This window comes from Aristolochia californica, unplaced genomic scaffold (assembly GCF_029961685.1).
Source record: "Aristolochia californica isolate CCGP_79_NKW_82.1479 unplaced genomic scaffold, dmAriCali1.0.hap1 SCAF_7, whole genome shotgun sequence".
In the NCBI taxonomy this organism is placed as follows: Eukaryota; Viridiplantae; Streptophyta; class Magnoliopsida; order Piperales; family Aristolochiaceae; genus Aristolochia; species Aristolochia californica.
This window is the reverse complement of record NW_027182268.1, coordinates 5,210,550-5,331,280: the sequence shown is the minus strand read 5'-3', so window position 1 is coordinate 5,331,280 and position 120,731 is coordinate 5,210,550. Positions and strand designations below refer to the sequence as shown.

The 120,731-nt window shown below is 37.8% G+C and overlaps 9 protein-coding genes, 1 long non-coding RNA gene and 1 pseudogene across 10 annotated transcripts; 9 read left to right on the top strand and 2 right to left on the bottom strand.

Moving 5' to 3' along the window:
- Positions 1-255: 255 nt before the first annotated feature.
- Positions 256-1,172, top strand: LOC137936241 (glutathione transferase GST 23-like). Its single transcript, XM_068780812.1, has 2 exons — positions 256-576; positions 710-1,172. The coding sequence occupies exons 1-2, from the start codon at positions 262-264 to the stop codon at positions 1,052-1,054; spliced, it is 660 nt and encodes a 219-aa protein (XP_068636913.1). The 5' UTR covers positions 256-261; the 3' UTR covers positions 1,055-1,172.
- A 5,114-nt stretch (positions 1,173-6,286) lies between these two features.
- LOC137936240 (glutathione transferase GST 23-like) lies at positions 6,287-7,113 on the top strand. The gene is made up of 2 exons (XM_068780811.1): positions 6,287-6,604; positions 6,738-7,113. Exons 1-2 carry the CDS (start codon positions 6,290-6,292, stop codon positions 7,092-7,094), a joined length of 672 nt encoding a protein of 223 aa, XP_068636912.1. The 5' UTR covers positions 6,287-6,289; the 3' UTR covers positions 7,095-7,113.
- Positions 7,114-24,462: 17,349 nt separating this feature from the next.
- Positions 24,463-28,220, top strand: LOC137936288 (glutathione transferase GST 23-like). The gene is made up of 3 exons (XM_068780871.1): positions 24,463-24,777; positions 24,911-25,261; positions 27,834-28,220. The coding sequence occupies exons 1-3, from the start codon at positions 24,463-24,465 to the stop codon at positions 28,218-28,220; spliced, it is 1,053 nt and encodes a 350-aa protein (XP_068636972.1).
- Positions 28,221-30,225: 2,005 nt separating this feature from the next.
- LOC137936407 (glutathione transferase GST 23-like) lies at positions 30,226-31,138 on the top strand. Its single transcript, XM_068781054.1, has 2 exons — positions 30,226-30,540; positions 30,674-31,138. The coding sequence occupies exons 1-2, from the start codon at positions 30,226-30,228 to the stop codon at positions 31,028-31,030; spliced, it is 672 nt and encodes a 223-aa protein (XP_068637155.1). The 3' UTR covers positions 31,031-31,138.
- An 8,160-nt stretch (positions 31,139-39,298) lies between these two features.
- LOC137936939 (glutathione transferase GST 23-like) lies at positions 39,299-40,161 on the top strand. Its single transcript, XM_068781916.1, has 2 exons — positions 39,299-39,613; positions 39,747-40,161. The coding sequence occupies exons 1-2, from the start codon at positions 39,299-39,301 to the stop codon at positions 40,101-40,103; spliced, it is 672 nt and encodes a 223-aa protein (XP_068638017.1). The 3' UTR covers positions 40,104-40,161.
- Positions 40,162-45,756: 5,595 nt separating this feature from the next.
- Positions 45,757-74,140, bottom strand: LOC137936978 (uncharacterized). The gene is made up of 6 exons (XR_011109593.1): positions 74,008-74,140; positions 56,422-56,492; positions 55,719-55,820; positions 46,146-46,210; positions 45,994-46,058; positions 45,757-45,897 (listed from the first exon to the last, which is right to left on the bottom strand). It is a non-coding gene; the product is annotated as an uncharacterized lncRNA (long non-coding RNA).
- On the top strand, positions 57,699-58,549 carry LOC137937012 (glutathione transferase GST 23-like). The gene is made up of 2 exons (XM_068782028.1): positions 57,699-58,013; positions 58,147-58,549. The coding sequence occupies exons 1-2, from the start codon at positions 57,699-57,701 to the stop codon at positions 58,489-58,491; spliced, it is 660 nt and encodes a 219-aa protein (XP_068638129.1). The 3' UTR covers positions 58,492-58,549.
- Positions 63,856-65,842, top strand: LOC137936977 (uncharacterized). The gene is made up of 6 exons (XM_068781970.1): positions 63,856-64,491; positions 64,607-64,705; positions 64,822-64,863; positions 64,963-65,092; positions 65,169-65,276; positions 65,376-65,842. The coding sequence occupies exons 1-6, from the start codon at positions 64,096-64,098 to the stop codon at positions 65,519-65,521; spliced, it is 921 nt and encodes a 306-aa protein (XP_068638071.1). The 5' UTR covers positions 63,856-64,095; the 3' UTR covers positions 65,522-65,842.
- Positions 74,141-81,595: 7,455 nt separating the features above from the next.
- Positions 81,596-86,073, bottom strand: LOC137936909 (transport inhibitor response 1-like protein). Its single transcript, XM_068781874.1, has 3 exons — positions 84,832-86,073; positions 83,527-84,028; positions 81,596-82,959 (listed from the first exon to the last, which is right to left on the bottom strand). Exons 1-3 carry the CDS (start codon positions 85,395-85,397, stop codon positions 82,174-82,176), a joined length of 1,854 nt encoding a protein of 617 aa, XP_068637975.1. The 5' UTR covers positions 85,398-86,073; the 3' UTR covers positions 81,596-82,173.
- Positions 86,074-88,847: 2,774 nt separating this feature from the next.
- LOC137937099 (GLABRA2 expression modulator-like) lies at positions 88,848-95,037 on the top strand (annotated as a pseudogene).
- A 9,872-nt stretch (positions 95,038-104,909) lies between these two features.
- LOC137936167 (zinc-finger homeodomain protein 1-like) lies at positions 104,910-106,726 on the top strand. The gene has a single exon (XM_068780725.1). It carries the CDS (start codon positions 105,272-105,274, stop codon positions 105,989-105,991), a length of 720 nt encoding a protein of 239 aa, XP_068636826.1. The 5' UTR covers positions 104,910-105,271; the 3' UTR covers positions 105,992-106,726.
- The last annotated feature ends 14,005 nt before the right edge of the window (positions 106,727-120,731 follow it).

Below are 120,731 nucleotides of genomic sequence, written 5' to 3'. Positions count from 1 at the left end.
CTGACAAAGCTACTCCATTGACTATTGATTTTAAATTATATTCGAGCTTACTTAACGAGTGTAGCCGTCTTTGACACGCAAACAATTCTGAGCTCACCCAAGGCCGTCTTTGACACGCAAACAGTTTTCAGCACACCCAAGGAGGCAGATGTCGGACATCTTGGACTTTCAGTGTCACATCGACAATGGCATATAAAAGGCATCCAAGTTTTAACCACAGTTGCATCCGAGACGAAGACACAGAACATAGAAGAAGTAGAAATGGCTGGAAAAACAGTCAAACTATTTGGAATGTGGTTAAGCCCCTATGCTCTGCGGGTTCGATGGGCTCTGCACCTCAAAGGGATTGAGTACGAGTACGTGGAAGAAGACCTCGCTAACAAGAGTCCTCTTCTTTTGCAATACAACCCTGTTCACAAAAAAGTTCCAGTTCTTGTTCACGGTGAGAAATCAATTGCTGAGTCTCCTGTGATCATAGAATACATTGATGAAACATGGAAGAATAATCCCTTGTTGCCGGAGGATCCTTACGACCGCGCAATGACTCGGTTCTGGGCTAAATATGCAGATGAAAAGGTAAGCGACCGCTATTTTTAATTTTTTATGTGATGATCGGCGATATATAGGTCGAAAGAATCAAACGGACCATAAAAACATGGTTATATGAAGTTCTCCAACACTCACGGGTTGCAGGAATTTCCTTGTGCAGTGTCTACCGGCGCTTTTCAGTGTTGCGGAAGATCAAGAGAAAGCCTTCAAAGAAGTACAAGAATCCATGAAGGTATTTGAAAGAGGTCTTCACGGGAAGAGGTTCTTTGGAGGGGAGAGCATAGGCTTTGTGGACATAATAGCTGGTTGGTTTGCCTACTGGGTTCCCCTCGAAGAAGAAGTTCTTGGCAAGACACTGGTTGACGAGAGAGATTTTCCCGAGCTGAAGAGGTGGTTCCAAGATTGCCTTGATACCGACTCGTTGAAAGCAATTCTGCCACCCAGAGACAAACTGCTTGCTCATCTTCAAGGTTACCGTGAGAAATTCACTCGCTCATCAGTTTAGACTCCCTCGTTGCCCCTATACTATGTTAAGAGTTAACAATGTTTTTTTGAAAGTGAATGGCGTAATCCTACAATTAGTAGTTAGTTAAAATGTTATTTTTACTCTTATGTATTAGGATATCCATGTCCCACCTATATAAATAAGAAAGAGAGGGGGCGGAGTTCATTCATGAGCTCTCTCTTAACCCTTAAAAGTTTCTCTCTCCAACTCCTGCTGTTGCCTTCTCATCTTTTTTTTTTCTTCTTCTCATACCAAGTTATTCATGGGTTAATTTTAGAATTTAACATGGCATCATAACTGGAATTATAATGTATTAAAGTAAAGTTTATCAAGTTATGAAAGTTTAGTAGAAATGAAACTCAATTCAGCCTTCAAGCAACAAATGGAATGGTTAGTTTAGCAAGTTCTCTATTCAATCAAATATGTTTCAACTTATGTTTCACATTATGAGGGATTCAATTCAAGTTTTTGATAGTCACAAAATTATTTTTACTCAAGCCTAATTATCCCCCTCAAAATTCTTTTTTTTTTTTCATGTTGAATGGCTAAAATCACTTTTTTTGTCATGTGCATGAGTTTTCTTTATTCCTTGTTTTTTATTTAATTTTTATACAAAAAATTCCTCCTTAGGAATTCAAAAAGTCCTTTTGAAGCTTTCCTTAAGTTTTGGTTTGTTGAAGGAGTGACTACTCAATTAAGTTGTTAAAACACTAAGTTAAGGTTTGAAGAATAGTTTTGGAAAGTAATCACTAGTTCTAGTTTGTTTTTTTATTGCTTTTTATCTTCCAACGAAAAGGGGAGGAGGAGGGGACACATCTTAAATTTCCATTCAAGGAAACGCATTTGCAAAAAACGGCTCTCTCTAGAACGGCTCGTTAATAATCGCACACTCGGGGTTGTTTCGGTCTTGAGAGTCACGTGTGGACGTGGACAAGTTCCGACCTAGTTTCATCTATACTGGGGTCGTCTGACACGTGGAATAATGCTATTGATCAATTTCTTTTTAAGAAAATTAAAAAAAAAACATGAGAAGAATATTAGAAATAGAGAGACAAAAAGAAAAGACTATTCACATAAAACTATAAGGAATGTGGTCCCTTCTCTTTGTAGAAAGTAAATAGAATATTTTAATTTTTGTATTTATTTAATTTCATCATTTATAATCATTTTAGTTATCGGATAAGATCTTATTGGATTTATTTCATATTATATTTATTTAAAAGAAAAAAAACAAAGGCCATTTTATTTATTGGATTCATATTCTCCAGAAGGCTCATTAATAATCGCACACTCGGGGTTGTTTCGGTCTTGAGAGTCACGTGTGGACAAGTTTCGACCTAGAAATGGTTTGTACATAAATATGAATTAGATGTAATGGAGAATATGAGTTTCATCTATACTGGGGGTCGTCTCACATGTGGGACAGTGCTATTGATCAATTTTTTTTAAGAAAATTTAAAAAAAAACATGAGAAGAATATTTTAATTTTTGTATTTATTTAATTTGATCACTAATAATTATTTCGGATAAGATCTTATTAGATTTATCTTATATTATATTTATTTAAAGGAAAAAAAAACAAATGTCATTGTATTTAAGGGGGGAAAAAACAAAAGGCCAAAAAGCCTTTAATGATGATGGTCCAAATAAGGCATCACAAAAAAGATAGGAGGGTAGATGTTTCCCTAAATAGGGTATGAGATTGTAAGGGGCGTCGGGTCAGTGGGCTTTGGAGCAGGGAAACAGGGGAGATGGGTACAGCGTGCGGTCACTGTCAAGTTATTATCCCTAACTTGATAGGATTTTGTTTCATAAGTTTTTGAACCGTTCCAAAAGAGAAGGGGGAGAGGATTCCTTGTCAGCCTGGCAAGTGGCAAGTGGCAAGTGGCAAGTAGGGGGAATATTTTGTACAAGGTGGTGGGGACTTATCGTTGGATTTTTACTTTTTTACCTTTTTTTTTATTATTGTTTATTTTGGAAGGTTTGATTTATAGTTATGTGAGAAGAGAATCTGAAGCGGCGTTTCCTTGGGAAGGGGGCTATCAGAAGTCACGGTTTGATCATTCCTCTGCTAACATCACTCATTATTTTAATATTTGAACCCAGTTTTTACTGGCTCTTCCAAACCTACCTCTCTAATCTTTCTCGTTTGGTTCTTTGTTCTTTTTGGGAAATAAATAAAAATTAATAATTAATCTTATATATTATTATATTTATCCGATAAATTTTGAGTAAAAAAAATATCAAATACAAATTGCCATAAAAATTATCTTTTGCTAATAATATTATATCGTATATCTTTTCCATTTTTAATCACCATTAGCTGTCGAGTTATTAGAATTTTGGTTTAGAATCACAAACAGAAAAAAAAATGGTCATGCTTGTGTGATCTATTGGTTGATTTTTTTTTTCGTTACTTGCTGAATTTGATCACTTGACATTACAGAGTTTTGCATTCCATAACTTCAAATATTTTTTAGTTTTGATAAAGTCTTTTCCTCTTTCCTCCGAAGTCAAACTAAAGGTGTTGGTTTCTAGAAAAAAAAATATTTTGTAAGTCATAATGTCTAAATTGTCAAATACTTTTTCTTCCTCTGCATATGCTAATTTCAGCTAAGGTGATCCCTTGAGGATTACTATAATTCCACTTAAAGGTTTGAGTAATTATTTGTTTTGGTCCCAATGTGTGAAACATTTTCTGATTACTAGAGACCTTGTTGAGTATATAACTCAGCCACATATACATGTCCCTCTTACCATAAATGATTGAGGTACACACTAGTTATTAACTAGTTGATTAATAGTATCGAGGAACATGTGGCAAACAATATGATACACCTAGAGAAAGCCAAAGCAATATGGGACACATGTTTTGAATTATATTCTACCCATGATTGTTTACAAAATATTTATGACATTTTGAAGGAGATGATGTGCAACACAAAGAGTAAAAACAATCTTCACGAGTATTTTACTAGATTCAGAGAGTTGCTACAAGTGTGGAAGCTTAAACAACCATATTCATGTGATGTTGCCACATAGGAAAAGCAAAGGGCATGTCTTAGCTCTATGTCTTGCTAATCTACCACCTTACTTGCATGTTGCCAAGTCATAGGTACTTAGCTCTACCGCAAAACCTTCTTTAAATGATGTATGTGCAACCATGCTACATATTCCAATTAAGGAATTCAATAATCAACTAGAACAAGTGGAAAACTCAGCTATGTTCTCCCAAGGGAGAAAGAACAATGAATTTGGTAAAAGTACAGGAAGAGATAGAAAGACACTACTCTTACCTCTGACACTAGTTGTCAACAAAAGAGGTATACCTTTTTGTAGTCTCAACAACCATCTAGTTGAAATTTTTTGGAACCTACATAGCAAACCACCTTACCTCAAGGATAATCAAGCATTGACCTTTACTATATCTACCAATAGTGAAGCACCCTCAGAGTTCTCTAGAGGAAGAATGACTCCATCAAAAGAGGATCGTGAATTTTTTCATAAGTTTAAAAGTATGATGAATACTCCCCAACACACGTACCATAGTTACTACTACTGGTGCATATTCTTTTCCCTCATGCTCTAACAATTCACCTTGGATCATTTATTTCGGAGCCTCTGAGCAACTCACAGGTAAAATTGAAAATTTGTCCTCGGTGATACCATGCACTTTAGATTACTTTGTCTCTATTGCAGCTGGATCACAAATTAGGATTCAGAGTACTGGTACATCCACCATTTCATTTTCTAATGTTTTGTTTGTTCCTCAATTTCCATTGAGTTTTATGTTAGTGAGTCAATTGACCAAAAGACAATTGTTTTGTTATCTTTTTTCCATCTCATTGTATGTTTCAGGACATAAAGATGAAACAAGTGATTAGTGGTGGCTATGAAACAAGTGATTAGTGGCGGCAAAGAGGTAGGGGGGGGGGGGGGGGGGGTTGAGGAGAGCATTTACTATGTGGACCATACTACATTGATAATAGTAGCAACAACCACAACAGAAGAGGCTTCCGAATGGCATAAAAGGTCTGGTAGTCCCTCATTAGCAAATTTAAAAAGTTTAAAACTAAACAATGCAATTTGATTTCAAAATAATAATCTAAACAATGCAAATTGATTTCAAAGTAAGAGCGCTCTAGTTTGAATATACTTGACCAAGCATAATCAATTGATTTCAAAATACATACTCATAGATAGTTGGATTTCAAAAATTCAGTCTCAAAATTTTCATACTATGAAAAAACCCCTTTTGAATTTGATGCTAGAATGAAGAATATAATTTCAAAGTATGAGAACAATAATTCTAGCAAGAAAAATGTTATCCACACAAAATCTGAAAGCAAAAAAACCTAAAAATTCATAGCTGTTGGGATATGCTTGTTCAAAACAGCAAATTCAATTTCCACATTTGATTTCAAAATGTATGTGAGCTTGAGGGTGATTGTGGAAGCTTTAAGAGTCGAGAGAGAAAATGCTTAAAATTTTATTCAAGAGCTAGTAATCATATAGATAGGTATATTAGTATTGCTTTCAAGATCTCTATTAAGATAATTTTAATAATAGTAAATACTTACGTTACTAATGAGGTGCATTAAGTATGTCTTGTGACAGAGAATCCCAAAAAGAAAATTTTGACTACATAAGTTTGACTGTTCATGAATATTATTGGTAATTTTTAGCTTCTTTTGATTCTTTTGTTCAACACTTTTTAAATGTGTATGTAACCTAGTATAAAAATTCAACTGCACAATGTAATTATTAAACTCAAGATTCAAGCACAAGGAGTAATTTAAAGACTAACACATAATAGACATGCAATGATTTATAGTAGTTCACAATTTGACAGTCTCTCATATTGTTTATCCACTCCCATCCCATGGTATTTACACCTAGGTATTAATTCACTATATTAGGGTTGTCAAGTGACACTTACTATAAATTGCTTCTTAGGCCAATTATAATACTACCCTTAGAGGGACTTATTTCACACAATTGACCACAAGAGTCAATTGACAAAGCTCATCCTCACATATTAATACAACAACAATTCTGAGCTCACCCAAGCCCGTCTTTGACACGCAAACAATTTTCAGCACACCCAAGAAGGAAAATGTCGGACATCTTGGACTTTCAGTGCTCGTGTCACATCGACAATGGCATATAAAAGGCATCCAAGTTTTAACCACAATTGCATCCGAGACGAAGATACAGAACATAGAAGAAGAAGAAATGGCTGGAAAAACAGTCAAGCTATTTGGAATGTGCTTAAGCGCCTATGCTCTGCGGGTTCGATGGGCTCTGCACCTCAAAGGGATTGAGTATGAGTACGTTGAAGAAGACCTCGCTAACAAGAGTCCTCTTCTGTTGCAATACAACCCTGTTCACAAAAAGGTTCCAGTTCTTGTTCACGGTGAGAAATCAATTGCTGAGTCTTCTGTGATCATAGAATACATTGATGAAACATGGAAGAATAATCCCTTGTTGCCGGAGGATCCTTACGACCGCGCAATGACTCGGTTCTGGGCTAAATACGCAGATGAAAAGGTCAGCGACTGCTATTTTTAATTTTTTATGTGATGATCGGCGATATATAGGTCGAAAGAATCAAACGGACCATAAAAACATGGTTATATGAAGTTCTCCAACACTCACGGGTTGCAGGAATTTCCTTGTGCAGTGCCTACCAGCGCTTTTCAGTGTTTTTTCCACTGTTGGGGAAGATCAAGAGAAAGCCATCAAAGAAGTACAAGAATACATGAAGGTATTTGAAAGAGGTCTTCATGGGAAGAGGTTCTTTGGAGGGGAGAGCATAGGCTTTGTGGACATAATCGCTGGTTGGTTTGCCTACTGGGTTCCCCTCAACGAAGAAGTTCTTGGCAAGACACTGGTTGACGAGAGAGATTTTCCCAAGCTGAAGAGGTGGTTCCAAGATTTCCTTGATACTGACTCGGTGAAAGCAATCCTGCCACCCAGAGACAAACTGCTTGCTCATCTTCAAGGTTACCGTGAGAAATTCACTAGCTCATCAGTTTAGACTCCCTTGTTGCCCCTATACTACGTAAAAAGTTAACAATGTTTTTTTGAGAGTGAGTGGCGTAATCCTATAATTAGTAGTTAGTTAAAATGTTATTTTTATTCTTATGTATTAGGGTATCCATGTCCCACCTATATAAATAAGAAAGAGAGAAGGCGGAGTTCATTCATGGGCTCTCTCTTAACCCTTAAAGTTTTTCTCTCCAACTCCTGCTCTTGCTTTCTCATCTTTTGTTTTTTTCTTCTTCTCATACCAAGTTATTCATGGATTAAATTTTAGAATTTAACAAGGTATCATAACTGGAATAATAATGTTTTAAAGTAAAGTTTATCAAGTTATGAAAGTTTAGTAGAAATGAAACTCAATTCAGCCTTCAAGCAACCAAATGGATTGGTTAGTTTAGCAAGTTCTCTATTCAATCAAATATGTTTCATCTTATGTTTCACATATTAGGGGGGGCGCCCTTCAACACTTGAAGTCGTCAGTGAAACACATATGACATTTCATCTGGATACCTCCACGGTTTAAAATCCTTCATCTCAAAGAAGGCCATATTTGATCTTCTTTGAGATGAAGGACGTGCGACGCTTCCTCCTCGCACCCCCTTCTCTCACGCATCCTCATTTTCCTTTTTTTCTTCCCCTCTCCTGCACTCCCTCTCTCGTCTCCCTGCGCCCCCGACGTCACTGCTGCCTCTCTTCTTTGGGATTCTCGTCTCCGGCCTCCGTCTCTGCTCCCTCTCGTCTCCGACATCTGTCTCTCGGTCTTCTCTCAGACACGCCCTCTCTCGCACCCCCTCTCTAGTCTCCGTACCTCCCTCTCTTCTCTCGGACTCGCTCTCCATTTTTCTCTCTCGCTTCTCTCTCTCTCTTATCCCTCTCAACCTCCCTTTCTTTTCTCTTTTCTCTCTCTTCTCCCTCTCTTATCCCTCTCGACCTCCCTTTCTTCTCTCTCTTCTCCCTCTCTTCTCACTTTCATCTTCCACTCCCTTCTCTCTCTGGCTATTCTCCTTTCCCCCAAAATACCTTTCGATTTCGTTCGATTTCCACATTTCGATTTCAATTTTCTTTGATTTTGATATTTGGGCATCAATTGCTTAATTTCTACTTCGATTAGGCATCGATTTCCCCATTCGACATCGATTTCACCCTTTGGCTTCGGTTTTCCCCAAATTAGTGTTTTATTTGATTTAATTTTATCTTCAGTGCCTAATTAGGGGTTATTTGTGCATAATTGTGGGATTTAGGGTTACGGTTTAGGGTCTAAATTCATGATTCGTGTTAGGGATTATTTTTAGGGTTTGGTGCTCGGTATTTAAGGGTTCTGTAATTAGGGTTTAGGGTTTATGGTTAAGGATTTAGGGTATTTTAGGGATTAGGGTTTTTAAGGTTTAGGGGGTTTAGGGTTTTTAAGGTTTTGGGGGTTTTGTGTTTTTAAGCTCTAGGGTTTGGAATTAGGGTGTATGGTTTAGGGCTTTTAAGGTATTAAGTTCTGGAATTAGGGTGTAGGGTTTAGAGTTTAGTAGGTGATAGGGTTTAGGGTTTGATGGTTTAGGGTTTTTAAGGTTTTGGGGGTTTTGTGTTTTTAAGCTCTAGGGTTTTTTGGGTTTAGGGTTTAGGGCTTCTCTGGTTTAGGGTATTATGTTATGGAATTAGTGTTTAGGGTTTAGAGTTTAGTAGGTGATAGGGTATGAGTTTAGGGTTTGATGGTTTATAGTTTAGGTTTCATTTGGGGTTTTTTAGTCCAATTGAAACAAGGCTGAGTCACCTACACGGGCGTCCATTAGCCAACGAAACCCGACCCCCATCACTGACGAGGTACAGTTCGTAGTGACTGCGAAGTTATATGGGGCTCTTCCAGGGGTGTTCGGTGAATTTGGCTTGATGTGTGTGTTTTCTCATTGTTTAGTGCATATGCAGTAGTGAAAATAGTTTAATTAATTTTGAAATGTTTGAGAATATTGTTGAGAATTTTTGAACTGCTATGGAATGTTTTTGCCATGTGGTGAGGAGATTCGGGTGTTATACATATCCACCACATGGTATTCTATTTTTTATGGTTTGTGTTTCTGTGACGGGTAAAGGTTGCGTGATAAAATTTTTTTCATGAGGACCGTCTCGGATTTAGATTATACATGGCTGCAACAAGACAACCAACTGGTCGACCATATGACATTTGGACCTTCGAAGATGATAGCAAAATGCTCGATCTCTTGGTCGAGCAGGTTAATTTAGGGAACAAGTTGCCTAATAGGGTATGGAAGCATGAGGTATATATGGACTGTGTTAATAAGTTCAATGAAGACGTAGTTAATAAAAAAACTATTGAGTAGGTGAAGAATCGAATAAAATCATGGCAGAAAACATACCAAACAGTAACGAGCTATATCAACACTAGTGGGTTTGGTTCGGATGCAACCTCACAACGAGTTACTGCATGTAATTCTGTATAGCTTGACTATATAAAGGTCAGTAAATCATGATGTACTATAAAATATTTTTTATGTTTTCCGGGTTAATATAACTCTATTCCAAGACGTATAAAGGATGTTTTATTCTTGTAGGAGCATAGAGTTGCTGAGAAGTACAGACGTGAAGGCTGCGGCCTGTACGACAAATTAGCTATGGTGGTGGGAAACACAATAGCCATAGGGTCAGGAGGTGCAACCTTTGTAGATCAGGGCGATGAACTCTTCTGTGAATCGGAACATGTCCCGATGGATGAGCCCGAGGATTTTGATATGGTTAGGGATACTCCATCGCCATTATTAAGCATGGATGAGTCTCCAGGTAATCAATTTGAAAGAAGTAAGCAGTCATCTTCAAGTCGTCGTAAAAAGAGAATTGAAATGCCCGATGATGACACTAGTAGATTCATTGATGCAATAGATCGAATAGCTCAGATATTTGAGAATTTCATGATGAAGCCTAAAGAGAAAGAGCCCAAAATTGAAAGAGATTGGGTCAAAGCCCTCAGCGAAATCCCGGACATGTCTGTAGAATTGAAGTTTCGCGCTCCTTTATGGTTGGATACGCCAAGTAAGAAAGTCATGTTTGCGGAAATGACAGTGGAAGAGTGGGTCAAGTGGCTTAAATTTTGTTTTGAAAATTAATTATAATGCATTATAAATACACTATTCTTTTGGAATATTTTTATGTATTAGGTATGATGTTTGAATTATGATGTTGCAAGAATTATTAATATGGTTAGTATTTAAATTTGATATGTTGTTGTGTTTATATATTACATGGATGAATATGGTAGATGACTATGGATGTGGACAGTTAAATGAATATGGTTGCCTAGGGATGTGATTAAATGTAGAATTTGGGAATGTGGATGAATATGGTTGTGTATAGGTGTGATTGCAAACAAGTTATGATTGAAGATTGATGTTTACTTGTGTTATGACATTTAGGCGATTGAATTTGTAGATTTCCATGGATACTATGACAGACGAAGAACAGGTTGCAACTATGGTTGCATTCACAACTTTGTTTATCGCCATGGGAAGATATTATATGTACCATTGCAACAGACGTGTACCACGTTCTTGTGGGATGAATGGTCCATTGTATTTGCAAACGGCACAAGACAAATCACTAGTTAAATTTCAGAAAGTTTACAAAATGAATCAACTGGTATTTCACAAATTGGCAGATATACTTACTAGTAAAGGGTTTTTATCAGCCACATAGACCATCTCAGTTGAAGAACAACTTGCATATTTCCTTCAAACTGTTGGTCAACAACAATCTTATAGTGTCACAACAGAAATGTTAAATAGATCAAACTGGACCATAAGTAAGTATTTCAACAAGGTGTTGGATTCAATCCTCAAACTTCATTCTGATTAGGTCAAACGACCTTCGGAATGTACACACTCGAAAATTTTAATCAGTTCAATGTTTTATTCATACTTCAAGGCAACATCACTTCCTATAACTAAATAATTTTAGATTAATATAAAAATTAGTCAATATTAATTGAAAATGTATAATATAATTATTAAACTCAAGATTCAAGCACAAGGAGTAGTTTAAAGACTAACACATAATAGACATGCAATGATTTATAGTAGTTCACAATTTGACAGTCTCTCGTATTGTTTATCCACTCCCAAGGTATTTACACCTAGGATTTAATTCACTAGTAAAAAATAATACTTCAATTACAATCTTAGTTTCTCATTCACATCATCGGCTTAAATAGCCGTTTTACAAAATATACATGGAAAAATTTGAGTGATTAACGGGATTACCCCAATCACCGAATTTACAGAATATTTACATGATTTCTCCTTAAGGGAAGAAATCTCAAAGTGAATCTTAACACTCCCCCTCAAGTTGGTGCATAGATATTACTCATGCCCAACTTGTCAAGACATTTGTGAGAAGCTTGGTAAGACACTGCTTTGGTTAGCACATCGGCAAGCTGATCCTCAGATCGAACATGAGGGACTTCAATGATTCTTGCTTCTAACTTTTCTTTAATAAAGTGTCTATCAACTTCAACATGTTTAGTTCTATCATACTGGACTGGGCAATATCGCATGCTGCATTATTGTCACAATATAATTTCATAGGACTTGTCTGCTCAATATGTAGTTCTTGTATCAGATTTTTTTGATCCATAATAATTCACATATTGCCTTGGCTATTCCCCTGTATTCGGCTTCAGCTGACAATCTAGCCACCAACTCTTGTTTCTTACTTCTCCAAGTGACCAAATTTCCACCTACAAATGTAAAGTATCCAGATGTAGACCGTCGATCTTCTATTGACCCAGCCCAATCGGCATCGGTATAACCTTCAATTTTTAAGTCACCTCCCTTTTTAAATAAAATTCCTTTCCCTGGAGATGATTTCAAGTAGTGCAGGATACGATTGATGGCATTCATATGTTCTTCACTTGGAGAGTGCATAAATTGACTAACCACACTTAGTACATAAGCTAAGTCTGGTCTGGTATGTGTAAAATACATTAACCTCCCAACTAGTCTCTGATAACGCTCCTTGTTAGCAGGGACTTGATTTGAATGTGTTCCCAATTTCAGATTTTCTTCCATAGGAGTACTGACTGGACTACATGTTGTCATACTAGTTTCCTTTAATAAATCCAAAGCATATTTTCGTTGAGATAGAAAAATTTCTTCCTTGGATCTGGATACTTCAATACCAAGAAAATATTTTAAGTAGCCAAGATCTTTCATTTCAAATTCTCTAGCAAGACGACTTTGTAATGATTTCTTTTCTTCTGGATCATTCCCAGTTACTATCATATCATCAACATATACAATAAGAGCTGTGATGGCCTCCTTGTTATATTTCAGGAAGAAAGTATGATCTGAGTTGCTTTGCTTGTATCCGATAGATTTCATAAAATTTGTGAACCTTCCAAACCACGCCCTCGGGGACTGCTTCAAACCATATAGGGATTTCCTCAGTTTACATACTTGTTTGCATCCTTTGTTTTGCATAATACATCCAGGAGGTAATTCCATATATACTTCTTCTTGGAGATCTCCGTGCAAAAATGCATTTTTTACATCAAACTGATATAAGGGCCAGTCAAGATTCGCAGCCAGAGATAGTAGAATCCGAACAGTGTTGATTTTGGCTACTGGTGCGAATGTCTCCATATAATCGATCCCATAGGTTTGAACATATCCTTTGGCAACAAGTCTTGCTTTGAACCTTTCAATGGTGCCATCGGCGTTATATTTAATGGTAAATACCCACCTACATCCAACTGGTGTCTTTCCTACAGGTAGGTCAACCACTTCCCATGTTGAATTCTTTTGGAGGGAACTCATTTATTCATTCATGGCTTCTTTCCATTTAGGATCTTTCAAGGCTTCCTGCACACTATTAGGAATAAATATAGCAGATAATTGATTCACAAATACTTCATTTGCCTTTGACAATCTATGATAAGACACAAAATTATGCATGGGATATTGAGATTTAGAGGTGAGAAGAGGTTTATAATTGACTCTAGGTTTTCCTCTTTTGGTTCAATGAGGTAGCACTCTTAGTTGAGTTTCGGAAATTACCTGAGGCTCAGACATGGACTCAGACTCAGAAGGCAATTGATCCATTGGTACATTATGAAGGGGGAAAGATGGCGACTGAGACTCTGGTTGCATTACTTCCATCTGGTCTTGTCTTTCTCCATCCTGTGAATCATGCTCATTTGTATCATTTTGATGTCCACAGTTGTAATCTGAATATTGACCACTTGTAGTATCCAAGATATCCAAATGATGATTAATGGTCTTCAATTCAATCATTTTCTCCCCCTGTATTGAAGACTCGGGAGTAGAATAATACATGTTTTCTTCGTAAAATACCACATCAAGAGTGACATACAATTTGCGAGAGGGAGGATGATAACAACGATAACCTTTCTGATGTTGAACATAACCAACAAAAATACACTTGAGAGCTCGGGGTTCCAATTTATGTCTCAATGACTTGTGGAGGTGAACAAAGGCTACACACCCAAAAACTTTAGGTGGTAGATTCGGCACAGCAGGTGAACTTATGGTTTTATGAAGAACACTCAAGGGAGTCTGAAATTGTAACACACTTGAGGGAATTCGATTGATAAGGTAAGCTGCAGTTGTGATGGCTTCACCCCAGTAACTAGCCGACATATGAGCCTCAAACAAGGAAGCACGAACAACCTCAAGAAGGTGGCGGTTCTTTCGCTCTGCAACCCCATTTTGCTGAGGGGTGTACGGACAAGTAGTTTGATGAATAATACCATGATATCTAGATATTCTTTGAAACTTTGATTCACAAATTCTCCACCATTGTCACTTCGAAGAGTTTGTATTGTAGAATGATACTAAGTGGCTATCATTCTGTGAAATTGTTTGAACAATGAACTAACTTCACTTTTTGACTTCATTAAACAAATCCAAGTCATATGGGTGTGATCATCAATAAAAGAAACAAACCACCGTTTATCACTAAGAGAGGCTATATTTGCTAGACCCCATACATCAGAGTGAATAATCATAAAAGGTGTTGGACTCCTATTCATGCTTATTGGGAATGCAACACGATGGCTTTTCGCCAATTCACATACATCACACTTAAAATCTGAAATAGATAACTTTGAAAAAAGTGTAGGAAACAATTTCTTTAAATAACCAAAGGATGAATGACCCAACCGTTTATGCCATAACCAAATGTCAGAATCTGCAGATTTATTCTTCGTTGAGAACGCTTGGGCTAACTGATGAAAACTCTCTAGCTGCAGATCAAGGTAATAGAGCTTCCCCCTTCTAGTACCATACCCAATTGTCTTCTAAGTTCGAATGTCCTTAAAAACACAAAGGTTAGGCCAAAAAACCACAATACAATGCAGAGTACGAGTTATTTGAACAACGGATAATAGATTATGATTGAGGGTTAGAACAACTAATACAGAATCAAGACTCAGATTTTCAGTGAGAGTGATAGAACCTTCTCCAATAACGTGAGAGGGAGTACCATTTGCTGTAGATACGATATGTTGTGCTGATGGTTTCATACTTTTAACATGATGGTTGTCAAAGGTCATATGATTAGTAGCACCAAAATCAATTATCCATTCACTATTTCTAGTGGAAGTATTAAGAACCTTACCAGATGTAGAGATTAAGACTGATGCATCCTCAGTTGTGTGAGAGGTGGAAGGTTCTGTTACTACAACGGAAACATGATTATTTGATTTGGAGTTCTGTTTGCGAGGCGCTTTGGTAGGATCCCACCATTCTGGATACCCGATAAGTTCATAACATCGTGACTTTATATGCCCAGTCTCACCACAGTGAGTACAAATGCGCTCTGATTTGGTTGTTCCAACCTCATAGCTACGATTCTGAAATCCTGATGTTCGATTTTGATCACTGTTAGGACCAGTTGGTCGAACTGTTTTAAGCTTAGCTCGACGTGCTACCATTGCAGATGTCTCAACGCGATCAACTTCATTATGTAAAGTGGTTCTACGAATAGAGTCACGACGTACATAAGCATAGGCTTCTTCAAGATCCAATATCGGGTCTTTTCTGAGAATTTCGCCACGGACTTATTCGAATTCTGCATCCAATCCGTTTAAGAAAATATGAACACGCAATCTTTCAACGGATTTTCTATACGCGATAACATCATCAGGATCTTTCATTACAATCCTGTCATGATGATCAAGTTCTTGAAAAATTTCCACAAGATCACTATAATACGTTGATAAAAGGCGACCAGTTTGTTTGGTAGAGAAAGCTCTTTGGTTCAATGAAAATAATTGGGATTCATCTGACCCATCATAGAAAGCTTTTGCCGGAGTATTCCATATTTCGCGTGCGGTACGCAGCCGAATATAGCGCTTCATAATATCTGGTGACATAGAGGTTAACAACCACCCCTTGACTTTTTGATTTTCAACATACCATTTCGCATATGAGGCATTTGTTTCTTGTGGAAATGGTGTTTTTCCCATAATATATTCGAGCTTTTCTCGTCCCGCAATTTGCATCTCCATGATCTGGGACCATACATCATAGTTGACTTCGGTAAGAGTGACGCTGGTTGTAAAACCAGAATTTTTGGATGCACATGAATAATCGGTGTTGATTCCTTCGACATGATGAAATAGAAGATCGGTAGATTTGTGATCACCCAAAAAAAACTGGTTCGGTCCGTTTTCTGTTCGCTGGGTTTACCCAGTTTGGGTCTCCGATTGTGGTCCGGTCCTCTTTCTGAATAATATTTTTTCGGTCCGGTCCGATAAGTGGACAGGTCTCTGTTTTCGGTCCGGTTCAAGAATATCTCGCGACCTGCCAGAAAAAATAAAATAAAAATTCGGACCTAAGTTAACGGAAGCGGAATTTTTTTTTCTTGTACCTGTCTTCTTGGTCGACGGTGCGACTTCTTCGTTGCCGGCGACGTTCGGGCTGGCGGTATGCTGGAAGTGAGGGCGACGGTATTCAATCTTCGGCGTCCTCGACGGTCCACCGGAGTGAGGGCGATGATGGAGATAATGTGTCTCTTCGTTTTCTGCATCGGTGACGCTGGTGCCGATCGCTGGAATGTGGTTCGTTGCCGGCGACGTTCGGGCTGGCGGTACGTCGACGGATTTCGGGAGTTCAGGTGATGGCGCCAGTGGTGGCGGTTTTGTTGTAGAGCGACGGCCGAAGAGAACTTCAACAGAGTTGCAGACCTGCTCTGTTTTTTTCGGTGACAGAGTTGCAACTCTGTTTCGGCTACGGGAGAGACGGCGGGACAGAGCTTTTTTTGCTCTGTTCTTCGGCGACGAGAAGGAGAAGGATTCTCCCGTTCTGATACCAAGTAAAAAATAATACTTCAATTACAATCTTAATTTCTCATTCACATCATCGGCTTAAATAGCCGTTTAACAAAATATACATGGAAGAATTTGAGTGATTAACGGGATTACCCCAATCACCGGATTTACAGAATATTTATATTATTTCTCCTTAAGGGAATAAATCTCAGAGTGAATCTTAACAATTTACACCTAGGATTTAATTCACTATGTTAGGGTTGTCAAGTGACACTAACAATACATTACTTCTTAGGCCAATTATAATAATATAAGGGACTTATTCCACTCAATTGACCACAATAGTCAATTTAAAAGGCTCATCCTCACATATTAATACAACAACAAACTAAGTTATCCTATGTAGACCGACTACCAAGAAATTTTCTATCAACCAACTAGACTCTCACATAGGGATTTTACAACAGCTCACTAGATACACGAACCAAAACCCAACAAAGGGATTTTAAGCACCACTTACCTTCACAAGGACTTATGACTCGCAATAACATCAAATAAGGATTCATAGCCACGCAAGCCTTCCTCAATTTACTTAAAGGGAGGATGGTCTTGTCTTGTTAAGGTTTGACGAGACTACTAGGGTACCTTGCTTATAGTTAGACACAAATATAATAGCAATTCAAGTACAAATAATAATCACACCCAATCCTATATACGCTACTTATACAACAATGGCTCAAATAGTCTTTTACCAACTTAGCTCAAATTAATTTACGATCGGTTGTTCAAACTCGGGAAAACTGACAAAGCTACTCCATTGACTATTGATTTTAAATTATATTCGAGCTTATTTAACGAGTGTAGCCGTCTTTGACACGCAAACAATTCTGAGCTCACCCAAGGCCGTCTTTGACACGCAAACAGTTTTCAGCACACCCAAGGAGTCAGATGTCGGACATCTTGGACTTTCAGTGTCACATCGACAATGGCATATAAAAGGCATCCAAGTTTTAACCACAGTTGCATCCGAGACGAGGATACAGAACATAGAAGAAGGAAGAAATGGCTGGAAAAACAGTCAAACTATTTGGAATGTGGTTAAGCCCCTATGCTCTGCGGGTTCGATGGGCTCTGCACCTCAAAGGGATTGAGTACGAATACGTGGAAGAAGACCTCGCTAACAAGAGTCCTCTTCTTTTGTAATACAACCCTGTTCACAAAAAAGTTCCAGTTCTTGTTCACGGTGAGAAATCAATTGCTGAGTCTCCTGTGATCATAGAATACATTGATGAAACATGGAAGAATAATCCCTTGTTGCCGGAGGATCCTTACGACCGCGCAATGACTCGGTTTTGGGCTAAATATGCAGATGAAAAGGTAAGCGACTGCTATTTTTAATTTTTTATGTGATGATCAGCGATATATAGGTCGAAAGAATCAAACGGACCATAAAAACATGGTTATATGAAGTTCTCCAACACTCACGGGTTGCAGGAATTTCCTTGTGCAGTGCCTACCAGCGCTTTTCAGTGTTTTTTCCACTGTTGGGGAAGATCAAGAGAAAGCCATCAAAGAAGTACAAGAATACATGAAGGTATTTGAAAGAGGTCTTCATGGGAAGAGGTTCTTTGGAGGGGAGAGCATAGGCTTTGTGGACATAATCGCTGGTTGGTTTGCCTACTGGGTTGCCCTCAACGAAGAAGTTCTTGGCAAGACACTGGTTGACAAGAGAGATTTTCCCGAGCTGAAGAGGCGGTTCCAAGATTTCCTTGACACTGACTCGGTGAAAGCAATTCTGCCACCCAGAGACAAACTGCTTGCTCATCTTCAAGGTTACCGTGAGAAATTCACTATACTACTTAAAGAGTTAACAATGTTTTTTTGAGAGTGAATGACGTAATCCTATAATTAGTAGTTGTTAAAATGTTATTTTTACTCTTATGTATTAGGTACCTATATAAATAAGAAAGAGAGGAGGCGGAGTTCATTCATGGGCTCTCTCTTAACCCTACAAAGTTTCTCTCTCCAACTCCTGGTCTTGCCTTCTCATCTTTTCTTTTTCTTCTTCTCAAACCAAGTTATTCATGGATTAAATTTTAGAATTTAACATGGTATCATAACTGGAATTATAATGTATTAAAGTAAAGTTTATCAAGTAATGAAAATTTAGTAGAAATGAAACTCAATTCAGCCTTCAAGCAACAAATGGATTGGTTAGTTTAGCAAGTTCTCTATTCAATCAAATATGTTTCACCTTATGTTTCACATACTGGGGGGGGGGGGGGGGGGAGAGATGATCTTCATCCGCATGACGTCCTTCAACACTTGAAGTCGTAAGTAAAGTGCAAATGACATTTCATCTGGATGCCTCCACGATTTAAAATCCTTCATCTCAAAGAAGGCCATATTTGATCTTCTTTGAGATGAAGGACACGCGACGCTTCCTCCTCACACCCCCTTCTCTCCCGCATCCTCTTTTTCCTTTTATTCTTCCCCTCTCTTGTACTCCCTCTCTCGTCTCCCTGCACCCCGACGTCGCTGCTACCTCTCTTCTCTCAGATTCTCATCTCCGGCCTCCGTCTCTGCTCCCTCTCGTCTCCGGCCTCCGTCTCTTGGTCTTCTCTCAGACTCGCCCTCTCTCTCGCACCCTTTCTCTAGTCTCCGTGCCTCTCTCTCTTCTCTTGGACTCACTCTCCATTTTTCTCTCTCGCTTCTCTCTCTCTCTCTTTCTCTTATCCCTCTCGACCTCCCTTTCTTCTCTCTCTTCTCCCTTTCAGCCTCCCACTCCCTTCTCTCTCTGGCTATTCTCCTTTCCCCCAAAATACCTTCCGATTTCGATTTTCTTCAATTTTGACATTTGGGCATCAATTGCTTAATTTCTACTTCGATTAGGCATTGATTTCCCCATTCGACATCGATTTCACCCTTCGGCTTCGATTTTCCCCAAATTAGTGTTTTATTTGATTTAATTTTATCTTCAGTGCCTAATTGGGGGTTATTTGTGCATAATTGTGGGATTTAGGGTTACGGTTTAGGGTCTAAATTCTTGATTCGTGTTAGGGATTATTTTTAGGGTTTGGTGCTCGGTATTTAAGGGTTCTGTAATTAGGGTTTAGGGTTTATGGTTAAGGATTTAGGGTATTTTAGGGATTAGGGTTTTTAAGGTTTAAGGGGTTTATGGTTTTTAAGGTTTTGGGGGTTTTGTGTTTTTAAGCTCTAGGGTTTTTTGGGTTTAGGGTCTGGAATTAGGATGTAGGGTTTAAGGCTTTTAAGGTCTTAAGTTCTGGAATTAGTGTTTAGGGTTTAGAGTTTAGTAGGTGATAGGGTTTAGGGTTTTTAAGGTTTTGGGGGTTTCGAGTTTTTAAGCTCCAGGGTTTTTTGGGTTTAGGGTTTAGGGCTTCTAATGTTTAGGGGGTCTAGGGTTTAGGGTATTATGTTATGGAATTAGTGTTTTGGGTTTAGAGTTTAGTTGGCGATAGGGTTTGACTTTAGGGTTTGATGGTTTATGGTTAATGTTTTATTAGGGGGTTTTTAGTCCAATTCAAACGAGGCTGAGTCACCTACACGGGCGTCCATTAGCCAACGAAACCCGACCCCCATCACTGACGAGGTACAATTCGTAGTGACTGCGAAGTTATATAGGGCTCTTCCAGGGGTGTTCGGTGAATTTGGACTTGATGTGTGTGTTTTCTCATTGTTTAGTGCATATGAAGTAGTGAAAATAGTTTAATTAATTTTGAAATGTTTGAGAATGTTGTTGAGAATTTTTGAACTGCTATGGAATATTTTTGCCATGTGGTGAGGAGATTCGGGTGTTATACATATCCACCACATGGTATTCTATTTTTTTATGGTTTGTCTTTCCGTGACAGGTAAAGGTTGTCTGATAAAGTTTTTTCCATGAGGACCATCTCGGATTTAGATTATACATGGCTGCAAGAAGACAACCAACTGGTCGACCATATGACATTTGGACCTTCGAAGACGATAGCAAAATGCTCGATCTCTTGGTCGAGCAGGTTAATCTAGGGAACAAGTTGCCTAATAGGGTATGGAAACATGAGGTATATATGGACTATGTTAATAAGTTAAATGAAGACGCAGTCAATAAAAAAACTGTTGAGTAGATGAAGAATCGAACAAGATCATGGAAAGAAATATACCAAACGGTAACGAGCTGTATCAACACTAGTGGGTTCGGTTGAGATGCAACCACACAACGAGTTACTGCATGTAATTCTGTATAGCTTGACTACATAAAGGTCAGTAAATCGTGATGTACTATAAAATATTTTTTATGTTTTTCGTGATAGTATAACTCTATTTCAAGACATATATAGGATGTTTTATTCTTGTAAGAGCATAGAGTTGCTACGAAGTATAGACGTGAAGGCTGCCCCCTGTACGACAAATTAACTGTGGTGGTGGGAAATACAATAGCCGTAAGGTCAGGAGGTGCAACCTTTGTAGATCAGGGCGATGAACTCATCCATGAATCGGAACATGTCTCGATGGATGAGCCCGAGGATTTTGATATAGTTAGGGATACTCCATCGCCATTATTAAGCATGGATGAGTCTCCAGGTAATCAATTTGAAAGAAGTAAGCGGTCATCTTCAAGTCGTAGTAGAAAGAGAACTGAAATGCCCGATGATGACACCAGTAGATTCATTGATGCAATGGATCGAATAGCTCAGACATTTAAGAATTTCATGATGAAGCCTAAAGAGAAAGAGCCCAATATTGAAAGAGATTGGGTCAAAGCCCTCAGGGAAATCCTGGACATGTCTGCAGAATTAAAGTTTCGCGCTCCTTTATGGTTGGATACGCCAAGTAAGAAGGTCATGTTTGCGGAGATGACAGTGGAAGAGCGGGTCAAGTGGCTTAAATTTTGTTTTGAAAATTAATTGTAATGCTTTATAAATACACTATTCTTTTGGAATATTGTTATGTATTAGGTATGATGTTTGAATTCTGATGTTGCAAGACTTATTAGTATGGTTAGTATTTAAATTTGATATGTTGTTGTGTTTATATATTGCATGAATGAATATGGTAGATGACTATGGATATGGTTGCGTAGGGATGTGATTGAATGTCAGATGTGGGAATAAGGATGAATATGGTTGTGTATTGGTGTGATTGCAAATAGGTTATGATTGAAGATTGATGTTTACTTGTGTTTATGACATTTAGGCGATTGAATTTGTAGCTTTCCATGGATACTATGACAGACGAAGAACAGGTTGCAACTATGGTTGCATTCATAAATTTGTTTATCCCCATGGGAAGATGCTATATGTACCATTGCAACAAACGTGTACCACGTTCTTGTGGGATGAATGGTCCATCGTATTTTCAAAAGGCACTAGACAAATCACCAGTTAAATTTCAGAAAGTTTACGGGATGAATCAACTGGTATTTCACAAATTGGGAGATATACTTACTAGTAAAGGGTTTTTATCAGCCACAAAGACTATCTCTGTTGAAGAACAACTTACATATTTTATCCTAACTGTTGGTCAACAACAATCTTATAGTGTCTCAACAGAGATGTTTAATAGATCAAACTGGACCACAAGTAAGTATTTCAACAAGGTGTTAGATTCAATCCTCAAACTTCACTCTAATTACGTCAATCAAACGACCTTTAGAAAGCACATAGTCGAAGATTTTAACCAGTTCAATGTTTTATTCGTACTTCAAGGCAACATCACTTCCTATAACTAAATAATTTTAGATTAATATGAAAAGTTAGTCAATATTAATTGAAAATGTATAACTAGGATTGTATTGGAGCTATTGATGGAACTCATATCAAAGCGAACATTCCACTTGAAGATCAACCAAGGTTCTGGAATAGAAAAGGTTATCTCTCTGTAAATGTGATGGTAGCATGTTCATTTGACATGCAATTCACTTATGTACTTGCTAGATGGGAGGGATCAGCAGCTGATTCCCGTGTACTGAAGGATGCATTGACTCGCTGAGATAAAATCTTTGTACCTAAAGGTAAGTAATATATTTTTATGCAGCCATTTTTTTATCTATTTTATCTAAAATTATTTTATGTGGTATATAATTTCTATTATAGGAAAATATTATCTAGTCGATGCTGGTTATACAAATCCTCCGAGATTTTTGGCTCCATATCGAGGAACCCGGTATCATCTGCAAGAATTTGGAGATAATATTCCTAAAAATGAAAAAGAATCATTCAACCAAATACACTCATCTTTAAGGAATATTATTGAGCAAACTTTTGGTGCTTTAAAAGCTCGATTTCAAATGTTAAAAGGCACTCCTCCATTTTCTTTTAAGATCCAGGTGAAAGTTGTACATGCTTGTTGCATATTGCACAATTATATACGTGAAGAGGATTATAATGATACATTTACTATATGGACCATACTACATTGACAATAATAGCAACAACCACAATAGAAGAGGCTTCCAAATAGCATAAAAGGTTTGGTAGTCCCTCATTAGCAAATTTAAAAAGTTTAAATCTAAACAATGCAAATTGATTTCAAAGAGCGCTCTAGTTCGAATATACTTGACCAAGCATAATCAATCGATTTCAAAATACATACTCATAGATAGTTGGATTTTAAAAATTCAGTCCCAAAATTTTCATACTATGACAAAACCCCTTTTGAATTTGATGCTAGAATGAAGAATATAGTTTCAAAGTATGAGAACAATAATTCTAGCAAGAAAAATGTTATCCACACAAAATCTGAAAGCAAAAAAACCTAAAAATTCATAATTGTTGGGATATGCTTGTTCAAAACAGCAAATTCAATTTCCACATTTGATTTCAAAATGTAAGTGAGCTTGAGGGTGATTGTGGAAGCTTTAAGAGTCGATAGAGAAAATGCTTAAAATTTTACTCATGAGCTAGTAATCATATAGATAGGTCATATTAGTATTGCTTTCAAGATCTCTATTAAGATAATTTTAATAATAGTAAATACTTACGTTACTAATGAGGTGCATTAAGTATGTCTTGGGACAGAGAATCCCAAAAGGAAAATTTTGACTACATAAGTTTGACCGTTCATGAATATTATTAGTAATTTTTAGCTTCTTTTGATTCTTTTGTTCAACACTTTTTAAATGTGTATGTAACCTAGTATAAAAATTCAACTGCATAATGTAATTATTAAACTCAAGATTCAAGCACAAGGAGTAATTTAAAGACTAACACATAATAGACATGCAATGATTTATAGTAGTTCACAATTTGACAGTCTCTCGTATTGTTTATCCACTCCCAAGGTATTTACACCTAGGATTTAATTCACTATGTTAGGGTTGTCAAGTGACACTAACAATACATTACTTCTTAGGCCAATTATAATACTATAAGGGACTTATTCCACTCAGTTGACCACAATAGTCAATTTACAAAGCTCATCTTCACATATTAATACAACAACAAACTAGGTTATCCTATGTAGACCAACTACCAAGAAATTTTCTATCAACCAACTAACTCTCACAAGGGATTTTACAACAGCTCACTAGATACACGAACCAAAACCCAATAAAGAGTTTTTAAGCACCACTTACCTTCACAAGGACTTATGACTTGCAATAACATCTAATAAGGCTTCATAGCCACACAAGCCTTCCTCAATTTACTTAAAGGGAAGATGGTCTTGTCTTGTTAAGGTTTGACCAGACACAAATATAATAGTTTTCTCTATATTAAGTAAATCTAGCAAGTGCAAATAATAATCACACCCAATCCAATATACGCTACTTGTACAACAATGGCTCAAATAGTCTTTACTAACTTAGCTCAAAGTAAATTTACGATCGGTTGATCAAACTTGGGAAAACTGACAAAGCTACTCCATTGACTATTGATTTTAAATTATATCCGAACTTATTTAACGAGTCTAGCCGTCTTTGACACGCAAACAATTTTCAGCACACCCAAGAAGGCAGATGTCGGATATCTTGGACTTTCAGTGCTCGTGTCACATCGACAATGGCATATAAAAGGCATCCAAGTTTTAACCACAGTTGCATCCGAGACGAAGATACAGAACATAGAAGAAGAAAGAAATGGCTGGAAAAACAGTCAAACTATTTGGAATGTGGTTAAGCCCCTATGCTCTGCGGGTTCGATGGGCTCTGCACCTCAAAGGGATTGAGTACGAGTACGTGGAAGAAGACCTAGCTAACAAGAGTCCTCTTCTGTTGCAATACAACCCTGTTCACAAAAAGGTTCCAGTTCTTGTTCACGGTGAGAAATCAATTGCTGAGTCTCTTGTGATCATAGAATACATTGATGAAACATGGAAGAATAATCCCTTGTTGCCGGAGGATCCTTACGACCGCGCAATGACTCGGTTCTGGGCTAAATATGCAGAAGAAAAGGTAAGCGACTGCTATTTTTAATTTTTTATGTGATGATCGGCGATATATAGGTCGAAAGAAACAAACGGACCATAAAAACATGGTTATATGAAGTTCTCCAACACTCACGGGTTGCAGAAATTTCCTTGTGCAGTGCCTACCGGCGCTTTTTAGTGTTTTTTCCACTGTTGGGGAAGATCAAGAGAAAGCCATCAAAGAAGTACAAGAATCCATGAAGGTATTTGAAAGAGGTCTTCACGGGAAGAGGTTCCTTGGAGGGGAGAGCATAGGCTTTGTGGACATAATCGCTGGTTGGTTTGCCTACTGGGTTCCCCTCAGCGAAGAAGTTCTTGGCAAGACACTGGTTGACGAGAGAGATTTTCCCGAGCTGAAGAGGTGGTTCCAAGATTTCCTTGATACTGACTCGGTGAAAGCAATCCTGCCACCCAGAGACAAACTGCTTGCTCATCTTCAAGGTTACCGTGAGAAATTCACTAGCTCATCAGTTTACACTCCCTTGTTGCCCTATACTACGTAAAAAGTTAACAATGTTTTTTTGAGAGTGAGTGGCATAATCCTATAATTAGTAGTTAGTTAAAATGTTATTTTTACTCTTATGTATTAGGGTATCCATGTCCCACATATATAAATAAGAAAGAGAGAAGGCGGAGTTCATTCATGGGCTCTCTCTTAACCCTTCAAATTTTTCTCTCCAACTCCTCCTCTCGCCTTCTCATCTTTTGTTTTTTTCTTCTTCTCAAACCAAGTTATTCATGGATTAAATTTTAGAATTTAACAAGGTATCATAACTGGAATAATAATGTTTTAAAGTAAATTTTATCAAGTTATGAAAGTTTAGTAGAAATGAAACTCAATTCAGCCTTCAAGCAACAAATGGATTGGTTAGTTTAGCAAGTTCTCTATTCAATCAAATATGTTTTATCTTATGTTTCACATATTAGGGGGTGCGCCCTTCAACACTTGAAGTCGTCAGTGGAATGCATATGACATTTCATCTGGATGCCTTCACGGTTTAAAATCCTTCATCTCAAAGAAGGCCATATTTGATCTTCTTTGAGATGAAGGACGCGCGACGCTTCCTCCTAGCACCCCCTTCCTCTCGCGCATCCTCATTTTCCTTTTTTTCTTTCCCTCTCCCGCACTCCCTCTCTCGTCTCCCTGCGCCCCCGACGTCGTTGTTGCCTCTCTTCTCTGGGATTGTCGTCTCCGGCCTCCGTCTCTACTCCCTCTCGTCTCCGACATCTGTCTCTCAGTCTTCTCTCGGACTCTCGCACCCCCTCTCTGGTCTCTATGCCTCTCTCTCTTCTCTCGGACTCGCTCTCCATTTTTCTCTCTCGCTTCTCTCTCTCTTATCCCTCTCGACCTCCCTTTCTTTTCTCTGTTCTCTCTCTTCTCCCTCTCTTATCCCTCTCGACCTCCCTTTCTTCTCTCTCTTCTCCCTCTCTTCTCACTTTCAGCCTCCCACTCTCTTCTCTCTTTGGCTATTCTCCTTTCCCCCAAAATACTTTTCGATTTCGTTCGATTTCCACATTTCGATTTCAATTTTCTTTGATTTTGATATTTGGGCATCAATTGCTTAATTTCTACTTCGTTAGGCATCGATTTCCCCATTCGACATCGATTTCACCCTTCGGCTTCGGTTTTCCCCAAATTAGTGTTTTAATTGATTTAATTTTATCTTCAGTGCCTAATTAGGGGTTATTTGTGCATAATTGTGGGATTTAGGGTTACGATTTAGGGTCTAAATTCATGATTCGTGTTAGGGATTATTTTTAGGGTTTGGTGCTCGGTATTTATGGGTTCTGTAATTAGGGTTTAGGGTTTATGGTTAAGGATTTAGGGTATTTTAGGGATTAGAGTTTTTAAGGTTTAGGGGGTTTAGGGTTTTTAAGGTTTTGGGGGTTTTGTGTTTTCTCTAGGGTTTTTTGGGTTTAGGGTCTGGATTTAGGGTATAGGGTTTAGGGCTTTTAAGGTATTAAGTTCTGGAATTAGTGTTTAGGGTTTAGAGTTTAGTAGGTGATAGGGTTTAGGGTTTTTAAGGTTTCGGGGGTTTTTAGTTTTTAAGCTCTAGGGTTTTTTGGGTTTAGGGTTTAGGGCTTCTATGGTTTAGGGGGTCTAGGGTTTAGGGTATTATGTTATGGAATTAGTGTTTAGGGTTTAGAGTTTAGTAGGTGATAGGGTATGACTTTAGGGTTTGAGGGTTTATGGTTTAGGTTTCATTTGGGGTTTTTTAGTCCAATTCAAACAAGGCTAAGTCGCCTACACGGGCGTCCATTAGCCAACGAAACCCGACCCCCATCACGGACGAGGTACAGTTCGTAGTGACTACGAAGTTATATGGGGCTCTTCTAGGGGTGTTCGGTGAATTTGGACTTGATGTGTGTGTTTTCTCATTGTTTAGTGCATATGCAGTAGTGAAAATAGTTTAATTAATTTTGAAATGTTTGAGAATATTGTTGAGAATATTTGAATTGCTATGGAATGTTTTTGCCATGTGGTGAGGAGATTCGGGTGTTGTACATATCCACCACATGGTATTCTATTTTTTATGGTTTGTGTTTCTGTGACAGGTAAAGGTTGTCTGATAAAGTTTTTTCCATATGGACCGTCTCGGATTTAGATTATACATGGCTGCAAGAAGACAACCAACTGGTTGACCATATGATATTTGGACCTTCGAAGAAGATAGCAAAATGCTCGATCTCTTGGTCGAGCAGGTTAATCTAGGGAACAAGTTGCCTAACAGGGTATGGAAACATGAGCTATATATGGACTATGTCAATAAGTTCAATGAAGACGTAGTCAATAAAAAAACTATTGAGTAGGTGAAGAATCGAACAAAATCATGGAAGAAAACATACCAAGCAATAACGAGCTATATCAACACTAGTGGGTTCGGTTGGGATGCAACCTCACAACGAGTTACTGCATGTAATTTTGTATAGCTTGACTACATAAAGGTCAGTAAATCATGATGTACTATAAAATATTTTTTATGTTTTCCGCGTTAGTATAACTCTATTCCAAGACGTATAAATGATGTTTTATTCTTGTAGGAGCATAGAGTTGTTGAGAAGTACAAATGTGAAGGCTGCCCCCTGTACGACAAATTAGCTATCGTGGTGGGAAACACAATAGCCGTAGGGTCAGGAGGTGCAACCTTTGTAGATCAGGGCGATGAACTCTTCCGTGAATCGGAACATGTCCCGATGGATGCGCTCGTGGATTTTGATATAGTTAGGGATACTCCATCGCCATTATTAAGCATGGATGAGTCTCCAGGTAATCAATTTGAAAGAAGTAAGCAGTCATCTTCAAGTCGTCGTAAAAAGAGAATTGAAATGCCCGATGACGACACTAGTAGATTCATTGATGCAATGGATCGAATAGCTCAGACATTTAAGAATTTCATGATGAAGCCTAAAGTGAGAGCCCAAAATTGAAAGAGATTGGGTTAAAGCCCTCAGCGAAATCCCGGACATGTCTGCAAAATTGAAGTTTCGCGCTCCTTTATGGTTGGATACGCCAAGTAAGAAAGTCATGTTTGCGGAGATGACAGTGGAAGAGCGGGTCAAGTGGCTTAAATTTTGTTTTGAAAATTAATTGTAATGCATTATAAGTACATTATTCTTTTGGAATATTTTATGTATTAGGTATGATGTTTGAATTCTGATGTTGCAAGACTTATTAATATGGTTAGTATTTAAATTTGATATGTTGTTGTTTTTATATATTGCATGGATGAATATGGTAGATGACTATGGATGTGGACAGTTAAATGAATATGGTTGCCTAGGGATGTGATTGAATGTAGAATTTGGGAATGTGGATGAATATGGTTGTGTATAGGTGTGATTGCAAACAAGTTATGATTGAAGATTGATGTTTACTTATGTTATGACATTTAGGCGATTGAATTTGTAGATTTCCATGGATTCTATGACAGACGAAAACAGGTTGCAACTATGGTTGCATTCACAACTTTGTTTATCGCCATGGGAAGATATTATATGTACCATTGCAACAGATGTGTACCACGTTCTTGTGGGATGAATGGTTCATTGTATTTGCAAAAGGCACTAGACAAATCACTAGTTAAATTTCGGAAAGTTTACAGGATGAATCAACTGGTATTTCACAAATTGGCAGATATACTTACTAGTAAAGGGTTTTTATCAGCCACAAAGACCATTTCAGTTGAAGAACAACTTGCATATTTCCTCCAAACTGTTGGTCAACAACAATCTTATAGTGTCACAACAGAGATGTTTAATAGATCAAACTGGACCATAAGTAAGTATTTCAACAAGGTGTTGGATTCAATCCTCAAACTTCATTCTGATTAGGTCAAATGACCTTCGGAATGTACACACTCGAAAATTTTAATCAGTTCAATGTTTTATTCATACTTCAAGGCAACATCACTTCCTATAACTAAATAATTTTAGATTAATATAAAAATTAGTCAATATTAATTGAAAATGTATAATATAATTATTAAACTCAAGATTCAAGCACAAGGAGTAGTTTAAAGACTAACACATAATAGACATGCAATGATTTATAGTAGTTCACAATTTGACAGTCTCTTGTATTGTTTATCCACTCCCAAGGTATTTACACCTAGGATTTAATTCACTATGTTAGGGTTGTCAAGTGACACTAACAATACATTACTTCTTAGGCCAATTATAATACTATAAGGGACTTATTCCACTCAATTGACCACAATAGTCAATTTACAAAGCTCATCCTCACATATTAATACAACAACAAACTAGGTTATCCTATGTAGACCGACTACCAAGAAATTTTCTATCAACCAACTAGACTCTCACATAGGGATTTTACAACAGCTCACTAGATACACGAACCAAAACCCAACAAAGGGATTTTAAGCACCACTTACCTTCACAAGGACTTATGACTCGCAATAACATCAACTAAGGATTCATAGCCACGCAAGCCTTCCTCAATTTACTTAAGGGAGGATGGTCTTGTCTTGTTAAGGTTTGACGAGACTACAAGGGTACCTTGCTTATAGTTAGACACAAATATAATAGCAATTCAAGTACAAATAATAATCACACCCAATCCTATATACGCTACTTATACAACAATGGCTCAAATAGTCTTTACCAACTTAGCTCAAATTAATTTACGATCGGTTGTTCAAACTCGGGAAAACTGACAAAGCTACTCCATTGACTATTGATTTTAAATTATATTCGAGCTTATTTAACGAGTGTAGCCGTCTTTGACACGCAAACAATTCTGAGCTCACCCAATGCCGTCTTTGACACGCAAACAGTTTTCAGCACACCCAAGGAGGCAGATGTCGGACATCTTGGACTTTCAGTGTCACATCGATAATGGCATATAAAAGGCATCCAAGTTTTAACCACAGTTGCATCCGAGACGAAGATACAGAACATAGAAGAAGAAGAAATGGCTGGAAAAACAGTCAAACTATTTGGAATGTGGTTAAGCCCCTATGCTCTGCGGGTTCGATGGGCTCTGCACCTCAAAGGGATTGAGTACGAGTACGTGGAAGAAGACCTCGCTAACAAGAGTCCTCTTCTGTTGCAATACAACCCTGTTCACAAAAAGGTTCCAGTTCTTGTTCACGGTGAGAAATCAATTGCTGAGTCTCCTGTGATCATAGAATACATTGATGAAACATGGAAGAATAATCCCTTGTTGCCGGAGGATCCTTACGACCGCGCAATGACTCGGTTCTGGGCTAAATATGCAGAAGAAAAGGTAAGCGACTGCTATTTTTAATTTTTTATTTGACGATCGGCGATATATAGGTCGAAAGAATCAAACGGACCATAAAAACAAGGTTATATGAAGTTCTTCAACACTCACGGGTTGCAGGAATTTCCTTGTGCAGTGTCTACCGGCGCTTTTCAGTGTTTTTTCCACTGTTGGGGAAGATCAAGAGAAAGCCATCAAAGAAGTACAAGAATCCATGAAGGTATTTGAAAGAGGTCTTCACGGGAAGAGGTTCTTTGGAGGGGAGAGCATAGGCTTTGTGGACATAATCGCTGGTTGGTTTGCCTACTGGGTTCCCCTCAACGAAGAAGTTCTTGGCAAGACACTGGTTGACGAGAGAGATTTTCCCGAGCTGAAGAGGTGGTTCCAAGATTTCCTTGATACTGACTCGGTGAAAGCAATCCTGCCACCCAGAGACAAACTGCTTGCTCATCTTCAAGGTTACCGTGAGAAATTCACTAGCTCATCAGTTTAGACTCCCTTGTTGCCCCTATACTACGTAAAAAGTTAACAATGTGTTTTTTGAGAGTGAATGGCGTAATCCTACAATTAGTAGTTAGTTAAAATGTTATTTTTACTCTTATGTGTTAAGGTATCCATGTCCCACCTATATAAATAAGAAAGAGAGGAGGCGGAGTTCATTCATGAGCTCTCTCTTAACCCTACAAAGTTTCTCTCTCCAACTCCTGCTCTTGCCTTCTCATCTTTTCTTTTTCTTCTTCTCAAACCAAGTTATTCCTGGATTAAATTTTACAATTTAACATGGTATCATAACTAGAATTATAATGTATTAAAGAAAAATTTATCAAGTTATGAAAGTTTAGTAGAAATGAAACTCAATTCAGCCTTCAAACAACAAATGGATTGGTTAGTTTTAAAGAGGAGCAAAAAGTTGAAGTCAATTGAGCAAGTTCTCCATTCAATCAAACATGTTTCACCTTATGTGGACCCTCATTAGCAAATTTAAAAAGTTTAAATCTAAACAATGCAATATAATTTCAAAGTAAAAGCACTCTAGTTCGATTATACTTGACAATTGATTTCAAAATAAATACTCATAGATAGTTGGATTTAAAAAATTCAGCCCCAAAATTTTCATACTATGCAAAAACCCCTTCTGAATTTTATGCTAGAATGAAGAATATAGTTTCAAAGTATGAGAACAATAATTCTAGTAAGAAAAATGTTATCCACACAAAATCTAACAGAAAAAAAACCTAAAAATTTATTGATCTTGGGATATGGCTTTTTCAAAACCGCAAATTCAATTTTCACATTTGATTTCAAAATGTATGTGAGCTTGACAGTGATTGTGGAATCTTTAAGAGTCGAGAGAGAAAATGCTTAAAATTTTACTCACGAGCTATTAATCATATAGATAGGTATATTAGTATTGCTTTCATGATCTCTATTAAGATAATTTTAATAATAGTAAATACTTACGTTACTAATGAGGTGCATTAAGTATGTCTTGCAACAGAGAATCCCAAAAAGAAAATTTTGACTACATAAGTTCGACCGTTCATGAATACTATTGGTAATTTTTAGCTTCTTTTGATTCTTTTGTTCAACACTTTTTAAATGTGTATGTAACCTAGTATAAAAATTCAACTGCACAATGTAATTATTAAACTCAAGATTCAAGCACAAGGAGTAATTTAAAGACTAACACATAATAGACATGCAATGATTTATAGTAGTTCACAATTTGACAGTCTCTCATATTGTTTATCCACTCCCAAGGTATTTACACCTAGGATTTAATTCACTATGTTAGGGTTTTCAAGTGACATTTACAATAAATTGCTTCTTAGGCCAATTATAATACTACCCTTATAGGAACTTACTCCACTCAATTGACCACAATAGTCAATTTACAAAGCTTATCCTCACATATTAATACAACAACAAACTAGGTTATCCAATGTAGACTGACTACCAAGAGATTTTCTATCAACCAATTAGACAACCTAGCCTAGACTCTCACATAGGGATTTTACAACAGCTCACTAGATACATGAACCAAAACCCAATAAAGGGATTTTAAGCACCACTTACCTTCACAAGGAATTATGACTCACAATAACTTCAAATAAGGCTTCATAGCTAGGGGTGGCATCGAGTCGAGCCGAGCCCGAATTTACCTATGTTTGAGCCGATCTTCGAGTAGAGCCTCATCTCGAGCCTAAAATTGTTATCGAGCTTGAGCCCAAAAATTTTAATCGAGCTCGAGCCGAACACGATCCTCAACATACTTTTAAAAATTTTCAAAAAAAATATATCAAATAAATTGTATATAAAATTATACATACATTTTATATAATATTAGACATGACCGCTACATAAAATTAGGTATAACCTATATATATAATACATGTATATGATTGGGCATAACCTCTTTTTAAAATTGAGCATAATCTATGTATATAATACCTGTATAAAATTCGGCATGACCTCTACTTAAAATTGGGCATAATCAATATACATAATACCTGCATAAACACACCATAAACACTCCATAAAATTATCTATACATTCCATAAACACTCCATGAAATTGTTTATACACTCCATAAAATAGTCTAAACACTCCATACACTACATAACATTATAAATAAACTCCATACAATAATCAAACACAACAAAATTAAATGAAATATCACTATCAATTTACAATCACCCAAATAAAAACTATAAATCCATTATAAAAATACAAACTATAGTTGTTTCTCGTAATGCTAGAAAATAATATACGTCCTGCATGAGCAAAATTTTCACCTATGACAAAAACAAAAAAATAAAATTAGTTATTGTCAGATAAAAAAATACTTTCCCACTACTAGTTACTTAATGTTGTTAAAATATTAAAATTACCATGATGAGAGAAACATAAAAATCATGTAGCTGGTAGCATTATCTCTACACTCTTCTTCTCAGGCTGTAATCATAAAAAAAAATTTAATAAATAAAACTAAAAAATATACTAAAAAATATCATAATAAATAATTAATCATAGAAATTCACCTTTTGATTTTTCTTTACACCATGAAGAACCCGAACCCAATCACTACTACAAATCAAAGCTTGAACTATATTTGGTGCCAAGAAAGAACGATATGAGTCTATTACTCTACCACCAGCACTAAATGTAGACTCTGAAACTACTGTGGATATGAGAATTACAAGGATGTCTGTTGCCATCTTAGATAATACCCGAAATTTCATATGATTCACTTTCCACCATTCTAAAACATCAAAATCACATTGTGAAGTTTCCTCACAACTATATGCACATTCTTCAAGATATATTTCCAATTATGACCTTGGTGAATTAACTACATCATTTTGTTTCATATAACTCATTAACTTTGATCAACCTGAACTTGATAAAGGCCTACAACTTGTGGAAACACCCATATAGCTAGTACTTGAAACAATATCTTCATTTCTAATATCCACATTATATAAGGATACATATTCATCGTAGATCTCATATAAGGTACGTCGAACTAAATTTATATTCATTGTAGCTTCCTCCTTAGAATATATCACTGGAAAACACATTTCGATCAACTTTAATTTGACCCTTGGATCCAAAACTGAAGCAACAACCATCAATAAATTGCATTCACCCCAGTACTTCTCAAATTTCTCTTTCATTCTACTAACCGTTGTCCTAATGAAAACATTTTCATTTGTAGAATGAAAATCCAGAACTTCTTTTACCCTATATACCTCACTAAGGTACAAATTAGACGTAGGGTTCACTCCTAGAAATTATATTAGTAACTACACTAAAAACTTCTAGAATCTCACACACTATGTCAACCTTTTCCCATTCATCAAAACTTGGCAAACAATCATAAGTTGGTTCTCTAACTTTAAATCTAGAGAATGCATCTTTGAATTTTAGTGCAGAAGACAACATGTCATAAGTGAAGTTCCAACGAGTTGGACAATCAATAACTGACCTCTTTTCACCAAGTTCTAATTGTTGTACAATTTCAGAAAACGTGTGAAGTCTAGCCTCAAACAGATTTATGAATTTGACACTTTCACGCATATTATAAATGATATCCTTAATCTGAACAAAACCATCTTGGATTAATAAGTTCGAAATATGAGCACAATAACACAAATGAAACAACTTTCCACCACACACCAAATTTTTTTTCCTTGAAAAATTATGTTTCAAAACTCTAATACAAACATCATTATATGCAGCTTTATCAATTAAAATACTAAAAACTTTATTTTCGATCGCCCACTCTTTCAAACACTTGTAAATAGCATATGCTATATCAACACCACGACGAGGAGGAAGAACATGCACAAAACTCGAGACTCGTTTTTGTACCTTCCAATTACTGTCAATAAAATGCCCAGTAATAACCATGTATTCAATTTTTTGATTTTGGGACTTCCAAAGATCCGTGGTAAGACTAATCTTGTTAATCTCTTTTAACAAAATTTTTAATTTCTTTTTCTCTGCCTCATACACCTCCATACACTCCTTCTTAATGGTCTGACGGGATATTTTCTCATAATTCATATTTGCCATCTTCATTACAAAATTAAATCCCTCCTCTTCTATTATCATGAATGGATGTTCATGCATAAGAATCCAATGAGCAATGAGTACTCTCATTTTAGCTTGATCATATTTTCCTCCAAAATCCATAAGAGGAAGTCTAGATGGACTCTGATTAACATTAGATCCCACTCCCATTGGTCGAAAGTTTAAGGTTTTTTGTTTTATCATTGCCACTTTTCTACTAGTGCAACGTTTCAAATGTCGACTCATATGTGTGGTCACTCAACTACTAATAACACTCAAATTGATTTTACAATGAACACACTGAGCCTCTTTTGTACCATTAAGTGATACTTCTTTGAATTCCAACCTCACATGAGACTTTTCTTGTCTTTTTGAAGTATGGGTAGAATGACCTTCATCCTCATTTATGGTAATTTCATCTGGGCCCACTTTTATGACAGAGGGTAGTGACTTTGGAGGAGTTGAGTCACTATTTATGGTCACACTAGAACTAATGTTAATTATTGATGTCAATTGAGGAGGTGTTGACATTCTTACTTGATCTGTGTCAGGACCTTGAAGAGACCTATGAACATTTGACAAGGTTTAGGCATCATATATCATCCAATAAGTGAATTTAAGACATCAAAGGTTCACACACAAGATCTCAATTTCCAAAAGATAGAAAAGGAACTATCAAATCACTTTTGCTAATACATCAAGCCATATAACATTTTAGAACAACAACAGATATAAGTTCAATGAGAATTAAGAAAGAAGGACAAAAACTAACATTTTTTATTCTTTTTTATAATAAAGAAAAGTTGGATGCAATTAAGAAAGCTCCTGATTCCATTAACTATAATAGAGTATTATTGAACAGAATATGTTATCGACACTAACATTTTTTTTTTTTTTTACAATAAAGAGAAGTTGGATGCAATTAAGAAGCTCCTGATTCCATTAACTATAATAGAGTATTATTGAATAGAATATGTTATCAACACTAACATTTTTTTTTACTTTGACAATAAAGAGAAGTTGGATACAATTAAGAAAGCTCTTGATTCCATTAACTATAATAGAGTATTATTGAACAGAATATGTTATCAACACTCAAAATCATGAAATAAAATTCTATTGCTAAAATATATCAAGTAACAATTTGAATACCATTGCTGTTTATTGCTGAAATGTATGATAAACGTACAAAATTTTATAAGAGGTCAGACACCTAAAAAGAAGAAGGAAAAAAAGAAACAAGATCCCAAAACATAAAAATATTTGAAAGTCTAGAATAATAACTTCATTTGTGAAGAACAGTGGAATTTGAGCAAAAAAATAATTGATAACCAACTATTTTCCAAACATTATAGCACTTGAGCTTAGTAAGTCATTCTGAAATATACAAAAACATAACAAATGACAAGGTGGGGGATTTTTCTCCCCCACCCTTCCTTTCCTTCTGGAATGTCATAACTCAGTATGAAGTTTTCTGGCTCTCAACCAGCTAGAATGCAATTGATGGCACACTCAAGGAAAAAATAAAAAAAATGAAAAAAAATAAGAGAATAAAATAGGTCAACCTCTAGTAAGAACAGGTGTCACTGAAGCACCATTGAACTATTTGAGATGCAAACAATTGCAAGAAAAAGAGAGTATACCAAAAACTCATATAGTGGAGAAACCTATATTACAATACCAACTACCAGAATTTGAATGCCCCATACAGATATTTTCCAAATTAAATTTATCAATATTATTTTTTAAGTGTCTTTCAAGTGATTGCTTGCTTGTCCAGTTTACCAATTCACCAAGCTAATTCCTTCATCAAGTTTCATAATAATTACTACCAAACTAAAAGTCACCTAAACATTGACAACCATTTTCACCTTGACTTGTAACCTTGGTTGCACTCACTACAATAGGCATATATGTATGCCTTCGCAAACACTACCTCTTGTTTTACAGTCATCCCCACAGGAAACTACTGCCTCAGATAAAGTCCACAGTGAATTTCGTGACCTTTTGCATAAGAAATGGACACCCTTTGTACTATTCTTTCCATCAATCGGTATCCCCTATTAAGAGTTCCAAGGAACTATCTTTGAGTGGATATAACGATTAATCACTTTTGAGTCAGCCAGAGGGAACGAAGAAAGATGATGAGAAAACATACTAATGAAATCAATAGAATCTGGAAAATATGTGTTTAAAAAGTAAAATTTTAGAAAGAAGGCAGTAACTTACTTGAATTGGCAAGAAGCTCATAAGAGAACCCCCGTTGGAGTGTTTGCTGGTAGAACTTTTGGCAATAAATGTTGTTATGCTAACCCACGCGAACAATATCTTCTGCAGAACAACAAAAATAATATAGCTCGAACAGCTTTACTGGATGTCTTTGCTGTTTCCCTTCAAGAAGAAGAAGTTGTACACCTCAACTGAGAAGGGGTGAAAGGAAGAGAGGCCTATACCCATTTATTAAACAAAAATGATACTTAAAGTTTACTTGTCATTATTTTCATATCCCAAATATATAACCAAGCTTTAATAGAGGGGTATAGCTGTTTTTATTTGTTGATATAAAATTTTTAAATAAGCCATAATTCGCCCCTCACCCACCAAAATCACTTAAAACTAACTTTAACATTAACATTAGGATTGGAATTGCAAAGGAGATTTCCTTGAAACAGTGGAGGTTGTGCAGATAAGACTTGAAATAAGACATGAGAACAAAGAGAATAATTATGACCATCTCTGTTGGAAAATCCATCCCCCAAAGCTCTCTTTCTTTAAGTTATAGAGGAAAAGGAAACATCCATATACAATATGTATAAAATGATCTTCTCATTATGTTGTGACAGTGCATTTCCTTCTACCCTTAAATCAAGAACTCACCGTTTCAAAAAATCAAACAGTATCAACACTCAAAATCATGAAATAAAATTCATACCGGCAGTTTCTTCCAAGGATTTCTTTCCGAGTGTACTTTGTAAGTTCAAGAAAATTGTCAGCTACAAATATCTGCAAAAAAAAAAAAAAAAAAAAAAAGATCGTTATCTTTGCTTAGGCATAACTGCATTCTAATATAGAACATTTCAGTTACAGAAACAAAGTGTTCGTCGTTCGGATATCCAAAAAGACTTTCCAAGAATGAAGGAACATTGCTGAAACGAAGCGAGAGTTAGAGATTTTGTAGGGTTAGGTCGGCGACGAAAAAAAAAATAGAAGATTAAATAAAAATCTTGCCTCCTTCCGTCAGAAAGTCGATTTCGTAACGTCGGCAAGGAAAAACTTTGGATGAAGAAAATGAAGAGGAAGAAGAGAAAGAAATCGTAGAAGAAGAAATTGAGGAATCGAAGAGGGAGAGGGAGAACGAGGGATTTGAAGACCAAATCCCCCATTTCAGCTGAATACCTGTCGAGGAACAGCGATTTCCGCAAGAAATCATGCTGAAACGGCATGGAAATGGCAGAGAGAAGTATGGGTTTCGCAGGCGACAAGACGAAACGAAGAGACGGTTTCTCCAAAAATTTCCAAATCCCCCGATCCCCAAATCGCTCGTGAGCTGACGACCCGAACCTGGCTTTGCTCGAGCTTGCCTCGTTAATCTAAACGAGCCAATTTCTGATTTCAAGCTTGGCTCGAGCTCGAAATATAACGAATCGAACCGAACCGAAACCAAGCCGAACTCGAGCGGCTCGCGAACCGGCTCGATTCGAAGCCACCCTTATTCATAACCACACAAGCATTCCTCAATTTACTTAAAGGGAGGATGGTCTTGTCTTGTTAAGGTTTGACCAGACTAGTTAGACACAAATATAATAGTTTTCTCTATATTAAGTAAATATAGCAATTCAAGTGCAAATAATAATCACACCCAATCCTATATACGCTACTTATACAACAATGGCTCAAATAGTCTTTACTAACTTAGCTCAAAGTAAATTTACGATCGGTTGTTCAAACTTGGGAAAACTGACAAAGCTACTCCATTGACTATTGATTTTAAATTATATCCGAACTTATTGAACAAGTCTAGCCGTCTTTGACACGCAAACAATTTTCAGCACACCCAAGAAGGCAGATGTCGGATATCTTGGACTTTCAGTGCTCGTGTCACATCGACAATGGCATATAAGAGGCATCCAAGTTTTAACCACAGTTGCATCCGAGACGAAGATAAAGAACATAGAAGAAGAAAGAAATGGCTGGAAAAACAGTCAAACTATTTGGAATGTGGTTAAGCCCCTATGCTCTGCGGGTTCGATGGGCTCTGCACCTCAAAGGGATTGAGTACGAGTACGTGGAAGAAGACCTCGCTAACAAGAGTCCTCTTCTGTTGCAATACAACCCTGTTCACAAAAAGGTTCCAGTTCTTGTTCACGGTGAGAAATCAATTGCTGAGTCTCTTGTGATCATAGAATACATTGATGAAACATGGAAGAATAATCCCTTGTTGCCGGAGGATCCTTACGACCGCGCAATGACTCGGTTCTGGGCTAAATATGCAGAAGAAAAGGTAAGCGACTGCTATTTTTAATTTTTTATTTGACGATCGGCGATATATAGGTCGAAAGAAACAAACGGACCATAAAAACATGGTTATATGAAGTTCTCCAACACTCACGGGTTGCAGGAATTTCCTCGTGCAGTGCCTACCGGCGCTTTTCAGTGTTTTTTCCACTGTTGGGGAAGATCAAGAGAAAGCCATCAAAGAAGTACAAGAATCCATGAAGGTATTTGAAAGAGGTCTTCACGGGAAGAGGTTCTTTGGAGGGGAGAGCATAGGCTTTGTGGACATAATCGCTGGTTGGTTTGCCTACTGGGTTCCCCTCAGCGCAGAAGTTCTTGGCAAGACACTGGTTGACGAGAGAGATTTTCCCGAGCTGAAGAGGTGGTTCCAAGATTTCCTTGATACTGACTCGGTGAAAGCAATCCTGCCACCCAGAGACAAACTGCTTGCTCATCTTCAAGGTTACCGTGAGAAATTCACTAGCTCATCAGTTTAGACTCCCTTGTTGCCCCTATACTACGTAAAAAGTTAACAATGTGTTTTTTGAGAGTGAATGGCGTAATCCTACAATTAGTAGTTAGTTAAAATGTTATTTTTACTCTCATGTATTAAGGTATCCATGTCCCACCTATATAAATAAGAAAGAGAGGAGGCGGACTTCATTTGAGCTCTCTCTTAACCCTACAAAGTTTCTCTCTCCAACTCCTGCTCTTGCCTTCTCATCTTTTGTTTTTTTCTTCTTCTCAAACCAAGTTATTCATGGATTAAATTTTAGAATTTAACATGGTATCATAACTGGAATTATAATGTATTAAAGTAAAGTTTATCAAGTTATGAAAGTTTAGTAGAAATGAAACTCAATTCAGTCTTCAAGCAACAAATGGATTGGTTAGTTTAGCAAGTTCTCTATTCAATCAAGTATGTTTCACCTTATGTTTCACATATAGGGGGGGGGGACTTGAAGTCGTAAGTAGAGCGCAAATGACATTTCATCTGGATGCCTCCACAGTTTAAAATCCTTCATCTCAAATAAGGCCATATTTGATCTTCTTTGAGATGAAGGACGTGCGACGCTTCCTCCTCACACCCCCTTCTCTCCCGCATCCTCTTTTTCCTTTTATTCTTCCCCTCTCCCGCACTCCCTCTCTCGTCTCCCTGCGCCCCCGACATCGCTGCTACCTCTCTTCTCTGGGATTCTCGTCTCCGGCCTCTGTCTCTCGGTCTTCTCTCGGACTCGCCCTCTCTCTCGCACCCCCTCTCTAGTCTCCGTGCCTCCCTCTCTTCTCTCGGACTCGCTCTCCATTTTTCTCTCTCGCTTCTCTCTCTCTCTTTTATCCCTCTCGACCTCCCTTTCTTCTCTCTCTTCTCCCTCTCTTCTCCCTTTCAGCCTCCCACTCCCTTCTCTCTGGAATTAGGGTGTAGGGTTTAGGGCTTTTAAGGTATTAAGTTCTGGAATTAGTGTTCAGGGTTTAGAGTTTAGTAGGTGATAGGGTTTAGGGTTTTTAAGGTGTTGGGGGTTTTGAGTTTTTAAGCTCTAGGGTTTTTTGGGTTTAGGGTTTAGGGCTTCTAATGTTTAGGGGGTCTAGGGTTTAGGGTATTATGTTATGGAATTAGTGTTTAGGGTTTAGAGTTTAGTAGGTGATAGGGTTTGACTTTAGGGTTTGATGGTTTATGGTTTAGGTTTTATTAGGGGTTTTTTAGTCCAATTCAAACAAGGCTGAGTCACCTACACGGGCGTCCATTAGCCAACGAAACCCGACCCCCATCACTGACGAGGTACAATTCGTAGTGACTGCGAAGATATATGGGGCTCTTCCAGGGTGTTCGGTGAATTTGGACTTGATGTGTGTGTTTTCTCATTGTTTAGTGCATATGCAGTAGTGAAAATAGTTTAATTAATTTTGCAATGTTTGAGAATGTTGTTGAGAATTTTTGAATTGCTATGGAATATTTTGGCCATGTGGTGAGGAGATTCGGGTGTTATACATATCCACCACATAGTATTCTATTTTTTATGGTTTGTGTTTCCATGACGGGTAAAGGTTGTCTGATAAAGTTTTTTCCATGAGGACCGTCTCGGATTTAGATTATACATGGCTGCAACAAGACAACCAACTGGTCGACCATATGACATTTGGACTTCGAAGATGATAGCAAAATGCTCGATCTCTTGGTCGAACAGGTTAATCTAGGGAACAAGTTGCCTAACAGGGTATGGAAACATGAGGTATATATGGACTATGTTAATAAGTTCAATGAAGACGCAGTCAATAAAAAAATTGTTGACTAGATGAAGAATCGAACAAGATCATGGAAGAAAACATACCAAATGGTAACGAGCTATATCAACACTAGTGGGTTTGGTTGGGATACAACCACACAATGAGTTACTGCATGTAATTCTGTATAGCTTGACTACATAAAGGTCAGTAAATCGTGATGTACTATAAAATATTTTTTATGTTTTTCGTGTTAGTATAACTCTATTCCAAGACGTATACAGGATGTTTTATTCTTGTAAGAGCATAGAGTTGCTGAGAAGTACAAACGTGAAGGCTGCCCCCTGTACGACAAATTAACTGTGGTGGTGGGAAACACAATAGCCGTAGGGTCAGGAGGTCCAACCTTTGTAGATCAGGGCGATGAACTCATCCGTGAATCGGAACATGTCCCGATGGATGAGCCCGAGGATTTTGATATAGTTAGGGATACTTCATCGCCATTATTAAGCATGGATGAGTCTCCAGGTTATCAATTTGAAAGAAGTAAGCGGTCATCTTCAAGTCGTAGTAGAAAGAGAACTGAAATGCTCGATGATGACACCAGTAGATTCATTGATGCAATGGATCGAATAACTCAGATATTTGAGAATTTCATAATGAAGCCTAAATAGAAAGAGCCCAATATTGAAAGAGATTGGGTCAAAGCCCTCAGGGAAATCCCTGACATGTCTGCAGAATTAAAGTTTCGCGCTCCTTTATGGTTGGATATGCCAAGTAAGAAGGTCATGTTTGCAGAGATGACAGTGGAAGAGCGGGTCAAGTGGCTTAAATTTTATTTTGAAAATTAATTGTAATGCTTTATAAATACACTATTCTTTTGGAATATTGTTATGTATTAGGTATGATGTTTGAATTATGACATTGCAAGACTTATTAGTATGGTTAGTATTTAAATTTGATATGTTGTTGTGTTTATATATTGCATGGATGAATATGGTAGATGACTATGGATGTGGACAATTAAATGAATATGGTTGCGTAGGGATGTGATTGAATGTCGGATGTGGGAATAAGGATGAATATGGTTATGGGATGAATGGGCCATTGTATTTGCAAAAGGCACTAGACAAATCACCAGTTAAATTTCAGAAAGTTTACGAGATGAATCAACTGGTATTTCACAAATTGGCAGATATACTTACTAGTAAAGGGTTTTTATCAGCCACAAAGGCCATCTCAATTGAAGAACAACTTGCATATTTTCTCCTAACTGTTGGTCAATAACAATCTTATAGTGTCTCAGCAGAGATGTTTAATAGATCAAACTGGACCATAAGTAAGTATTTCAACAAGGTGTTAGATTCAATCCTCAAACTTCACTCTGATTACGTCAATCAAACGACCTTTAGAGCACACTCAGTCGAGGATTTTAACTAGTTCAATGTTTTATTTGTACTTCGAGGCAACATCACTTCCTATAACTAAATAATTTTAGATTAATATAAAAATTTAGTCAATATTAATTGAAAATGTATAACTAGGATTGTATTGGAGCTATTGATGGAACTCATATCAAAGCGAACATTCCACTTGAAGATCAACCAAGGTTCTGGAATAGAAAAGGTTATCTCTCTCAAAATGTGATGGTAGCATGTTCATTTGACATGCAATTTACTTATGTACTTGCTAGATGGGAGGGATCAACAGCTGATTCCCGTGTACTGAAGGACACATTGACTCGCCGAGATAAAATCTTTGTACCTGAAGGTAAGTAATATATTTTTATGCAGTCATTTTTTATCTATTTTATCTAAAATTATTTTATGTAGTATATAATATCTATTATAAGAAAATATTATCTAGTCGATACTGGTTATGCAAATCTTCCGAGATTTTTGGCTCCATATCGAGGAACCCGGTATCATCTGCAAGAATTTGGAGATAATATTCCTAAAAATGAAAAAGAATTATTCAACCGAATACACTTATCTTTAAGGAATATTATTGAGCAAACTTTTGGTGCTTTAAAAGCTCGATTTCAAATGTTAAAAGGCACTCCTCCATTTTCTTTTAAGATCCAAGTGAAAATTGTACATGCTTGTTGCATATTGCACAATTATATACGTGGAGAGGATTATAATGATACATTTACTATATGGACCATACTACATTGACAATAATAGCAACAGCCACAATAGAAGAGGCTTCCGCATAGCATAAAAGGTTTGGTAGTCCCTCATTAGCAAATTTAAAAAGTTTAAATCTAAACAATGCAAATTGATTTCAAAGTAAGAGCGCTCTAGTTCGAATATACTTGACCAAGCATAATCAATTGATTTCAAAATACATACTCATAGATAGTTGGATTTCAAAAATTCAGTCCCAAAATTTTCATACTATGAAAAAACCCCTTTTGAATTTGATGCTAGAATGAAGAATATAGTTTCAAAGTATGAGAACAATAATTCTAGCAAGAAAAATGTTATCCACACAAAATTTGAAAGCAAAAAAACCTAAAAATTCATAGCTGTTGGGATATGCTTGCTCAAAACAGCAAATTCAATTTCCACATTTGATTTCAAAATGTATGTGAGCTTGAGGGTGATTGTGGAAGCTTTAAGAGTCGAGAGAGAAAATGCTTAAAATTTTATTCATGAGCTAGTAATCATATAGATAGGTCATATTAGTATTGCTTTCAAGATCTCTATTAAGATAATTTTAATAATAGTAAATACTTACGTTACTAATGAGGTGCATTAAGTATGTCTTGCGACAGAGTATCCCAAAAGGAAAATTTTGATTGCATAAGTTTGACCGTTCATGAATATTATAGGTAATTTTTAGCTTCTTTTGATTATTTTGTTCAACACTTTTTAAATGTGTATGTAACCTAGTATAAAAATTCAACTGCATAATGTAATTATTGAACTCAAGATTCAAGCACAAGGAGTAGTTTAAAGACTAACACATAATAGACATGCAACGATTTATAGTAGTTCACAATTTTAAAGTCTCTCATATTGTTTATCCACTCCCAAGGTATTTACACCTAGGATTTAATTCACTATGTTAGGGTTTTCAAGTGACACTAACATTACATTACTTCTTAGGCCAATTATAATACTATAAGGGACTTATTCCACTCAATTGACCACAATAGTCAATTTACGAATCTCATCCTCACATATTAATACAACAACAAACTAGGTTATCCAATGTAGACCAACTACCAAGAGATTTTCTATCAACCAACTAGACGACCTAACCTAGACTCTCACATAGGGATTTTACAACAGCTCACTAGATACATGCACCTAAACCCAATAAAGGGATTTTAAGCACCACTTACCTTCACAAGGAATTATGACTCACAATAACTTCAAATAAGGCTTCATAGCTAGGGGTGGCATCAAGCCGAGCCGAGCCCGAACCTACCTATGTTCGAGCTGAGCTTCGAGTAGAGCCTTGTCTCGAGCCTAAAATTGTCATCGAGCTCGAGCCCAAAAATTTTAATTGAGCTCGAGCCGAACACGAGCCTCAACATACTTTTAAAAATTTTTAAAAAATATATATCAAATAAATTGTATATAAAATTATACATACATTTTATATAAAATTGGACATGACCTCTACATAAAATTAGGTATAACCTATATATATAATACATGTATAAGATTGGGCATAACCTCTTCTTAAAATTGAGCATAATTTATGTATATAATACCTGTATAAAATTTGGCATGACCTCTACTTAAAATTGGGCATAATCAATATACATAATACCTGTATAAACACTCCATAAACACTCCATAAAATTATCTATACATTCCATAAATACTCCATGAAATTGTTTATACACTCCATAAAATAGTCTAAACACTCCATACACTACATAACATTATAAATAAACTCCATACAATAATCAAACACAACAAAATTAAATGAAATATCACTATCAATTTACAATCACCCAAATAAAAACTATAAATCCATTATAAAAATACAAACTATAGTTGTTTCTCGTAATGCTAGAAAATAATATACATCCTGCATGAGCAAAATTTCCACCTATGACAAAAACAAAAAAATAAAATTAGTTATTGTCAGATAAAAAAATACTTTTCCACTACTAGTTACTTAATGTTGTTAAAATATTAAAATTACCATGATGAGAGAAACATAAAAAATTATGTAGCTGGTAGCATTATCTCTACACTCTTCTTCTCAGGCTGTAATCATAAAACAAAATTTTAATAAATAAAACTAAAAAATATACTAAAAAATATCATAATAAATAATTAATCATAGAAATTCACCTTTTGATTTTTCTTTACACCATGAAGAACGCGAACCCAATCACTGCTACAAATCAAAGCTTGAACTATATTTGGTGCCAAGAAAGAACGATATGAGTCTATTACTCTACCACCAGCACTAAATGTAGACTCTGAAACTACTGTGGATATGAGAATTACAAGGATGTCTGCTGCCATCTTAGATAATACCCGAAATTTCATATGATTCACTTTCCACCATTCTAAAATATCAAAATCACATTGTGAAGTTTCCTCACAACTATATACACATTCTTCAAGATAAATTTCCAATTCTGACCTTGGTGAATTAACTACATCATTTTGTTTCATATAACTCATTAACTTTGATCAACCTGAACTTGATGAAGGCCTACAACTTGTGGAAACACCCATATAGCTAGTACTTGAAACAATATCTTCATTTCTAATATCCACATTATATAAGGATACATATTCATTGTAGATCTCATATAAGGTACATCGAACTAAATTTATATTCATTGTAGCTTCCTCCTTAGAATATATCACTGGAAAACACATTTCGATCAACTTTAATTTGACCCTTGGATCCAAAACTGAAGCAATAACCATCAATAAATTGCATTCACCCCAGTACTTCTCAAATTTCTCTTTCATTCTACTTACCATTGTCCTAATGAAAACATTTTCATTTGTAGAATGAAAATCCAGAACTTCTTTTACCCTATATACCTCACTAAAGTACAAATTAGACGTAGGGTTCACTCCCAGAAATTATATTAGTAACTACACTAAAAACTTCCAGAATCTCACACACCATGTCAACCTTTTCCCATTTATCAAAACTTGGCAAACAATCATAAGTTGGTTCTCTAACTTTAAATCTAGAGAATGCATCTTTGAATTTTAATGCAGAAGAGAACATGTCATAAGTGAAGTTCCAACGAGTTGGACAATCAATAACTAACCTCTTTTCACCAAGTTCTAATTGTTGTACAATTTCAGAAAAAGTGTGAAGTCTAGCCTCAAACAGATTTATGAATTTGACACTTTCACGCATATTATAAATGATATCCTTAATCTGAACAAGACCATCTTGGATTAATAAGTTCAAAATATGAGCACAATAACACAAATGAAACAACTTTCCACCACACACCAAATTTTTTTTCCTTGAAAAATCATGTTTCAAAACTCTAATACAAACATCATTATATGCAGCTTTATCAACTAAAATACTAAAAACTTTATTTTTGATCTCCCACTCTTTTAAACACTTGTAAATAACATCTACTATATCAACACCACGACGAGGAGGAGGAACATGCACAAAACTCAAGACTCGTTTTTGTACCTTCCAATTACTGTCAATAAAATGCCCAGTAATAACCATGTATTCAATTTTTTTTTTTTTGGACTTCCAAAGATCCGTGGTAAGACTAATCTTGTTAATCTCTTTTAAAAAAAATTTCAATTTCTTTTTCTCTGCCTCATACACCTCCATACACTCCTTAATGGTCTTATGGGATATTTTCTCATAATTCATATTTGCCATCTTCATTACAAAATTAAATCCCTCTTCTTCTACTATCATGAATGGATGCTCATGCATAAGAATCCAATGAGCAATGAGTACTCTCATTTTAGCTTGATCATATTTTCCTCCAAAATCCATAAGAGGGAGTCCAGATGGACTCTAATTAACATTAGATCCCACTCCCATTGGTCGCAAGTTTAAGGTTTTTTGTTTTATCATTGCCACTTTTCTACTAGTGCAACGTTTCAAATGTCGACTCATATGTGTGGTCACTCGACTACTAATAACACTCAAATTGATTTTACAATGAACACACTGAGCCTCTTTTGTACCATTAAGTGATACTTCTTTGAATTCCAACCACACATGAGACTTTTTTTGTCTTTTTGAAGTATGGGTAGAATGACCTTCATCCTCATTTATGGTAATTTCATCTGGGCCCACTTCTATGACAGAGGGTAGTGACTTTGGAGGAGTTGAGTCACTATTTATGGCCACACTAGAACTAGTGTTAATTATTGATGTCAATTGAGGAGGTGTTGACATTCTTACTTGATCTGTGTCAGGACCTTGAAGAGACCTATGAACATTTGACAAGGTTTAGGCATCATATATCATCCAATGAGTGAATTTAAGACATCAAAGGTTCACACACAAGATCTCAATTTCCAAAAGATAGAAAAGGAACTATCAAATCACTTTTGCTAATACATCAAGCCATATAACATTTTAGAACAACAACAGGTATAAGTTCAATGAGAATTAAGAAAGAAGGATAAAACTAACATTTTTTATTCTTTTTTATAATCAAGAAAAGTTGGATGCAATTAAGAAAGCTCCTGATTCCATTAACTATAATAGAGTATTATTGAATAGAATATGTTATCGACACTAACATTTTTTGTTGTTTTTACAATAAAGAGAAGTTGGATGCAATTAAGAAGCTCCTGATTCCATTAACTATAATAGAGTATTATTGAACAGAATATGTTATCAACACTAACATTTTTTTTTACTTTGACAATAAAGAGAAGTTGGATACAATTAAGAAAGCCCCTGATTCCATCAACTATAATAGAGTATTATTGAACAGAATATGTTATCAACACTCAAAATCATGAAATAAAATTCCATTGCTAAAATATATCAAGTAACAATTTGAATACCATTGCTGTTTATTGCTGAAATGTATGATAAACGTATAAAATTTTATAAGAGGTCAGACACCTAAAAATAAGAAGGAAAAAAAGAAACAAGATCCCAAAACATAAAAATATTTGAAAGTCTAGAATAATAACTTCATTTGTGAAGAACAGTGGAATTTGAGCAAAAAAATAATTGATAACCAACTATTTTCTAAACATTATAGCACTTGAGCTTAGTAAGTTGTAGAATTTAGGATCTCATGAAAGGAACTTTAGATCAACAAGAAAGAAGAAGAAGAAGAAGAGAGAAGGAGAAGAGAAGAAGAAGAACGTGGAAGAAGAGAGTTTGGATTAAGGGAGAAGAGGGTTGCGTCAAAAAGAAATATGAGGGCTAGACGAATTTGTGGAAAGAGAGGAGAGTGCTTCAATGCCCTACCTCTTAGCCAATGCCTTTATTTATAGTTTTACAATACCCTTAGGGCTACAACTTGATAAAACAAAAGACATAAAAGGAACATATATTTACACTTCTATGCCATCTTTATGGAAAGTACCATATTTTACACATATGCCACTCCTTTGACGTGTGGGCTTCTTGTCTTGAGCTTGTGGGCTTGAGCCCATCTTCCAACACTCCCCCTCAAGCTGGAGGAGAAAATACATCATAAATACCCAGCTTGCCACATATAAACGATAGGATTTTAGATGTAACGGGTTTAGTGAGAATATCAGCCACTTGCTCTTGAGATGACACATGTTTGAGAGAGATTATTCCTGCTTGAAACTTCTCCCGTATAAAATGACAATCCACCTCAATGTGTTTAGTTCTTTCATGAAAAACTGGATTTGAAGTGATATGAATGGCTGCTTGATTATCACAATGAAGATTCATGGACTCCTTTTTATAAAAACCTAGTTCGGTAAGAAGGGTCCTAATCCATAAAAGTTCACTAACGGTATGGGCCATAACTTTGTATTCTGCTTCGGCGCTAGATCTTGCAACCACATTTTGCTTCTTACTTTTCCATGTAACCAAGTTTCCCCCAACCAAAGTACAATATCCTGATGTAGATTTTCTATCATCAGGAGATCCAGCCCAATCTGCATCTGAGAAGCCTTCTATGTTGAAGTGCCCATGTTTTTTATACAGCAATCCTCTTCCTGGAGCTCCTTTTAGATAACGTAATATTCTCTCTAAAGCCTGCCAGTGGGTAATTTGTGGTTTGTGCATGAATTGACTCACCACACTTACAACATATGATATGTCTGGCCTAGTTACTGTGAGATAAATCAGTTTTCCCACGAGTCTTTGGTATTTGCCAATATCAATATCTTCTTCATTTGTGGCACATAATTTTACATTTGTATCCATAGGTGTGTCAACTGGTCTACAACCCTTCATTCCTGTTTCTTCAAGGAGATCCAAGACATATTTCCTTTGAGACAATATTATCCCATGTTTGGATTGAAGAACTTCTATACCCAAAAAATATTTAAGCATACCAAGGTCTTTAGTCTTGAATTCCTGACATATCATCTGTTTCACCTCTTGTATGCTCAAAGCATCATCACCGGTTAAGATAATATCATCCACATATACGGCCAATAATATTTTTCCTTTGACCGTATCTTTATAATATACAAAATGATCAACTGAGCACCGATGAAAACCAAACCGTAAGAGTGTTTGACTAAATTTATCAAACCATGCCCGAGGGGACTGCTTAAGCCCATATAAAGACTTTTTTAACCGGCATACTGACTCCCTCTCAACCACATAACCAGGTGGTTGAACCATATAAATTTCCTCACTGATATCACCATTTAAAAAAGCATTTTTAACATCCAACTGATAGACGGGCCATGAGGAGTTAGCAGCAATAGATAAGATGATGCGTACCGAATTCAATTTTGCAACAGGAGAGAAGGTCTCCTCATAATCTATCCCATAGCACTGCGTATAGCCCTTAGCAACCAATCGAGCTTTAAGACGAGCAACCGATCCATCCGGATTATGTTTCACTGAAAAAACCCATCGACAACCAACATGTCTTTTACCTTTCGGGAGTGATGTTAAGTACCAGGTTTGGTTTTCGTATAAGGCGTGCATTTCTTCATCCATAGCCGCCTTCCATCCTGGATGTCTCAAGGCCTCCTGATACGACTGCGGAACGGAAGTAGAAGAAAGAGATGCAAGAAACTGAAAACACTCAGAAGACAAGCGATGGTGAGACATAAAATTTGAGATAGGATGCGAAGTAGTACAGGAGCGACGTTCTTTTCTTAAAGCAATAGGCCGAGTATCAAATTCAGGCCCATACATAGGAGGAGAAGGACTTACCTCGGGTGGATCCGACAACTCCACAGGTGAAGGTACGGCCGGTGTATCAGGGGATGGATCCACTTCAAAATTGAACGGCACAAGCGGACAAGGAGTAGAAGAAGGACAAGTCCATCCTGGAGGAGCATCATGGGAGGAGTAGAAGGGAGTGTCCTCAAAGAAAGTCACATCCCTAGAGATAAACATCCTCCGAAGGGTAGGATTGTAACAGACATAACCTTTATGGGTGCGAGAGTATCCCAAAAAAATGCACTTCATAGACCGAGGATCAAGTTTATTTTTATGTGGAGATGTAACATGAACAAAACATGTTCATCCAAACACTTTCAAAGGAAGAGAAAAAGAATCTTCACCACTAAATAACACAGAGTAAGGAGTTTTATGATGAAGGACTGATGAAGGTAACCTATTAATGAGAAAGCATGCTGTAAGTATAGCATGAGGCCAATAGAAATAGGGTACCTTCATGGAGTAGAGGAGGCCCCGAGCAACTTCAAGAAGATGACGATTCTTCCTTTTAACAACACCATTTTGTTGAGGAGTATAGGCACATGATGTTTGATGAATAAGCCCATTACTCTCACAAAATGATTTGAAGTCATGAGACATGTATTCCTTAACATTATCAGATCTAAGGGTTTGAATTTTCTTCCCAAATTGTGTCAAGACCATAGCATGAAAATTTTTAAACAAAGGAAGAATTTCGGAACGCTCTTTAAATAGATATAACCAAGTCAGTCGAGTAAAATCATCAACAAAAATGACAAAATATTTAACTTGAGAAATATTTGAGACACATAAAGGGCCCCATACATCAGAATGTATTAGCTCAAATGGAGCAGTACTTGTAGTTGTAAGACGAGGAGAATATGTACTCCTAACATGTTTACTTAATTGACAAACCTCACAACTGATATTAGAAAGTCCTTTTAAAGATGGAACCAAAGAACGAAGTGAAGGGGTAGACGGATGACCAAGTCGGTTGTGCCAAAGTTGGGCCTCGGATATAGTGGAAGATAATGCAGCTAATGGTGGAAGAGTGAAGTAGTACAAACCCCCCTTTTCATGGCCGCCACCAATCACCCGCTTCGTAGTGAGATCCTGAAAGACACAAGAAGACGGTGAGAAGGTGATAGAGCAATTTAATTGTTTGGTCAATTGGCTAACCGAGAGCAAATTTAAAGGAAACTGAGGAACAAACAAAACATCTTGAAGGGGAATAGATGAAGTAAGAGAGGATGAACCTTTGCCAAGGACCTTGGTTTGGGTACCATTAGCAATAGTAACGAATTTATAAGGATAACAAGGAGATAAGGACTGCAACAAGTGTTTGTTACCTGATAGATGTTCGGAGGCCCCGGAGTCGATGATCCAAGAGGAAGAGGAAGATGAGGAAGAAAGCATACCTGAGGCAATAGTAGTGGCAGCAGTAGATGATGAGGGAATAGATGATTCCATGAAGGACTTCATTTTCTGAAATGCAGCATAGTCCTCAGCCGTAAGAGTCACATTTCCGGATGATGATTCAGCCTTATCTTCATTTTTCTCAATGTTAACTGAGACTGGGTTAGTTGTGGCCCAATCAGGCTTGCCATGAAGTTTCCAGCATGATGCCACAAGGTGGTTCTGACGGCCACAATAAGTGCAAAGTTGAGGCTCAGTACGGAAAGAATTCTGACCCGTTCTACCACCTCTATTTTCAGCCCCTCTCATAGTTCGACCCCCTCTCATATTTCTGCCCCGTCCTCGGAATGAGGAAGATGTTCCCCGATTGCCAGAGAACATTGCCGATGGAGAATCAATAGGAGAAGGAGGGGATGGATCTAGTATCCTAAGTAATGTAGCACTAATATCATCAAATGATGGAAGAGCAGAAGAACTTAGAAGTTGAGTTTTGGCCACCTCAAGGTATGGTTTAATATTCGATAAGTAAATGGCTGCTGCCAAAGCTTCTCTTTGTCGTTCTTGAACGGCAATATCAGTGGAATATGGCTGAGCTAGTTTCCATTCTTGAAGAAGACTGCGAAACCGTGCCAAAAATTCATGAATATTATCTCCATGTTTCGTATGCAGCATGTTTTGTAAGACATCATATATTTTTTGTAATGAAGCAGTGCTTGAGTAAAGCTTGGCACAAGTGTCCCATATGTTCTTGGCGGTTTCCAAGTGGACCACATTGTTGGCCACCTGCTCTTCCATGCTATTAATGAGCCAACTTATCACCATGTTAACAACGTGGTAGGACACATCTTCTTCATCAATCGGAGAAAAGTTAACAACGTGGCTCAAGAGGTCACGAGTAATAAGAACCCTCCGAACCGATTGTGACCAGCTCATGTAATTGGAGATACCTCTAAGTGGAATTGTAGTAATACGGAGTATATCACTCTTATTACTATTGTATCCAATCTCCATAATGAGGCAAGTAAAATATGGAGGTCAAGTGAAAAAGGCCTTCTTCAAAGAACAATTACTCTATGTAATTTGAAGAACCCGTAGACCAAATCAATCACCAACAAAAGAGAACAAGAACCAATTTCTTTCACACGGGAAAGCACCAAATTATCAACAAATTTGTGCCTTTAGAAAGTGATAATAACATCCAACCAGCACTCAACTTCTCTTGTATTCATAAGAACAAAGAGAAGAAAATAGATGCAACCGATTAGGCCTTAATCCAAACTCCAACACAAACGAGCAATAGACAAAAATTTAGAAAAGATTTAACGACAAACCAAGACACTTGAAAGAGATTTATCTTCAGCTCATGGGAGACTTCAACGTAAGAAAAAATTCAATCGTTGAAGTTAAAAAAAAAACGGAACTACAAAGGGTAAATGGCTGTTTGCATTTCATCAAACATATAATGGGCATCCAACAACATAACACAAACCCATGGGCAACCTTAAGTAGGAGAAGATACAACAACATGTGCTAGAATTCTACCTCAAATGAGATGGATCCAAATTACATAAAGGTAATTGAATTTCACCCATCAATCTTAATAAGAAGCAAACAGCAAATGATCTTGATCACTCTTGTAATTGATTTACAAGGAGTCAAGATTATAACATCAATTTAGTCATAGAAATAAATCTTTACAACATATAAAGATTTATCTTGACTTGATGTGACTCAAAATTCAAGAAGTAAAGAAAAACAGTAAAAGGAGTATGTAAATAAGAAAAGGAAACAAAAAAAAACGTAAGTAAGAAGATGATGAACTTATCTCTTTATGACTGAACTCCTTTTACAACTTCTTGAACATATTTCATAATAACTCCATGAAGAGATCCTAAACTCCTTGCTCTGATACCATGTAGAATTTAAGATCTCATGAAAGGAACTTTAGATCAACAAGAAAGAAGAAGAAGAAGAAGAGAGAAGGAGAAGAGAAGAAGAAGAACGTGGAAGAAGAGAGTTTGGATTAAGGGAGAAGAGGGTTGCGTCAAAAAGAAATATGAGGGCTGGACGAATTTGTGGAAAGAGAGGAGAGTGCTTCAATGCCCTACCTCTTAGCCAATGCCTTTATTTATAGTTTTACAATACCCTTAAGGCTACAACTTGATAAAACAAAAGACATAAAAGGAACACATATTTACACTTCTATGCCATCTTTATGGAAAGTACCATATTTTACACATATGCCACTCCTTTGACGTGTGGGCTTCTTGTGTTGAGCTTGTGGGCTTGAGCCCATCTTCCAACATAAGTCATTCTGAAATATACAAAAACATAACAAATGACAAGGTGGGGGATTTTTCTCCCCCACCCCTCCTTTCCTTCTTGGATGTCATAACTCAGTATGAAGTTTCCTGGCTCTCAACCAGCTAGAATGCAATTGATGGCACACTCAAGCAAAAAATAAAAAAATGAAAAAAAAATAAGAGAATAAAATAGGTCAACCTCTAGTAAGAACAGGTGTCACTGGAGCACCATTGAACTATTTGAGATGCAAACAATTGCAAGAAAAAGAGAGTATACCAAAAACTCATATAGTGGAGGAACCTATATTACAATACCAACTACCAGAATTTGAATGCCCCATACAGATATTTTCCAAATTAAATTTATCAATATTATTTTTTAAGTGTCTTTCAACTGATTGCTTGCTTGTCCAGTTTACCAATTCACCAAGCTAATTCCTTCATCAAGTTTCATAATATTTACTTCCAAAACTAAAAGTCACCTAAACATTGACAACCATTGTCACCTTGACTTGTAACCTTGGTTGCACTCACTACAACAGGCATATATGTATGCCTTCGCAAACACTACCTCTTGTTTTACAGTCATTCCCACAGGAAACTACTGCCTCAGATAAAGTCCACAGTGAATTTTGTGACCTTTTGCATAAGAAATGGACACCCTTTGTACTATTCTTTCCATCAATCGGTATCCCCTATTAAGAGTTCCAAAGAACTATCTTTGAGTGGATATAACGATTAAGCACTTTTGAGTCAGCCAGAGGGAACGAAGAAAGATGATGGGAAAACATACTAATGAAATCAATAGAATCTGGAAAATATGTGTTTAAAAAGTAAAATTTTAGAAAGAAGGCAGTAACTTACTTGAATTGGCAAGAAGCTCAGAAGAGAACCCCCGTTGGAGTGTTTGCTGGTAGAACTTTTGGCAATAAATGTTGTTATGCTAACCCACGCGAACAATATCTTCTGCAGAACAACAAAAATAATATAGCTCGAACAACTTTACTGGATGTCTTTGCTACTTCCCTTCAAGAAGAAGAAGTTGTACACCTCAGCTGAGAAGGGGTGAAAGGAAGAGAGGCCTATACCCATTTATTAAACAAAAATGATACTTAAAGTTTACTTGTCATTATTTTCATATCCCAAATATATAACCAAGCTTTAATAGAGGGGTATAGCTGTTTTTATTTGTTGATATAAAATTTTTAAATAAGCCATAATTCGCCCCTCACCCACCAAAATCACTTAAAACTAACTTTAACATTAACATTAGGATTGGAATTGCAAAGGAGATTTCCTTGAAACAGTGGAGGTTGTGCAGATAAGACTTGAAATAAGACATGAGAACAAAGAGAATAATTATGACCATCTCTGTTGGAAAATCCATCCCCCAAAGCTCTCTTTCTTTAAGTTATAGAGGAAAAGGAAACATCCATATACAATATGTATAAAATGATCTTCTCATTATGTTGTGACAGTGCATTTCCTTCTACCCTTAAATCAAGAACTCACCGTTTCAAAAAATCAAACAGTATCAACACTCAAAATCATGAAATAAAATTCATACCGGCAGTTTCTTCCATGGATTTCTTTCCGAGTGTACTTTGTAAGTTCAAGAAAATTGTCAGCTACAAATATCTGCAAAAACAAAATAAAAAAAAAAGATCGTTATCTTTGCATAGTCATAACTGCATTCTAATATAGAACATTTCAATTACAGAAACAAAGTGTTCGTCGTTTGGATATCCAAAAAGACTTTCCAAGAATGAAGGAGCATTGCTGAAACGAAGCGAGAGTTAGAGATTTTGTAGGGTTAGGTCGGCGACGAAAAAAAAAACAGAAGATTAAATAAAAATCTTGCCTGCTTCCGTCAGAAAGTCGATTTCGTATCGTCGGCAAGGAAAAACTTTGGATGAAGAAAACGAAGAGGAAGAAGAGAAAGAAATCGTAGAAGAAGAAATTAAGGAATCGAAGAGGGAGAGGGAGAACGAGGGATTTGAAGACCAAATCCCCCATTTCAACTGAATACCTGCCGACGAACAGCGATTTCCGCAAGAAATCATGCTGAAACGGCATGGAAATGGCAGAGAGAAGTATGGGTTTCGCAGGCGACAAGACGAAACGAAGAGACGGTTTCCCCAAAAATTTCCAAATCCCCCGATCCCCAAATCGTTCGTGAGCTAACGAGCCGAACCTGGCTTTGCTCGAGCTTGCCTCGTTAATCTAAACGAGCCAATTTCTGATTTCAAGCTCAGCTCGAGCTCGAAATATAACGAATCGAACCGAACCGAAACCAAGCCGAACTCGAGCGGCTCGCAAACCGGCTCGGTTCGAAGCCACCCTTATTCATAGCCACACAAGCATTCCTCAATTTACTTAAAGGGAGGATGGTCTTGTCTTGTTAAGGTTTGACGAGACTACAAGGGTACCTTGCTTATAGTTAGACACAAATATAATAGCAATTCAAGTACAAATAATAATCACACCCAATCCTATATAGGCTACTTATACAACAATGGCTCAAATAGTCTTTACAAACTTAGCTCAAATTAATTTACGATCGGTTGTTCAAACTTGGGAAAACTGACAAAGCTACTCCATTGACTATTGATTTTAAATTATATTCGAGCTTATTTAACGAGTGTTGCCGTCTTTGACACGCAAACAATTCTGAGCTCACCCAAGGCCGTCTTTGACACGCAAACAGTTTTCTGCACACCCAAGGAGGCAGATGTCGGACATCTTGGACTTTCAGTGTCACATTGACAATGGCATATAAAAGGCATCCAAGTTTTAACCACAGTTGCATCCGAGACGAAGACACAGAACATAGAAGAAGAAGAAATGGCTGGAAAAACAGTCAAACTATTTGGAATGTGGTTAAGCCCCTATGCTCTGCGGGTTCGATGGGCTCTGCACCTCAAAGGGATTGAGTACGAGTACGTGGAAGAAGACCTCGCTAACAAGAGTCCTCTTCTTTTGCAATACAACCCTGTTCACAAAAAAGTTCCAGTTCTTGTTCACGGTGAGAGATCAATTGCTGAGTCTCCTGTGATCATAGAATACATTGATGAAACATGGAAGAATAATCCCTTGTTGCCGGAGGATCCTTACGACCGCGCAATGACTCGGTTCTGGGCTAAATATGCAGATGAAAAGGTAAGCGACTGCTATTTTTAATTTTTTATGTGATGATCGGCGATATATAGGTCGAAAGAATCAAACGGACCATAAAAACATGGTTATATGAAGTTCTCCAACACTCACGGGTTGCAGGAATTTCCTTGTGCAGTGTCTACCGGCGCTTTTCAGTGTTGCGGAAGATCAAGAGAAAGCCTTCAAAGAAGTACAAGAATCCATGAAGGTATTTGAAAGAGGTCTTCACGGGAAGAGGTTCTTTGGAGGGGAGAGCATAGGCTTTGTGGACATAATAGCTGGTTGGTTTGCCTACTGGGTTCCCCTCGAAGAAGAAGTTCTTGGCAAGACACTGGTTGACGAGAGAGATTTTCCCGAGCTGAAGAGGTGGTTCCAAGATTGCCTTGATACCGACTCGTTGAAAGCAATTCTGCCACCCAGAGACAAACTGCTTGCTCATCTTCAAGGTTACCGTGAGAAATTCACTCGCTCATCAGTTTAGACTCCCTCGTTGCCCCTATACTATGTTAAGAGTTAACAATGTTTTTTTGAGAGTGAATGGCGCAATCCTACAATTAGTAGTTAGTTAAAATGTTATTTTTACTCTTATGTATTAGGATATCCATGTCCCACCTATATAAATAAGAAAGAGAGGGGGCGGAGTTCATTCATGAGCTCTCTCTTAACCCTTAAAAGTTTCTCTCTCCAACTCCTGCTGTTGCCTTCTCATCTTTTTTTTTTCTTCTTCTCATACCAAGTTATTCATGGATTAATTTTAGAATTTAACATGGCATCATAACTGGAATTATAATGTATTAAAGTAAAGTTTATCAAGTTATGAAAGTTTAGTAGAAATGAAACTCAATTCAGCCTTCAAGCAACAAATGGAATGGTTAGTTTAGCAAGTTCTCTATTCAATCAAATATGTTTCACCTTATGTTTCACATTATGAGGGATTCGATTCAAGTTTTTGATAGTCATAAAATTATTTTTACTCAAGCCTAATTATACCCCTCAAAATTCTTTTTTTTTTTCATGTTGAATGGCTAAAATCACTTTTTTTGTCATGTGCATGAGTTTTCTTTATTCCTTGTTTTTTATTTAATTTTTATACAAAAAATTCCTCCTTAGGAATTCAAAAAGTCCTTTTGAAGCTTTCCTTAAGTTTTGGTTTGTTGAAGGAGTGGCTACTCAATTAAGTTGTTAAAACACTAAGTTAAGGTTTGAAGAATAGTTTTGGAAAGTAATCACTAGTTCTAGTTTGTTTTTTATTGCTTTCTTACTACACCTAGTTCATTTTTTTCCTTTTTTAATCACCATTAGCTATCGAGTTATTAGAATTTTGGTTTAGAATCACAAATAGAAAAAAAAATGGTCATGCTGGTGTGATCTATTGGCTGATTTTCTTTTTTGTTACTTGTTGAATTTGATCACTTGACATTACAGAGTTTTGCATTCCATAACTTCAAATATTTTTTAGTTTTGATAAAGTCTTGTCCTCTTTCCTCCGAAGTCAAACTAAAGGTGTTAGTTTCTAGAAAAAAAAAAAAATTGTAAGTCATAATGTCTAAATTGTCAAATACTTTCTCTTCCTCTGCATATGCTAATTTCAGCTAAGGTGATCCCTTGAGGATTACTATAATTCCACTTAAAGGTTTGAGTAATTATATGTTTTGGTCTCAACGTGTGAAACATTTTCTGATTACTAGACACCTTGTTGAGTATATAGCTCAGCCACATATACATGTCCCTCTTACCATAAATGATTGAGGTACACACTAGTTATTAACTAGTTGATTAATAGTATCGAGGAACATGTGGCAAACAATGTGCTATACCTAGAGAAAGCCAAAGCAATATGGGACACATGTTTTGAATTATATTCTACCCATGATAGTTTACAAAATATTCATGACATTTTGAAGGAGATGTGCAACACAAAGAGTAAAAACAATCTTCATGAGTATTTTACCAGATTCAGAGAGTTGCTACAAGAGTGGAAGCTTAAACAACCATATTTATGTGATGTTGCCACATAGGAAAAGCAAAGGGCATGTCTTAGCTCTATGTCTTGCTAATCTACCACCTTACTTGCCTGTTGCCAAGTCATAGGTACTTAGCTCTACCGCAAAACCTTCTTTTAATGATGTATGTGCAACCATGCTACATATTTCAATTAAAGAATTCAGTAATCAACTAGAACAAGTAGAAAACTCAGTTATGTTCTCCCAAGGGAGAAAGAACAATGGTTCTGGTAAAAGTACAGGAAGAGATACCTCTAACACTAGTTGTCAACAAAAGAAGTATACCTTTTTGTAGTCTCAACAACCATCTAGTTGAAAATTGTTGGAACCTACATAGTAAACCACCTTACCTCAAGGATAATCAAGCATCGACCTTTACTATATCTACCAATAGTGAAGCACCCTCAAAGTTCTCCAGAGGAAGAATGACTCCATCAAAAGAGGATCGTGAATTTTCTCATAAGTTTAAAAGTATGATACCTACTCCCCAAAGCAGCACAAACGCCATAGTTACTACTGTTGGTGCATATTCTTTTCCCTCATGCTCTAACAATTCACCTTGGATCATTGATTTTGAAGCCTATGAGCAACTCACAGGTAAAATTGAAAATTTGTCCTCGGTGATACAATGCGCTTTAGATCAATTTGTCTCTATTGCAACTGGATCACAAATTAGGATTTAGAGTACCGGTACATCCACCATTTCACTTTCTAATGTCTTGTTTGTTCCTCAATTTTTATTGAGTTTTATGTTAGTGAGTCAATTGACCAAAAAACAATTGTTTTGTTAGTTTTTTTCCATCTCATTGTGTGTTTCAGGACATCATGATAACACAAGTGATTGGTGGCGGCTAAGAGGTGAGGAGGGGGAGGGGAGGATTGACAATAGTAGCAACAACCACAACAGAGGTATAAAAGGTTTGGTCGTCCCTCATTAGAAAATTTAAAAAGTTTAGTTCTTTATCTTAATTCAATTTCATAGTTGTCAAGTGAATTTTGTGAGTTTAGAAAATACCATATATATGTTTTTTCAACTATGGCAAAATAATATTGCTTCTAGTCCTTTTACTTTAGTTCATTCAGATGTGTGGGGACTTATTAATGTCCCAAATATATCTCAATCTAAGTATTTTTTTTTATTTGTGGATGAATACTCAAAAGTTGCATGGTTATATTTGATGAAGGATAGGGATGAAGTATTTCCTATTTTCACCTCCTTTAGTGCTATGGTGGAAAATCAGTTTAAAACCAATGTCAAAATATTTTGGGCTCATAATGCGAAAGAGTATTTTTCCTCTGTCAAACGCCTAGCCAATACAACCCAAAAAATCGGTCTGTTAAGAGCAAAAAGCCAAGTACCTAACCCAGGTGGACCAGGGGTGGACGAAACCTAACCCAGGTGGACCGGAACCACCTAGCTCTGACATCCTCTACCTTTCAAAAATTTTGCAAGGAAAAAGTGATAATTCATCAATCATCCTATGTTTATACACCTCAATAGAATGGCCCAAAAGAAAAAAAATTGCAATGTTGTAGAAAGTGGTTGAACTATTATGTTGTTTTTGAATGTTCCCCATTTTATTTGCTTTGTGTAGTTGTCATTGCTTGCTTTTTTATTAACCGTATGCCCTCCAGTGCGCTCAACGGTGTCACCCCCTTCTCCAAACTATTTCCTTATTCAATTGCCTTCCCGTTGCACCTAAGATATTTGGGTGCACATCTTTTGTTTATCACTTGGGGCCTCCCCAGGGTAAATTCCTTCCCCAGGTTGTTAACTTCATTTTCTTGGGGTATTCTGAAGATAAAAAAAGGGGCTATGTGTGTACTCTCCGTTCTTGAAGAAAACTTTTATCTCGCCGATGTTTCCTTTTTTTAGCATCAACCCTATTTTTCTGCTAGCTCTCCTCCGAGTTTCTCATCATCTACAAGGATGCCAAAGCCACTTATTTTGGTGGATTGTGAGTTTTTAGATTGTGGATCAGTCCTCTGGAGACTCTCTCTCTACACCCGTCGATCAGTCACTTGTAGAATTTTCAGATGATCCCAAGGTATGTTCTCCTCCCTCATCTCTAGTATTTTATGAACCACCTTATGATACTAGGTCCATTGCTCTTTGCAAAGAGCCCCACTCCACTGCTATTAGACCTCCATCCACTTCACACCCTATCTCTCATTATGTTTTCACTCACCATTTGTCTTCGATTTGTGTCTTTTTTGTTTGTAGTAGCTTCTTCCACCATTCCTACCTACTGTGAGGAAGTTTTCACTTATCTGAAGTGGATGAAGAGATAGAGGCTATATACCACAATTCCACTTGGTATTTGACTACTCTTTTGCAAAAAAAAAAAAAAGGCACTAGGGTGCAAATGGTTATTCTCCCTAACTTATAATCCAAATGGTTTTGATGCAAGGTTCAGTTGGTTGCCAGAGGTTAAACTTTGTCCAACAATGTTGGTTATGATGAAACTTTTTCTCTTGTTGCCAAGATGAACTTAGTCCAAGTTCTTATATCTCTAGCAACCAATTTTAAATGGGAGTTATATCAGTTAGATATCAAGAATGATTTTTTTAATGATATACTATTTGAGAAAGTCTACATGTGCCAACCACCTGGTTATGTAGTTGAGGGGGAGAAAGTATGTGGAGTAAATAAAATAATATATGGCTTGAAACAGTTTCTGTGAGCTTGGTTTGATAAATTTGCCGCTAAGGTTACAAAACTTGGGTTTAAGATATGTGAAAGTGATCATTCAATGTTTACTAGAAATTCCACTAAGGGCAACATTCTTATGACAATATATGTGGATGATATTATTATTATGGACAATGACTTTCATGGCATTCAGCAAAGAAAGCAAGACCTTAATGAGTTCCAAACCAAGGAAATTGGGCTACTCTAATATTTCACTGGGATTGAAATTCTTCAATCCATACATGGTATATTCCTATCACAAAGGAAATACATACTCGATTTGATGGAGGCTGGGATCCTTGGATGTAAGCATATAAACACACCTATGGAGCTTAATGTGAAATTGTGTGCAAAAACTCATAGTGATGTGTTGATGTTGGTCAATTTCAATGGTTAGTTGCGAAATCAATCTATCTTACAATCACAAGACTAAATATTTCATATTCGGTCAATGTTATTAACCAATATATGTATCAACCACAATAATCACATTGGGAAGTGTTGGAAAGAATCCTTCGGTATCTCAAGAAAAGACCAGGTCAAGGGCTACTATTTTGTCCTTTTATCTCCCTTCTTAGAGTAAAGGGCAATGATGTTATTATTGTTTCTCTCATTAATATAAATATATTATGAAAGATTAAGATATCACTTAACCTAATCCTTCTGCTCTCCTTCTCTCTCAATCCCTCTTAGCCAATCACTCTCTTCCTTTCTCCCTCTTCTTCTTCATTCTCCCTCTCTTTATCTTCTTCTATCTTAACTTGATTCAATTACTATGAACACCATGTGATCCTAAATCCAACAAACGATCCAATAACTCAATCTGAATTGATCCATTTATTTGAGCGGTTCAAGTATAAATAGATTTCTATGGGTTTATGCACCAAACTTTATTAAGGAACAAGTTGGGTTCAGATTTTACATTTTATGACGTATTCGTATGATTGCCCTTGTTTAGTTGATCAAAGAGTAAAGTTTACTTAATAAAACAAATTATTTTTATAATTTTATGAATTTTAAATTGTAATTATAATTATTTTTTGTTTTTATTTTAAAATATATAAGTGACTCAATCCGAAACCAAAGGGTCGGGTAAGGATCTAGATTTTGGATTTTTAATAAAAAGGTGAGATTCAGATGAGATCCATTGCCACCCAAACAGTAGCAGTCGACAAATGAGAACCGGAGGAAACGACGATTGCCCCGTCTCAACCGCTCTGTTTGCTTAAAACCGATGTCGAAATTCAGTCCCGCGCGATAAGGAGGCGCAGTCGGCGCCTCACGATTTTGTGGCTTGGGGTTTGTGCTCGTCACTTCTTCTGGATCGCTCTCTCTCTTCCCTGAGGAAAGCACGCCGAGTCGCCTATTTTCCGCCGGTAACCGAAAGGTAATGTTTGTAGTAAAGCCAATGACGAAGGGCATTTTTGTTTTCTCAGTCTCCCCTCACCGTGGGAAAAGAAAAGGTGGACGATCTTGGTTTTTCTTCCGACCATCTGGCTATAAATACATGGTCCTCCCTCTTTGGAGTCCAAAAACGTGGCTGGACCTTGGGGGGAAGGAGCGAGAAGCTATGGGAAGCGACGAAGCAAGAAAGCCGAGGCTTCTCTGCCTTCACGGATTCCGCACGAGCGCGGAGATCATGAAAAAGCAGATTGGCAAATGGCCGCAGAGCGTCCTCGGGAAGCTCGATCTTGTTTTCGTCGACGCGCCGTTCCCTGCCGAGGGAAAATCCGATGTCGAGGGCATCTTTCCTCCTCCCTATTACGAGTGGTTTCAGTTTGACAGGGTTGGATTCCGAATCTACGATCCCCGGCTTGCTGTTTCCGTCCTCACGCATCTTTAATCTTTTCCCTCTTCGTCAAATTCATATCATTTTAGGTTCTCGTTTGTTTTCATTTCAGGAATTCACAGAGTACAGGAACTTCGAAGAGTGCCTCGCGTACATCGAAGAACAGATTATTAAACTCGGACCGTTCGATGGTCTCTTGGGTTTCTCACAGGTGTGCTTTAATCGGCTTATGATTAGTTTAATTATTCCGTACTAAGTTAAATGATCTTTCAACGTTAATTCGTCATATTCTTTCTCTTTTCTAATGAAAATTGACGGAAACCTCAGGGAGCGATCCTGTCAGCTGGTTTGGTCGGGCTTCAGAAGAAGGTAGAGAATGATCCACAGACTGTAACTTCGTGTTTCAATGGCTACGTCGGAGAGGTTTCGAATGTGCATTCTAATTTGACCTTAATGGCTTTCTTTCAGGGATTGGCTCTCACAAGAGTTCCAAAATTGAACTGCCTCATAATTATCAGTGGGGGCAAATTCGCTAACCCCACGATAGCGGAGAACGCTTACTCCTCCCCTACTCAAGTGCCGTCTCTCCACTTTATAGGTATTTTTTCTGGTGATTCCTGTTGTCCTCAGATGAGCCCCGACCCATGTCCTCATAACTGATAGTGTTTGATCAGGAGAGACGGATTTCTTGAAGCCATACGGAACAAAGCTGCTGGAATCATTCGTGGATCCTGTAGTAATTCATCATCCCAAAGGCCACACTGTGCCGAGACTAGTATCCCGTTAGTTACAGTTACAATTTTCTTTACTTGGGTATCTCTCAAGTTTTACAAGTTACAGTCATTGAACTAACTTCGATCATTATTTCCAACCTCGTTCAGATGACAAGAGCGACGAGACGATGCTTGACTTCATTGAAGGTCTTCAAAAGTTATTGCCTGGAGGCGCAACTACGACTGCTAGAGCAGATACGAAACTAGTAAGAGTTGATTCGACCATGGCTGCTGAGTCTGCTGGGGAAGTTTGAACTTAGTCATCGTGCTTGGCTGTTTATTAAACAAAGCCTCAGGGGATTCATGTATCTTTGAGAGCTCAATCTTCTTAGTTGTGAATGGGTTAGTGTGTGTTGAAGCTGACCCATGGCAAAAGAATTCACGGAATATATATTTATGAAGCTAGCGTTTTATGAAGGCATCTTTTTGTTTTTCTTCCAAATTTGTCCATGGATGAGTTGTAAGACTCCTTTAAAACCTTTGCACTTTCCTTGTTCACCTGCTTTATTCCTTCTTCAACGAAGAAAACATTGGTGTCACCTTGTTGGAAATAGACCATGGATGTTGAGATGAAAGCTTTGACTGATAAAGGAACATGGACTTTGTGCAACCTACCACGTTAAGCGACCATAATAGGATGTTGGTGGGTGTATATGGTCAAATATAAGGTTGATGGTTCCATTGAGAGGTATAAGCCAAACTTGTCGCCAAAGCTTATACACAAGCTTATGTTGTGGATGTCTTTAAAACCTTCTCTCTTGTTGTCAAGTTATCTTTTTTTGTTCAGATTTTGATATCTATTGCGCTTAATCAAGACTGACTATTATACCAACTTGATATCAAAATGCCTTTTTGTATGAAGACTTGTCTGATGAGGTGTATATGGAGCAACTTGGGTATGTTGCTCAAGGGGAGAACAAAAAAGTTTGTTGATTGCATAAAGTTGTCTATGGCCTTAAGCAAAGTTCTAGAGTGTGGTTCGATAAATTCAGCCATGTGGGGATGTTCTTGGGATTTTAGAGAAGTCACTATGATCATTCATAGTTTGTACTAAAGAAGTCCTCTAAAATTGTAGTATTGGTCATGTATGTTTATAACTTAGTAATATTTGGCGATGACAAAAAGGGCATCGACGTGGCAAAATAATATTTGACAAAGCATTTTATCACTATGATTTTTTACATTTTGCAAATCGCAGTAATGAAGAACATTTGGCAAAGTTCTTCATTTCTATGATTTTTTTTTTTTTTACTAACTTTGCTAACCTGAACTTACTTGATATTTATGCTCCAACTTGAGAGGGAGTGTTAGAAAATTAGAGTCTTTGGTATTTTACGAATTCTCTACTATGCTATATGTATGTGTGGGTGAAATAGTTTCATGCAGGGGTTATATTTTTAATTATACAAGTCCTGAAAGTAATGAATAAAAGAGAGGGAAGGACAATAGAAAACTTATCTTGTCTCTCCTCCTTAGACTCCTTTGAATCCAACTTCTCTTCCCTTTTTTCTCCTTTCTTACTCACATAAAATCCCTAATACCTAGAGCATTATACACCAACTGATCAGTTTAATCTCAGAAATCCATCGTTTTCACAAGATACATAAAAGCAATCCCTGGGTGAACTAATTGGGAAGGATGGCCATATTTGTGAGAGAAGAGCTTAGTTGGCTAGGCTGTCAGCAGTGCCATTTATTGATCTGGGTGTGTGCACTCAATAAATGGCAAGGAAGTGAGCTTTTTTAAAAACTTCCTCTACATAAGGCAATAGTCTCCAATGGCTTTTCATTGGGGTCACCAGCTAATGACAGTGGAAGAGTCACCTTTCACAATAAGGAGGGGTCCGAATCTCTTGACCCCAATCCTGACATTGAGTAAGAGAGCTAGCATTTCAGTAAGGACTGAGTTGACCAGAGCAATAGGACCAGCATAGGACTGCATAATTTTACCTTCATGGTCCTAGAATACTCTCCCAAAACCTGCAGGGCCCAGGTTCCCTCATGCACTGCCATCAGATTTAGCTTAATTGACCCTTCTGGAGGAGAGATCCATGCGGATCAACCATTGGCCATGAGGGTGTAAGAGAGGTAATGGAGGGCCAGTTCTCTGGTTCAGGTGCTCTGAAATTAGTAGAATTCCCCCACTTATACAAGAGTCTTAGTCTATTTCTAAAAAGTAACTTTGTTCTCAGTCATTATTTTGCGACAAACAGAAGGACATCTCTTTAAAAGAGAGCTTTCAAGGGAGAGAAAACAAGCCAGAGTGAGAGCAAAAAAAAGGAGAAAAGAAAAAAGTACACGAGAAAAATGAGTTGTTAAAACAAAAGACTAGTCTGGATGGAGGGTTCTTCCCACCGTATGTTGTTGCCAGAAGTACTGCTCCTAGCCAAAAAATCATCTAGGCCATTGACACTTCTTGGTGAATGCATTCAAGAGATAGTCAAAGACGAGAAACGTCCTCAGTCATATCAAATATATCAAAAGCGACCCAGGAGCTTTTATCTCCAAGGCAAGGTGATCACAATCGCCAAGTCCTCTTTCCCCTGCAAGGGGTGTGGAGGGATGAATTGGCGTGAGATCCTCCAAAGAAGGACTTCTTCCTCCATTGGGTTGTCTTCCAGATCCGTAAAAACAGAGAAAGAAGTAACACCAGCGTCGGAGATGAACGGAGAGACCAGATTAAATTTAACTGTAATTTTTGTATATAAATACGGATGTAAGTAGATGAAATGGTTGAATGACAGAGAGAATTTACCGAAATTTCTATAGGATGCCCTTGAATAAGGGCCTTTGTTTTTGGTTTATTAGTTGATAGAGTCGGACTACTAGTATGTTTCTTTCTTATGTCAGCTTTTAAGTTCAAATATTACATTTAGAAAGAAAATGTATATAACCTTTAGGAGCCGTATTGTTTTCTGTTTCTGATAGTTTTAGCTTTCTTTATTGTGCTGAAGCTTCTACTAATGAGTATACTTAAAAAGGTTTACAGTCTTCTGAAAAATAGTCAAACAGCTCTTATTTTCTTCTCTTACTCTCTTCTCTGTTTCTCTTACATTTTTATTCTTTAGGTCTCTCCTGAACTATGTTATCTTAATTACCTACTTTTTTTTAGTACTCCTTGGTTGCAGCTTGCAACCTTGTTCTGATTCAGCACTTCAAGTTCCAACATCAGTACAAGGGCTTTTATGGAGAGCCTGGTTGCCCTCGATTTTGAATAAGCAACTTCTCAATTGATTATTAAGAGAGTTGCTTGCCTCAAGCCAATGCTAAATGTAAGAGAAATCAGGTTTCTAAAGACTAGTAGCTGAAGTTGTCATCATTACTAATATCTCTGCTATTTTAAGATTTCCTTTATTTTTATGGACAGAGAAAAAAAAGCTAAGAACAACATCTAGATATACTAAATTGTATCAAAATCCAATATGAGAGTGGTCAACTCTCCCATGTTGTTTGCTCAGTCTCTGAATTGCAGTCTTGTCCTTAGTGCTTTGTTCGTTTTGTGGAAGAGTGAATCTGGTTGATTGATGTGGCAGAACAAGTTAGTGATTGCCCTTTTATAGTTTATGTAATATTTCTGAAGTTATTAATAGTTGTACCCTTTGTTTATTATTATGTAGTACAGTTTCTTAGATAATAAACTGCATAATTCCTGGACATCTTCCATCTTTTCTTCAAGCCCTTGTACCTAACTGTATTTTTTTTAGCATACAGCAGCTTGAATCCTAGACTCGAGCATTGGGGAGGCTTTAATCAGTTGAGTTTTGGCAAGGACAACAGTCACGCTTTCATGGCAGGCAAATTCATCTTCTGATTCATTCTTAAGAGGTTCTTTCTGATCTATCCATTTCAATCTATCTTGACTAGTTTTTTTCATTATCAGGTTGCTTTATACTCCAAGGGAGGTTGATGAGAGGCAAGTGTGGGATGTTGTTCGCCTTGCTCCATGACTACTTCATCCAGTATCTGCTTTATGAGGTTCTCAGTTATCCATTTATATATATGTTTAACCTCCCTTAAAGCACGATCTTGATTGGCTTTGTAAAAAATGAGGCAGCTCATAACGAGAGCTGATGGAAAACCATTTTCTAAAAACTTCAAATGAAAAAGTGAGCAGCAGGGGCTGGTTTGAATTTAATGTGAAGTTAGGTGATTTGGGGAGAAAATAGAAGAGGAAAAAGACTTCTGGAAGAGGGGCAGCTTTGCTGCTTTGGAATCCGAACCAAAAAGGCTCTTCCTGCCTCTTTATAATCAGGGTTTAAGTGAAATTTTATAAAAGAACAAAAATGCTCCTCAATACTCAAAAATTATATATCTCCTAAAATACATGTCTAAATTGAACGAAAATTTAACTAGAGATAAAATAAGATATTCTCTATCTAATAGCCATACTATAAGACCAAAATACCCATGAACTTGTATTTTAACACTCCCCCTCAAGCTAGAGAGTAGATATCAAACAATCCTAGCTTGTCACTAAAAGATACATATTCACGTCTCGGTAAATAAATCTCCCAACTAGTCTGAAGACTTTACATAAGGAGTTACCACCTTCCATTATATCTCTAATGTAGAACGTCTATCCATCTTACACCCAACATAATTGGCATCAAAATACCCAAGTACATCAATTTTCCCATTCTGCGAATACAGAAAACCTTTCCTAGGTGCACCTTTCAAGTACTTCAAAATCCTTTGAGCAGCTTCTAATTGGACTTTTTGAAGATTTTCCATGAGATATCCGGCCTAGTAATTGTAGCATTGATCAATTTACCTATTGATCGTTGGTATTGAATTTTATCCTTGAGTGTATGACCCTGGCTGTCATGTAGATTATAATTATGGGTTTATCACCTAATAAACCATACTCCTGTAACATATCCAATATTTATTTTCTCTGAGAATGAACAATTCCTGCTTGCTACGAGTGACTTCAATGCCAAGGATGTACTTGAGAGAACCCAAATCCTTTGTCAGAAAATGTGTGGCCAGATATTGTTTAACTTCTATAATACCATCAAGATCATCACCAGATAACACAATGTCATCTACATAGACAACTAAAACCACTATACCAGTCTTCCTTTTAAGTAGAAATATAGAATTATCACTTCTAGAACCCAAACTATAGTACCACATCACTAAACTTTTCAAACTAGGCCCGTGGACTCTGTTTAAGTCCATAAATAGCTTTCTGCAGTTTACACACCTTTTCTGTCTCCCACTGAGCAACATACCCAGGAGGTTACTCCAGATACACTTTCTCATGTAGATCACCATATAGAAAGGCATTCTTCACATCGAGTTGAACGAGAGGCCAACGCTTATTAACAATCACAGATATTAAGATATGTACCGAAGTAAGTCGGGCCACAGGAAAGAATGTCTCAAAGACAACAACTCCAAAAGTCTGTGTATACCCTTTTGCTACCAACCGAGCTTTGTACCGTTCAATAGAGTCATCAACATTATATTTGATAGTATAAACCCAACGACACCCCACAACATCTGCTCCTACAGGTGGATCACATAGATAACATGTTCCCCGAGACACCAAAGCACTTATCTCATCATCCATAGCTTGTTTCCTTTATGGAGAGCACAAGGTTTCCTGTACTGAACGAGGTATATGGGAAGTAAACAATGACATAACAAAGGACTTGAAGGATGAGGACAAAAACTCAAGAGACACATATTTGGATATCGGATGAGAAGTACAAGATCGTTTACTTTTTCGTAGACTGATAGGCAGGTCCAAATCAGAGACAACAGGATTTACAGGCAATGAGGAATCTAGTGGATCATGAGAAGATAGTTATGTAGAGGTAACTGCTGGAGGCACTGCAAGACTACAAGAGAAACGACTGTAAACATGAAGAGGCAATGAAGATAGTTATGTAGTTTTCGTAGACTGGTACATTGAAAACTATAATAAGAACAAGACTATCTGGAGGAGATTTAGGTGACATAGGAAACTCAATAGATGATGAAAAATATGGAGTATGTTCAAAGAAGGTCACATCGGCTAACACATATGTTTTTTGTCGAATATGATCATAATATTTGTACCCTTTTTGTCAACGAGAATATGCCAAAAAACTACATTTGACAGACTAAGGTGACAACTTATCGACCGAAGTTCCAAACATATGAACAAAATAAGTACATCCAAAAATATGAGGAACCATACCAAACAATTTACAATTGGGTTTTAAAACTTGAAGAGGAACTCGACCACTTAAAATAGATGAGGGCATACGATTAACCAAGTAGGACGAAGCTAAAACCGTATCTCCCCAAAAAGATTTAGGAACATCTATATGCAATAATAGTGTCCTTGTAACCTCAAGGAGATGTCTATTTTTACATTTAACCACCCCATTTTGTTGTGGTGTATAAGGGCAGGATGTTTGATGGGTAATACCATGAGAAACACAAAATACCGAAAATTTATGGATATTCCAAACCATTATCAGTATGAAGTACATGAACACAAGCACCAAATTGATTTTTTATTTCATTGAAAAAATTGAGGAATACATCAAATACTTCGGACTTCTTCCGTAGGAGATACACAAAGTGATTCTACTGAAATCATCAATGAACGACACAAAATACTTAAAACCAAATGGGCTAGGAACCCCGACATGGACCCCATACATCAGAGTGGACTCATTCAAACAACTTGGTGCTTTGACTAGAACTAACTGGGAAATTGGAGCAATGATGTTTTCCCAGCTAACAGGATTTCACAATCAAATGAAATATCGGCTGGCAGAGAAGGAAAAGACTGATGCAACTTAGCTTGTGAGGATGTCCCAAGCGCAAATGCCACAAGTACGAAGAATCTACAGTAGTGAGATCTACAACTCGAGAAACGGATACATCATCTAGCACATAGAGCCCTCCTTTCTCATATCCTGAACCAATCGTCCTCTTCGTCGACAGGTCCTGGAAAACACAAGAAGTAGGATAAAAGGTTACTGAACAGTAAGGATTTAGTTATATGACTCACAGACAAGAGATTAACTAGAAACTTTGGTAAAAATAAAATAGAATCTAAGGATATTTTTGGAGTTATGTGAACTATACCCTCCCCTGAATGGGAGAAGTGGATCCATCAGCTAAAGTAACTCGACGATATGAATGAGATGGACTAATGGATTAATGGACTGAAATAGAGAGGGCATACCTGACATGTGTGCAAAGGCTCTTGAATCAATGATCCAAGAGGGAGAATGAGACACATTTAGTGCATTCATACCTGTACTAGCCAACGTGGCACTCGCTAAGGAAGAAAGAGGAGTCTCGGTAGTCTGAGATAGGGGTGGCATCGAATTGAGCCGAGCCCGAACCTGCCTATGTTCGAGCTGGGCTTGATTTAAATATTTCGAACTCGAGCTCGAACTGGGCTTGATTTAAATATTTCAAACTCGAGCTTGAGCTGAGCCCAACCTCAAGCCTAAAATTATAATCGAGCTCGAGCCCAAATAATTTTAACCGAGTTTGAGTTGGAACTCGGGCTCGAGTTCGAGCTCCAACCTAAATTTAAAAATTTGCAAAAAATATATGTCAAATAAAACTATATATAAAATTATGCATACATTTTACATAAAATTTGGCATGACCACTAACTAAAATTGGACATAACCTCTATACATTAACCATCCATAAAATTATCTATACACTATGTACTAATGTCAATTTGTACGCCCAACTGCCGTTGTCAACTCATTAAAGGTTAAACAACAATAGAGGTCTAGCATTCCTACTTTGAAAGTGTCTCATTCAAGAGAATTGTGGAGCAGATTTTTCTTAAATCTGCACTGCGGATTTCTATAAGTACTGTGAAAATAAATAACAGGGCACAATACAAACAAAAGAGTCAAAAGAATCAAATAATTCATACCAGCACTGTGAAAATCAAATAACAGGCATAACATGGCACAATACAAATAAAAGAGTCAAAAGAATCAAATAATTCATACTTGTGAAAATCAAATAACAGGGGCACTGCAGATTTCATGATGAAAATATAGAATCTTTTATTTCAATTCATGAAATGAACCATCCCATCCTATATCCTATAGATATATATATAACAAAGTATGGGATCCCCTCAGGAAATGATTTGTTCGACAGAAAGAAAAGGTAAGTCAAACCTTTCTTCCATTTTTATTCATCGACTCACTCATCGTTAAGATGGGATATACTAGTCAGCACTATGACAAATATATATATCGTGATGCAATCAACTAGGATTGCTCGTTTATTTGAGAAAAAAATCAGATTGTAAAGCATAACTTACAGAAATAACATAGCCTAATAATAATAAAAAGGAACAGAAAAATCTGAGAGAATGTAAAAGGGGGAAACGAAGTTTGCTGCTTGAAAAACAAGATAAAAATCAAAGTAATGGAGAAGGCAGTAGCTCGAGGGCAAAGAAGAAATCAGAAAAATGAAGGTTAGTCAATGATGCTTTCTCGGGGAGGAAAACAGGAACAAACGCAAATACAGGCTGAAGAAATGGGTTTCCTCCTTACTGTTCCAGATTTTGAACGCCTGTGATATATAATCAACCACGAAATGGAAATGGGTTTCTTCCTTTCCTGGATTTAGTTTGAGGCAGTCGGAACAAGCTCCCAAGCAGAACTTCATACAACATTTAAAAAAAAAAAAGACGATGCTCCAGTAGGCGATTACAGGAAGAAAGAAAAAGAGATAGAATTAGGGGGGGGGAGTACCTGTAACCGGAGAAGGCACGCACGATCGTCCCACTGGAGAAGGAGAAGCGTTCGTGAGCTGGAGAAGCGTGAGAAGGGGAAGCGTTCACGAACTGGAGAAGGGGGAGCGTGGCCTTTTCCTCCGGTCCCAACAAGAGAGGTTTTCCTTTGGTCCCTAGTCCTGTAATTTACCCTGGGTTTAAGTAAATGAGCCGGTTCGCGCGAACCTAGTTCGAGTTCGGCTCATTTACGTTCGAGTTCGGCTCATTTACGTAATGGAGGGTTAGTGCCCCAAATGGATTCTTTAAGATCAAGTTTATGTCCAACATGAAGATCATGTCAGTCATGTACATGAAAATCATTTTCGCATTTGGTAAGATCATGTCAGTCATGTACATGAAAATCATTTTCGCATTTGGTGTTAGTGTTGACAACTTCATGTGCACTGGAAAACAGTTTCCAATGTTAGTGCCCTAACATGAGAAAAACATAAAAAATAAGAGAATCTCTAAACCTTTACAATACACTTAATTACGACATAATCTTTAAACCCCGAATTAGGTAAAACAACCATTATTACTACACGAATAAATTATTTAATGTATAATTAAATATATTAATATATTTATTAATTGAATTAGATATATTATTATGCATTAATATGGTAATTACATGAGCTAATGAAATACGCACATGATTAATTAAAAATAATAAATAAATAACGTGGAATTATTAATAACGTTATAAATAAAAAAAATGAAAGTAATACGTGGAGTTATTAATAACATATGATATACTTTAACCTAAAAATGAATAATTTAAGAGAAAAAATTGATCAAATCATAAATTTAACACACTATATATTTGTACATAATATATTTTATGTATTATTAATTAATAATATATTATCACAAAATTTAAAACCATTGGTTTAATTAACTATAGTAATTGGATAATTATGCCAAGATAATTTATCAAATATTTATTTTAAAAATATTTTAATTATGACTATTAAATCACTATTTTTAATATAGTAATTATAAAATAAATGTATTAAATAAATAAAAATAATTATTTTATAAATAAATTTTATAAATTAATGACGATAGTTTTAAACTATCGTCGTCTTCCTTAGGGGCGAGCCAGCGGGCAACGGCGACGGGCCAGTGGGCAACGGCGACGGGCAACGCCGATAGAGGCGGCGCTCCGACGGTACGCAGAGAGGGAGAAAAGAGGGAGGTCGAGAAGTCCAAATGTCAAAATCGAAGAAAAACGAAACTGAAATAGGGGAAATCGCAAGAAATTGGAAGGTCTTTTGGGGGAAAAAATGATAGCGTGAGGGAGAAGGGAGTGAGATGTCGAAAGGGAGAAGAGACAGAGAGATAAGAGAGAGAGAGAAGCGAGCGGGAGGTTCAGAGGGAGAGCGAGTCTGAGAAAGAGAAAAACGCCGGAAGAACGTTTGTAGCGAGAGATGGAGGCAGTAGAGAGGGAGACCAGAGAGGGACGACGGAGACGAGAGAGGGAGCAGAGAGCTCGAGCTTCAGGGAGACGACAGCGGGGTTGTGGGAACAAGAGCGAGGTGCGGGAACAGTCTGAGCCAGAGAGAGTCCGCACGAGAGTCATGTAGATGATTCTCAAAATCTGGCAGAAAACACTTTCCGCCCTTTACTCTTGAGACATGAACTCTTGAGTCATGTATGCTCATGTACATGACATGAATTTTGGCGCTCCCTAACGACATCAGGACATGAACTGCATAATACGCATGAAGATCATGTCCTGAGTCATATGCACTAACCCCCCTAAACGAGTAAAAACCCAATTACGAATTTGATTTGAGATTGGGTTTATTCGAACCGAACCGAGCCGAGCTCGAGCTACTTGCAAACCGGCTCGGTTCGATGCCACCCCTACTCTGAGAAACAGTAGATGAAGCAGTCAGTTAACCCAATCATTGTAATAACTGTTGAATTTCTTCATAGGATCCAGTGTGTGAGGAGGCGTCTTTATCTGTCACTATAAAGTTGGCCCAAGTAAGTTTACCAAATTTGTCACAACATTTCTCAGAAGTATGATTAGTCCTACCACAATAAACACATTTCCGATCCCCCCGATCATTTCGTCCACGACAATGAGTTATGTAAGATCGACCTCTACCTCTATTATTACACCCATGAAACTGACCATCAAACTTACCAGTAGAAGATTGAAGGTTAAAAGCAGCTGATTCCGAGAGGGCTCCATCTGACTCATCTTATTTACAACTGTACCTTCAGCTCGAAAAACTTTATTAAAGGTTTGCTCAAGAGTGGTCACATCCTCATTGACCAACAACTGGGCTTTAATAGCAACATACTCATGCCCCAAACCATCCAAAAAGCGGGCTTTAATAGCAACATACTCAATCCCCAAACCATCCAAAAAGCGGGCTTTAATAGCAACATACTCATGCCCCAAACCATCCAAAAAGCGGGCTACTTGAATCTGATTTTCTTTCTTATGAATGTCTTTAACATTCATAGTAGAAGGGTGTAATGTATTAATCTCATGTAGTACGCCCCTCATCTCAGTGAAATAATTTGTCACTAATCTATCTCCACACTTCATATTAAAGAACTTCACATTTAATTCATAGATCCTTGATAAATTACTTTCTTGAGATAAAAAGGAAAACTAATGTAGTCCACATTGCCTTAGCAGTACTGCAACTCAAAATTTGATCTCTAAATCTGGATTCCATATTGTTGACCAACTAGGTTATTACTAAATTATCTTCTGCCTCCCAATCTTCAGTAACAGGTACCGGGGGATCATCATTTATATATTTTGCCTTTCTTCCGGTCCTCAAATACATCAAAACTAATCTAGACCTGTTTACATAATTCGATCCATTCATCCAGATCGTACTTATCTGAATAGACTGAGAGAATTTCACATCTGAGCTCTCAACAGTCCTATGGACAACAACCTGTGTGCTAGAATCAACCATTAAATATCACAATTCAGTACACTAAAGTGTAAGCACTTTCCCCAAATTTCTATATTTGCGTAGTCAAGTAGGTCCCACACCAGATTCAATTAGGGCAATATAGCACCCAATTCATTCAATTTAAAACCAATAATGATCAATTCTAGCATTTGAGACCATAAATTAATGATTGGAAGAAATTAGGATAACGTAGGCAATATGGATGATGACGCAAATATTAGGTTGATGATGCAGGCATATTTGAGAAATTTTCTCAAATTGGGATTATAAAATACTTCTAAATCCCAACATTCAATCAAATAGATGTAGTAATCATTAGCTAGTAGGATAAGATAAGCAGAAAAAAGAAAAAAAGGAAATTTTTACTGTACCAGTCCAAAAATTTGGGAAAAACCTTTAAGGAAATTGCTGAAAATGGAGAGAAATCTACAAAATCGAAAGAAACTTACCCAAGACTTGCATTATTGATACCATGAAAAAGAAGTGATTTGGGGAGAAAATAGAAAAGAAAAAAGATTTTTAGAAGAAGGGTAGCTTTGCTGCCTTAGAATCCGAGCCAGAAAGGCCCTTCCTGCTTCTTTATAATCAGGGTTTAAGTGACAATTTATAAAAGGATAAAAATGCCCCTCAATACTCTACATTACATCTCCTAAAATACATGTCTAAATTAAATAAAAATTTAACTAGAGATAAAATAAGATATTCTCTATCTAATAGCCATACTACAAGAGAAAAATATAATATAAAAAATATAAAAAATAATCAAAATACCCTTAAACTTGTATTTTAACATATCAAAATTTGTGTTAAATGTGAAAGTATTTGATTACCGATCTCCACAGCTCATTATGTCCCAGAGCGACCCACGTCTCATATAAGCAAACTCTCATGGTAAATCTATGGTACATACTGCTAGCTCAGATGATGCTGGCTTCTATAACTGGGTTCCTTCGTCTGCGGTGTTTCCCTTTGCTGAACCATGCATCACTTGATGAAGAACTACTTTGCTCTTGAGCTCAATGATCAGGGTCGGGAAAACTGTAGGCTCATTGTTCCTAAAAACTAGGAGTCATTTGCTGGTTCAATGATCTGATTTAGGAGTCTGATTAGATTTTCAGGGCAACCAATCACTACCAAATCTCTACTGCAAAAAAAATTGCCTGTGAACGTGGAGGATAAATTGCAGAAGAATGGTCAAAAACAGCCCAGTGAAATGGGGATCATGATTCTGTGGCAGCTTCAAGTTTCCTGTGGGAGCCATCGGAAAGATTTCCTCTTCTACTGGCCATAAGTTCCAGTTTCGGCCAGAGTCTCATGATGGCTGCTCTCAGTTTATATCTGTTCTCATCTCTAATAATTGGCGATGAGTACGTAGGGGACCATTTCATGGTTGTGGATTGTGATCGTCCCCAGCCGTTGGTGGCATGCCTAGTTGTCAGCATTCAGCTAGCTAAGAAAATACCGAAGATATACAATATAGTGGGGAGCACAAACAAGAAGAAAGAAAGAAAGAAAGAAAGAAAGAAAGAAGCAAATCTCTATGTCAATGGCCGCTCTTGGGCAAATAATGCAGGTTCTGGCAAATAAGCACTCATGTCAAATCACCAGTGGCCTAATCCAACAGGAAAACAATCCTAGCCTTAGTGAAGCCTCTAGATTGTGTTCCAGTCTTCTTTTGACCTTTTTAAAAACATATCCTGCTTTATTGAAAGTTTCTCGGAAGGAGACTAGACACAAACAGGTGGATAACCTGCTGCAGTTTCAGCTTTTCCCCAGATGAAAGAGGAGAATGGTTGAAATGAACAATCCAGCTAGTGAAGAAACATTCACACGCTACTTACCATTAGAAGAAGAAGAAGAAAACATTCACACGCTACTTACGATTAGAAAAACGAAGAAGACGAAGAGAAGAAGAAGAAGATGATGATGATGTGAAACACCCAAGCAGGTTTGGTTCACAACAGATACATAAAAGGCTATAATGGTTTTGCATACCTGCATGTCTTCTTTCTAAAAGTGGGTGGAACGATGATTGGACCCCACTTGGACTATTTTGAAAAGCTGTGTTAAATGTTGATCTCCACATCTGGTTGGAGCTTTCTGGATATTCCAGGTTGGATTAAGATAGGGTAGTCACCCCATTCTTCATTTTTATTATCTTGTCAGCAAATGCTTTCAGATATTTAAGACTACAGTCCTTGTTCAAATGGAGAAAAAGCGTATTGCCTTTCTGTTCATTTAATTAAAGCACAACGGAAGCACTCTTTAGATGAAACTTCATCAAACAGCGATTGGAAAACCAGAAACCAGAATGATTTTCTCGAATACAAAACTGAAACTGCATATCACTGAACTTTGTTTCTTAATGTGCTTCGGTCCTACAGAATATCATTTTCACATCAGTTCGTTTCCTCTGCTCCCTTCCCTTAGTGAGCAATCACAGAAATCAGAATATAGAGTTCCACCAAGCAAAGCAATGGACTAAACCTAGTCAAGAGAGTAATTCAAGCTATTGATATGTACTGGCAGTTCATGTAATGGTCTGCTTTTGTTCCCAGTCTTACCTTTGAAACTTTATGAAGCCTGCAAATGCCTCACAACATCGAGAACGAAGGGCCTCCACTCAGTCCATCACTTAGTGGTGACCCACCTCAGGAATGGTCCCTGCCACTCTTTTGCTACACTCCATGGTGGCGATGCTAACAAGTGGCTACAAAATTTGCGCAGTCTTAGGTTGATCAATCCATTCATGGCCGAGAGTGGAAGCTACAAGTGGAGGTTGACAACAGAAGGGCTTACCACTTCTGTTTGAGTTTATAGGAGAGTGAGTCCAAGGTAGACGATAAACTCCCAAAATGTTAAGGGCAGCTCCCCCTACTAACAAGAGGGCGTGAAAGGGAACGCCTTCCCTTCCCCTCGCCTTAATGAGTTCCATGCATGGTTCAGTGACCCGGTATCAGGAACCAGCTTGGTACACTGAAAATCTGGGCCAACTTTGAATTCTTTAGCATCTATTAAGTTTGAAGGAGACTGAGCCGATTGATTAGAAGGAGCGATTGCTGACAGAAATTCAATCCTCTGCATCATATTTTCAACACTCCCAGTCTGTGTTCATTATCCACATCGAACCGACCGCCGGCCGAAGCATCAGCCATTTCGCTAAAACTCAGACCTGGTTATCAGCAGACGTCGTCTTCAGCTGGAAATGGATGCCCAAATCATAGCCTCGAGGATAAGCTTATTAGGTACTCGATGTAGCCACCTTAAAGTCTTCTTCTGATAAGTTGATTGTCACTCGAAACGCTTGTCTGAGTTCTCTATACTTCTGCTGGCTTACGCCAATGCGACTCTTGAGTGATACGTTTTGACCAGAGCGTGCACAGCCAAAGTGGTTTCTTCTATCTCCCAACGTGACGTGAAGATTATGACATTTTCCAAGTTGGGTTTAATGATCCACTAACAAGGGATTATTAGGCTTTAAATTTCCAGCTCCGCTTTTCATTAAAATATACAGGGTTTGTTCTCGTTGGACTCCTTTTAAGAAGCAAACAAGTAATCAGCGTCATCCCTCAAATCTCAGCACCAATGGCAGAGAAGTGGCGGTGGAAACTGGCTCAAACAGTCGTCCATCAAATCACGCCAAAAAAGTCCACTAAGTGGAACTAAATGTTAGATTTAATTGCAACGTGAGCATTCAATTATTTTATGGTCAGCCATGCTGTCCGGACAGCTCAATAGAATTGTCCACAGTCGGATCGGCGGGTGGAACCCACTCAGAGGCTTCAAACACCGGTGAGTTCTAGAGGTGAAGAAGGTGAAGAAGAGAGAAGCTCTGCATCTCGTCTAGAAGCAAATCCTGCAACATAAAAGAGATGAACAATGATGGAGAAGTGGACCTAAACAGGAAGAAGGCAGTTAGACATTAATGCACGTCAACAACAGATCTCAAGAGGGTCCCAACAGGACCCAGAAGTCAGTTTGGTCGAGTTGCCTCGTCCTCCTCCTCTGAAAGTCTGCTATTGTTGAGTCACCATCGTTTCTTTTGGGGATTAATAAGGGGAAAAGGGCTCAAGATAAAAAAGCTGAGGTGCTCCTCTAGCCTTGGTCATCACTTCACTGTTGCTCCGTAAGCATTCTTGATAAGATCTGGAGGACTCAACCAGCCCTTTTGTCCTTCATATAACAAAACCCAACATCTCCCGCCTTCCCTTTAATGACTGACCCAACAACTAAGCTTATCTACATACATAACGAAGTCTTTGAGTGGATGGTTCATCTACCTTCTCATGCAAGCAAGAGAGAGAGAGAGAGAGAGAGACAGAGCAGAGATGATTTTTTCTCCAGTCAGTGAGATGCATTGGATCAGCAATAATTAGGAAGAATGCAAGTGGGTATGAATTGATATCGACTCCATGCACTTATTTTAAGATTATATACTCGAGAAGCATAAAGAACACTAAAAGGGAACAAGGCATAATAACAACAGGCTGCTTTCCTCGTTTTCCTTTTTCAATTCCTACAACAATTTGTGGAACATTTTGTGTTGTTCAAACAATCACAGCACCAGATAAAAATCATCTACAATTCGAAGAAAGGTGACTAACTTGAGGCTACAAAGGGTAAGAAAGAACAGTTTTCCACTTCATGAATCTCTGACTTGGGAATTTAATTTCATGATGCTTGGAGAGCCGTTTACACCTCTTGCCCAGGCAAATTTAACCAATTTTGGATATGAGAGATCTACAACTCTTCTGGTCTTGAGATTTTAAGTAGCAGATACCTACCCCCAAAGTCTGAGGGAAGCCCAGCCTTGGGCTTTTCTTTTATGATTTGAAAAGCGTGGAAGAAATATTAAAAGATTAAAAAGGCCTACCAATCCAACATCACTTGATCTGCCCCATCACATGATCATTAGGGCCTACGATTCTCCGGTCCATCCCATCAACTGAAGGATTGATCATTTAGAAGGGAAATGCACCACTATAACAGAGATGCCCATGTCGAAGTGGATAAATGACACCAACAGCCCAAACCTGAAAAACAATTAGGCGTGTGGCTTCACCAACAGGGACAAGGAGCAGAGGCCCTCTCCTGACCAGTAATCCACTTTCACCACATTAGAGGTTCATTCAGAATTCACTTTTAGATAACCATGCATATATGGTTGTAACATCTCTCCCTAAGTGGTAAAAACGAAACTACAAGATCTTCACAAATTTAGGGGCATCCTTCCTGGGCCCTGCAAGAGATCGGTACATGTATAATTTCTCCACCAAATCATTATCATCATCTTCAGCTGTTTTTGATACCAAATCATCATCAACCTCCTCTTCAATCACTTCTACGACCAATTGGGGCAACCTCCGAGCCACCTCCTTGCAACCTCTGAGTGATAGCTTACAAGAAGACATCCACAAGAATCTCATGTTGTAATAATGGTGCAATCCGGAGAGCAACCCTTCATCTCCAAATGGGCAATCTCTAATCTCGAGCTTCTGCAAGTTAGCGCAACCTTCTAGCACATACCTCAAGGCATTGTCAGTTTCCCCAGCAAAAGCAACTGACAGTGTGCGCACCAACTTTCCATACTTTCCTATGTATGCAAAGGCCTTATCAGTGAGTAGACCAGAAATAGATAGTCTTGTGAGTTTCTTGCAGTTCATAACTATAGCTCCAAAACCTTCATCCATAGGCTGATCTGTTAAGTGATCAGGCTGGTGTCGGCCCATAATACAGAGACGGAACACAACTAGCTCCGGACAATTCATGGACATGGTAATGACTGCCGCATTGGTCATATGCTGGCAGAAATAAAGAATTGATCTGAGCTTCTTGCAGCCCTTGGAGATTGCGATCAGCCCTACTTCAGACACTAAGGCATCACTGTCCTCACGGGCATCCATAGGAAAAACTCGAAGCTCACGCAAGTCCATGCAAGTTGAGGCCACAGCTTGCAGCCCTTCATCACGTATTGAATCAAGAGCCTGGAGCAACCAGAGTTTTTGTTATGCTAAGTCTTTTCAGACATAGTAGGTTTCGAATCAAAGTGAATGCAATGTTGGATAAGAGCAAAGTATTGTTGAGCATTGGATCAAGGGCATTCAAACAGGATTCATTAAATCAGATATTAATGAGAGATCCTACAAAAATAGAAATATTTAATATATCATATGATAATCAATGTCATAGTCGTATGTTTTATTTAAAAAAGAACTTTTGTTTTTAAACTGGTTGCTAAATCTGCTTCTTAAAGTGGGCATTAGGCCTTTGGTGCCATAATTCAACATCAATTTTTTTTTTTTTTTGAAAGTTGACTACTACCAACACATACACATACACACACACACCCTCCTGATCCCCTAGTGAGACTTGAACACAAGACCTTGCACTTGAAACTCCCTCCCCCCAACCGTTCATTTTTTTATCCACTAAACATGAAAAATGATAAAAGAAACATGTCACTGCCAACATCAAGAACATAGACATGCAACTATTAAACAAATCCAAGGAGCATCAACATGGCAGATCAGTAAAGAAAACAAACAACATACCCAGAACTTCTGGAGCTTATGGCAGTGGAGAATTACAGATCTGATCTGGTCGCTGTTGATATTTGCATAGCTGAAATTAAGTGATGTGAGGTTTGCACAAACTGGAGTAATTGCAGGCAAATAATCTGGTAAGATATCCCTAAACCCCGACAGAGAGGTTATAGCTTTGCAAGTAGAAAAAGCAGTAGAGAGATCCACTTCTTGCTGGTCTTCCTGCCCAGGGTCAGCTGATCTAAAAGAACCTGTCCCAAGATGTGTCAGATGTGGGGCTTGGAGCATCAATCTTTGCAGCTGCCCTACAGAGATTTGCTGATTCAATCTCAGTTTCTTTAACATGGGAGAGCGAGCAACCAGCCTCTCAAGTGATTCAAAATTCACTTCTGACTCAACACAATCAAATGTGAGCGATTCAAGGCATGCTGTAGTCTCAGGGAAACAGGAGATCCAGTCCACATCCTCATCTGTGATTACAGATTCACTCAAATCAAGCACTCGGAGCTGCCTACAGCATTATTTCGAAGAAAAACAATGATATTAGAGGGGCAAAAACCAACAATGTCTTGATGCTTAGCAAGTGGGGAGAAATCTAGACATGCTCACACTTGCAAAAGTTGGACAAAACAAAGTGGAGTTTAGAAACTAAAAGAGAACATTCAGACATTCCCCAGGATAAAAGAAAAGGTCACAATCTTAACTTTAGTATTCTTTCTTTTATCTCGAGTTACTATGGCATAGTTTATGAGGCATATACTCACAGCACATCCGAATCCAGGAATCGGGACAAGAGGGTGAAAAATCTACAGGCTGTGAACCGTGTCACTTGGCATTGAAGTCCAAATGAAATCCCATACCATCACTAAGTTTCCCCAATTCAAAGTACGGAAATGGTTAAGAGGCAGAGACAAGATCCTACATTCTCATTTTTCGGATTTGTTCATCCATAAAAGTGTTGAAATATAAAATGGTCCACGATCATGTCCACCACATAAATGGGTCAAAGAAAAACGAAAAACTACCAAAAAAAGACATGTTTCCAAAATGTTATAAACCAAGGAATTACCTATGACCATGTTGATCAGATAATGTCTCAGTAAGAGCAACAAATCCAATATTTACCCACGCAGATACTGGAAGATCTGCTTCCCCATTTCATGGATCCAGGAAGAAAAAAAAAAAAACACCTCAAATTTAATATTTTGAATTTTCTTCCACATGCAACCTCCAAAAACATAGAGAATACAAACTAAATCTATAGCAATCCAAAAAAGCTTCAGAACGACAGTAGTTCAAGCGCTCAACACTCACCTGCACGTGCTAGCCACCTCCGCGAGACCAATCGTTCCAAAGCCATCACAGCAGATGAGCACAAGCTCCTTAAACATGGGCAACGAGCGCGCGACTATAGAGAGATCTTCATTTGTGACCCTCATCCTTTTCAAGCAGAGGTTCTCCAGGCGCGGGTATGCGGCTCCCATAGCAACAGCCCATGGGCGGAAGAAGGCTCCCCACTTTTCGGGGACTAGGTCGAAGTCAGCAAATCTGGGCTTGCCCTTGAGCACCACAGCCTGGACGCCGGTGAAGCGCTCGATCGCTCTCTGCGGCGAGACAGCATAGCAGTTGCCAATGAAGAGCTCCGAGCGGGTGAGCGCCTCGGTGTGGTACCACGATTTGCAGACGAGGGAAGCTGCGTTGCGGTCCCGGCGGGAGGTGAGGAAGCAGAGCACGCTCTCGAGAACGTTCTCGAGGACCTGATCGGGGCAGGGGGCAGAGACAGACGGTGACTCGCCCTCGCGGGTCCTGGTAGATCCGGTGCTCCCGCTGCCGCCTCCCCTCTCGTCATCCTCGGACATATCCGACCTCTCCTCTCTCATCTCCTCCCTTGCTCCGATCAAATCTCAGCTCCTCATATCCGAATCACAGACCAAAACCTCGAAACCCAGAAAATAATAATTAAAATAGGAGGCACAGCATTTATTCGAAACCCTCCGACATCTCTGACCGTTGGTCTCCAATCCGATGACCCAAACACGTCAGAGCCATCAATCTAACGCCTCAAGAACCTCCATTTCTGAATCAGAAACAAGAAACAGCCCGCAGAGTACTGCAATCTCACGCCAGATCTTTTCTTTTCTTTTTCTCAGGAGGAGAGTCCAAAGCCAAGAGTGAAGGGAAGGCATGGAGAGAAATGAAAGGCGGAAGTTATTTATTCTATTTGGGGGGCTCCCCTCTAGACTCCACTCTGCTGTCTCTCTCCCTGCATTGGGATTCTCTATTTACTCTCTCTCTCTCTCTACTTTCTCGATCTACTTCTGCAATGTGCCCAAGGGCCAACCCCCTTGCCATCTCTCTCAATTATTTTGGGATTTTCTTTAAAAGGCCTTTGCTTATTATATGCTTCAATTATCAATATCTTTTCTCTATTCTATGCATTCAACTCGCCCCTTCAATCTCTATCCTTTTCCCCGTGTTGTCTAGTGGAGAGAAAAAAGAGTGGATGGAATTGAAACCCATTGAAGCTTTGGGAAAATTGCAAGTACTGAATCAACATTCAAGATTCAACTCCTCCTCATTCACCCCAAAAAGAAACAGTCAATTTCTACTACATACTACTACATGCACACCAGCCCACAGCTCATCTAAATTCTAAAGTGCCCTCCTTTCTTTTCCGAGCGTCCCTTCTTGTCTTTGATGGATTGCCTACTCGATCATTTAAAGAATGATGAAATCCACAGCCGAAGGGCTTGGCTTTTCTTTTCATTTCCTTAATTAAGGAATTTTTTTCTTTCTTCGTTTTTTTGTGGATTTTCAATCCTTAACTTTGGGATTTGATTGGTGGGTTAGTTGAGATTTCAGTTCAAGCCCCCATCACCTGAAAGGCAAAACAACTCCTGTAGACTGTCCAATCACTTTCTCTATTCCAAAGCCTGTGTGTGACCCCGCTGCCTCCTTCCCTCCCCTCCGCCGCCGGGATTTCGTTCCAGGGATCAATTACTGTTACAAGTACTTAAACCCTATCATTATTTCTGAGTTAAACTGTTTACTGGCTGTTTAGTTTCAGAGGCAGCGATTAGGGTTTTTTTTTTATCTGCAAGGGTCCACACCGACCTCTCTGGCCAGATGCAAGTGGCCAGTGGCGATATCGTTAATTCGTGAACAAGGGGTTAACTCCGAATTCACATTAATGACACTGGCCCACTTTCCCCAGCTCGGAGTGCGGGTAGATTGTTTTTTTCCAGGAGAAAATGGTGGAGAAGGAATCTTGGTGGGGTATACGTACGCCGGAGGTGTACTTGTCGATGGGCTCCCCCTCTATTTACTAATATGCCACGCACTTTAAGTCAGGCCACGCTGTCACAGTGTTTCTTATTAGAAAAAAGGTACGGTTTGAAGGTACAGACTACGAACTTACACCAGCTGCCACCTCGTGAAGACTGGCCCATGTGCTTCACAACCTATCAAACATATCAGACAATTGTGCCTACAAGCCTAAGCCCAATACCGAGCCCAATTTAAGGAGTTTTTTTTTTTTCTTCTAAAGACTGTGGGGTAGCAGCTTTTTTTTATCCTCATCCCTATCCCTTGAACAGAACCCACATTTGTCTACGCCGGTTGTTTGAAGTTGTTATCCATAGAGGGAAAGGGGAAGGATCAAATCATCAAAGAAGCAAAAAAGAAAAGAAAAGAAAAGGAAGTGGGAGAGGGGAGAGTGTGGATGATGGATCATGGACGCCTTATAGGTCGAATCATCACAACATAAAAATGAAAATGAAAAAGTAAAAAGTAGACTCTGCAGTAAGGCCAATGATGTTTCAGAAGCTCACGAGAAGCCTTTGGTTTACCTCCGGGCATTGAAAGTATGGTATTTATATAATTTATAATAAATTTTATGCGAGAAGATAAATACAACTGGATAAATCGAATGAGATCTTATCCAATAACTAATGGATTATTATACCCCAAACGCATTCTACTTTAGGGACAAAGAGAATGAACTTCGAAAAGGGAGTATTTCAACGCTAGTGAGCTACGAAAAAGAAGAGGCAGAGCAGAATTTGACTCATGGAGAAGGCCAAACCAGTCGATTTTGTAGCAGTTACATAGATTTTGAAACAGCTCACAAAGAGAGAGGCAAAAAACGAGGAAGGCGATCGAATTTTGGCCTTTTGGCCTTCCCAGAGGTTGAAACTGGGAAAAAAGAAGAAGTGATGATTGAAGTACCATCAGACAACAATAGCCATGACCAGATATAGCCCATGAGTGAGTGAGTGCAAAACAAGGGAAAACTAAAAAATCGACAAATTCCAAGATCCCGCGAAAAGAATTTATGCAAATGCCTCTATTTTTCCCAATGAATTCAAATACTCCGCTAAATTCCATTACTGGAAACTGCAAATTCCGCGAAATACCATCACACCTCCTTCTACCTCCATTTCTCTTCCCTTCCTTCTCACTGTTTATGTACGTCTTCTAACACGGTTGGAATCGCACGCCAAGTATTCGCCGAACAGATCCAAATGTCCGCCAAATCAAATCCAATTCTTCCGTAATTTGGCCGTAATCTGTCAATTGACCCCAAAAGCAGCTGCCACTTACCCCGCCTCGCCCGCATCGCAGGGAAGAGAAACGCCCGTCCAGTACAAGATTCTACCCCAGACTAGCAACAGAAACTAGTCTTGAAAAATCGAGGGCACTTTTGTAATTTTTAAAAAGATTTTCACGCTTTGCGGGCAGCACGCAGCATTTGCGGGCGCCTGTCGACGTGATGGGTGGGCCCGAGTAGAGTGGGGGCCCGAGAGCCCAAATGACAACTGGGGCATTTGTTTTTTAGCGGGTGAAGGATTCTCGGACAAGCGGTGACTGCAAAATGTGGGGCCGCCTCTGCGACCAGGGTGGGAAATTTGAAATTTGAAGGCATATACCTGAAGTTATTGGACGTCCAGGATGATCAGGTGGGCAATATCAAATCTATCCGTCCGACGCCTTTGCTTTACGCGCTAGGCGAGGTAAAAAGACAAGAAAGAACGGGCAACCGCTTCGGCGTTCGAACCCAACCGTCAAAACAACCATCCAAAACAAGGAAACGAACGGAGCTACTATCGTTAGATCTTAAATAACAGACGCAAGTGAGACTCTAATTTCTTCTAATAGCAACGCTTCTCATATTCATATCACCTTTGAGGATAAGTTTCTTATGAGTTCGCTTAAACAACGGTTTTTTTCTTCTTCCTGCATTCATTTCTTTCGAGATGAACACAGATGGGGAAGCATCGTCGCCATAAGAGGAGCATCAAGGTGCAGACTCTGAATAAATAAAAGGGGAAGAAAATCCAAAATTTTAAATTTTATTTGGGTATAAGAAACTTCGCCACGGATGGATCCAGAACAAAATAACTCCGAAACGAACAAGAAGTCAGCCGGGGAGCACTCCGATGATTACGCACCCTACCCGCAAAGAGGACTTCAAGGACGTCTTAATCGGATCTTCCCAGTCGGATTCCCCGAAGAATCCGTCACCGCCGGCGACTACTACGCAGAAAACTGTGAGATGGAGACCTGATTTGGCCTTGGGCACATCGGCTGCCCCTGCTGCGACCACGCTTCCTCCAATCCCTACGTTTCGTCGTCGCCTGCACCGGCGTCCTCTTCAGCTCTTGAGACTGCGAAGAGTGAGTTTTTCACTTATTTGATTAAAATATGTGATATTTACTGATTATTATTGCCGGGTTTGGATTTATGAGAATTTAGCTAGAATTGTGCGAATCAGATGAGTTGTTTTTTTTTTTTTTTAGCTTCCTTATGGCGGAGAAAAGATTAACTTCTAGTGGTCAAATATCAATTAGATCGTTCATTTCTTTTTCCTTTCTTTTAGCAGTCGGAGAAAACCTGATGATACGATTCAGAAATTACCGGGCATCTTCATATTTTTCATATAATTTAATTTTGAGATTGGAAATAAAACCTGATATTTTCAGATTTTCGAGACTTTTTGTGATGTCAATCAAATAAATTGTTGATTGGAAATAAAAAAAACCGACATTTTGTTATGCTTTTCTTTTTTTCTTTTTCAAAAGTGTTAGCCCTATTCGAGTGATTAATTAGTCTATTCTTATTAGATACCATGGGAAATGTTCGAGATGTGCTTGGCAGATGGGGAAAGAAAGTGGGAGAAGCGAGCAAGAAAGCTGAGGATCTTGCTGGAAATGTTTGGCAACACTGTAAGTACCAAAAGTTCATATTTTTTATTGAAAAATGGATTAGCGTGGATTTTCTATTTTGTTTCTTAATGATTGTGCTTTGCAGAGAAGAAATGGGAACCTCATTCAGATCACTTTTGCGCAAAAAATAATTTTGCTCTGTTGGCTTGGCTACTTCTTCGTATTAGCCTCTGGAAAAGGATAAAAACTCCCTTAGGAAGGGCTGATGATAACCATGATAGTTATTTATTAGAGGATTAACTACTGTATTTGACCGGTACAATGGCACTAGTTTTAGTTCACACCCAACCTTAATTTCCTTCTTGACTTTTTTTTATCATCTCTCTGCAACTGGGATATGTTGCAATTCAAGAACTTTGATTTCCTTTATGCTGCTTAGCTTCATAATAAATGTGGAAACCCCTTTTTGAAAGTAGGATAATCAGTGAATTGATCCTGCATCATAGATGGGAGGTCTGCTCTGTCTTCCCTTTTATGAGTCCTCAGACATTAAAAGTACTGTCATAAAGTTGGTAAACACAGTATCAAAATGCCATTTTGATCTTTTAATTGTTTATTCTTTTTGAAAGCATTTAATTGTCTATAGGTTTTAGGATATTTGTAATCCATCATTATATTTGCAGTACCTTAGGATTTCAATTTTTTTTTGGTCTGATGCAAGTGTTGGAAGAAGAGAGTGAGGTGTGTCACTGTATTCGAGTCAATTTTTCTATCTTCATGGCTGATGATGTGACTTAACCCACTACGCCAACTAATTAGTAGGCTCATCTTATTTATTTTACACGGCTAATTTTTAAACTTATTATTTTGAAAAGAAATTTAAGCTTATCATAAAATGAAATGGAGACGGAGAAAGTTCTTACTTTTGTAGATCTGTAGCAGCTGAAGAGTGAAGACTGTTCATCACCTTACTTTTCCTTTCATTACCATATCTGCAACTTTGTTTCTGCAATTGCTTTTTACTTCAAGGGAATATAAACCCAGTATATGTTGTTGTTTTATCTGTTACTCTTGATATACTTTATTCAGATGAACTAAATTTCATTGGCTGTGGAGATCAGAAGCAGTTCCATCCCTCTTTAGTCCCTCACATTGGGTTGGTGCCTTATGAAACAAGGAGCTAAAACCATTTCATGCTTTTGCCTAAGTGGGTGTCTGAAGATTCGGGCTCTTTGTCTCCACTGCTTGATACCCTTTTATATGTTGTCTGTTCATAGTTAACATAAACTCTTTATGGTGTGGGAAACTCAAAACTTTCCCCAAATTTTTAGGAAACCTGTCAAGACTTCTTTTTTTGACAAGGGATTACAGCTTTATGGAACCATTTATTTTATGGAAACCTGTCAAAAGCTTTTTAACCTAATATTTTATGGAACCTGTGAAAACTTTATGGAACCATTTCCAATATTTTAGGAAACTTGTACTAAAATTCTTTGGAAATTATTTGAAACTTCATAAAAATAACACAAGAACACAGTTCAATGTTTTTTAAACATATTTTCTTAAAATTATAGGTTAAAAATGTAAAAGACTAACATTCTTAGTTTAAATAAAGTTTTTTGTTTAAGTATAATATGTTGCAATCAGCTAAATATTTTTAATAATACTTGAGAGTTATAATCAATAAGAAATTATTGTTTATTATACTTGTTTAAATCATTTGTATTAGAATCTATTTGAGTATTTTTTATTGATTCTACTTTGTTCTAGACCAATATCTTGATAACTTCTTGTCATTTTCTGTTAAGGACTAGTCCTGCATGGATTAATGAGTATGAAGATCTTGAGTTTATTAGTTGGGAAAGAGGTTTCCTAAGTTGGATAGTCATTTTGGGATGGGTCTTGGACCCAACTTAACATGGTATCAGAGCAGGTACTCATATGTGGGCCTACGCTTAAATTATCCACTTGTAGAACCACAAAAGAGGGCCTATACTTAAATTATCCACTTGTAGAGTCACAAAAGAGGGCCTACACTTAAATTATCCACCTGTAGAGCCACAAAAGAGGGTCTACATGTGAGGGGGAGTGTTAAGGAATAGTTCCACATGGATTAGTGATTACAAAGATCTTGAGTTTATTAGTTGGGAAAGAGGCTTCCTAAGTTGGTTTGTCATTTTGGGATGGGCCTTGAACCTAACTTATAGTTTCCTTAATGTTTCATAAATTTTATTTTGCGTCTCTTACTTATTTCTAGTTTTATTTTGTCTTATAAATTTTATTAACTCCTTTCCCTTATCTGTTTCTTAATTTCTTTTCCATTTCGTTTTCCTATTTTGGTAACTATGATCCTGTTTTCTTATTTTGTTGCTCTGTCTTTGTCTGTGTGTTGTCTTGTTAATGGTCATATCATCTTTACCGTTAAAAAATTTATGCTAATGTTTGGATGTGATATTGCAGTTGTCAAAAACAACATGGTGCAATATATTAAATCTATAACTAGAATGGAGCCTCTTATAATGGAGGAGAGCCAAAATTATGGAATAGAGCTGTCTATAGCCGTCCTTTCATATCCTTCTACAGCATTGTGTGCTCAACATGAAGGAAGTTGAAAAATCTTTATTTCTTCAGTTTTCAGCTCACTCCTTGTTTATTGCCTGGTTCATTAAGTCAAATGCACTTGAGTTCCTGCAGCATTCGTTTGTTTAGTTGTCATTTTTAATTACACTATTTTCACCATTGTAACCAAGAAACACAAGATGGCTTGAAATTTTTGTCGCAAATATTTATAAGACTAAAGGAGCTGAAATTCTTTAGCATCATGTGAAAAGTCTTTGCTGTCAGGTTGGTTGTACTGAGTTTGCTATCCATATTCTGTGTCTTGAAACTTTTTTATATCTATAGATTACTCAAGCTTCTACTTTTGCTAGACTTGTTTTATTTATTGCTCATGGATACATGCATATATACATCTTGTGATTAGTTATTCAGCTATACATGTGATATTCGACAATATGCGTATCCTTTCACTGTGATAGAAGCCTAGTTCCATTTTGGGAGTTTCCTGGCTTCTGAATGTATTTGCCTCATTAAGAAAAGAAAAACTGTTCTGTTCTTGAGAGCCTTATGATATTTACAAAGTAAAGATAGATAGAAGTTATTCTCTGTTTGTCTGCACTGCATGTTGCACAACCTTGATCCCTTTTCATGAACACATGCCTCTTGGATGATTTGACTACATTTTTTTTTAGCACCAACATTGATGGACTTTCATGAAATCAGTGAAAACAGCCCCAAGTGTTACTGATGCTGCCATGGGAAGGATCGCTCAAGGAACAAAAGTGCTAGCTGAAGGAGGCTATGAAAAGATCTTTCAGCAAGCATTTGAGACAGTTCCTGATGAGAAACTGTGGCAGTCATACGCTTGCTACTTATCCACATCTGCTGGCCCTGTCATGGGAATTTTGTATTTGTCCAACGAAAAGCTTGCTTTTTGTAGTGACAATCCTCTCTCATATAAAGTTGGAGACCGAACTGAGTGGAGTTACTATAAGGTATTTGGCTTTTACATACTCTCTCTTTTGATTAGGCTTCTGTGTGGTAGTCTGGAGATATTTTACTTTTGATCTTGTTTTTCTATTTTTTATGAATGAAAAATGGATTTAGTAAGGTTAAAAAAATCTAATTTGTATTTGTTAAAAATTTGAAAATGGACTTAGCAATGTTAAAAAAGCAATGTGCCTCTACCCACAGAGCATTCTCTGTAAATCATGTGTTGAAGCAGTAGAAGTCAATCTTAATATTTGGCTTTTGGTACCATTGGGTCCAAGATGATGTTTAGAATAATAAAAAGTTAATAGCTTGAATGTAAATTCTTCTGAATTGAGGTTCTCAAATGAGTTTCCATGGTGTGACTTGGGCACTTGGCTCAATGGTCACATGAGGGGGTTTCTAGTATGAAGTTTTGGTTCAAGTATGACCAGGGTAAATGGTTTCAATATTAAAAGAAAAAAGAAAATCCATGTTTGGCTTAAAACTCAAGAAAATTAACAGTTGAAAAGACAGACCTTTCAGTATGAAAAGAAATCGGTGATATTTCCTAGAACAGAAAAAGGAATTTAGAGAACTTACTATTAATAGGAATGGAGTCTGAGACATGAAAGCTGCTGTAAGTTATGAGCACTGTGACATTACTCAAGGGGAGATGAATATCTGACAATTGAAGGAACAGTAGAAGTAGGCAGAAAATGCACCAAATACTCCATCTTCTTTGAGATTTGAAGACAAGATATCACATGAAAAGGCTCTCCATGTGGCCGTTTGGCTCACTCTACATAGGCACAGGCAATGGGAGAATTTAGATGGCAATGAAGAGGGATGATATTTGTCATGACTTGAATGTCCAAAAAAGGATGTGGAAAGCTCCTATCTATTTTTGTTCTTGACAGTCAATGGAGAAGATTAACTCATCATATTTATGTTGGTGTTGACTGAAGTAATTTACATGTCAGGCAACTCTGGGCCAACAAATATTAAATCTAGAAAGGATAAAGTCATGTTGTGGTTTTATCAATTCCTTATTTCTTCTGTTGCTTTTTGTGTCATGAGAAACTCTGGCTTTCTTGTGGATTTCAATTTAGAGCTTTTCATTAGTATATAATAAAAGGTGGTAATGGTATTACTGTAAATATAATAAAATAATGTTCTTGTAAACAAAGTAATTTTTCTAAAGTAAAAGGAAAAGTTGAAAGTAGTCAAGGCTGGTTGAATTTGGGTCCAACCGCCTTTTTTCTCTTAATAATCTTTGATCTTTTTTTCATAATGTCAACTGTTTTACACTTCTCTATCATATTTAGACTTGCATGAGATAATTGATACCGTATGACTTGGTTTCGCGTCTTCTTTTAAATATTTCTTGTTACTTTACAGGTCGTGATTCCTATACATCAACTGAGATATGTGAATCCTTCCGCAAGCAAAGTTAATTCTGCAGAAAAATACGTCCAGGTTATCTCTGTTGACAACCATGAATTTTGGTTCATGGGGTTTGTGTCCTATGATAGTGCTGTGAAATGTCTACAGGAAGCTCTAGCAGGCCGAGGGACCCAATCTGTGTGAGTTAGGCCGTGCTATCGGATCAACTCAATCTCACAAGATGTGGTACTCGTTGGAATGGCGTGTCTGTTTGAGTATCTGCAATGTCCATACAAGTAAAAATTCGTTGCTTTGGGTGGATCACAATTTTCTTCTTGTAATGGTGAAACAGTTCATCTTATCTTGTGAGATACCATTTGTCAATCTGTTGTACATGTACTGTCTCTCCTGTTTTCTTCTAGTTCAATAAGGGCTAATTTTGGGTTGCTTACTCTGTTTGTATTTAGCATGGACATGTTCGGAGTAAGGTGTGAGTACCATCACTTCCTGCTTATCACTGTCCAACTAGGCTCTCCGACCTAGAACCAGAAGGCAACACAACTTAGAACCCACAGAAGGCTGATCAACAACTACTCAGCTGCAATTACTTTTCTCAACAAGTTGAGATGATGGACGATACAAGGCTGGACTCGAGCTATAAGGTCTCTCAATAGGTTGATTTTACAATACTGGCACAATAAAATTTATATCCCATCCTATTTACTTACTTTATATAAACACTCAACTAGTTCTTAATTAATATAAATTTTAAAATTGAAGGTTCAAAACAAATTATGGATTGGTTTATAAATTGGGGAACACATTTAAAAGCAGCATAAAACAAATACTGATTTCAAAATTCAAACCCTCGATGATCTGAACAAATAAATTTGATTTCAAAGTAAATTTGAATTTATTTGATCAAGTATAATCAATTTGATTTTACAGTACATGCATGTAAATATTTAGATTTTAAAGATTTGGTTATCAAAACTATGCAAATGCTCTTCAAATCTATTTCCTAGAATAAATAATATTTGGATTTCAAAATTTGAGGATCTATTTTGGCTTGAATTGAAGTTTTGAATTTGTTTTTGCACTTCTTCTAGTTCATATCATTCAAATGCAGTTTGGTCATTTGAATGTCTTCTATAATTGGCTCTTCCTCTTTCTTGAGTCATCTAGCTTCTTTGCACTAACCCTTCATACAACGACATTTCCCCTCCTCTTCTATGATAAAATGCAAAAATAATCTCACAACATTTCCCCTCCTCAGTAGGTTTGGCCATTGTCAAAGATCTCCTGAGCCTACCAAACTGTGATACTAAAATCATAACCTCTTTGTTGGAAGACAAAAGGTTGAATGACACATTTGTAATTTGTTTTATATTTTTAGCCTTTATATCTAGCTCTCCTATCCAAGGGCATGTATGTAATTCTTGAATGATGGATGCATATAAAAAGGCTCTTAGGGGCAGGATTAGTGTAAGATGTTCACCCTAATCCTCATACCCTCTTTCCAATCTCTTGAACCTCGTCTCTGTCTTCTCTTCCGCTCTAACTCATTCTACATGAATTATCTCTCCTTCCTTTTCTTCTTCTCATCTTCTCTCCTCCTTTCTTAACCTTCCTATAGTAAACTAATGAGATCCTAAGAACCCTCATGGTATCAGAGCATAGGCCTTAGGATCCCGGGTTAATTTTTCTTCAGCTAATGAAACTTCATTACAAGTCTTCTAGATTTAAGCACAACGTGGATTACTTGATCATGAAGTCATCTTCCTCGTATCTCAGTTTAAGCATGACGTCTTCTCCCTCAATTTGATGAGACTTTGTTACAACTCATCTGGTTTTCTTCTTGGATTTGTTCTTTGTGTTTTAGTATAAACATTGGGACGTTACCAAATGCTCAAGCCTACCAGATCGAAGCCCGTATTAATTCATGCAAACTTTAAAAGAGGTTGGACCTTAGTCAATATGAAACAAAGGTACCATTGTTTCTAATAAGAGGTAGGAACTCGATTCTTCCTTTTTAAAAGTTGCATATTTATCTCTAGCATTGCTGGAAAGATTCTCTCATATGCCTTCGAGGACTCTCCAAGGTGCTTCTGAAATTTGTTCTACTATTGTAGCTTCGAATCTCTAAGTCTCTGGTGTTTACTTGTCATCATTGTTTCGGAAATTCATTCCATTGTTGTTGCTCGATAATATGGCATCATCAGGGATGAAACACGTCATGTAGTTTGTTTTTTCAAAAACTTTGCTGCCCATGTTTCAGAAACTTAGTTTGTTGTTGCATGTTAGAGTTGAATGGTAAAACACTGTTGTGTGTTAGACTAGAGCAACAAAAGTTTGACACAAACAGAAACTTTCTTTACTACGTGCTTAGCTTGGGAACCTTTCCTAGATGCATGACTAAACCTTGATACAAAACACAAAAGTTTCTGTTTTCAGAACTCTAAAAAATATTCGATTCTGTACCCGGTTTTTCACCAACTCAAATTATTTACTGAGTTAAACTTTCCTTACCGAGTCTTTGTTGAAGAGCAAGTATGGAAGAGTCCACATAATTCTCACAATAAGAAATTTTACAGAGCCAAAATTATTATGGAAGGAGGTCTCATAAAAAAGTTTTAGTTTAAAGGTGTTTTAATTATGTTAGCCTTCTATTTATGTTTAATTGTTCGATTATTTTAGGACTTATCTTTTAGTGTTTAACTTTGGTTATAACTAGGACAAGAGTAGTTTAATTGTAATTGGATTCTATTTTTTGTTTTAACTCTAAAGACAAACTTGTTTTGTAGTTGGGAAATAAAGATACGATAGTATCTGTTGAGCGGCCATCTTGATCTGGAAACATGAGAGTCCCAATCCAATAATTTATTGTTGGTCTGATCGGCTTTGTTCTCTTCAATCCAGCTCGTCAGATTGGCTGTTTAGATAAGTTTGGTCAACTCAGTAACCAACCTGGTTCACTCTAAACCTGAGTTTAGATATTTTGCTTGTTTACAATAATTATTCTATAATGGGTATGGAAAATTTATCTTTGATAGTTATGGTGGTGAGAGCTCTGGTATCCGCACAAAAATGCCATGAGCCATGATTTTCCTAGACTAATAAAATTGAAGAAGAAAATGAACTGGTAACAAGGTCGTACAATGCCTTGCTGAAGCATTTCCTACTCGAAGGACTCAACTTCTCGTTTCTGAATGTGAGAGTACCGATCTGGGTGAACATTTACTGATGGAGCACCTAGAATAAGTGGTTTTGCCTTTGTGGCAGGCCTTTGGTCTCCTTCAATAAAACTGGAAGTAAATTGTCAGGAGGGAGATATTTACCTTGGTTGGTTTGAGAGATCCCCCATGCTTTAGATGTATCGCCTTTGCAAATGTCTCTTTCTCCTAGTACGAGTGTTGTAATCACAGTTTCAGTCGAAGCTTTACCAATTTCCCAATGGAGATACTTCCCTTTTATTAAACTCAAAAAATAATTTAGAAAAATTACAGCATGCGATGTTGAGAGTATTAAACCATTGTAGGCCAAAACCTAAATCAGTTCGTTTTATTGAAAGAATATAGAAATTAGTGAAGATATTGAATCTCTTGTATCTGTAATGGAACATGCTTGCTAACAACTGAAGAAAACAAGTGTTGTCCGTTACCAACCATCACCATGAAAGATGAAATCTTGGTCTCCTGTAGGCCGAGCTATTTACCAACCTTCTCTGTTTTCGTCCTCAATCAGTTCAATAGGTGCTGTCCGATTCTTCAAAAAGATGTCAATAACACAGCCAACTTATCAGGAAAATTAAGCCATTAAAGAACGAGCAAAGAAAATTCACATGGGCTCTATCGTTTTACAAAACAGTTTAACAAAACCCGGTTAGAGAAGCTCTTCATATCATTGGATGCTCATCACTACTGGTTTCTCTGAACCTTCTGTTGATCGCCTCCTCCACAAATTTCATTCCGTGAATAAACGTCCCTGGGGTTTCTTTCTGAGAAATTGACCTCTCAACAGAAAAGACTGTGTGAAAGAATAATGGGCTTCACAAATATATCTTCTTCTGGTGATATTTGTTTACCTATTTTTGCTGCTGCTTCAGCGATAGGGATCAAATTATACGTTGAGAGCCCAGCTAATTCGCCAATGGTCTCATCACAAGTAGCTCTTCAAGCACTAGAGTGGGAGGACAATGGACCTTGGAGAAGGAGGGTAGGTACCCTTCAACTAACTTAGGAAACTGTTATTTTCTATACATATACATCTCAACTCCAGATGACCAATAGATTGTGCTTCAAGGGCAACCAAGCTCCATTGCTTCCAAGTCAAGGGTGCTCTCATCTTTTCATTATAAAAGCTTTTGTGAAATCAAAACCCATTTTCCTCTCGATTATTTGAGAGATCTCTGGCTCATAAATTTGAACTAAGTCTACTAAAACCCAGTCTACCACGGTCCTAAGTTAGAAAAAACTCCTAGTCCAAGAAATAGGTTACTGTCTACATCTTCACTCAGTAAGCAGGTCCCATGAGAAAGGATCCAGCACATTTAAATTAAGAGAAGAAGAACAAGGGTGGCAGCTTGAGATTGGAAATGGAAGATCAGAGCAAGCAGTTGGAAAATGATTCACCAGGTTTGTCACATTAGGAAGGCGAATAATTGTTTTTCTTTTTGTCACCTACACTGACGAGCTGATAGAGAGCTTTTTTTTGGTACCAGATCTGTCTTCTTTGGATCAAAACCGCGAAAAGCAGAGTGGTCCTCAGGTGCATTCTCCTCTCCTTTAGTCCCTTTAGTCTTCTCCGTTGCTTACTGTTTGTACTGTTTATTGAAGCTACACTCCCTGGTTTGCTCGAAAACTGAGTGATCTACCAAAAGTTAGTTCATTTTGCTTCAGATGATTCTGCTCAGAGGCTCTATACTCCATCCCTTCATCTGACTCAGCTCACATTAATTTCAACTGTTAAATTCTTATTTACTTCACAACTCCATTAGAGCAATGCAGGTGGCCACAGCGCTTGGGGCCCTCCAACCCTCGAGCCTGTTCTCTTGTCAGATGAAGAAAGAAAGATCAGAATTGAACTTGAGAATGAAATAGAAAGGGGTCTTGAAGAAGAGTTAAAACAAAGTATATGTCATCTTGTCCTGCGCTTGTACGGCCTCTACCGACACCAGAAGGAGAGGAACAGGAAAAACGGATTCATTGAGCTCAAAGTTACCATTAGGACGGAGGGGGAGTCTAAGATCGAAATACATGCAATAAAGAAAAGGCCGACGCTTAGTCCTGTACCCCCTCTCAAGCTGCCCTCTGCAGGGGGCTTCAACTGGCCAAAAACTCTTCGATCCAGTCCAACTTCAACGATGATTAACCAAAAAACTGAGAGAACTGAGACGCCCCGCCAATCTTGGCGAGTAACTGGTTCTAACTGTGCCGCTTTGAATATTAAAAGAGCTGTATGTGACAGAAGAAACATGTTTCCCAGGGAGGTAAACAAGGTGCTTCAGCTGGGTTGGAGGAAGTAACTCGTTCCTTGGAATTGCAGAGATGATAGGTCATTGTTAACCATTACTTATTGAGAACGTGTGAGGCTTCTGAACTTTTCTCCAGTGCTTGTTCTTCCGATTTCAATGGCATTTCATCAATCCCAATTTCCATCACCATCTCATCAACTGTGAATCTTGTGGTCCTTCTTTGAGTTATGATTGCATCTTTTGCTAACACTGGAGGAGAAGCCCATCACTGCAGTATTTTAATGCAGCAGTAAGACTTTGAACAACAGCATTACTCAGAAGACTTGCTTTTTAATAAACTAAGTCGCATTGAAGCATGGTTTTCAACACAGGCCAGTCTTGTTTTTAGTTTTTTCCTTCATAACAATAATGATTAACCCATTAAACAACTTTGAGAATCGAATCTGCTTGGTGGGTACTTTTGAACTGATCATTGCTCTGGAGATTAAAAGCTGATATCATGTTTTAATAAGGTAAGTATAAACAATCAGTCTCCCTCTTAATTTTTTTATAATCCTCTTTTTGTTCACGAGTTTCTTAAAACAGTAAACTTTTCAATCATAAGATCAGTCTTCTCCCTTATAACCCAACCCACACCTATAGATCTTGTCAAAGGAAAAGAAACATAAAAAAACTAGTTAGATGCTTGAGATTTGGAATCCATGCTAAATAAAACAAGGATTAAAGGGTGATTCTCAAATCATTTTACATTAATACTGGTAAGGATGTGTTTGGTTCGTTTTGATGTGGGAAGGAACCCATTTTCAAAGGAAATATTTTTTGTCTGAGAATAAGGGAAAAAATTTATGACCACACAAATGATCCATTGGGGGTTGAAGCTCTGGAGGGGAATGAGAAAGATAGAAGAGGAGATGTGTGGAGGTGAAAGGGCACTTTTTGCCTTGCAGGACTGTCTCGTTGGATCTAATTACTCTTGAGTGTTGAAGCAGGTAAAAGATTAAAGAAGAAACGTTGTCATCTGTAAGAGCAAAATAAAGTGTGCCTAGGCACATGTAGGGTTCTCCATGGTGGGGGGACCCCTGCGGCAGAGCAGATTAAAAGTAAACCCCAATTGACTGCTTTTGGTACGAAAAAGGCAGGGAAATGGTACCTTGAGACCTGATCTGTCCTTTAGATAATGGATCTGGAGCCGTTGGTCCATTGGGACCCAGATGATTTGTTTCACTTTCGTGAGTCATGAAGAGAGCAACCCTTTTAATTCAACTGTCATTGCACAAATCTTTTGCAGGGGCCACCATATTTTAAAGCATTTTGGATCGGCTCTTCGTCTACTTTGATCATTATTGTTCGAAGACGAAAACCTCCTTCTAAATCACAGAAATGCTGAAGATTGATTCAGTTCCATGAATTCACTTCTGTTTCGATGATAAAGAAAGGGTCGTCAGTCATGGGTGAAAGGAATTCAAGCTTAAGAGCTGCACTTCACATAAATGAAGATTGGCTGGTTTTCTAATCGACGTCTCAGATGATCTTAAATTTGGTTTGTAATGGTTTTATCATGATCGAATTACTGGACATTTCATGTGCTGATTTCAAGAAAAGAATTAAGAATTACTGGACTTTTCATTGCTTCTGGGATTACATTTTCTCAAGAATGGTTTGTTTTCGAGAATCCTGCTCCCCATTTGGATTCATGAAAAACGGCTGTCACTGTCTTCTCAGGTTCTGAACTCAGCAAGAGCTTTCTGGCATGTGATTCGACTGACAAAAATACGAACACGGGAATCCCATCAACTCGACTTACGGTTTGTTTTCGGCTAGATATTTTTATTCTTGAATTCTCCACTCATATGCCAGATTAGGTTTCGGTAAACTCTTACGAACTGATGTTAAAAATGGAGATCAGAACCTGTCCTTTGTTACTGAACAAGCTCGTTCTTTCTGGCCAAGAGAATCTCTCTGCTATTTCGTGAACCAGTTCAGGAGAGTTTCAACATTACCGTTGCTCTTTATTGGACGAATTCCTCCTTTCATGCCTTTATGAACAGGTCTTTGAAAGATGGTTGAGACCCTTTTTCTTCTTGCTGTTATAATTCCCGTTTTTGCTTCTTATCCTGGCAAGTATGCTTTGATCATTTGGTCCACTTCCCATTCTAGGGCTCCTCCTTAAAAAATGCTTCACTGAGATTCCATTAAACAAGTAGCTGCTTTTTCTTCACGATTTTCAGAAATGATTTACAAGCATTAAGCTACTGTAAGAAGAATTATGTGCGCACCATGCGGATTCTCCAAAAGAGATGATTTCATGACATCCTTGAATGCAAATACCCCTACATCTTCTCTCTAAAGTAATCAAACATCCTCTCTCATGATCAAAAGTCCACATGGTCTTAATTGTAGATGAGAAAAATCCAAACCATTGGGAAGAATATCTCCATTCTCATACAAAGCTCTGATGCTAGTGGGGAAACCATTTCAGTCTGTCAGGCCAAATCAGGTAGCTCCATTGATGACAAGCCAAAGCGTAGCCTTCCAAGGCAAGCACTAATCAACTCCTTCCCTATAACCCTTGTTCTATTTCATTACCAGTTTTGATCAGAAAGAGAACCAGTGACGTACCAGTTCCTTCTCATTAGATTGTGTTTTTTTTAATTCTTCTCAAATGCATATTCTCATTATCTCTCTGTCAATTAGACCGTGACAGAAACAAAAAACACATCTGATCAGTAGCAAAAGCTTTTCTCTTTTTCATTGATAAATATCTTTTCTGGATTGAGATGGGAGGCGAAGAAGGAGAACACAAAGCAAAGCAATGATGGAGGAGAGTTAAGAGACAAAGGGGGACACCTTTATCCTACTCTCTTGAAGCTCTTTCTTAAGTGGTGGGAATGTCAGGCGGTCGCCCACACGCATCCCTACAACTCTTACAGAACCGTCAAAAGCCCTTTGTATTGAAGTGGTCCTAATTCCACGTCTCCCCCCAACAATTATAAAGAAGATCCATCATTATCTTCTTCCCTCTCCAAAAAAAAAAAAAAACACAGACAAATTTCTGAGAAGAACAGGACCCATCTCACTTAAGAGCTGTCAAGAAAAGAAGAGCAAAAGACCCACAATTCTCTGTTCCAGAGACAACTTAAGAAGTATTAACAAAAGCGTGAACAGGAAAAGGAGGAAGGATGAAAAAATAATTCACTTTTTGAAATCCAGGATTGATGGAGTGAAGGGGATAATTGAAGAAAGCTGCTAAATGGGTCTGTAAGTGTGCTTGTGTTAAGGGGGTAACCGAGCGAGAAAGAGAGGAGAGGCGTAGACAAAAAGGGTTAAGGGAGCGTGTGGGTGTGTTTGTGTATTTGGTTAGGTGGAGAGGAAGAATGCGGGTCCATGTTAGAAAGTAACGATCTCTCGCCCAAAAGGCTGCAAAGAATAGAAATGGAAATCACGGTCGACCCACCCTTTTTTCGTCTTGTCACCATCCAAGACTCCTTTTTTTTTTGTTCCCGCAAAACTCTCTCTCCTCGCCTCCCTTCCACCCTCTCTGTCCTCTCCGTTGAAGTTGACGGAGAACGAGGAAGGAAAGCGACCAAGAAAAATATCCTCGCTGGCTACCTTCTCCCCGTTTGGGAGCAGAAACAGGGTAGGAGCAGAAGCGCCGCAGGGGGCCTGCCTGCTTGACTGATAATGTAACGGGTTCTCTCACTCTCTGGGGACCTCGCCGGCGACCGTTGCCGAGGTGTCTGTGTGTATCGTGCAGTTTCCCGCTAGCTGACAGAGCGCTGACATAGTGCGTCAGTCCGTCGCGTCAGTCGTCCCGGTTGGCTGGGCGGAGTCACATGACCTTCTCTCCCCTCATCACCGCCCTTAATAATATTTAATTATTCTTCTTCTTGGCTTCGTCTCCTCCAAGTCCCAAGATGTAACGTCCCCCCTTTTCCAATTTCTTTTTTTTAATATTAATTCCATTTCTTTATTAAAAATGAATAAAAATTAAAAAGAAAAATATGAACTCAATCGTGAAAAATCGAGAAATGGAAAAAAATCCGTACGTGCTATCAGATTTCCATTTTGCTGTTCTCCTTTCTGACGAAACCACTTCCTCTGCCACCTCGTCGGAAGCGATCTAGCTTCCTCTGAGCCGCTCCTCAGAGTCGGTAAAACGATCGACTGCGAAACCTCAGAGTCTCTTTCTAGCTTCTCACAGTAAAATTCTCATCTGTCCAGGATCACTGCAGTGCCATCAGTCTGTATGGGCCTCCCGGCCGGAAACAGGGAGGTTTTTTTTTTTGGTCAATTTTTTAAAGAATAATTAAAATATTAGAATAAAAAAAGAATTACTGGGTAAATTAAAATTAGAAAAAAAGGGCGGTTTTTCTTTAAGAGACAGATATATTAAATGGGGTTTGACGCGTAGAGGGCGTCACGCATGTCGGAGTTTGACGCAGTTAGATAGAAGCCTTAAATGCCGACAATTTATTTTTTCCGGAGTAATTCCGTGTCGCAGTACCGCCACGCTCATCTCTTGTATGGAAATGTTGAAGCAGGACCCTCTGTGTTGTGTTTTTAACACTCCGAATCTGTCAAGCTTCGAGGGAGAAATCACAAAAGAAATTTTAAAGCAAACAAAAAAACACCGCGTTAGTCTATCATCCGCTTCTATCAGTTCCTTCTCCCGTCCCTTCAAATGGCGACGCGACGTGACAACCCAAAATTGAATTAAATTCCTTCCTATGGCGTTTTTTTTTTTCTTTTCGGAAGAAGAAGAGAATTCTGAATTCTGAAATCGTGAATTCGTGAACTCAAAATCTATTTCTTTACCAGGCGAGTTAAAAGCCGTAAAACAGTAAAAGAGAAAAGCTGCCTGTTTTAAGGAGTGCAGAATTACAGGCTGTAGCCGGTGTGATTACAGGCTTAGAGGAGAGCTTTCTGAAAGTATATGAGAGGGTTAGAAGAAAACAAGAGCTTTTTGCAGACGGGGAATTGATGACCACACTATCTCTCAATCTCTTATCCCATCTCTTTTCCCCCCTCTAGTCAAAAAATGGTAAAGAAGCCTACTGCCGCCTGGAATTTTCTTCTCCTTTTTTTTTCCTTCACTTTGATCCGGATGATTATGTAAAGTTTCCGAGGTGGGGGAGGGGCATCCGGAGGATCGACGAGGATTGATCGAGATCGAGGCGACGGGAATTGTTTGGCGAAAGGGGAGATGGAATTCGACGACCATGATGAAGGGGACGAGGAGATGGGGTTGCCGTCGGCTTACGAGCAATTGGGGAATTCGTCAACCAGTCGTGCCGGTGGGGGAAAGGACGGGGGAGATGTGTCGGCGGGGGCGGCGAGTAGGAAGGTTGTTGGGGGCACCAGCGGAGGTAGGTACAGGGAGTGTCTGAAGAATCACGCTGTTAGTATCGGTGGGCATGCCGTGGACGGTTGTGGGGAGTTCATGGCTGCCGGGGAAGAAGGTACGCTCGACGCCCTCAAATGCGCCGCGTGCAATTGTCACCGGAATTTCCACCGCAAGGAGACGGACGGGGAGGTGTATCACCACCAGCCCTTTTCTCCTTACTACCGTACGCCTGCTGGGTACCTCCATGTCGCGCCTCACCACCGTCCTCCTGCGCTCGCGCTGCCTTCCACTTCTGGCGGTGGAGGGGGCGCACACAGCCGCGATGACCAGGATGACGTCTCCAATCCCAGCAGCGGCGGAGGAGGCTGCGGTGGACCCTCGACCAAGAAAAGGTTCCGCACCAAGTTCACGCCGGAGCAGAAGGACAAGATGCTGGCATTCGCGGAGCGGGTCGGGTGGCGGATTCAGAAGCACGACGAGGCAGCCGTGCAGCAGTTTTGTAACGAGACGTCTGTGAAGCGGCATGTGCTCAAAGTGTGGATGCATAACAACAAGCACACCCTGGGGAAGAAACCGTAGCTCCCATATCTTCCTCTACGCTCTGCTGGTCGATCATTCACTCATATTGTTGCATCACGCTTACGAGGCTTCTCGCTCGCTTGCTTCATCTTCGCATGGAGATTACGTACCTGGGTGGAAGATTTCGATTTCTGATCGTCCCATTTGATGGGGGAGGCGAATTCGAATTCGTAGAGGCGAGAATCTAGCTAGGTGTAGTCTTCTTCTTTCTTCTTCCACTGCCTATACCTCAAATTTCTTTTTTTTTTTTTCTTCTTTCTTCTTCTTTCAAATGGTGTTTGGGTGGATGGCTTCTGCTGCTGTTTCTTTCTTTCTTTGTGCATTATTGTTGATGGGCCATTGCTCATTAGCTTTGTTTCATTGGCACATGGAGAATTTAGGCTAACTAGACTGCTGCTTTTATATTTTACTGTTCCTAAGAGATGTTAGGGTTATAGGGTTTTGTATTTTGGAAGGGCAGCAGAAATCAAAAGATATGGCTTTGTTCCTCTCTTTCTTTATTAACTTTAGCAACAGTTGCTCCAAGCAAATTCCGAGAAAAGAACCCAAACGTGGATGCCATGCAAGGCTGCTGCATTGCCGTGCAATGTATCTGTCCTTTGATAAAAGAGAAATTCCCTCAGGCCTCAGCCGTCTTCCCATTTGGAGACCAGTAAGAGAGAGAAAAGAGGGGGTGCAAATGCATGTAATAACTACGGAAAGCAAATGAATGTAAAATGCAGTGTCTGTGATGGTTCTGGTGTTTAACTCTCTCTCTCTCTCTCTCTCTCTCTCCCTCTCTCTCCCTCTCTCCCTCCTATCGTCTTCTCCTTTGAATGCTCAGTCGTGCTTGAATTACATGCCTGAGCATAGCTGCTGCTTTATTTTCTAATGCAGGTCTGCTTTTAAATGGTTCAGGAGTCTGCTCTAATTTTAAAACCTTTAAATGCCTCAGCCTTCTCAAGTGGTGCTGTTAAGACACAGCAGGATACCTCCTCCTCCACGGGGTTGCATTTAGTAATCTCATACTATATCCATTAATCCATCTCTCTCTGCCTTCTTGCTTCTAATTTCAGCAAAGTTCTTCTGGTTCAAATTTTGGGGTTTTAGAATAACTTTGCTTTTCTCTTTTATACATTAAACGGAAACTGATCTTGTTCTCAAAGTACGAGTTTCAAATTTCAATTGCGTGAAATGATCAGAACAAACAGACGCTAGATTTAGTAAAGTTGAATTACCAGATTCTATTTTAATTTTGATGCGAAGACAAGACTTTTCGCCATCCTTTCTCTCAGACTACAGCTGAAGATTATTTCCAGAAAAAAGGTTTTCTTTCTAGTTTACCAGCTTCCTTGGGTGAGAGATCCTCTCTGAAGCTTCCAGAATAGGAGAAATTTTTGCTGTTTTCAAGATTAATAATGTGGTTTTAAGAGCAAAGTCTGAATCCTTAAAGGGGAAAGGATTGGCATTGCTGAGACACTCGAATGGAATCTGTGATTTATGATGTTTCTGATCTGGGGATGGTGGTGACGTCTTAATTTCCAGAAAATAGAAGTTGACATCTGTTTGGTCGGAGGGTTTTCTTGGGGAAGAAAAGAAAAAAACGCTTCACACGAGCTGGCGTGTTCCATAATTCAAAGGCAGGTGATCAGCTCCCCGTCGTGGTGGCCTTCGTCATCACTTGTTCTTCTGCTCACTCTAGTGGTCCCGACCGCCTGAGCCATTGCTGCACAGGCCTGTACTAATGTGATTTGTCACGACAGTGAACCTTTTGGAAGTTCTTGGGTAAAACCCTTCAGGGATGAATTCAGACACTCCGACTGCCCAGCCGGTGGCCAGACTCAAGGACTTCTTACTGGTTTTAAATCTCCATTAAAATAGATTCTTTTCCAGATGATCAGACACATTAAACGATGTAAATTCAGACAGTACTCCGATTGGCCCTGGCGGTGGCTGGACTCAGAAGTAAGAAACTCTTAACTGGGTTTAAATTTCCATTAAAAATGGTTTTCTAAACCCTAAACCCTAAACGTGTTTGAAATGAAAATGGATGGTGGGTTTAGTCCAATGCAAGCTTTATTTGATTTGGTACTTCAAGATCAGCTTTAATCTCTATCTTTTACTCCATTTTTACGCCCTATTTCATTCTGCTTGTTGGCAGAAGGAACATACTGCAACAAACATTAATCACAGCTTGATTATGTTGAGATCCTGTTGTTTAGAGGCAATAACTGTTTGCTATCTGCTTAATGGAAGCAATAACTGTTTTCACAAACTTTTGCACTTTTATTATTGGCAGTGTTAAGAACTAACAGCATTTATTTGTTTCAAAGCTCAAAATGGTCAAGGACAAACCGGTTGGCAATGTCATTTAAGTTACTAGTGATTGCGTCGTCTTTTGAAAGATTGCTCATGGTTATGTTACATATGGCACAAGCCAAATTGGTTCGTAAACCATTCAATCTAGGCTAGCAAAAAGTTCGGCTCAGTTTAGTTTTTACTAGACTTCAACTCAAATTTGAAATAAGGTTTGTTTTCTAAAATCGGCTTCTTAGTTTGTGAGTCATCGACTCATTAGTATAAATTTATTCACAAAAACACCCTTTACTCTAATTGTTCTCGTCAATTCTCTTTTTAGTTAGTTGATAGTTGATAATTGTTCTTATTTACCTCAAACTTCAAAGATGATCGATCGGTCAGTTATTTGGGTCCCTCAACATCGAATGTTGTTGTTTGCCAATAGAATAAACATTATTAATGGAGGTGTTTGCTCTTTTTTAGGTCTATTAAGTTGGTTATTATATATTAGTATTCTTCATTAAAAAGTCTTGGACTCCTATGTGATAACTTGAGACGTATCGTGTATCAACCAATATATCTTAGAAAGTGGCTTGACCATTACAATTTACGCCCTTGTATCGGGGAACAAATTTTGTTACACTCCTAGAAAGTGAAGCTGAACAGACCACTCGAAGTTGCTCTTGGTATTCTTTTAAGATCTGAGTAGATGAGTTCTAGATCTATAACATACTCAAAAATTGTACCAAGAATCTCCCAAAGCTCAAGTTCTAGGTGTTGAAAGTTTTGCTTAAAAAATTACATGTACGCGGGTATGTTAATTAATTAGATCGATTAAAAAACCAAATCCCTCTATGATTTTAATTAATTTTTCACCCATGTAATGAAACATTTTCAATTAATTTTTCACCTAAGTCTTCGGGCAACCGTAATACAAGTGTGGAATCTCCATCGGTACCCCCAAATATAAAGAGAAAACTAGGGCAACCATAATACAAGTGTGAAACCTCCGTCTGTGTACCGACTTAAGACGTTAATATCGCAGCAGCATTCGGAGAGGAAGAAAATGTGGCAGCTGCGTCGAGAGAAGATTAGGTTTCCGAGACGGCAATGGCTGGTAAAAAGAGTAAAAGGAATATCGGATACAATTGCCATCTGACGCGACCGATATTCATCTCCAATTTCTCCATGGGCCCAATATCCCCCCATTCATTGATGATCAAATTATCTCAATTCTGATCCGGTCGATAAGACTGTACCAGTACCACAGCACGTACTGGATGGTTCACGCAATTATAGAGAAAATATCACACGTGTTGGGCCCACATGTGGCATGTATAGGATTTTTAACCCTAGAGTCTGTCATTACTCCTTACCCACTTCGGTGCTAGTCGTGGGCCAGAGAGAGGAAGCTGGGCTTTCACTTCCCAACCGCACCCCCACCCCCACCCTTTTAGAGGCTCCAAGGACACCCTGCCCCATAAAGAAGGAAAAAAAAAGCCTGGCCTTGATGACAACTCCGCAGTGGAATGAATATCACTTGGATTATGTCGAGGGGACTAGGACCGATGTACCCAATGGTGGGGCCCGTGAGAGGCGCGTGTAACTTTGGGGTGATACAGAGCACCACTGCTGTCGGATGGCTGGGATCCATTGGTTATTGAAGAGATGGCACCCCCGGATGGGCGACAGTAACATGCCTTGCTTCCAGCTTTTGAAATTTTGTCTTGCTATTATTCCTCCTCATCGTCTTCAATTATTGGTGCTGCTACTTCGACTTGTGGGCCATTTGAAACCGAGGCCCAGGCTGTATCACCTGTCTCTGAATTGGGAAATGGACACGCAGATTCCACCTGCCAAGGCAGAGTACCCTTAAATGGGGAACTGGCTTGACTCGACCCTCTCCATACGGGGTTGGGTCCTACAACTTGGAGAAGCAAATTTGATCCAACCAAAAAAAAAAAAAAAAAAAGTTAGACCTGTACTTGACCATGGAATCTTATTATAGCTTTTAAAAAATAATAATATTACCCCAAAAAAAGAAAAAGTGAATCTATTTAGATTTTTTTTAAAAAAAAATTAAAGGTAATTGAAAAAAGTTATTAAAAGAAAATTATCTCTATATCCTTTTGTAGAGAATATGAAGTACACTTAATAGTTGAAGTCAAGCATATACGTAGATCGACAACAAATGATAGGTCAAAATCAAATATTTTCACCAAAGTCTGAATCAAGGACCCACTCATTGAGGGTAAATTTAAAGTCAACACACAATCAGCCATAGGTTATCTACGAGTGATGACAAATAGTCAGATAAAAGTGGAAGTCAATGCTTTGACTAATAATACAACATGAGTTAAACATTCTTGAGTTCAAAAAACACGATTAGGGGTTAAGTCATAGTCAATTGGTAGAAAAAATTTGAAACTTTTGCCCAACAATACATGTTTAGATCCACGACTATCACAATGAACATGGGGTCAACCTTTGTCAACATAGTCAACATAAAAGTTAAAGGTGTTGAATGATTAAGATGGAACCACTATCAAACACATAGATCGTCTAGATATCTTGATGTAAGGGGGCATATAAATTATATCCAATAGGTGACACATGGTGCCAATAAGAGTTGCATGTCATTTAACACATGGCATAATCAAGAGATACACTTGGCTCCACCACATTTTACTATTTTATGAAGAGAAGACTTAGCTTCTCCACGTGTCACAATCTTGTGAAGAGAAAACTTGGTCTTGCCACGTGTTGCAATTTGGTGAAGATAAGACTTGCTTTGCCATGTGACTCGACCTCATGAGAAAAAGACTTGGCTACTACACATTTTGCAATTTCGTGAAGAGAACACTTAAACTCACTGTGTGTCACAATTTGGTGAAGAGAAGATTTGACTTCACCACATGGCTCCATCTCATGATGAGGAGACTTCATTTTGCCATATGTTGTGATCTTGTAAAGAAGAGACTTGACACAGAGAGATTGAAGGAGAGAAAGAGGAAGGTGGTTCAACCACCTATAACCCCTATAAACATAGAGTTCCTTTAGATTTGAAGGAGAACTTTTGAGAGCCCTTGGAGGAGAGAAATGAATTGCAGGAAGAATTGTCACTCCCCCAAAATCTTGTAGGGGAAATTAAGTTTTGAAAACCATCACAAGGAACCTTCATCTTATTGAAAATTTTCCTTAGAGTTGCAACAAGCAAAATACTTATATTGTTACTTTGTTGCACTTCAAATTTGCCGTATGTAATATGAAATTCAAGACCACTCGTCCATACATCAAAGTGGAGACCAAATTAAAAGTATCTAAATTAATTCATTCCTTCATCTAAAAAAGGCATTCCAAGCTTGCTAGTGGAGATCGAATGGAATGACTTACATTAGATGAGACCTCATATCACTTGTAATTTTCTTTTCTTTTATTAATTGTACTAAGGCCATGCCTACTTGTGGACCAACTACATAGTATGTCCACATCTTTGGCATACTCAATAGGGCCATATCTTCCTCTCATCCTCTTCTCCACTATTGCATTCTCAAACTCAATGGCATCTATTGGCAAAAGTAAGGGAAAGAGAGTTAGAGCCACTAGCTAGATCTCCACTCGCCTAAGCATGAAGTCCCTTGATCTCCACTTGCCTAAGCATGAAGCCACTGACCTATTGATTTTTCCTCTTTATCGTGTTGGCCCTGTTACTCGTGTTACAACAAGAAGCCTTTATGCTAATCACTCCACTTTGGAAATACATGAAGAAAAGCGAAGTTTAGAAGTAACTCCAAAAAAGACTCATTAGATGTGATGCTACATAAATATGGTTATGTCACCTCCAACATGCAACCCAATCACTACTCCACCAAGAGTATAGTCTCAACTCCTTAGTTCGGCTTTTGCACCAACAATGATCAAACATTTAAAAAAGTATGCAACATACCCTCACCAACTTCTACCTTGCTGAATTTTTGGGAAAACTTCACTAACTTGTTGTAAGTTGAGTACAACGAGAAAACAAATAAAATTCATTTTAACTTCACTAACTTCTCTTTTTATAATACAGAAAACAAGTAGAATCCATTTATAATTAAACAACCCTTATCCTAGTTACACCCAAATTTAAACACTAAAAGATAAGTCCTAGAATAATTGAAAAACTAAATATAAATAGAAGACTAACATAAATAAAATACCTTTTATTGAGATTCTTCTGTGAGACTTCCTCCAATGAGACTCTTATAAGACTCCACCATATTAATTATGGCTCTGTGAGACTTATTGTTGTGAGAGTCATATAATATTCTTCTATATATGCTCTTGAACATGCCTTATGCCTTTTATCATCACCAAAAGTCATGTCGCTTTTGAGTATGGTAATTATTAAGGTGACATTAGAAAAAACGCTTGAAGAGCAGATTCTTGAACTCCAACTAGTAATGAAGGCGAGGGATGAAAAAATCTTAGTTAGAGATGACCCAATTGGTCAATTTATTAACAAGATAGAGCTTTTTGCGGTCAATGTGTGTGTATGTGTGTGTGTGTGTGTGTGGGGGGGTGGGTGGAAGGAGCTCGAACTTGCAGAAGCAAGCACATTCACTATGAAAAAATCCCTCTCAAGACCTTCAAATAATGTCTGGAGGGCTCAAACTTGCAGAAGCAACCACATTCACTATGAAAACTCTTAATGAGCTTATCACCCATATTATTTGAAGTAGTCTACTTGTTGATGGAGGGCAAATATCTCAAGCCAATGTCATAGGCTATAATCGACATATCCAAGTATTTAAATTGCAACTTGGGTATCACTCAACAAAGTTCTAGTAGTTCAACGGTGATGACAATCCGAAGTAATATATTGTTTGCTTTATTGAGACTTGCAACAATGCAAGCACATAACAACCTTGTAGTGAAGATTCAGACATTCTTTGGAGGGAATGCATTCAACTGGTTTGTTAAACTCCCTTGTAAGTCTAATGATAGCCGGGAACAATTGGAACCTAAGCCTAAATTACATAGAAAGTGCCAAATTGTCTAGCAAGACTGAGATTGACATGTGCATCAATGGAACACATTGGAGTTTAATATACTTTTTACAAAGTTAAAAGTTTAATAACTTCCAAATTTTGGCCATTGAGACGCATAACATATAGATTTTCATTAAGCATGAGGGATAGGGAAAAGCCCCTATAGATGAGCCGAGAAAAAAGATGAAAGGGATAAAGGACTTCAAAAGCTCCCTTGACAAAAGAATCATCTAAAAAAAACTTACGCTACTAGCATTACGATACCTACCAAAATTTTAGGTAAGGCAAAGAAAGGCAATGCTAGAAAGAGATAAAAAAGAGAAGGTTACATTTGAAAGCCTATGTTAAAAGAACAATAGGTAAAGACTTATCATTTCCTCAATGCCAGCGTACCCGGAATATTAGATGAATTATTTGATAAAGAAATGATCAAACTTTCTTATCCCAAATGACCAATAGATATTGGGAAGATAAGTGACCCCAACTATTGCATCACAAAATAATTGGCCAGTCCATTGAAAAGTATTTTGTCTTTAAGGATAAGATCTTGGAATTGGCAACCTAGGAGTGAATCATTATTGATGCTGATAAAAAGATCCAGTCACTTGGTGTTTGCAAAAATAATGAAGAAGTTTCATGGTAAAGTAATGCTAGGTTAAAATGAAACATTGACAAAGAAAAAAAAGTCATTTTTTATAAAGTTCGGTTCATTTTGTTGATTTCAGAATTCCATGATATTAAAACCTACAACTTAAGATAATGGAGAAGAAGAGAGAGAAGTAAGGATGGCTGAGAGAAGAGAGTAAGGGAGAGTTCACGTTGAGGAAAGAAGAGTGGGGGAGAATTAGGTTTGTGGAACTTAACCCTAACCTTTCCCATTAAGTTCTATTTATAGATGTAAAATAAATAAATAATACAAATATACCCTTCACCCTAGAAGAAATGAATACAAGACAAAGATCATAAGATAACTAAATCAATGACACCCAAGCTTGTTTATATCTTCTAACACTACCCCTCAAGCTAGTGGTGAAAAAACATCATATATTTCCAACTCGGTGCATGCAGTGGAGAGAGCCTTGGAGTTAACTGACTTTGTGAATACATCAACGTGTTGTTTGTGACTTATAATAATTGTTTGTAGTTTTTCTCTCACAAAGTGACAATCCACCTCAATATGCTTAGTTTTCTCATGAAAAATCAAATCGAAATAAATGTGGATTGTAGTTTGATTATCACAGTTGAGTTTCAACGAACCTTCTTTGTTGAATCCTAACTTTGCTAGAAGGGATTTAATTCATAGGAGCTCACTTGCCACATGTGCTATGGCTCTATATTCTGCTTTTGAACTGGATCTTGCAACTACATTCTGTTTTTTACTCCTCCATGTAACAAGATTGCCTCCAACTAGAGTACAATATCCCAAAGTAATTTTTTTTATCAAATAGGGATCTAACCTAATCTACATTTTCAAAGCTTTCAATATTGAAATGACCATGAGACTTATATAGGAGTCCTTGTCATGGTGTCTTTTTCAAGTGCTTGAGAATCCTCTCCAATGCCAGATTGAGGTTTCTGCAGATACTGACTGACCATACTAACTACAAAAGAAATATCCAGTCTGGTTATTGTGAGATAAATTAGTTTCCCAAATAGCCTCTGGTACTTGCCCACATTTACTTCTTCTCCACAACCAACACTTAATTTTGTATTAGTCTCCATAGGGTTGTCAGTAGGACGATATCCCATTATTCTTGTTTCTTTAAACAAGTCAAACCCATATTTCCTCTGTGATAAGATGATGTCATGCCTAGACTTAAGAACCTCAATACCGTGGAAGTACAAAAGGAGCCCCATGTCTTTTGTCTTGAATTCATTGCATATCTTGTGTTTCACTTGCCGGATGCTATTATTATCACTACCTGTCATGATAATATCATCCACTTATACAGTAAGTAGTACCACACCTTTCTCAGTATGTTTGACAAATATAGAATGGTCCACATAGCACCTTGTGAACCCGAATCGAAGTATTGTTTAACTAAACTTGTTAAACCAGACCCACAAAGATTTCTTCAGACCATATAACGATTTTTTTAAGTGGCATACCAACTCCTGCTCAACCACATATGAAGGTGGTTGTTGCATATAAATTTCTCCTTAATAGCACCATAAGGAAGGCATTCTTCACCTCTAGTTGAAAAACAGGCTAACAAGAGTAAGCAAAAAGTGATAATAAAAGATGTACCGAGTTGAGTTTGGTGATGGGTCACAATTTTTCTTCATAATCAATTCTGTGACATTAAGTATAACCTTTAGCCACGAGTCAGGCTTTAAGACAGACCACAAAGCCGTCTGAATTATGTTTGACAGTGAATACTTATTTACAAGCCACCGACCTTTTGTCAAATGGTAGGGGAACAAGGTGTCATGTCTGATTCTCATAAAGGGTTGTCATCTTTTCATCCATGGATGTTTTCCATCGTAGATGCTTAAGGGCCTCCTAATAAGATTGAGGAATAGAAACATAAGAAATAGAGGTAAGAAACTAACAACCAAATGGTGACAACCGATGGGTGGAGAAGTAGTTGAAATCATACTTGTTATAATAGTAGCAATAATAGGAGAAGTCTTGTTTGGGGAGGCTTAATCTGATGTATGAGCCATCATATATTGTATTTTCTGAAGAATTTCAAATTTCTCTTTAAAAATAGTCTTCTTACGAACTGGCACGATATGTTTCTTATCTTTTGAAGTAATTCAAATTCTTCTAAAAATACGATCTTCATGCCTTTGGTGCTCTTAGGAGCTCACCTTAGAGTTAAATTCTTGAACCAACCAAATCCTTTAAGTTTAAATCAAACCGATATCAATTAGCAAATAATGAACTCACGTTAATTAATCGATGATTTTTTTTCTGCAAGAATAATATCTCAATAAAAAAGACACAATAACAACTTTGGTAATGAGCTAATATCCAAACAAAACATAGCATATATGCTATTATATAGTTGTGGATAACATGTAAATAATGAGTCCTCCGGTGTGATAAGGACATAAGAAATCATTTGATGCACATTCAATTGAGAGTAAGGAAGCTTGAACCAAGTAATAAGCTGAACCGAGTGCTACTAATCTTCACAAAAAACAACAGGACTGAGTGCTGCTTTCAGCAATAGCTGTGATAAACTCGATCTGCGGCACGTATATCTTCACTTATATCTTCTAATTTTTCAGGCTTGTCGACTGCAGGTGTAAGGGAACTCACGTATATCAGTAACCGTGAGACCCTTTTTTTTTTTTTTTTAAACCGGAGAATAGAGGGTAAAAGAAGAGGTAATCACATGAACTCACGTGTGCTCTAGCCTCTTCATATTCACAATATGAAAGTACTGAAATAGCAGCTTATTACTGAAGAAGTAAGTTGCTAAAGATATAAGTTACTGATTTACTGACGGTAACAAAAATCTCAACAACTGCAACGTCAATACCATGGTCAAGAAACGTGATACCAAGAAATGGAAAGGGAATTTCCCTTAAATACCCATTTAAAATAAAATATTTTGAAAAATGCCGACGTCATTAAAATATTTCTAAAACTACCCAATTTTGACCTATCAAATGCCTATGTGTGCAGTCAAAAGCGACACGTAAGCTTTGACTACTTATGTGTCGCCATATCATCAATACAGTCTGACACATAATTATTTTACTACGTCATCTGTCACTAAGATGACACATCATTAAATAAAAAATTAAATAATCCTCACCATATTCCACCGCATTGTTTTTCAAAATAAGTTATTTTAAATGCCTTATGTGTCCCCTCTCATCTTTCTCCTCTCCTCTCCTCTCCTCTCCTCTCGCCCTCTCGTTGCCGTTTGGCCTCGACCTCCTCTCCTCTCCTCTCCTCTCGCCCTCTCACCGTCGCTTGGCCCCGGCCTCCTCTCCTCTCCTCTCGCCCCCACTCCTCTCGCCCTCTCGCCGTCGCTTGGCCTCGGCCTCGGCCTCCTCTGGCCTTGCCCTCTCTCCTCTCATTGTTGTCGCTTGGCCTCGACCTCCTCTCCTCTCCTCTTTCCCCCTCTCCTCTCGCCCTCTAACCGCCGCTCGGCCTCGGCCTCTCTCCTCTCGTTGCGGTCGTTGAGCCTCGGCCTCCTCCCCCCCCCCCCCCCCCCTCCCCTCCTCTCCCCTCTCGCAGTGCCTGCTACCGCCGCTCCCCACCGCTCGGCCTCAGATCTCGCCCTCGACACCCCCCTCTCAATTAAAAAATTAAAAAATATTTTAAATCGATAATAAAATATGTTAAATTAGCAAGAGTAAGATTTTTTAATTAATTATATATTTATTTTATTTTTAATTATTTTAAATATAAGGTAATAATAAATTTGAAAAAAAACGTATTGATAAATTTGATTTTTAAACTCAAAACTAAAATTTTCAAAATTTTTTATTAAAATAATTTTTAAATCGATAATAAAAAGGTGTTAAAATGGTAAGAGTAAGATTTTTTATAACTTATTATTTTAAATATAAGGTAATAAAAAGTGTACCGGTACATTTATTTTTTAAACTCAAGTAAATTTTTCATATTTTTTCAGTTAATAAATATTTTTAATTGATAATAAAAGGTGTTGTAAGATTTTTAATTAACTAATATATTTTTTTAATAATTTATTATTTTGTAAATAATGTGATAAAAATTATACAAATAAATTATATTTTTAAACTCTAAAATAATTTTTAGGCTTCGAGACATAAAATTTATTACTTTTCCCAAAGATAAATGTCCAATATTGTAGATATTAGGTAATAAAAAATGTATTTGATTTTTGATTTTTTTAAATTTATTTAATTTTTTATTTAATGACGTGTCATCTTACGTGGTTGATGACATGGTAAATAATGATGTGGCAGACAACATGTCAATCTATGTTTACTGCATTGATGACATGGCGACACATAAACAGTCAAAGCTTACGTGTCGCTTTTGACTGCACACATAGGCATTTGACCCGTCAAAGTTGGGTAGTTTTAGAAATATTTTGATGAGTATTTTTGAAAATATTTTATTTTAAATGGCTATTTAAGGGAAATTCCCAAATGGAAACAACAGTTTGGTTAAAATTTTGAATCAACGATGCTTCTAAAATAGAAACGGAAAAGGAAAGGGAATTTCACTTAAATACCTATTTAAAATAAAATATTTTTAAAAATACCGAAGTCATCAAAATATTTCTAAAACTACCCAACTTTGACCGGTCAAAGCCTATGTGTGCAGTCGAAAGCGACACATTAGCTTTGACTGCTTATGTTTCGCCACATCATCTGTGCAGTAAACATAGATCAACATATCGTCTGCCACGTCATTATTTTACCATGTCATCTGCCACATAAGCTGGCACGTCATTAAATAAAAATTAAATATTTTTTTAAAAAATAAAAAAAAACTGATACATTTTTTATTACCTAATATCTATGGGAAAAGTAATAAATGTTATGTCTCGAAGCCTAAAAATTATTTTAGAGTTTAAAAATATAATTTATTTGTATAATTTTTATCATATTATTTACAAAATAATAGATTATTAAAAATATATATTAGTTAATTAAGAATCTTACAACACCTTTTATTATCAATTAAAAATATTTATTAACTAAAAAAATATAAAAATTTTACTTGAGTTTAAAAAATAAATGTACCGGTACACTTTTTATTACCTTATATTTAAAATAATAAGTTATAAAAAATCTTATTCTTACCATTTTAACACCTTTTTATTATCGATTTAAAATTTATTTTAATAAAAAATTTTGAAAATTTTAGTTTTGAGTTTAAAAATCAAATTTATCAATACGTTTTTTTCAAATTTATTATTACCTTATATTTAAAATAATTAAAAATAAAATAAATATATTATTAATTGAAAAAATTACTCTTACTAATTTAACATGTTTTATTATCGATTTAAATTATTTTTAAATTTTAAAATTTTTAATTGAGAGGGGGGCGAGGGGTAAGTCTGAGGCCGAGCAGTGGGGAGCGGCGGCAGCAGGCACTGTGAGAGGGGAGAGGAGAGGAGAGGAGGCCGAGCGGCAATGAGAGGGCGAGAGGAGAGGAGGTTGAGGCCAAGAGACGACAGCGAGAGGAGAGGAGAGGAGGCCGAGCGGCGGCGAGAAGGCGAGAGGAGAGGGGGCGAGAGGAGAGGAGAGGAGATGAGGCCGAGCGGCAGCGAGAAGGCGAGAGGAGAGGGGGCAAGAGGAGAGGAGGGGAGGCCGAGCGGTGGCGGCGGCGGCGAGAGGAGAGGAGAGGCCGAGCGGCGACGGCGAGAGGGCGAGAGGAGAGGAGAGGAGAACGATGAGAGGGTACACATAAGGCATTTAAAATAATTTATTTTGAAAAACAATGCTGTGGAATACAGTGAGGATTATTTAATTTTTATTTAATGATGTGTCAGCTTACGTGGCAGATAACATGGTAAAATAATAACGTGGCAGACAACATGTCGATGTATGTTTACTACACAGATGACGTGGCGACACATAAACAGTCAAAGCTTATGTGTCGCTTTTGACTGCACATATAGGCATTTGACCGGTCAAAATTTGGTAGTTTGAGAAATATTTTAATGATGTCAGTATTTTTAAAAATATTTTATTTTAAATGGGTATTTAAGTGAAATTCCCAAAAGGAAACTTCCCTGAATCACTGGACTCTTCCTGCAGCAGCAACCAACACGTCTCAAAGATGAAACCACCGACGACCAGCTGAACAGAAGCAATCGTGTACTGGTTATCGATTTCGTTTCTTTCTTGGAGATCTTCCCTCGTTGTCGATGGCGTGTTCTGTTCTGGACGTCTTCTAAATCACGCGTCTCTCTGCTCCTCAAGGTTCTGATGGAAATCAGGAAGCAACAAGTAGAGTAGGACGTTGAAGATATTAGGAGAAGATACTGCATATCTGACGCATCTACGAAGCATCACCAGAAAATCATAGTCCCTCATCAGCTCATAAAGCCCCTTACAGGACCAGAAGATTTAATCTAGGGTGCAAACAAGTAGTTTGTTCCTAGTGATTATTTATTTACACGAGAGGCATCATCACAATCAAGCCTCAGAAGAGAACATGGAAACTCCACGGATACACTGAACAAGTACTTCAGGCACATGTAGTCTTCAACACCGAACAACATCTTAATGTTTCATAATCTGACCAGCAAAGAAACAAAATGGAATCGATGATATTAAGGCCTTCAACTTAAGTTAATGGACAAGAAAGGGAAGAAGGAGAAGAGAAAAAGAAGTAAGGACAGCTGAGAGAAGAGAGGAAGGGAGAATTCACGTTGAGGAAAGAAGAGTGTTAGAGAATTGAGGTTATGCAACTTAACCCTAACCCTCCCTCTTAAACTCAATTTATAGATGTAAAAAAAATATTA

Excerpts from the sequence above, each read along its gene's own strand:
- LOC137936241 (XM_068780812.1), top strand. The coding sequence starts at position 262 with ATGGCTGGAAAAACAGTCAAACTATTTGGAATGTGGTTAAGCCCCTAT. Across the intron at positions 577-709 it reads CTAAATATGCAGATGAAAAG|TGTCTACCGGCGCTTTTCAG; the intron begins GTAAGCGACCGC and ends TTCCTTGTGCAG.
- LOC137936240 (XM_068780811.1), top strand. The coding sequence starts at position 6,290 with ATGGCTGGAAAAACAGTCAAGCTATTTGGAATGTGCTTAAGCGCCTAT. Across the intron at positions 6,605-6,737 it reads CTAAATACGCAGATGAAAAG|TGCCTACCAGCGCTTTTCAG; the intron begins GTCAGCGACTGC and ends TTCCTTGTGCAG.
- LOC137936288 (XM_068780871.1), top strand. The coding sequence starts at position 24,463 with ATGGCTGGAAAAACAGTCAAACTATTTGGAATGTGGTTAAGCCCCTAT. Across the intron at positions 24,778-24,910 it reads CTAAATATGCAGAAGAAAAG|TGCCTACCGGCGCTTTTTAG; the intron begins GTAAGCGACTGC and ends TTCCTTGTGCAG. Across the intron at positions 25,262-27,833 it reads AGAAATTCACTAGCTCATCA|GAGCATAGAGTTGTTGAGAA; the intron begins GTTTACACTCCC and ends TTATTCTTGTAG.
- LOC137936407 (XM_068781054.1), top strand. The coding sequence starts at position 30,226 with ATGGCTGGAAAAACAGTCAAACTATTTGGAATGTGGTTAAGCCCCTAT. Across the intron at positions 30,541-30,673 it reads CTAAATATGCAGAAGAAAAG|TGTCTACCGGCGCTTTTCAG; the intron begins GTAAGCGACTGC and ends TTCCTTGTGCAG.
- LOC137936939 (XM_068781916.1), top strand. The coding sequence starts at position 39,299 with ATGGCTGGAAAAACAGTCAAACTATTTGGAATGTGGTTAAGCCCCTAT. Across the intron at positions 39,614-39,746 it reads CTAAATATGCAGAAGAAAAG|TGCCTACCGGCGCTTTTCAG; the intron begins GTAAGCGACTGC and ends TTCCTCGTGCAG.
- LOC137937012 (XM_068782028.1), top strand. The coding sequence starts at position 57,699 with ATGGCTGGAAAAACAGTCAAACTATTTGGAATGTGGTTAAGCCCCTAT. Across the intron at positions 58,014-58,146 it reads CTAAATATGCAGATGAAAAG|TGTCTACCGGCGCTTTTCAG; the intron begins GTAAGCGACTGC and ends TTCCTTGTGCAG.
- LOC137936977 (XM_068781970.1), top strand. The coding sequence starts at position 64,096 with ATGTTTGTAGTAAAGCCAATGACGAAGGGCATTTTTGTTTTCTCAGTC. Across the intron at positions 64,492-64,606 it reads AGTGGTTTCAGTTTGACAGG|GAATTCACAGAGTACAGGAA; the intron begins GTTGGATTCCGA and ends TTTTCATTTCAG. Across the intron at positions 65,277-65,375 it reads TGTGCCGAGACTAGTATCCC|ATGACAAGAGCGACGAGACG; the intron begins GTTAGTTACAGT and ends AACCTCGTTCAG.
- LOC137936909 (XM_068781874.1), bottom strand. The coding sequence starts at position 85,397 with ATGAGAGAGGAGAGGTCGGATATGTCCGAGGATGACGAGAGGGGAGGC. Across the intron at positions 84,029-84,831 it reads GAGGTGGCTAGCACGTGCAG|GCAGCTCCGAGTGCTTGATT; the intron begins GTGAGTGTTGAG and ends ATAATGCTGTAG. Across the intron at positions 82,960-83,526 it reads ATAAGCTCCAGAAGTTCTGG|GCTCTTGATTCAATACGTGA; the intron begins GTATGTTGTTTG and ends TGGTTGCTCCAG.
- LOC137936167 (XM_068780725.1), top strand. The coding sequence starts at position 105,272 with ATGGAATTCGACGACCATGATGAAGGGGACGAGGAGATGGGGTTGCCG.